This window comes from Panthera tigris, chromosome A3, assembly GCF_018350195.1.
Source record: "Panthera tigris isolate Pti1 chromosome A3, P.tigris_Pti1_mat1.1, whole genome shotgun sequence".
Classification (NCBI taxonomy): domain Eukaryota; kingdom Metazoa; phylum Chordata; class Mammalia; order Carnivora; family Felidae; genus Panthera; species Panthera tigris.
The window spans coordinates 24,988,088-25,110,000 of NC_056662.1; the positions used below are offsets into that span (position 1 = coordinate 24,988,088).

The 121,913-nt window shown below is 44.8% G+C and overlaps 1 protein-coding gene across 2 annotated transcripts; it reads right to left on the minus strand.

Moving 5' to 3' along the window:
• Positions 1–67,060: 67,060 nt before the first annotated feature.
• On the minus strand, positions 67,061–120,207 carry CHMP4B (charged multivesicular body protein 4B). 2 transcript variants are annotated; one of them, XM_007073679.2, is made up of 5 exons: positions 119,625–120,207; positions 71,903–72,080; positions 69,814–69,928; positions 68,602–68,728; positions 67,061–67,400 (listed from the first exon to the last, which is right to left on the minus strand). In XM_007073679.2, exons 1-5 carry the CDS (start codon positions 119,812–119,814, stop codon positions 67,336–67,338), a joined length of 675 nt encoding a protein of 224 aa, XP_007073741.2. In that variant the 5' UTR covers positions 119,815–120,207; the 3' UTR covers positions 67,061–67,335. The 2 variants fall into 2 exon arrangements, with proteins under 2 accessions (XP_007073741.2, XP_042836523.1); XM_042980589.1 differs by lacking the exon at positions 119,625–120,207 and adding an exon at positions 92,806–93,783.
• Between the last annotated feature and the right edge of the window lie 1,706 nt (positions 120,208–121,913).

Below are 121,913 nucleotides of genomic sequence, written 5' to 3' on the forward strand. Positions count from 1 at the left end.
CTATATTTTAAAACTGCCACAGTGAGAACTTCCCCTTGTATCCTAATACACAGGGAAAGCATGGCAAAAAAGTCTCATTTTATCTGCCTTTTCTAATTCATTATGGGAAATAGCTGGATTATTGCAGTGAGGATTCAGAACATCTCCAAAGGGGTGGGTCCAGATTCCATCTCTGGAAACCACCTTCCGTCTTATCTCTCCATTGCTTCAGAAACTTCATTTCATTTATTCATTCATGCATGTATGCATTTCTTCATTCTTACATTGATTTAGGCGATACTTGTTCAGCACCAATTCTGCTCAAATACAGTGGTGGTAAATAAAGCAGATATGGAAACTGCACCAGTGGAACCTACAGTGGCAGAGTCAGACAATAAGCAGGTAAGCAAACAAATATGTAATTTAAATTGTGATAAGTGCTTTGAAGGAGCCCAAAGGGGGCACTACTGAGGGCTATGCAGAAGCCTAGCCAGGATGACCATCAGTAATGGACAAGCATCCACGGGACTACAGAGACCAGTCTTTTTTTTTTTTCTTAATATTTATTTATTTTTGAGAGAAAGAGGGAGGGAGGGGCAGAGAGAGAGAGGGAGACAGAAGATCTGAAGCGGGTTCTGCACTGACAGCAGAGAGCCGGATGCAGGGCTGGAACTCATGAACCATGAGATCACGACCTGAGTCGAAGTCGGTTGCCACCCAGGAGCCCCCAGAGACCAGTCTTTAACAGAGACCAGTCTTTGACATGGTGATGCAGTGAGAAACAATGTAGTGAACGGATCAGAGTTTCTAGTTCTCTCTGTGGGTGGCATTGGAACTGGACCAATGCTCTAAACCCAAACTATTCCCTAGGCTTTGAAAATCCAGGGATCAGGGGAAGCCTAAAGAGGGAGATTTTGGCCCTTGTACAAATAAGGGCATGAAAGGATTTGAATGAGTGGAGAATTAAAAACAGTGGCCTTATTTGTGCCCTCAATCTGGCAACTAGGTCACTCTGGTCTTCCAGTTTATTTTTTACTTTTTTAAGAATAAGACATTTTTCTTTTACTTTCACTTTTTCCTTCCTAAAGCCTTTTCCTTTCTTTATGTAGATTCAAGTTTCTGACCTATACCATTGTCATTCTCTAAAGAACCTCTTTTTTTTTTTTTAAGGTTTATTTATTTTTGAGAGAGAGAGACAGAGTGCAAGCGGGAGAGGGGCAGAGAAAGAGAGGGAGACACAGAATCTGAAGCAGGCTGCAGGCTCTGAGCTGTCAGCACAGAGCCCGATATGGGGCTTGAACCCACAAAATGCGAGATCATGACCTGAGCTGAAGTCTGGTGCTTAACTGACTGAGCCACCCAGGCACCCCCAAGAACCTCTCTTAATACTTCCTGCAAGACGTATCGACCAGCAGCACATTTCTTCAATTTTGGCTTATTTCTCAGTTGTGAAGGATAATTTGACAGGTACAGATTTCAAGGTTGGTAGGGTTTTCTCTCAACACTTTGAAATTTTAATTCCATTACAGCTAACATATAGTGTTATATTAGTTTCAGGTATATAATATAGTGATTCAACCATTCTATACATTCCTCAGTGGTCATCACAGAAGGCGTACTCTTTAAATTTTTTTTAAGTTTATTTATCTATTTTGAGGTTGGGGAGGGGCAGAGAGAGAGGGGGAGAGAGAATCCCAAGTCAGCACGGGGCTCGACATGAGGCTTGAACTCAGGAACCGCCAGATCATGACCTGAGCTGAAATCGAGAGTTGGACGCTTAACTGAACCACCCAGGGGCCCCACAATAAGTGTACTCTTATTCCCCATCACCTATTTCACCCATACCTCCATCTCCATCCCCTCTGTTTGTTCTCTATAGTTAAGAGTCTACTTTTTGGTTTCTTTTTTTAAAATTTGTTTCTTAATTTCCATATATCAGTGAAATCACATGGTACTTGTCTTTCTCTGACCAACTTAATTCACTTAGCATTATACTCTCTAGATCCATCCATGTTGTTGCAAATGACAAGATTTCATTCTTTTTATAGGAATAATATTCCATTGTATATATATGCCACATCTTCTTTATCCATTCTCTTATCAATGGATGCTTAGGTTGCTTCTATAATTTGGGTATTGTAAATAATGCTGCAATAAACATAGGAGTGCATATCTTTTTGAATTGGTGTTTTCACATTCTCTGGGTAAATACCCAGTAGTGCAATTACTGGATCATATGGTAATTCTATTTTTAATTTTTTGAGGAACCTCCATAATGTTTTTTATAATGGCTATACCAGTTTGCATTCCCATCAGCAGTGCAAGAGGGTTCCTTTTTCTCCACATCCTTGCCAACACTTGCTTATTGTGTTTGTTTTGTTTCATTTTGTTTTTAGCCATTCTGACAGGTATGAGGTGACATCTCACGGTGGTTTTGATTTTCACTTCCTCAGGCATGAGTGATGTTGAACATCTTTTCATGTGTCTGTTGGCCATCTGTATGTCTTTGGAGAAATGTCTGTTCAAGTTTCCTGCCCATTTGTTAATTGGATTATTTGGGTTATTCCAGTTTAAAAATCTCAGGCACATGACGTACTGAGACCCTAGCGACTGGTGAGTGAGGAATCTAGTTATAAACTGGAAAGGCTGGACAGGCTATGGGATGGGAAAAAAATGATTCAGTTGAGTCTGTCCTGGGGCTGGAGTTATTGACTTCTCCAATTTAGGGCAGAATTTCCCTTTGGTAACTGGAAGAGGACTAAGCCTGCAGATGTCAAGAGGTCTCAGTTGTAGGGCAGGAAAGAAGCAGAAATAGAAAACAGGCAGAGGATAATGGATATTTCATGATACCATTTTGTTAGGAAGCCAAAAAAATTGGAATAGAAAAGGCATTGGGATGGGGTGCCTGCGTGGCTCTGTCAGTTAAGTGCCCAACTTCAGCTCAAGTCATGATCTCACTGTGCGTGGGTTCAAACCCTGTGTTGGGCTCTGTGCTGACAGGTCAGAGCTTGGAGCCTGCTTTGGATTCTGTGTCTCCCTCTCTCTCTCTGCCCTCCCCTGCTCAAGCTCTACCTCTGTCTCTATCTTTCTCTCAAAAAAAAAAAAAGTAAATAAAAACATTAAAAAAATAAAAATAAATAAAAAGTCATTGGCATACGGGCAATAAAGGCAACTACTCGCAGATGTGATAATCATTTGGGTTTAATCTGGCTGCAAGTAATAGGAAATCTAACTAAAATTGCTCATGTAAAAGGAGATGTTATTGGCTCCCGGTCCAAGTGTGTCTGGCTTCAGGTGTAGCTTGATCAGGAAATCAGATGAGCTCATCAGATCCCAGTTCCCTCTACCTCTTCTCTGTGACTCTTCAGTTGCTGGCTTCAGTTCCAGGCCTCATATGGTAGCAAGAAGGCAGTAGAGGACCCAGCTCTCTTATATACTTTTAGGTTGTACATACTGCAGGAAACAGAATCTCCTTTCCAGAATCCCAAGTCTCACTATATCTCATTTGCTTTGGCTGGGCCATGTGCCCATCCATGAACCAACTGTTGGGGCCAGAGGAGTGAGATGTGCTAAGTCAAGAGGTTTCATCCCCAGAGTGGAGGATAAATTCAGTTTCATAAGATTCCATGTGGAGTGATGATGATGTGAAGTGTTTTCTCAGAGGAAAATCGGGGTGTTAATACTAGAAGGAGGATGATGGGTATAGGGTACACATGTGAGCTCCAGAAAGACAGTGTGTCTGAAAGCGAGAACAGGACTGTCCCTAGGGCACATGGGGCCCTTGACAAATGCTTTGGGGAGCCTTGCCTATCTAAATAATTTGACTATAAATATAAAATTCCTGGGCCCACATGACATATAGTGAATTATTGAGAAGACTCTGAATAATGGGTATGGAAGTGGCACTTATATGTTTGTTGTTCAATCAGCACACGTGGAGATTCTTTGTGGTACCCATCTCTTCCTGTTCTTTACTGTCAAATGTGCTGCTCCAGGCTGTTATATCTCCCACTATGAGAAAACAGGCATCAACTGTTATGGCTTAAAATGCCATACTCTTCAGACCCTGTTTCTACTGAAACAATATAGATCTTGCTTCTGCATTTCCCTAATACCATTTATTTAATGCTTGTTATACCATTACTCGTGGGGCTGCGTCATCCACTGTGCAGCCAGTCAATATTGGCTTCCACGGACTCCCTGAAAGGTAGTGCCTCATGTCCGACTCTTGATTTTGGCTCAGGTCATGATTTCACAGTTCATGAGATTGAGCCCCACATCAGGCTCTGCGCTGGCTGCTCTGCACAGTTTGGGATTCTCTCTCTCTCCCTCTCTCTCTGCTCCTCTCCTGCTTGCCTCTTTCTCTCTCTCTCAAAATAAATAAACATTTAAAAAAATGATGAGTTGTCTTGTTACAAAAAAAAAAAAAAAAAAAAAGGTAGTGCTTCATTGATGATAGCTACTGATAGAAGTCTTACCCAGGGTAGGGGGAATCTGTGAATGATAATTCGTTTCTGGTCACACTGAATTTACCATTTGGAATTTTATAGTGTCCAGCCATGTCTTCTCTTGAACTCTTTGAGCTGGAATCACTGCATTCCCAAAATGCGATCTATGTCAATGTTGACCTCACCCCTGCCTGCTACACACCATTCCCGGCAGGGAGCATAGATGAGGGGACCCTGGGTGGAACAAGAACAGGACCATTTGTGTAAAGAACGTTTGTCCTCAGCTTAAGGCTAACCCAGAAGAGTAGGATTTGCCTTATCAATCAGAGGCAAGAAGGGACATTGATAGGAAGGGCCCATTGGCAGTGTAGAACAAGAAGCAGGCACACAACTACACTCAGAAGACTGACACATGACCCAAAGCTTGCAGAAGGGGCTGGGTCCAACAGAAGAAAGCACATAGGATAAGGACACCTGCTGCTACCCTACTACCCATGGGTGCTGCAGACCAGTGGTGACACTGTAGTTGGAACATAAATGGGCAAGAGCCGACGCACAGGCCCATAGCTGTGCGTCACACCCAAAGGTCAGTGGTAGACCATTAATAGACCAGAGCTCTGAACCCCTTCCTGTGTCTGATATGAGAGTCACCTAAAATCTGTGTCAGCGTCATTCAGCAGACGCAATCTTACACGATGCCACAAAAGAAATAACACACCAGCCACAAGGAGTGATCTGTTCCTACACCATCCTTCTGAAGCAGGTCCTAGCCACGAGACCCTCGGAACACCCCATAGTCATGATCCTGGATCTTCTCAGATCATCTGGTCAAATCCATAAGTGTGGTAGAGGGTTAGAGACCACTTCGAAAGAGGGGGAGAAAGAGGAACAAGAACCCACATGGACCCCCAGTTCAGGTGCAGGAAGCCCCACCTAGATGACACTGCCAGCCCTAGCCAGTCCTAGCCCCCAGAGTGGTTCTTAGAAAATTCTGAGGGAGGTGTTTCTGGAGACCAAGATTTAACACAGGATAAGGTCTGGGTCTAGGGTACCAGGCCTGAATACCACTGCCAGCCCCACCCAGTTTGACACCAGGAGAGGACATCCTTTGAGGAACGCCCTCCAAAGCACGAGGCCCCTAAGGCATAAGCCTGGAGCAGGGGATCCCCCTTGCCTGCGCCTCAGGGCAGTACTGAGTGGGAACCAATCACCTGTGGAAGCCAGATTCAGAGTTCAGCTTGAGACATGTACCGAGCACTTGCTAAGTGCCAGGCACCAGGTGGGGACAAACTGGAAATGTGTGAAGCCACAGCGCATTGCACATTGCAGTGTTGCCAGAGCAATCACCCACTGGTTGCATGGCACTGCTCCACTCCTGTCCAGTACATTCCAAATTGCCTGAAATGGGGAGCAGCCCCGTGCGTCCGGGGACCTGTTTACACCTCACTGCATCCACTATTTCATTCCATTCTGATAAATATGAAATAACAGGAAGTACTGAGGTTTATCTCATGTGTTCCAGTCGTTTGTTTATACCTCATTAGTTTTTATTTTTTTATTATTTTTTTAATGTTTATTTATTTGTGAGAGAAAGAGAGAGAGACAGCATGAGTGGGGGAGGGGCAGAGAGAGGGAGACAGAATCTGAAGCAGGATCCAGGCTCTGAGCTGTCAGCACAGAACCCAACACGGGGCTCGAACTCGTGAATCGGAAAATCATGATCTGAGCTGAAGTTAGACTCTTAACTGACTGAGCCACCCAGGCACCCCTACACCTCATTAGTTTTTAGAGAGAGCTATTGGGTGGAGGGTGGGGAGTGTGGAGACAGTCTCCACAGAGAAGCCTAGAGAGGTGTCTCCTGAGGAGCCCAGCCCAGGACTGGGGCTTGTCAGTGAAAAGAATCCTCTTTCCATCCACTCGGGTTCCTTTCAGACCTTATGCCTTAGTAAGGACCCTGATGGTTACAGGGAGAAAATTCAAAAAATGAGACTCTCAAGGGCTCAAGGGAGGAGGCAGAGAAAACCACTAGTCAGGTAACTATGGCACTCTTGTTCAGCTGAGAACAGGAAGCAAGCTGAGGACGGGGCTGAACAGCATGGAAAACAGAGGAGAGCTCCCGGGGCAGAAGAGGAGAGAGACGTGAGCAGTGAGGGAAGGCACAGATGGAGAAGCTCAATTAGTACCTGATGTGTGATGTGCGAGGCACAGCCTCTGCTCCTGTCTCCTGGTGGATCTTCAGTAAAAGATTTTTTTTTTTCCCATTAAAGTCCCGTGGCAGCCTTCACTGTGCCTGATCCTTCACTCTCAAAGCTCCACTGACACAAGGACTTGGGGGGTGTATTAGTTTCCTTGGGCTGCCATAGCCAATAACCACAAACTTGCTGCCTTAAAACAACAGAAACTTATCTTCTTACCTTTCTGGAGGCCGGAAGTCTGAGATCAAGGTGACATCAGGGCCTGGCTCCCTCGGAAAGCTCTAGGGGAAGATCCTTCCCTGCTTCTTTCAGATCCTGTGGCCCTGGGCATCCCTTGGCCTGTGGCCACATCATTCCATCCTCTGGCTCCACCTCTGTCTCTTTGCTTTCTTCTCTCTGTTTTCTCTTCTTTTGTTTCTTTTCTTTTCTTTTCAAGATTTTATTTTTAAGTAAACTCTACACCCAACATGGGCTCCAATTTACAAGTTCAAGAGTTGCATGCTCTACCAACTGAGCCAGCCAGATGCCCCTCATCTGTTTCTTATCAGGACACTTCTCATTCTTTGGATTTGGGGCTCACCCAGAAGATCCAGGATGATCTTATGATAGGGAAAGATAGGATTCAGTCAGCAGAAAGGTCCCTGGGTGGGGAAAAACACAGATTTTAAAACATTTCTTCTGGGAAAAGCTAACCTCGATCAAACTCCCTCAAGCATAAAGTTCCTCTTAAGAATGTGACAGACAACATCTACTTCACCTCAGGTTTCCCTCAGGAATTTGACAAAAGACCTAACTAAAAATAAGTAGTAGACCATAAAACATATGACCCACAAGGAACAGTATGGCCATACATCACCCCTCACACAATCAAAAAGGAGTGACTGGCATTTAGAGTTACCTACCCAATAAGGGTAGAACCTGAGAAGAAATGAGGCGGAACAAAAGGGGCCCACCCAAACCCTATAAAACAAAGTCCCATGCTTATTGTCATGGGCATTCACATTTGAAGCTCTGCAGAGAGCTTTCATGCTATTCTTACCCACTAATCTTATACTGTAATAAACTTTTGTTTGCTGCTCATTAAAAAAAATTTTTTTTTAATGTTTATTTATTTTTTGAAGGAGACAGAGATAGAGCATGAGCGGAGGAGGGGCGATGAGAGAGGGAGACAGAATCTGAAGCAGGCTCCAGGCTCTGAGCCCAGTGTGGGACTCGAACCCACAGACCATGAGATCATGACCTGAGCTGAAGTTGGATGCTCAACCGACTGAGCCACCCAGGTGCCCCTGTCTGCTGTTCATTTTATTCTGTGTCCGCCTCTTCATTCTTCCAAGAGGCGAGACAACGAATCCCAGCTGTTAAGGTAAAAAAAAAATCCTGTAACAATTTCATCTCAAAATCCTTAGTTACATCTGCAAAGCCCCTTTTTCCAAATTAGGTCATTCACAGGTTCTGTGGATTAGGATGTGAATATATCTTTTTAGGGGAGCCACAATTCAACCCACTCTTGGGGTACCAATGATCCTAAAGATTTGGGGGAAAAGGAAAGGCAGAGACATCACAGAATGAACAAGATCTTTAAACTGAGCATTCGACATCACTGTGGCCAGTGTTCCCCACCTGGGAATATCTTACTGGATACCTGGCTCTTTTTCACCCTGGCTGTTGCCAAGTTCTCTCTTCCAATCTCCCCTCTATATGCTGTGTACAAAAAGTCCATTGAAACAAAGTGCTAAATAGAAGTTGCAAGGCAAAGATCTATGAGGCAAATACAAAAGAGTACTTAGGTAAAACTGAAAATCCGTGTTGCTTAATCAGGAACAGCAGAACAGCAAGGTTGGCCCCTCAGCAGGTATCCCGTTGCAAAATCAATAGTTTTCTTGAAATATTTTCCCAAACAAAAGATCAATTCTTTCTCAAGGAAGAATTCTAACATCTGCCTATAGAGTGCAATAAGCACAAAGTGCTTCTAAAATAATGAGATTTCTCCCAGCACCTGTAATCCAGGAAACTGTCAATCTGATCTTGCAGAGAATTTCGACTTCCCCGGCTCCTTGTTCAGCAAGGGATTTTGCAGAGACCAGAATTCTCAGTACAGGGAACATTCCATTAGGCTGTGCTCATTTTTCTCTTTAGGCCTTCAAGCAATAGTCCCAAACAGAAAAGCTACTCTAGCTTGTTTATGTCTGTTATTTTTGAATGTAGAGTTATGTGGGGGAAAGGATATCCCCTCTCTGGGCTTTGTTTTTCTGTCATGAAAGTCTGGTATCGTGGTTTACATTAAGAAATAGATATTTGGGGGATGCCTGGGCGACTCAGTCAGTTAAGTGTCGGACCTCGGCTCAGGTCATGGTCTTGCGGTGAGTTTGAGCCCCGCATTGGGCTCTGTGCTGACAGCTCAGAGCCTGGAGCCTGCTTCGAATTCTGTGTCCCCCTCTCTCCTGCTCCTCACTCATTCACGCTCTGTCTCTCTCTCAAAAATAAATAAACATTTAAAAAAGGAAATTAAAAAAAAAAAAAAGAAATAGATATTTGGTCCTTCAGCACAGACCTTCTAAAACCCTTGGAATTTCCCAAATGGTAAGTGCCAGAAAGGTAAAAGCAGCATCTTTTGTTATTCATAACAAGCTCCTTTCAATCACACCTGAGTTTATGCTAATGATGACTTTTGAAAAGCCCCTCTGCGGATGGGGGCTGGTTTCCAGGGAACCAACAATTAGAAGATTGGAACTTTCAGCCCAAAGCTCCATGGAGAGGAGAGGGGCTGGACATCCAGTCCCATCACCAATGGCCAATCACCAATGGCCCAAATCACTTGGACACTTCAACCCTGTCCAAGTGATGAAGCCTCCATAAAAACCCAGGATGGGGTTTAATGAGATTCTGGGCTGGTGACCATGTGAAGGTATGGGGAGAGTGTGTTAGCTTCTCACCCTCTCCCCACCGACCTTTACCTATGAATCTTTCATCTGGCCTTTCATTTGTATCCTTTAATATCCTTTGTAATAAAGTGGTAATCTAGTAACTGAGCTGGTTTTCCAAGTTCCATGAGCTACTCTAGCAAATTAATTGAATCCAAGAAAGGGGTCATGAGAACCTCCTATTTATAACTGGTTGGCTAGTCAAAAACACAGGTGATAACCTGGACTTTAGATTGGCATCTGAATGGGGAGGGCAGGGACAGACTCTTGGAACTTGAGCACTTCACCTCTGGGATCTGACACTATCTCCAGATCCTGTCAGAATTGAGTTAAATCTGTAGGACACCAATCAGTGTCCACTGAGAATTGCTTAGTAGTGTTGAAAAAACACACAAGACTAACACAAGGAGAGGGGACCCCCCAGGACATCTGCAGACACAACTCAGATGTTGTTCCTTTTTATCTCTTCTAATATAGGTCTTCCATGTCAGATTTCACTTGAAATAAGTTTGAAGACTAGTGACTTTGATGACTTCTAAGGGCTACCTCCAGGTCTACCCTTTGCTCAAGTCACTTAATAAATATTTGCTGAGCACCGACTCTGTGTGAAGCACTGTTATAGGCACCGGGGCCACAGCAGTGAACAAACGGGCAAACGTCTTATTAAAGAAAAAGAGTCAACAGGCTCAAAATGGAGTCACTTGTGTTAAGCCCCACATCGGCAAACCAAGACTTAATACCTAACCTAACTGCAGTTTCAACCTCTCCCAGGAATATAATCTTAAACCAATAAATCTGGAATTTCCTGGTCAGCACTAGTGAGGTAATCCATCTGACAAGACCCCTTTCGACTCCCAATGAAAGATGCGGTAATCTGCTTTTTCTTTGTCCATGCCTCCTTCTGCCTTTCGAAGGGGTTCAGGACAGTCCTCCCTCTCCCCCTACCAAATATGCCACTTTAACATCTGTATTGTTTTGAGCTGAAGGCACTTGAGACCCTTTGGGCTCAAAAGCAACTTTTGTCCCTCCCTTAACTATACAGAAGAATCTAAACTGGGGGTCTTTCCCAGAATAAAAGTTATTAGCAGAGATAAATTTTATGAGTGACCCATCTGTATGGTAGGGCAAACATCTAATTACCAAACATCTGCTCTTATCGCCCCGTGAAGTGCATTCCTTCTGTCTGAAATCACAGACCCCACCTCTTTCTCCTTAGCTCAGAATAACATATATATCTCATTTTACCTGTCTTCAGAATTTCCATGTCTATATGGATTCCCCGTACATACACTTATTAAATTTGATTTTCTCTCCTGTTAATCTGTCAATTTGATTCTTAGTCCAATTTTAAGGACCTTTGAGAAGACAGAAATTCTTGCTCCCTGACACTATGAAAATCACTTTGTTCAGTTCTTTAGAACTCTTTTCTGTTTGCTAGATGGGATGCTGCCTGACCCATGAATTGTTGGATAAAGCCAATTTGGTATTTAACTTCACTCAGCCGAATTTTGTTTTTTTTTTAGCAATTTCTATCCTCAATAGAGTGTCCACTAGAGTAGGAGGACATGAGATAATTTTCTTTTTAAAGTAAATGGACAGTAGATGAGAAAGTGATGAGTGCTCTGGAGAAGAATCAAAGTGAGGGTGTGTGCAGTGTTTAAAAGGGGATCAGGGAGGAGCACCTGGGTGGCTCAGTTGGTTCAGTGATTTTGGCTCAGGTCATGATCTCATAGTTGGTCATGGGATTTAGCTCCTCATCGGGCTCTGCACTGAGTGTGAAGCCTGCTTAGGATTCTCTCTCTCTCTCTCTCTCTCTCTCTCTCTCTCTCTCTGCCTCTCTCTCCTGCTAGTGCACATGTGCTCTCTTTCTCTCTCTCTCAAAAAAAAAAAAAAAAAAAAAAAAAAAAAGATGTGAAAACAAACACAAAAGGGTGATAGGGAAGGGAAGACTATTGAAAGGTAGCACTGGAGCCAACTTGAGGGACGTGAGATATGAGACTTGAGGGGTCTCATAGTAGTAAATACTGCCTATTATTTTTAATAGTTATGTGTTTATTGCAAGTATTTTTGGTTTTCATTTTTGGTGATGATCTATAGTTATCTTTTAAAATAAAAGTTTTTAAGTGTACAAAGTGGGAATTGATTTAAGTACAGTACTAAGTAAATTAGCTGTAGCAATATGCACAGACAGTGTGAGGCATCCCAATTGGATGGGGGCCAACAGCGCAGTGCAGGGTTGGAAGGGGTGGCAGTGAAAGGATTCACCTGAGAAAGAACAGAGGCACAGAAGTTTACTGAATACACCACAGGGGAGCGGTGGGCTGGACGGCTAGGGTGGAGGGGCACAGTTGTAGGGCAGAGTGAGGGAGTGCGGGGACTATGGAATTTTTTGGTTATCTTAGGATGTTCGTTGTAACTGGCCAGTTAGGGCCTATGGTTATTTCGAGGTGGGTCTCTTAATGAGCCTGTTTGCATTCAGCTTGCTGTTCACTGTGGGCCTTTTTGCCTTGGTTAAGTTTCCATTGCTCAAGCTTGTTGCCTACAAGCAACCTCTACATATAGCAAATATGAAGGTGATTCCCAAATGCTTGAGGCTGGGAAACACTGACTTTAAAATTCATTAAATTATTGGGGCACCGGGGCAGCTGGGTGGCTTGGTTGGTTAAGCGTCCAACTTCAGCTCAGGTCATGATCTCACGGTCCGTGAGTTCGAGCCCCGCGTCGGGCTCTGTGCTGACAGCTCAGAGCCTGGAGCCTGTTTCAGATTCTGTGTCTCCCTCTCTCTCTGCCCCTCCCCTGTTCATGCTCTGTCTCTCTCTGTCTCAAAAATAAATAAACGTTAAAAAAAAATTTTTTTTTTAATTATTGGGGCACCTGTGGGGCACCTGGGTGGCTCAGTTGGTTAAATGTCTGACTTCTGCTCAGGTCATGATCTCGTGGTTCGTGGGTTTGAGCCCCACATCCAGCTCTGTGCTGATGGCTCAAAACCTGGAGCCTGCTTTGGATTCTGTGTCTCCCTGTCTCTCTGCACCTCCCCTGCTTGTGTTCTCTCTCCCCACCCCCCGCCCTCGCTCTCAAAAATAAAATAAACATTAAATTTTTTTCATTAAATTATTACTGGTGGTTATTTCCTAGGGTAATTTTTTTTTCTTGAAGAACAGTCTCACATCCCTAATAAAAGACACTAAGAAAATGGGAACCCAAGCTTGACACAGGCTTTGCAAGCCACCTCTCAAAAATGCATCCCAGAGTTTGATCAATATTTACTTCTCACAAAGTCATTGTCCACAAAGACAGAATGTCAGTAGCACAGGCACAGGTAAAGGGTCACCCTGTGATGGCCTATCCAGGCAGGAATGAACCCATCTCTGGTTAAGACAGTGTCTTCAAGTCTGGCAGAGCATAAAATCACCTCTTTAAAAAAAATTTTTTTTTAATTTAGAAAGCCCAGGCCCCACCTGAGACCAGTTGCATAAGAATCTCTAAGGGTGGGGTGTGGGCACCTGTGTGCTTTGAAAACTCTCAGGTGATTTCATGCCTGCCTATCCTCTTGCTCCTTGGTATAGAGGAGAAAGTACAGCCTTGAATAAGACAGACCTGGGTTCAAATCCTTCTGCTTGTATGCTGTGTGATCCTAAGCTACTGTTTGATCCTTCTGAGCCCATCTGTACATAGGAGCAATCGTACCCACCTCTAGGGTGGCTATGATGAAGCACTGACACAGGATTGGCCTTGTGTCCACACAGAGCATGCCAGACAAGGGAGGTTCAGGACCTCCTCGTCCCCTCCTTTCCTCAGTGACACTCCTACCACCCGGAGCTTCACACAGAATAAAGGGGCACTCAGGAGCAAGACCTCAGCTCCCACTCTCAGCTCTCAGACAGCAGTGGTTTGAGCTGATTATTTGGAGGGAGTAACAATGCCTATGAATCAAATCCTTAATTCATTCTTTTTTTTAAAGGTTTTATTTTCCACATGCACCCCAATGTTTGTAGCAGCACTATCAACAATAGCCAAAGTATGGAAAGAGCCCAAATGTCCATCGATGGATGAATGGATAAAGAAGATGTGGTGTGTGTGTGTGTGTGTGTGTGTGTGTGAATTTGGCCTGTATACACACACACACATACACACACACACACACACACACACACACACACACACACATATACATGCAATGGAATATTACTCGGTAAACAAAAAGAAGGAAATCTTGCCATTTGCAACAATGTGGATGGAACTAGAGGGTATTATGTTAAACGAAATTAGAGAAAGACAAATGTCACATGACTTCACTCATGTGGAATTTAAGATACAAAACAGATGAACATAAGGGAAGGGAAGCAAAAACAATATAAACACAGAGAAGGGCAGAAAACATAAGAGACTCTTAAATACAGAGAACAAACTGAGGGTTGCTGGAGGGGTTGTGGGGGGGGGGATGGGCTAAATGGGCAAGGGGCAATAAGGAAGACACTTGTTGGGATGAGCATTGGGTGTTATACGTAGGGGATGAACCACTAGATTCTACTCTTGAAATCGTTATTGCACTATATGCTAACTTGGATGTAAGTTAAAAAATAAAAATAAATAAATATTTTATTTTTAAACAATCTCTACACCCAAAATTGGCTCAAACTCACAACTCCAAGATCAAGAATCACATGCTCTACCAACTGAGCCAGCCAGGGATTCTTTAATTCATTATTTTCTATTTTTAAATTAATATTTAATTATATCATTTCTGGGGCTCAGTCAGTAGAGCATGCGTGCAACTCTTGACCTTGGGGATGTGAGTTTGAGCCCCACCTTGGGCATAGAGATTATTAAAAAAAAAAAGAAAACTTTAAAAAATATTTAATTATATCACCTCTAATTAAGTCACTGCCTTTAAAAAAATTCCACTAAAATTAACATACAGTATTATATTAGTTTAAGTTGTATAAGAGTATTTCAACTACTCTATACATTCTTCAGTGCTCATTGTAAATGTCCTCTTAATCCCCGTCACCCCTTTCACCCATCCCCCACCCACCTCTGCTCTGATAACATCAGTTTGTTCTCTATAGTTAAGAGTCTGTTTCTTGGTTTGTCTCTTTTTTCCTTCGTTCATTTCTTGATTTTCATATTTGAGTGAAATCATATGGTATTTGTCTTTCTCTTTTTTGATATTTATTTATTTATTTATTTATTTATTTATTTATTTATTTATTTATTTTGAGAGAGAGAGAGAAAGCAGGAGCAGGGGAGGGGCAGAGAGAGGGAGAGAGAATCCCAAGCAGGCTCCCGTGCTATCAGCGCAGAGCCCAACATGGGGCTCAATGAGATCATGACCTGAGCTGAAATCAAGAGTCAGATGCTTAACCAAATGAGCCACCTAGGCAGCCCCTCTCCTTTTTTTTTTCTTTCTTTTTTTTTTTTTAATTTTTTTTAACATTTATTTATTTTTGAGACAGAGAGAGACAGAGCATGAACAGGGGAGGGGCAGAGAGAGGGAGACACAGAATCTGAAACAGGATCCAGGCTCTGAGCTGTCAGCACAGAGCCCGACGCGGGCTAGAACCCACGGACCGTGAGATCATGACCTGAGCCGAAGTCGGACGCTTAACCAACCAAGCCACCCAGGCGCCCCAGCCCCTCTCCTTTTTTTATTAGAACATTATAAATAAAGCACAAATCTTCTTTGCCCAACTCACATAATCCTGGTCCCTGCCCCTTTCCCAATATTGAATTTGGCAAGTGCCTTCCAGAACTTTTAAGAGTACACTTACACTCAGGGGGTGCCTCGGATGCCTGTCTTAGTCAGTTAAGTGTCCAACTTCAGCTCAGGTCATGATCTTGCAGTTCATGGGTTTAAGCCCCACATCTGGCTCTATGCTGACAGCAGCCCGGAGCCTGCTTCAGATTCTATGTCTCCCTCTCTCTCTGCCCCTCCCCGCACTCATGCTCTATCTGTCTCTCTCTCTCTCTCTCTCTCTCAAAAGTAAATAAACATTGAAAAAATTTTTAAAAATTTTTAAAATTTTACACATTTTATAGAAACTCATTCGCTCAGTAGTGGAATGAGCACTGAATTGGGAGTCAGTGGGCTTATTGCCTGGAACCTCTGAATCTTAGGCTCTCCATCCTAGGCACAGTCTCTGTCCCTTGCCTGCTGTGACTCTCACCTTAACCACTTCACCTGCCTTGTCACCGAGCTCCTGTCTCCTGCTGGGTCTCTGGTTTCTCCCACTCTACCCTTAATACCAGCCACCAGGCCATTCTCCTGCTTAAAATTCTCCACCAGCTGTAGAGCCCAGCCCTGGTGAGGGCAAAGCCTACAGGGGTGAGATGCAGGAGGTCCAGGGGTGGTAGGACAGGCAGGAGCACTGAGAAGTGCCACAGGGGCAGCACAGAATCATGGCAACCTGGGAGTGACCTGCCTGGGAAACTCCCCCCTGACCACGCACAGACTCTCCATGAAGTCTACCTGAACGTGACTTCTCCCTCCCACCCCACGGTTCTATGTGCTGCTATTTCAGCGCTTTGCACACTGAATTTTAGCACATTATCTTCCTGCCTGTGTCCTCCTCGGCCTGTGAAACTTCTTGGAGGCTAGGAGTGTGTCTCTGAATACTCAGAGACCATGCCCATTTTGGTCGTTCAAGTAATAGATACGAATCAGTGTTTGTTGAAAAAACGATGCACTTGGGCTTGGAGTTTGATGGGCAGAACAGTCCTGGCAGGTAGTCCAGGAAGTCCAACATGTGTGTCAATCAGGAGTTCTGAAGTTGGCAAAGTATAATATAATGGCAGGGGGAAGTCAGACTCCAGTCCTAGAAGGTTTGGTATTTCAATTATCTATTGCTATTTCACAGGCCACGGAAAATCTTTTTTTTTTTTTTTCCTTCAACATAAGCTCTATGCCCAATGTAGGGCTTGAATTCATGACCCTGAGATCAAGAGTTGCATACTCAACCCATTAAGCCAGCCAGATGTCCTGCTACTGCAAATCTTAATGGCTTAAAACAACGATTTATTATCTCTTACCATTCCAAGGGATGGCCAGATGCAGCTAGGCAGTTCTTCCACAGGATGTTTGCTGGGTCACTGGTAAATTCAACTGGGAGCTCATCTGGGACTGGAACCTCTGGGGGCTGGCTGGGCCTTACTCTCCTGAGAGTAAGTTGGACTTCTTGCTCAATAACGACACCACCTCAGAAAGGAACAGCAGCATGGGCATCCAGAAATGGGAAGCATTGTTGGTGGTGTTAACCTTAAAAATAAAGCTGCCAATGGGGCGCGTGGGTGGCTCGGTAGGTTAAGGCATCCGACTTGGGCTTCAGGTCATGTTCTGGCTGTGAGCCCGGCATCTGGCTCTGTGCTGACCGCTCTGAGCCTGGAGCCTGCTCAAGATTCTGTGTCTCCCTCTCCCTCTGTCCCTCCCCTGCTCACACTCTGTCTCCCTGACCCTCTCCCTCTCCAAAATAAATAAACATTTTTTTTTGAAAAAAGATGTAGTATTTATCTATCTCTCAAAAATGAATAAATGTTAAAATTTTTTTTAAATAAAGCTTCCAATTATTTTACCAACAACAACAACAAATGCGGTTTGGTTGTTGTTTCTGGAATAGCAGAGAATTACAACCTGAGAAAAGCAAACTATGACGAAACCATGGGCAAATCCACAGACTAAAGAAGAAGAATGCTCTTTTATAGAGAAAAGGGGCTGTTATAAACAAAAAGTCCATTGGGGTAAACTGGAGTTCCAAGTATAGTGGCTTTTCATTGGCTGAACTGTGACTGTCTCTCATTGGCTGGGCTGTTGTGGAGGGAAGAGGAAAGCCAGAGAGTGGATAGGGAAGTAGTATCCAGGTGCAAAGCCTATCTCTTCCGGTTGAGTCTGCAATTGACCACAGGTGAGGGGGCACAAGAGCTCCCCGTCCAGGTCTCCTGATTTAATTTCATTTATTTATTTAGTTAGTTAGTTAGTTAGTTAGTTAGTTAGTTAGTTAGTTAGTTTTGCTTTGTTTTGGTTTTTTTTAATGTAGGCTCCAGGCCCAAGGTGGGGGCTTAAACTCACAACCCTAAGATCAGAGTCACATGTTCTACTGACTGAGCCGGCCAGGTGCCCCTCCTGATTCCATTTTAAACAAGATTTCCCTTTATTAATTTTCACAATGGCTGTCTTTGGAGGCAATTTCCCTTAGTTGGAAAGAAAACTAGTCTTTTCTTCCAGATGCCAGACTTTACAGTCATCTTTATGTAGGTCAATGATGGAAGAGGACAGGTGGTTGGTGATGCCTATGGGAGAGGCTGAGCATTTGTAGGGAAATCCAAAATAGTCACTAACTGCCAAGGCTGTCAGAAAGTGGGTGAATGAAAGGAACACAGAGGCAGGAGAATGGTAGGGAGGTCAAGGCTGAGGTTTAGGACTGAGCTCCTAGATGGGGGAGGAGCCAGAACTCCCCCTACATGTGTCACAGAGGTGAGCTGATGACAGTCACTTCAGGATGAACATCCATAATCTGATTTTATTGAGGGGGGAGAGGAGAAGAAGCATCTGGAGACATTGTCCCCTATTCTGACCTGCCTAGGAGACCACAGGTCTCACCCCTCCCCAACCCCTAGGGATGGATCTGGTCCTCTCAGACCCTGTAATTATTTCTGAGCTAACTCTCCCATTTAGGATAAGACAATTCCCTGAGTTTCAATTGCCTCCAGTTAAAGAATAAGGATATCTGTCCAGTTTCTCCTGCTAATAAATATTTGAACAGCAGTTTGTTAATTTTTCTTACTGCGACAGATCAATTGCTATTTTACATTACACTCAACTTCTATTAGTTTAGGATTTACTTCCTCAGTGATACCACCAGCATTGGGCTTGAATAATACATTTTACCCTAGACAAGCTCATTAAATTCTTGAAGGTGAGTAGACAAAAGGGAGGGAGAACCAGCCCTAATTTTACAGTTTTGAGGGTATCTATTTAAATTCACTAGGGGAGTGCCAAGCAGGGTAGGGGCCAGGAAGTGCTAGATAATGAAGAATAGAAACTACTGGAAGGACAATCCTGTTGGGCCTCAGGCCACCAAAACTAGCCCTTTCCCAGAGCCAACCCCACCCCCAGGTTGGCTTCTGATACCCCTAAAGTGTTCAAGGCTTGGCCATGACCCAAATAGGACTCCCATTTCCCAATCTGTTCCTCATCTTCCTACTTTCTGACAATTAAATCATATTTTTTAGGGTCTCATTTTGCTTCTTAGAACTGACATTCAGCCCTACTGAGGGTGGCAAGTTTTTCTCATCTGTAAACAGAGGATTTTACGATGGTTATCGTGTTCACACTGTTCATCATTATCATTGTAAATATCATGCTATCACTGACCCAAGGGCTACATTCCTCTTTTCAGACTCCTTTGTCTGAAAAGACAAAGGTGCACTTGGGGTGCACCTCATTGGTGACTGTGGCACCCTGTATTGAGAACACCTCTAGCCCAGAAGTCAACTGCCCCCCCACTCCTCTCTGACTCCAGACCCTGCCCCTGATGGCTTGATTCCCCCCTTTCATTCCTACAAGGAATATAGTACATACCCCACATACCCATTATAGGGCTGAAAAACCTAAAGAATTTGCATAGGAAGTAGGAAGAATTAAAGAGTCGAATGTTTGGGTTTTAGAAATGCAGTTTATGATCATATTCTTATTTTCCTGCAAGACTTCAGACTCTCAGATCTCACTTTCTAGGTAGGGTCTGATCTTAACCCTTCAGCTTGATACTCAGCTCTGCTGAAGAAGGCAAAATAACATGCCCAAGGTCACGGGTAAAAAAAGGAAGACAGTAGGGAAACTTCAAAGTAACAGGATTGGATTTCTTTACAAAAAGGACCCATGCTTCCTCAGTTAGCCATCCTTCCCCAGATCAGTTCCAAAAGCTACTGAAATTAAATCCCCACAACCTAAGAGCTGGTAGAACATGAGTCACCAGTACAGATTCCCTTTGCATTTATGGTCATTTTCCCTGTGTGTCTTTATGTTCTTTCTTTCAGGAGCCTCGATTGGGCCCATCCCAATCAACCAGAAAGGTTATGATCATGTTTTATCTCAAAAGAAAAGGGCATAGGGCCTCGGTTTCTGACCTCCCAGGTAACTCCTGGCCCATATGCAAATTTTCCCAACTCATCCCCAGCTTCAGCTTTGCAAACCAAGGGTTAACTTTGAGGGGCATATTTATGCATATGCATATTTATGCATATTTAAGGCATAATGTCCTTCGTAGCACAATTCCCCAGACTTAAGAGGTACCAACTTCATTATAACTGCACATTTCAGAGGGAAGCTTCTGGAAGAGTCCAAGAGACTCTGCTACATTTGGATAGGGAAGTGACTAAATTATTTTATGTCCCAGAACACCTAACATCCCACTTTATGACTACTTGGAAAGCCAAGAGGGATAAATGCAGGGCAGTGCTCATAGGGACCAGAACTTGAACCGTGGTAACACAGGTACATTTTCCCCCTCTTCGGGCCCAATCTTTCTCTTTCCTCTTTTCTTTGGTCAGCTTGCTCCTGCTCCTATTTTCATATAATGTCCACATGCCACCTAAGTTTGTTTGCATTCCCTCAGCAGCAGACCTTGAAACAAGGATCCAAGTGCAAGCAGTTTACTTGAGAGGCACACCAACAAATGCTGGTCAGGGAGTGGAAAGTGAGAGAAAGGAAGGGAAAGAAGCATGATCAGCCAGTTACTATTGTGCAACAGGATCTCAATCCTACCAGAAAACTCTGGATATGGTGTAGAACATGAGTCAGAGTTAACCCACCCAAGGAGTAAGAGCACTGCAGAATTCATCCCTCAATTGCAATCAGTCATTGGTAGAGGACTGCACCCTGGGCATTCACCCTCTGGTACTCTGGCTTTTCCTGTATGCCTGTGACCATGCCTTCAGCAGAAAGCAGCCAGATAAAAGGCAGGAGGTGGCAGGTCCCAGGAGTTTGTACTAAACAGTGTTCAGGGTGTCGAGCAGGGGATCTCACAGTTATGGACGGTGCACCAGTCATGGCTGCCCCCTTGCCCCAGCCAAATACTATGTAAATTTTCATCACTAGGGCTTGCCCTTTGTCATGGCTGAATTATGTCCTCCTAAACTTTGTATGTTGAAGCCCTAGACCCCAGTTCCTTAGAAAGTGATTGTATTTGGAGAAAGGGTCTTTGAAGAGGTGATTAAGTTAAAATGAGGCTGTTTGCATGAGCTCTAATCCAATCTGACTGGTGTCCTTGTAAGAGGAAATTTGGGCACACCCAGGGACGTACACACACAGAGAAAAGACCATGTGAGGACACAGAGAGAAGGTGGCCACCTACAAGCCAGAGAGAGAGGCCTCAGGAGAAACGAACCCTTCCAGTGCCTTGAACTCTAACTTCTAGCCTCCAGAACGTGAGAAATAAATTTCTGTTGTTTAAGCCACCCAGTCTGTGGAACTTTGCTATGGTAGCGCAAGCAAACTAATTCACCCTTTTCTGTTTCTGTTTCTCCACCTGCAGACTTGCCTCTGGTTGGCCCAGTTCATCTTTTCAAGCCAGGCCACAGGCCAGAAGTGACTGAGCCATCTTTGGGTGAGGTGTCCATCTCAGTCCAATCAGCTGTGGGGGGAAGCAGGGCCACATGGCCTGCACTGTGCGTGAGGACAGATCTCTGCAAAGGGGGCATCATTGGGGAAGGCACCCCAAAGTTATCTGTACCTTGGCCTTCTGAGATGGTTCCAAGCTGAGGTGACCAGTCATCCATGTGTTTGCTCTAATCTGGGGCATCTCCAGCCACTGGAGATCTATTCATCCTAGAAACAGATCATCCAAGGAAATAAGCCAAAACAAGGCTGACCATCTAAACACTGCTTCAGACAACCCACACCTCAGGCCACATGTTGGCTAGTTGCCTAGCTCAAGGACTGTGATCATGGGGCTGAAACAGAAGTTGAGAAGCACAGCTCGCCTTGTCTGGAAACCAGCAGGATGTGAAGCTGACAGTTAATTAGATTAATTAGGAAACCATGCCTTAAAATGTAACGTTGTTTTCATGAGCTTTTAAAGCCTATCAAAATGTTTGCTGAGCTTTATGGCTGGTAATTAACAACCTTGTAAAAATATACAAAGAAACAAGGAGATAGATGTCAGGGAGCTAATGAATGTGACAGCTGCCAGACACACAGACAGAGTCTTGTTCTGGTCTTCCTACAGCGGAGTCCGAATTCCAACTCTCCTTCAGCTTGCTATGGCCTCAAACAAGTTCCTGACCCTCTCTGGTGTCATATGCTTCTCCAGTGAGAAAGTGTGATGACTGCTAAGCCCCACACCCGCTACATTTCTTGGCCTTTCCCTTTCTTGTACCTCCCAGCACAGTCCTGCAGGCTCCACTGCTCTGAGGGCTATTCAATCATCAAAGCCTAAGTGTCCACACAATAGGTAGGATTCTAGTATCTCAGGGAGATCCTCAGCATCGCACTCCATAGAAGTGGACGTACAAACCTTTTGTGGCCAAAGGTCCACTCAACCTTCTTTGGCAACAAGTTTTTCCTTTGGTAGCTCTGTCCCTCCTGGATCTCAGTCCCCGTGCTTTAGACAAACTTGATTCCACCTTGGTGCTAGGGGTGGGCTTTTGCCTCAGCTATAGAAATCAGAGCATCTCAATCCCCTGACCACAGTGTTTTATTCAGGGAGAGCCAGCTGACCCAATCAGAGCCAACGAGGTACAACAGAGACGCTCTCTGTTCAATTCCCCTGGAATGATTTAGGCTTAGGATTGTTGACGGCTATCATGGCACGTGTGAACTGCCAATCCAGCATAGAGGAAGGCTGAGCCATATGATGGAAAGACACCAAATTATAGTATCACTGTTTGGACCCCCAAGTTTAGCCATGTCTTAAATTTACCATTGGACTTTTTGATTGCATGAACCAAAAAGTTCCTTTTATTTAAGCCATTTTAAGGTGAGTTTTCTATCAGTTGCCCAAGAGTTCTAACAGTTATATGGTGTGTTTGTGAAAATAGGGGTGTGTGGGTGTTTCTAAACGAAGTTAGAAAAATAGGGGGAAAAGGAAAAAATTTTAAAGTGAAACCACATGCTAGAATTTGCACATGTTGTTTCCTGTGTGTAAAATGTCATTTGTCCTCTTTTTCTCTTTGAGAATTCCTATTTATCTTCTCAAAGCCCATCTCGATGGCATTGCCTCTTTCTCAGCTTCCGAGGCAGGCAGTCACTCCTTCCTCTGTGCCCTTGTGTTGGGTTGCTGCGTGAAGTTTCTCCATATACCTTTAACTCGGGGACCCTCCATAACCGGACTGGAATGGATACATAAGACTGCTACTTGTACCTGACTCAAATTGTGAGAAGGAACAGAGGAAAAAAACCTTCAACTGTTGTTGACAAGATTCATTATAGTACCCAATTTGCATGATAAATTCCCAGAAAAAGTTGGCTTGAATAATTGGTAGGTTCATTTCTGGAAGATAATGACAGTCATGGAATCTATTGGGTTTCCTTTTTTGATTTTACCATCAGGGGACCCAAAACTAAATCCAATTCTCTTGTTGAAGTCACCAGTAACCTTCATGTTGCTAAATCCAATGGTCAATCCTCATTTTTCACCTTACTTATCCTATCAGTATCACTGGACATAGAGGACCATTCTCTCTTTATCTGGCTCCCGGGACCATTTAAGCTCATGGTTTCCCTCCCATATCACTGGCAACTTCTCAGTCTTTGTTGATTTTGCCTCATCTCCCCAGCCTCTAAACATGGGAAGGTCACAGGGTTTGGCCCTTTGTCATGTTCTCATCTCTGTGACATCACCTTCATTGGCAATCTAATCTCACTTTAAAGACCATCCCCTTGATGATCATGCCCAAATCTATATCTATAGCTGGGGTCTTTCTCCTAAATTTTGAACCTGTATGTTCAACTGCCAATTTTACATCTCATCTTAGACTCCTGTGTTAGTCAACTTGGGCTGCCATAACTAGATACCACAGACTGCCAGCTTAAACAACATATATTTATTTTCTTCCAGTTCTGGAGGCTGAAGTCCAAGATCAAGGTGCCAGCAGGGTTGGTTTCTGATGAGACCTCTCTTCCTGGCTTATACATAGTCACCTTCTTGCTACGTCCTCAAATGGTATTTCCTGTGTGTGTGTGAGGAGCGAGATCTCTGGGTGTCTCTTCCTCTTCTTATAAGGACACCAGTCTGCTGGATTAAGGCCCTATCCTTTTGACCTCATTTAACCTTAATTACTTCCTTAAAGTCCCTATCTCCAATACAGTCACAATGAGCGTGGATTTTAGGGGCACCTGGCTGGCTCAATTGTTACAGCATGTGACTCTTGATCTCAAAGTTGTGAGTTCAAGGCCCATGTTGGGTGTAGAGCTCACTTAAAAACAAAAACAAAACATGGATTTGGGGGCACCTGGATGGCTCAGCCAGTTAAGCATCAGACTCTTGGTTTCAGCTGAGGTCATGATCTCACAGTTTGTGGGATCAAGCCCCAGTGCAGAGCCTGCCTGGGATTCTCTCTCCCCCCCTACCACTTGCATGCTCTCTCTCTCTCTCTCTCTCTCTCTCTCTCTCTCTCAAAAGAAAGAAATAAACTTAAAAAAACATGGATTTTAAGGGGGCAAAATTCAGTCTATATAATTATATCCAATAGGCATCTCAAATGAAGCACATCCAAGACTAAGGTCTTTATCCTCAAACCTATTCCACCCACATCCTTCCCCATCTCAGAAAATGAAAACTTCCCCCTTTTGGTTACTCAGACCAAAACCCTCGGGGGGAATCCTTGACTCCTTTCTCTTTTTTTCATAACCCCTCCTCTAATCCATCAGCAAACCCTATGGCCACTACTTTAAAATATAAAATACATCCTGACACCTCCTCACTGCTCCCACTTTATTCCAAACTACCTTCATCTCTTTCCTGGATCATGACAATGTTCTCCTAAATGCTTTTCCTGCTCCTGCCCTTCTCACCCTCCAGTCTATTTTACTTGTAGTCTCCAAAGACATTTCTTATAAGCCATAAGTCATATTGTGCCTTCCTCTACTCCTGCAGTGGCACCATCATGCTTGGAGTAAAAGCCAAAGTACTATGTGGCCTACAAGGCCCCACATGGTCTGTCCTTTTGTTACCTCTTTGACTTTCTCTACTACTGAGTGACTTGCCTTCATGCAAAGATGATGACTAGTGATCAAAGATGATGACTAGTCACAGGAGTGGGTGAGGTCACTCAGGGCAAGGGAAGTTAAGTGAGGAGAAGAGAGGAGAGGAGAGGAGAGGAGAGGAGAGGAGAGGAGAGGGGAGGGGAGGGGAGGGGAGGGGAGGGGAGGGGAGGGGAGGGGAGGGGAGGGGAGGAGGGAGAGAGGAGTGATGAGGGGAGGGGAGAGGAGAGGGAACAGGGAAGAGGTTGGGGTAGCGAGATGGACAAGGGGTAGCGAGAGGACAAGGAGAGGAGCCAGCAGAGGCGGGTCCACCAAAGCCAAGGAGAGAGATGTCTCCAGAAGGAACAATCTCTTACTAAGGGACCCCAAGGCTGAACATCTCATCCTTAATTTCCCTTTCATGCTGTTAAAAATTTTAAACCTTTTTAAATGATGAGCAATTTGTCAGCAAAGCAGTTGGCACCCAAGTCCGCTAAGGAGAAAAAATATTAGCATCTTTCAACTGGTCATTTTTTTCCCCTTTTCAGCATAAGCAGGCCAGAACTAGTATCCATTATTAATAGATGCATGTTTTATTAAAGGTATAAAGACCAAAGATTTGTAACTTTAATAATCCAGATTCTTATTTTAAATTCTCCAACATTATTATTTATTGATCAGCTAAGAATGTTTCTTTTGCAATCGCCAATCTGCCAATTCCTGGAGGGAAACAGAAGCTGTGGAATTAGGGGAGCTATAGCACTGACACCTACTTACTCAAGGACGGGCAACAAAACTCCCACAAAATGAGCACCCCCTCTGTGCTGGGCCCTGGGCAAGACACGGTGCGTAGGAAGCAGGATGGCAAAGACACAACACTTCCCTAATTGGGGAGACAGAAAAATAATCAATATATGGACCCAATGCAGTAATTTAGGTGTGTATGGGAAATACAGTTGAGTGGTTAAAAGCTTTTCTCTGGCATTAGGAAGGTTTAAGTCTCAGGGCCACAATTTACGTTGTGTGATCTTGGTCATGATACCTTTCCTCTGTGAGCCTCAGTTTCCTCATCTGTAAATTGGGGATGATACAGGTTTATCGTGAAGATTAACTACAATAATGATGCAAATAGCTTGGTCGGCATGGTGTTCAGCACATAGCGAGCCCTTGTGAAATGGTAGCTAAGGCAGTGGTGGTAGTGATATTAAAAGTGTCAGGGGCCCACACCCTGGGCATTGATTTTTCCTGGAGCCCCACATTGGATGTAGAGATTAGTTAAAAATAAAATCTTTTTTAAAAAGTACCATCTTAACCATTTTTTTTAAGATTTTTTTTTAAAGCAATCTTTACACCCAACGTGGGGCTCGAATTCATGACCCAGAGATCACGAGTCACGTGCTCTACCAACTGAGTCAGCCAGCCATCCCTATCTTAACCATTTTTAAGTGTACAATTCAGTGGTATTAACTATATTCATATTGTTGTGCAAAAGATCTCTAAAACTTTTTCATTTTGCAAAATTGAAACTCTCTATCCATCAAACAACAACTCCCCATTTTGCCCTTCCTCAAGCCCTGAGGAACTACCATTCTACTCTGTTTCTAGGAGTCTGACTACTTTAGTTATTTATTTTTAAGTTTATTTTATTTATTTATTTTGAGACAGAGACAGACAGAGAGAGGAGAAAGAATCCTCTCCTCTCTCCATGCTGGCAGGCTCCACACTGGCAGCATGGAGCCCTTTGTGGGGCTCAAACCCACGAACCATGACATCATGACCTGAGCCAAAACCAAGAGTCAGACGCTTAACCAACTGAGCCACCCAGCTGCCCCTAGCTTGGAGAGTTTTAAGCAAGGATGTGACTCAATTCGGTCTGTGATTTAGAGCAATTGCTCTGGGGGACCAGTGTGTTTCTAGAATGAAGCGGAGGGCATAAAGTGGCAACAGGAAGACCAGAGAGGGACTAGTGCAGTTGTCCAGGCAAGATGATGGTGACCTGGCCTCAGGTGTGGCAGGGAGCTTGGATTCCAGAGACATTGTCAAGGTGGAATTGACGGGATTTGATACAGGTAAAAGATATTGGTCCTAACTTTGGAAATCCAGAGGTGCCCCAGGTCTTCCCAGCCCCACCCAGACCCAGAAAGAGGAGAAAAAGAGGGGACCCAGCTGGTCTCCTTCATCCTAGCTGGCTATGTGGGCAGCTGAGGGAACACAGCCCCAAGGGTAGAGCTGCCTGTGGTTCACCGTGTGATCCTGGAGAAGCCAGTGCCCTCTCTGGTCCTCAGTTTCCCCATGTGTAAAGGGAAAGAGTAAAGCAGTGGTACTACTGTAAATGATGATGATGATGATGATGATGATGATGATGATGGTGATGGTACAGGTGGTGGAGGTGGTGGCCAACTCTTCTTGAGGGTTTACTTTCTGCCAGGCACTTGCGTAAGTGCTGTACAAGCATTAGTGCATTAATGCAATTAATTCTATCAATACTACCATTATCCCCATTGCACAGATGAGGAAATTATGGCGCATCACTTGCCTGAGGTCACAGTGATAACAGGCAGAGCTGGAATCAAAATTCAAGCAGTTTGGCTCCAGACCATTCCAGGGAATCACTTGGAGAGCTTTACAATATCAGATTGGGGCACCTGGCTGGCTCAGTCGGTAGAGTATGGGACTCTTGATCTCAGGGTTGTAAGTTTGAGACCCACGTTGCGTGTAGAGATTGCTTAAAAATAAAATCTTTTTAAAAAATAAAATAAAGAATTAAATATCAGATTCCTGGATCCACCCTAGACCTGCTAGATTGGAGCCTCTGGTGTGACTCCAGACGTCAATTGCTAAGACACTCTCAGGGCTAAAGGTGAGGCTTGATACTGAGGGTTCTGTGGCAACAGGCAATGTCTGAGTCTGACCTGAGACAGAGTGGAGCTGGAAGGTTCTCAAGAGGGAACGAATGCAGTCAGATGCTTTCTTAATCAAACTCACCCCTGCTCCATTTGGAACTTGGATGCACTTGAGTACTCTCAAGATCTAAATTACTCCTTTTGGTGGGGGGGTACATACCATCAGGACAACATTAGGTCCGCAAATGTCTTGGCATTTGGTTATTTTTAAATTTTTTTTAACGTTTTTTATTTATTTTTGAGACAGAGAGAGACAGAGCATGAACGGGGGAGGGGCAGAGAGAGAAGGAGACACAGAATCGGAAGCAGGCTCCAGGCTCTGAGCCATCAGCCCAGAGCCCGGCGTCGGGCTCGAACTCACAGACCGCGAGATCGCGACCTGAGCTGAAGTCGGCCGCTTAACCGACTGAGCCACCCAGGCGCCCCGGCATTTGGTTATTTTTAAAAAGGCATTTGAGGGGCGCCTGGGTGGCTCAGTCAGTTAAGTGCCCGACTTCTGCTCAGGTCATGATCTCACGGTTCGTGGGTTCGAGCCTCATGTCAGGCTCTGCTGACAGCTCGGAGCCTGGAGCCTGCTTCAGATTCTGTGTCTCCCTCTCTCTCTGACCCTCCCCGTTCATGCTCTGTCTTTCTCTCTCTCTCTCTCTCTCTCTCTCTCTCTCTAAAATAAATAAACATTAAAAAATTTTTTTAAAAAAGGCATTTGACATACTGTCAAACTAGATACCAACAACCAGTAATCACTAATCACTTTTTGAATTTTTAATCTTAAAAAAGGGTTCAAAAATACCGCTCTCTGTGTTGAGGATAAATCTCACAGACACAGCAAATGAGCAAAAGAAGCCAGAAACACACACACAAAACTAGATACCAGGTGATTGCATTTATAAGAAATTCAAGAATAGACAAAACCGATCTTTGGTGACATAAGTCAGAATAATGGTTCACTTTGAGGTATTGACTGTGAAGGAAACTTCTGGGGGGGGGGCGGTGCTGGAAATATTCTGTGTCTTGACCTAGGTGGGGATTATGTGGGTCTACACAAAGTAAAAATTCATTGGGTCATACATTTATAATGTATGTACTTTACTGTGTACAACCATACCTTAATAAAAATGCTTTGAAGAGCTAGATGATTATATCTTTGTGGTATGCATGTCTTTCACTGAAATTCAGATGGTGACTCAACAGTGATTGAGTGCCTACAGTGTGCATGGACATCCAAAGCAAGTGGCAGGGATGCAAGGGTAGGTAAGGGTTTGGCTTTCTCCCCACAAGGAGCGGGCACGTGGCTCTGGACTTAGAAAAAGGAACACAGCTGGAGGGGGTTTCCCAGGGCCAGCCATGTTTGATGCCATTGCGACCCCTCTTCCCACACACACACACCCCAGAGGAGCCAAGACTAGGCCTGGGCAGCCTGCTTCATCAGGCAACTGGATCTGTCAGAAGAGAGCCAGATGCAAGAGGCCAGGATGGGCAGGGACTTTGGGATGGGAATAGATGAAGCATAGTTACAGATGCCCTGGCCACAGGAATCTGTCTGTATCAAAGACAATGGGTCTGGCCCATGGGGCAAGGGTGAGGACAGAGTCAGCAGAAAGGAGCATGAGAAAGGACATCAGGTCAGGCTGGACAATAGCTCACAGATAACAGGATTCTCACCTCTTAGTGGGACTACATGCCAGGAGGCATGGGCTCATAGTGGGGATAGGAGGCTGGATGAAAGATGTTCAGCCACCCAGACAGAAACCAGAGATATTCAGTTCCTGTTCAAGATTGCACAGCAAGTCATTAACTGATCCAGGTCAAAACTCCACATGTTCTATACCCCCACGGGCTTCTTCCCACCTCTCTAGCAATACCCCAAGATCATTTCTTTTTTCTTTTAATTTTTCTGTTTATTTATTTTGAGAGAGAGAGCAAAAGAGAACAAGTGGGGGAGGGGCAGAGAGAGAGGGAGAGAGACTCCTGATGTGGGGCTCGAACTCAAGAACTGGGAGATCATGACCTGAGCCTAAATCAAGTCAGAGCTCAACTGACTGAGGCATCCACATGCCCCTCCCAAGATTATTTCTATTTCCCCCTCTGGACGCTCCACATTCTATATACCCTGTGTTTTCAGCTTAAAAAACAAAACAAAACAAAAACTTACTTTCAATTCTATGACAACTTACATCATCCTGAAAGTGCAAAAAAAAAAAAAAAATCCCACACCACCCACATTTGATACAGATCTTTGCAGTATTGGGAAGTATAAACAAACCAAAAGAGTGATAATTAGTTCTACATTCAAGCAAGGTTTATGGAACGTGAACCGTTTGGGTAATCGGTTGGGGTGGTGCCATGAAGTGGTAATTAATTTGTTTTTTCCTTAAAATGTTTTACTTAATTAAGGGAGGTGCTGATTTATATACACCCATCCCCTGGGGATGGTTTGTAAGGCGAGAGAAAATTCCGACTGTCTCCTTGCCACGTTTCTCATCGAATTATTTCATTACATTCAGATACACTTTTGTAACACTGATTGTGACAGATCCTGGAGTTATGAGCTCATAAATCCTGGGGGAGAGCTGGAGATGTACACTTAATGGGAAATGTTCTCATAATCAAAAGAATATTTCAAGCTGTGACAATGCAGGCCAAGAGAGGGAGAGGGAGTGCTTTCTCTTCAAAGAATAACGGGATGCTGAAACCAACCTAGCACCTGCAGCTTTGTCTCCTTCTGAGTCAGCTGGGCTCCTAAATCCCAGCTTGCAGAGGGTGGAAGTCAGGAGGAGTTGGATCTAGTTCTGGCTCCACCATAACTTACTTTGAGCTGATGTTTCATTTATTCAACATATATTTAATGATCACCTACAATGTGGTAGACACTGCGTTACATGCTGAAAATACAGTGGTGAACAAGACAGGCTTATTTCCTACCTTCAACAGAACTCGGAGTCTAATGGGAAAAATAACACACATAAAAGAATAAATAGCTGATAAGCATAATCCTACCTTATGATCTAGCAATCCATTCTCAGTCATACCCCCAAGAGAAATGAGTGTGTATCTGTCAAAAGATATGCATAGGGGCGTCTGTGTGGCTCAGTCGGTTAAGCATCCGACTTCGGCTCAGGTCATGATCTCGCAGTCTGTGAGTTCGAGCCCCGCGTCAGGCTCTGTGCTGACAGCTCAGAGCCTGGAGCCTGTTTCGGATTCTGTGTCTCCCTCTCTCTCTGCCCCTGCCCCGTTCATGCTGTCTCTCCCTGTCTCAAAAGATAAATAAATAAATGTTAAAAAAAAAAAAGATATGCATAAAAATGTTCATAGCAGGGGTGGCTGGGTGGCTCAGTCGGTTGAGTGACCAACTTCAGCTCAGGTCACAGTCTCATGGTTTGTGGGTTCGAGCCCCGTGTTGGGCTCTGTGCTGACAGCTCAGAGCCCGGAATCTGTTTCGGATTCTGTGTCTCCCTCTCTTTGTGCCCCTCCCCTACTCACACTCTGTCTCTCAAAAAAAAAAAAGAAAGAAAGAAAAGAAAAGTGAATAAACATTAGAGAAAAAATGTTCATAGAAGCATTATGCAAAAGCTCCAAATCAGGAACAACCATCAGGTCCATCATCAGGAAAATGGATAAATAAATTGTGGTTTATTTATTTATTTATTCATTCATTTAAAAATTTTTAATGTTTATTCATTTTTTGAGAGAGAGAGACAGAGCAAGAGTTTGGACAAAAAGAGTGCAAACCTTATGATTCCATTTAAATGAAGTTCCAAAGCTGACAAAATGAATACAATAAATCAGATAGAAATCAGGACAGTGATTATCTTTGGAGGAAACGGCAGAGGGAGCTCTCTGGAGCATTGGAAACATTCTGTGTCCTGATACAGGAAGTAGCTATGCATGTACATATGTAAAAATTCATTGAGCTATACACATAAGATGTCTTATAATATATGTATATTGTACCTCGATGGAACTTTTAAAAGAGAGAAAAATTTTAAATAATAATTAGTTGAAATAATTTCACATCACGATGAGAGACATGAAGAAAATAAAACCAGGTAACATGGAGAGTTATGTGAAGGTAGGGGTGGAAGATGGGCAATATTAGATGGAAAGGCCAGAAAAGGCCCTTCTGTAGAGGTGGCTTACATCTGATACTGGAATGTCAGGAAGGAAGCTGCCCCTGTGAAAATCCAAGGAAAGAGCATTCCAGACCCGAGAACCAGCAAGGGCAAAGGCCGTGAGGTGGGGCATTTTGGCAGGTCTCAGGAAGAGCATGAAGACCAGGGCAGCTGGAGAGGGAGAACAGAGAAAGAAGGGGTCAGAGGGGCTGTGAGGAACTGGGCAAGAAGAGCCCTATAGGCCGTGTAATGGCTTGAATTTTATTCTCAGTGTGATATGAGCCACTAGAAGATTTAAGTAGAGGAATGACATGGCTCAGTTGACCTGATTTTTTAATTTAATTTATTTTTTTTTTTAATTTTTTTAAATGTTTATTTATTTTTAAGACAGAGAGAGATAGAGCATGAACGGGGGAGGGTCAGAGAGAGAGGGAGACACAGAATCTGAAACAGGCTCCAGGCTCTGAGCTGTCAGCACAGAGCCCAACGCGGGACTCGAACCCACGAACTGTGAGATTGTGACCTGAGCTGAAGTCGGACGCTTAGCTGACTGAGCCACCCAGGCGCCCCTAATTTTATTTTATTTTATTTTATTTTATTTTATTTTATTTTATTTTATTTTATTTTATTTTATTTTATAGAGATAGAGCATGAGCAGAGGAGAGAGGCAGAGGGAGGGAGAGAGAGAATCTTAAGCAGACTCCACACTCAGTTGGCGAGGAGCCTGACATGGGGTTCAATCCCATGACCCTGGGATCATGACCCGAGCGGAAATCAACCGACAGCCACCTAGGTGCTCCCATTGACTTGATTTTTAAAATTCAGGTCATACATCCATTCGAATGGGGAAAAGAAAACACCAAATCCTGATAATACTAAGTCGGTGAGGTGTTGAGGAATAGAAACTCTCACACATTGCTAGTGACAGTATAAAATAGTGGGGGTCCAGGATCTCCCAAGCACGATTTGGGGAAAATGTCACATAATCACACCCAGCTTTGCCTCTGGATGTTACATTTTGCTAAAGCCACTGATCCCCTTCATGGGGGGACTATCTTAGAAGCAGACCTAAAGACAAAGATTCTTGTGCAAATGGTTTGTTAAGGAAATGCTCTTGCAAGAAGCTGGATATGGGTGTGGAAGAAGACAGGAAGCAGAAAAGGGCAGACAAGAGCGCCATTTCAGGTAGAGTCTCAGCTTCACCCTGATTCCACTCAGAGCTGAAGAGTGTAAGTTACACCTCAGAGTGTACATGGAAGAAGAAGGCAAGCAGGCACCATAGGTGCTATGCCTACCATTGCGGGGTCAGAAGTTAGAAGGATAAAGAAGTCTACTCTTTAATTTTTTTTAATGTTTTATGTTTTTGAGAGAGAGAGAGAGAGAGAGAGAGAGAGAGAGAGAGAGAGCTCAAGCAGGGGGAGGGGCAGAGAGAGAGGGAGACACAGAATCTGAAGCAGGCTCCAGGCTCAGAGCTGTCAACACAGAGCCGGATGTGGGGCTCAAACCCACCAACCGTGAGATCATGACCTGAGCCAAAGTCGGACACTCAACCCACTGAGTGACCCAGGTGTCCCTGGAAGTCTACTGTTTAAAATCCTCACTTTTCAGACATATTTTCTTCATTCGTATTCCAGGATCATCCATTTTAAGGAACTGATCTTTGGGAAAACAACAACCATAAAAACCACAATGCAAAAAACAAAAGCTAAGTTATGAAAGAACTGTTTGGCTGCACTGTATGTTACTTTTGCTTATTGTCATGTGAATTTGGACATCAAGGTGACTCGTATGCACAAAAATGCATAAAAATTCCAAATGAAAAAAAAAAAAGGGACAAGGACTGCTCACCGAAGCTTCAGGTGACCCCCAGGATGGGCTGAGGGAATACGGGCTAGACACTGCGCTTCACAGGTGAAAGCTTATCCATCCTCCTGTGAGATAGATACTATTTCCATATTTCAGCAAGTCTACAAATGGTATCAATCAAAATATACATTTTTTTGTTACCACCAAGAAAGAAAGAAATGCTACTGCTTAAAAATATAGCATGCCATCAATTGTGAGATACAGCCCAATTTCAGAGATGCAAAATGTGAAAAACTGTGGATCTTAGAATCAATAAAATATGGCACTTCCCCATTTTGCAGATGAAAACACCAGGCACCACGAATTAATGTTTTCTCCAAAGTCACATAGCTAATAACTATGTAAGCAGAGCCAAGATTCAACCTGTGTTGAATCTAACCCCAAAACCTGGTTCTGAACCTTCTGCAGAATAATCTGCTGAGTGTTACTGGACAACTTGAACACAGACTATGAATGGTGCCACTGGGAGTGTGCAGTGCTTGTCTTGAACAGCTGTAATTGGTGGTCCTATACTTGTTCCACTGAGATCACCTGAGATGGTGGGTTGAGAATGGTGAAGAACATTCCAGAAGGGCTGGAGGTATACCACAAGCCAAAGTACTAGGGTGGGAGCAAGCAGGGAGCATGGGGCTAGGAATCAGCCTGACTGTGATAGAGAATGTACACTGGGAAACCCAGAGAGACGTGAGCCAACAGATGTGGTGGTCTTGAATAGGAGGCCACCTGGAGAATGTTCTCAACCTCTCCCAGTTCTTCCAGTGCTCGGTTTCTTGCTTTGCCAGTTACCTAGTGCCAGATGACAAAGCAAGTTCTTCAAGCCTCACGATGCTCTAAAATCAAGACCTTGCCCACCACTGCTCCTGTTTCTGGGGGAAACTTCCCAAAGTCTAGCAATGATCAGACATCCAACTAGCTCACTGATTACCAGGGTTTGTAGCTGGGCTGTTGATATTTCTGCCATGGTCCATCCTGGTGTGTATTTCTTCATTTTATTTTTCCCAATGCCATGGGGTGAGTTTTGTCAAATGTAAGAAATGGATTCTTGTCCAACTGCATGACCTTGGAACCCTTGGTCCCTGGAGAGGTTTCAGGATGGTCCCTGGAACTGATGCTCTGCTTTACACATTTAGCGTATCCTGGATATCCACAGGGTTTGAGAAAGAAGCTGACTGAATTTATTTTTGATCTCTTCTTTCACTCTATCATTGCAAAATCTCCACATTAGAGGCTGCCTGGGTGGGCAGGTGTAAGCACCAGGTATTTTGAGCATTACTCTCTCTGCCTCAACTTCCCACTATGCAGAGGGTCTGTTCATCTGAAGCCTGGGGCCTCAGACACAGGATGAGTATGGCTACATCTCTGGGCTCCACAAGAATGGAGAAGGTCCCAGTCAAGAGGCACAGCACACTACAGTGTAGCCAGCACTTTCCCATCACTCCCTTCCTGGGACCTCGCATCCTCCCCCAGAGATAGTTGGTGAGTGTATCATCCAGAACAAGCAACAGAAACCCAGTTCACACTGGTTACAATGGTTAATTTTTATGTGTCAACTGGACTAGACTCTAGGACGTCCAGATAGCTAGAAAAACACTATTTTCTGGGTGGGTCTGCAAGGGTGTTTCCAGAAAAAATCAGCATTTGGTGAACTGAGTAAAGCAGAGAGCCTTCCCCAGTGTGGTGGGCATCATCCAATCTGTTGAATGGGGAACAAAAAGAGGGAGGAAGGATGAAATCACTGTCTTCCTGCTTGAGCTGAAACATCCATCTTCTGCCCTCGGACATTGGCACTCCTGGTCCTCAGGCTTTCAGACTCACGTTGGGACTTACATCAGCTCCCCCTGCCCCCAAGTTCTCAGGCCTTCAGATTCAGACTGAATTATACCACCAGCTTTCCTAGTTCATGGGACTTTTTGGCTCCCATAACCACATGTACCAATTCCTATAATACATTTCTTCTTATATTTTTCTCTATATACCATTAGGATCTGTTTCTCTGGAGAATCCTGACTAACACAGCAGCTTAAGAGAAAAGGGGATTGATTGGCTCCTGCAATGCAAAGATGAAGTTAACAACCAAACCTCAGTCTGAGAAGGGATATACCTATTCCGCCCAATTCATGGTACCTGGGACTGGAGGCCACCAGGATTCCCTTAACCCCACTCTCTGTCTCTGCTTCTCAATGTATCAGATTCCTTCCCTCTAACTTCAGATACCACCATGGTCACCAATATTCCTTCTCTTCTCACACCAGAGAGAGGACCTGACTCACTCCACTATAGATTAAAGGACTCTGGCCCAATATGGATCAGATGCCACCAGGAATCGGGCCTCTCGGCTGTGCCAAGTGAAGAGACTATATAAAAACATGGGCTCCCGCTAGGTCCACAAGGTTAGACCAGAGAGGAAAGGGAATTCCTGGAAGAATAGGGGTGCAGATTCCAGAAAGAATTGGGAATACCGCCAAGCATGGAACCTCAGAATCCTTCTCAACACATAATTCTAGATTCTGGATCTAGATTACATTTATCTGGATTACATTTATCACATGAGATAAAACCATTAATCTAAACTTTAGACCCCAAATCAATAGAACATAGGAGAGGGATCTTCTAGGTCCACTCTATGGGGAATCCACTAAAATAACCAAAACTATACAAAAGGACCTTGTAGATCTATGACCAAATGATTTGTGACAAAGTTTCCAGGGTTTCACCAAGTCCTTGAAGTTTTCGTCCCAGCCCACAAAAATAGCTGGTACCAATCAGACGTCCTCTGTCAATAACTAGCTAATGATCACTTAACACATTAGGTGGCTGCAATCCCTAATGATGACAGTTGGGCCCCCACAGAGCAGTCTGAGTATTTTTATTTTCTTCTGTTTCTGAGACTGGCATTGGGGAATTTGGCTGGCTGTTCAGTGTGCCAAGAGAGTCAAGCAAACAAAGCCATCATGTCCATTTGCTCACACACCTATCCTTGGCTGGGCCCTGGCAGAGCTGGAAGACACTCTCTTCATTTTTCTGAAGAGTCAGTGCACTTCTCTGAAGGCCTTTGTTATTATTATTGATCTCCCTGGGTTTCCTTCTGGCCAGACATAAGGAATCCAATTTGATTAGGGGCTGATCTGGCCTCCAAGGTAAGATGTGTCCACAGCGGAGACTCTTGCAGGCACCAGTCTGGTTAGAGTTGATCCAGCACGTTAAGAGTAGTAGTGATGAGGGACCATAAGGCAAGCTGAGGGCTAAGCACAAGCTAGCACACACACACCCCCGAGGTGGGATATGTGTAATATTCCTCAGGAGCTCCTGGCTGCCCAAGAACAAAGGAAAGGACAGAAAACAAAGGGTTAAACTGATAAGAGTCTCCACCAGTTTACAAATATCTTAGTACAATTACAAAAGAAAGAAAGAAAGAAAGAAAGAAAGAAAGAAAGAAAGAAAGAAAGGGAAAGAAAAAGGGGGCAATCTTATCAATAGCCTACTCTCCAGGAACTCTCTACTATCTTAAGGCTCTTGCTCTGCTACAGGGAAAAACAACCTTAGCTTGACAATAGCTAGGCCTCCAGCAATCTAGAAGTCTTCTTTAGCAGATGAAAATCCCTTTAAGAAACGTCCTCTTGACTTTACCTCCCCCAACTCCACAGTATATAAGCAGTCACTCTTCACAACCCCAGTGCAGCTCTTTCTGCCCACGGGTCCTGTCCCCGTACTTGAAGAACATCACCTTTTTTGCACCAAAGACATCTTCAAAAATTCTTTTTTGGCCATTGGCTCCAAAGCCCCACCACCACTCCAAAACTCCATCATTGGAGTCCTAACCCCCAAGCACATCAAAATGTGACCTTATTTAGAAAGAGGGTCCTTGAAGATGTAATTGAGATGAGGTCACTGGAGGACGGTGGGCTCCTAATCCTATGTGAGTGTGCCCCTGGGAGCCCAAAGTGCTAGCTCTGCCTGAGTGGTCAGGTGTGTCTGGTGGGGCCACTGGATTTGTGACTTGAAGATGTGTCGCCCGGGGCGCCTGGGTGGCTCAGTCGGTTGAGCGTCCAACTTCCGGCTCAGGTCATGATCTCACAGTCCATGAGTTCAAGTCCTGCGTCGGGCTCTGTGCTGACAGCTCAGAGCCTGGGGCCTGCTTCAGATTCTGTGTCTCCCTCTCTCTCTGCTCATGCTCTGTTTCTCTCTGTCTCAAAAATAAATAAAAACATTAAAAAAAAAAAAAAAAAGATGTGTCGCCCAAACCTACCATTTTTACAAAAAGGGAGGACGTGGGGGACATAGAATACTTTGTATTGGCTTTGCTTACATTTACATAAAGAAATTCTGGGGCGCCTGGGTGGCTCAGTCGGTTAAGCATCTGACTTCGGCTCAGGTCATGATCTTGCGGTCCCTGAGTTCGAGCCCCACGTCGGGCTCTGTGCTGACAGCTCAGAGCCTGGAGCCTGTTTCAGATTCTGTGTCTCCCTCTCTCTCTGACCCTCCCCCGTTCATGCTCTGTCTCTCTCTGTCTCAAAAATAAATAAACGTTAAAAAAAAAAAAATTAAAAAAAAAAAGAAATTCTGTAAGGAGATACAAGGAACTAAGAAAATGTGGTGGGTGATGAAAAGTGGACAGTCAACAGAAATGTGGAAATGAAACTCTTTCACTGCCTAGTTTGATTTTTGAGACCTGTAATCATGTGACTCTGGAGTGTTTTTTCCCAGCACCACCTAGCAATTCTCCAATCTCAGTGGACACTGACTGGGTGTCCGACAATTTAGCTCAACTCTGACAGCAGCTACCTGGAGACAGCGGCAGGTCAGATCCCACAGGTCGAGGGCTTGGTCCCACAAGACTTCCCCCTCTTCAGCTGTACATAGGAGGTTCCCACAACTCCCTCCTTGCGTTCAATGAATTTGCTAGAGTGGCTCAGAGAAACATTTGCTCACATTTACCAGTTTACTATGAAGGATATTATAAAGGATAGAGATGAAGGGCCAGATGAAGGAATACAAAGAGCGAGGTCTGGAAGGGTCCTGAGCTCAAGAGCTTCTGTCTCCATGAAACTGGGATGTGTCCGCCTTCTGGTGGATATGTTCACCGGCTCGGAAGCTCATCAAATTGACATGTTCAACCACTCTGGAAAAAGTGAGACTCAAGACCCTGCGTTGACCTGGCAGCTGCACTGCGGGCTCTTGAGGGGAGGGGGCTCACCCTACAGCTCCCACTGGGCTCAAGTGGCCCCATACCTGGGGTAAAGTCATGTACCTAAGATGGACCTTCTAGAAATATATATATATATATATATATATATATGGATGGACACATATTTATTCGTAAGCTCTCTTAATGGTTGTTACTTCTGCAATCAGCCACGTCCCATGGGTTCTTGGGCCATGAGAGCCCTCTTCATGGAACTCTGCAGTTGTGCCCTTTACACTGTCACCGTACCTACACCTCCTGGGTGTGGCCACGAGGGGCTGAGGCAACCGTCCTGCAGAGGCATCCAAGGCTTTCTGGGCCACGAATTCGTGGCTGTTGGGGCTGGCGGCCAGCTCTTTAAAATTCTTGCACCGTGAGGAGCCCTGGCAGGGCTCCCGGCACCAGCAGAGTGGGATCAACCAATGGGGAACCATCTCCTTGCAGCCTCGTTTCTGCCCAGCGGCAGCCCTCACCCTCCCCAAACTGCGTTGTGCCAAATCCACCATTCTGGGAAGTGGAAATGTGTTTCTAGAAGTTACCTGTGGAACTCAAGGTTTGCAAAGCCTTTGACTCGGGGTCTGGGCGATTCCAAGGACAGTGTATCCTGCCCAGGGTCTCCTAAGCTGTGTTTGCTCAAGTGTGCCAGGCACTTTGTCCACATCCTTGTTTTGTAAGACGGGAACTTACCGGAATTCCTGAAGCAGACCCTCCAGGCAGCCATCCTCCTCGGGAACCCACGGCCCCTTCCATGCCTCCTCGTGGGCCTGGGGTGTGGGCCAGACCCCACCGAGCCCCACCCTGCATGCTTCTAGGGAGAGTCTCTTCTGTTTTTGAAGAATTTCTGCTCTGGGGCTTGTACTTCCTTAGCAGCTGTTTTGAATGTAGTTTTCCTTTTCTATTTACTTGCGTATTAAAGTTAAAAATTAAATATTGACCTGAAAAAAACTGACTTGTTCAAGAATTTTGATAGAGCTGAGCTTCTAGTCCTAACCCCTTCCCAGAGGCCGGTGGGCGGAGCTGAAATTTCAACCCTCTAATCACTTGGTCTTCCTGGTGACCAGCCCCATCCTGCAGAACATTCCAAAAAGTGGCTTCATTAACATAATAAACTCAGGTGTGGTTGAAAGGGGCTTGCTATGAATAATAGAAGACGACTTTACCTCTCTTATCATTACGCAAATTCCAAGAGTGTTAGCAGACAGCCTCTCCTTTGCTGTTCTGTCCACTGCTCCTTTGCAGTATATTCAATAAATTTCTATCTCCTTTAAGAAAGGAAAGAGAGAAAGAAAGAAAGAAAGAAAGAAAGAAAGAAAGAAAGAAAGAAAGAAAGAAAGAAAGAAACAATTCCAAGAGTTTTAGGAGCTCTGTGCCAGCAACTGAATGAGGACCAAATATATATTTCTTATTATAAATCATAATATCACAATAATCTATTCTAAAAACATTAAATAGCAAACATAGCAAGAGCACAGAGGATGAGGGACACCTGGGTGGCTGTCAGTTAAACGTCTGCCTCTTGATTTTGGCTCAGGTCATGATACCAGGGTGGTGAGATCAAGCCCTGCATTGGGCTCCATGCTAAGCATGGAGCCTGTTTAGGATTCTCTCTCCCTCTGTCCCTCTCTCCATGTTCTCTCTCTCTCTCTCTCTCTCTCTAAAAAAAAAAAAAGTACAAAGGATGAGGAATGGGAGCTGAGGTGGGCAAGGTTAAGTTGGCTGTTTATTTTGCGTGTAGTAGCGAGCCATAGAAGGATATAAAAGCAGGAAGCAGGAAGTAGAGACATGTGTGAAATGATCAGACTTGTAAACAGCCAGTGTGGAGGGTGGTTTACACGGGGCAAGGCCAGAGCTAGGAGACCAGCATCAATGAGGCAGGTGTGATCATTCAAACGAAATGCCACTGATCCAAGGCAGAGATCCAGGGCAGGTGGGGAGAGTTGGTGCGGTGGAGGGACAGTCAGGGAGGGATATATTGAGGAGGAACAGGTGGTAGGAAAACCAGAAGGCAGAGCTAAGGAGCCCCCCGCTGTGGGACAGGGAGGTGTCAGCCAGCTCCTTTCCCTTCAGAAGAGATGTCGATGTCAAACTCCGCCTAGCCATGCTGGCCCCTGATTAATCCCTACTCCCTCTCTGGGGACCAGTCATTATTCTTCCCGTGTGCACCCCCTAATTGCTGAGAGAGACTGCCCTCTTGCCATGCTGACAAATGCCTGTCTGAACAAGAGCTGGGGGAGGGAAGGAACAGGACAGATGGGGTTCTGTTCAGCTTCCCTGCACTCAGTTCCCCAGGCCCTGCTGCTCCTGTAAGCTCTGGGAACCAACAAAACTCAGTGCTTAATGAGGCCGCCCAGTCATCCATCATGCAAAGGCCAGTATACTGCAACATTGAGACGAGGGAAAGTCCAGCAGCGGAGATCCAGGCCAGGGTCTCTGAAAGCAGGGAGAGGGTAGTGGGGCTTCACAGAAGGAACATGGGCTCAGTGCAGTTGAATCTGTAAATCACCACACCTCTCTGAGCTACGATTTCTTCCCCTAAATGAGGATAACATTCTGTGGGGTGGACGTTACAAGTTACTAGCTCCATACCTACTTGCTCTATACCTTACTAAGAGCACCACGATTGTCTCATGGTGGGAAGGAAAGGTACCACCAAAAAAGCCTGCTCTTCCAGCTTCTCTTTGCTGCTTGCAGTCACCATGTGACCAGGTTCTGGACAGAAGACAGAAGCTATGGGGGTATTTCAAAAACAATTTTTTTTTAACATTGATTCCTTTTTTTAGAGACAGGGTATGAGCAGGGGAGGGGCAGAGAGAGGGGGAGACACAGAATCTGAAGCAGGATCTAGGCTCTGAGCTGTCAGCACAGAGCCAGATGCAGGGCTTAAACCCTACAAACCGTGAGATCACGACCTGCGCTGAAGTCAGACACTTAACCCACTGAGCCACCCAGGCGCCCCATATGGGGGTATTTCAAAGATGAGATGCTTGCAAGAAAATCAAAGGTGTCCAAGTCCCTGGCAGCTTCCTGGAACCACCAGAGCAGCTTGGGGCTGCCGAATCTGGACTTCTGGTTAGAAACTGGTGGGGGTTTGGGGCGCCTGGGTGGCTCAGTCGGTTGAGCGTCTGACTTTGGCTCAGGTCATGATCTCATGGTTTGTGAGTTCAAGCCCCGCGTTGGGCTCTGTGCTGACAGCTCAGAGCCTGGAGCTTGCTTCAGATTCTGTGTCTCCCTCTCTTCTGCCCCTTCCCAGCCCATTCTCTGTCTGTCTCTCTCTCTCAAAAATAAATATACATTGGGGCGCCTGGGTGGCTCGGTCGGTTAAGCGTCCGACTTCGGCTCAGGTCATGATCTCGCGGTCCGTGAGTTTGAGCCCCGCGTCGGGCTCTGTGCTGACAGCTCAGAGCCTGGAGCCTGTTTCAGATTCTGTGTCTCCCTCTCTCTATGACCCTCCCCCATTCATGCTCTGTCTCTCTCTGTCTCAAAAATAAATAAACGTTAAAAAAAAAATTTAAAAAAAAATATATATATAAAAAAATAAATATACATTAAAAGTTAAAAAAAAAAGAAGAAGAAAGAAACAGGTGGGGGTTTAATGTCTCTGTGAGCACAGAAGATGAGGTTCTAGACCCTGTAAGAGGCCGGGAGCTAGAGCTAGGCTGCCTACATAAAGGAGAAGTTAGAAATGAGCTATTTCTGGGGCTTCTGGGTGGCACAGTCAGTTAAGCATCTGACTCTTGATCTCAGCTCAGGTCATGATCTCACAGTTTGGGAGTTTGAGCCCTGTATCGGGCTCTGTGCTGATGGCACAGAACCTGCTTGGAATTCTGTCTCTCCTGTCTGTTCCCTCCCCAGCTTGTACTCTCTCTCTCAAAATAAATAAATGCACTTAATTTTTTTTTAAATTACGAATAAAAATTAAAAAAAAAAAAAAGAAATGAGGGGCACCTGGGTGGGTGGCTCAGTAGGTTAAGTGTCTGACTTTGGGGGCGCCTGGGGGGCTCAGTCGGTTAAGAGGCCGACTTCAGCTCAGGTCACGATCTCGCGGTCCATGAGTTCAAGCCCCGCATCGGGCTCTGGGCTGATGGCTCAGAGCCTGGAGCCTGCTTCCGATTCTGTGTCTCCCTCTCTCTCTGCCCCTCCCCCGTTCATGCTCTGTCTCTCTCTGTCTCAAAAATAAATAAAACGTTAAAAAAAAAAATTAAAAAAAAAAAAGTGTCCGACTTTGGCTCAGGTCATGACCTCACAGTTTGTGAGCTCAAACCCTGCTTCGGGCTCCATGCTGATGGCTCGGAGCCTGCAGCCTACTTCAGATTCTGTCTCCCTTTCTCTCTGCTCCTCCCCTGCTCACACTCTGTCTCTCTCTCTCTCAAACATAAGTAAACATTAAAAAAAAAATTTTTTTAAAGAAATGAGCTATTTCTTCTTTAAATGGAGACTGGATAAAAACTGGAAAACTGAAAACTGTCCAATAACCCTGGACGGCAGCCTAGAAGTGAGTTTCCTAGCCTGGGCCATGGAAGGAAAAAAAAGTCATCCAAAATAAACTGAAATTAAAATAAACTCAATAGATGGGTTTGAAAAGAGTCTAGACATAGCCGTTGCCTAGGAAGCTAGATATTCTGAGGCCATTGCCCAGAGTAAAACATGCAGAGAAACAAAAATGTAAAATATAAAGCAGAAGATAAAATGAAGGATGAAATGAGATGATCTATCACACATCTAATAGGAATTCCAATAAAAGACAATAAAGAAAACACAGGAAAGGCAATATATGGAAATCTAATATGTAAGAATTTTCCAGAATTAAAGAAAGATCTAAGTCCTCAAAGAGTTCAAAGTGGGATAAATAAAAACAAATCTACACTTTTGCAGTAAACAACAGTAAGAATAAAAACAAAACTGCCCGGGGGCAGGAGGAGTTCCCTTCAAAGAAACAATCAGACCATTAAACAAGTAGACTTCCAATCAGAAACAATAGGAGCCAGAAAAGAGTGGAATAATATCTCCAAACACAGTGAAAAAATACTTGTCAGCCTAGAATTCTTTACTTAACTAAACTGTCATTACAGAGTGAGGTCAAAGTAAAGATTCTTCCAGACATCAAGATTAATAGGGTTCAGGGGCACCTGGCTGGCTCAGTCAGCAGAGGGTGAGACTATTGATCTCAGGGTCAGGGATTTGAGTCCTATGTTGGGTGTAGAGACTACTAAAAAAAATAAATAAACTTTTAAAAAAAGATTAATAAAGTTTATTTACTACTCACAGGCTGCAACTGAAGGAAGTATTAAAGAATGTACTTCAACAAGAAGGAAATGAACTCATAAGGGAGAAATGGAATCCAAGGAATAATAGTCATCAAAGCTTTTGGCAAAACATGATGGAAAAATCTTTAAAAGTTTTGTGGTAGAAAATAATGCCGAAGGGACACCTGGCTGGCTCAGTCCAAAGAGGATCTGACTCTTAATCTTGGGATTGTGAGTTCAAGCCTCACACTGGATGTAGAGATTACTTCAAAACAAAACAAAACAAAGCAAAAAACTAAAACAATCAGGTTTTAAACATGAGATGGAACTAAAATCCTAAACAATAACAAAGGGGTCAGTAAAAGGACATTCAGAAGGAAAGCAATGCATTCTGAGATTTTTTCTTTTTCTTTCTTTCTTCTTTCTTTCTTTCTTTCTTTCTTTCTTTCTTTCTTTCTTTCTTTCATGTTTATTTATTTTTGAGAGACAGAGAGACAGAGAGACAGAGAGTGAACAGGGGAGGAGCAGAGAGATAGGGAGACACAGAATCCGAAGCAGGCTCCAGGCTCCAAGCTATCAGTACAGAGCCCGATGCAGGGCTCAAACCCACAAACCGCAAGATCATGACCAGAGCCGAAGTTGGACACTCAACCAACTGAGCCACCCAGGTGCCCCTCTTTTTTTTTTTAATGTTTACTTATTTTTGAGAGAGAGAGTGTGAACAGGGGAGGGGCAGAAAGAGCAGGAGACAGAATCCAAAGGAGGTTCCGCATTATCAGTGCAGAGCCCAGCATGGGGCTCAAACTCACGAACCATAAGATTGTGACCTGAGCCAAAGTTGAATGCTTCACCAACTGAGCCGTCCAGGTGCCCTGAGATTTTTTTCTTAACAACTTTAGATATTATTAGAAATCTATACAGTTAAATATAAGTATGAAATCCAAGTATAGCTTCTGTGATGTTTAAATTGATTGAAATTAAAGATGGCCACAAATCCTTTTGTCACTCATCCCAAAGTGGTGTCCCACACCACTTTGATCTGGGCTGGCCTCATGATCTGTTTTGTCCAAAAGAATAGAGTGATGCTGTGTATCTTCCAAGTCTGGCCTTAAGATACCTACAGCTTATGACTTCAGCTATTGGAACGTTCCTTCTTGAAATCCAGCCGCCACCTGTGAGGAAGTTCAAGCAGCCATGTGGAAAGGCTGAAGAGGAGAACCAAGGCACCCCACAAACAGCCCCAACTAAACTACCCCAGCTAGCAGCCAGCACAAATTGCCAGTGGTGTTAGGGAGCCTTTTTTTAGACCCTTTAGCTCTCTCAATGCCACAATCACATGAAGCAGAACAAATAATAAATAAAGTTTGTTTTAAGCCATTCAGGTGGGATAGTTTGTCATGTTGCAGAAGATACCTGAAACAGAATAAACATAATATTTGTAACTTCCAAACAAATAAATGAAATTAGTTAAAGAAAATGTGATCAATCCAATGGTGCCTGGCTGGTTCAGTCAGAAGAGCATGCAACTCTTGATCTTGGGGTTGTGAATTTGAACCCCACATTGGGTATAGAGATTATTGAAAAATAAATAAATAAACAAAAGCTAAGAAAGAAAGAAAGAAAGAAAGAAAGAAAGAAAGAAAGAAAGAAAGAAGAAAAAGGAAAAGGAAAAGGAAAAGGAAAAGGAAAAGGAAAAGGAAAAGGAAAACTTGATCAACCCAAAAGGAAGCTCCAAAGAAGAAAAAATTAAGAAGCAAAGAAGAAGGGTCACCTCCGTGGCTCAGTCAGTTAAGCATCTGACTCTTGATTTCAGTTCAGGTCATGATCTCATGATTTGTGAGTTCAAGCCCCACATCAGGCTCTGTGCTGACAGTGCAGAGCCTGCTTGGGATTCTCTGTCCCTCTCTCTGCCCCTCCCGTCTGTGCTCTCTTTCTCTCTCTCTCTCAAAATAAATAAAAACTTCAAAAAATAAAATAAAAGAAGCAAAGAGAAACTTCTCACAGTCCCATGTTACCTCTCACAAATGGTCTTTCTGGAAAAGCAATGAAGTTCTGGGTCTTTCTCTGATTTCAGCCGGACCTTGACACTCCTGGTTTTCAGAGAGGCAAGGCCTGGCTGTGGAGATGGCATGTGAGGAGTGAGCAAGTATGTGTCCTTTGTCTGTGCTTCCTGGGCTCCCAGCTGCTGGCCACAGCTCTGACTGAGCCACTGAAACCCTCTGGTCTAATTAAAAAATAAAACCAAAGAAAGAAAAGAAACTTTTTATTACACTTTTCTAATGGCGGAAAATAGTTTCAGGCATAAAAAAGCGTTCAGCTGGCTACTTCCCAGGCGTCAAAAATTAACAGCCACTACATTTTATTCTGAGGAATTAATGGAAAATTTTACATGGTGGTGTAAAATGTAGGGGACAAGATGAAGGACACAATTCTTCACTGAAGCGCTCGCTCACTCCCTCACTGCAGCAAAGACACTGGTTTGGCCACCTGCTCTGAGCGGGAGCTGTAGGCTCACAGGAGACCAAGTGGGTTATGTGGGGCCTGAAGGGGCAGATGGGGGGAGACGGGGATCAGGTACTTACTTATTAGCTTCTTGGCCTTAGCCAAATCACTTCTCACAGCCTCTGTCTCCACCTCTGCAAAATGGGGGGAAAAGCTCACCCCTCCCAGGGTGATTGTGTAATCTAGACATCAGTTTATCCCATCTTCTCTGGCTCTAGGGGCCCCCCAGGTGCACTCCCAGAGACACGGGCCCAAGCTCTTCTTGTTTCCACAAGAGTTCTTCCTAGATCACAGCAGTGAGCTAACCTTCTGTTGGCCGGGGGGGGGGGGGGGGGGGGGGGGGGTTGCCGGGGGGGGGGGCAGGCAGGGGAGCACAGGATCTGTATCACTCATTCTACAGCAAACAACTGAAAATTCCCTTTTCAGACTGGAGCAAGCACCAGTCACTGTTGGGAATTGGGATGGAGGTGGCAGGGGGGATACAGGGAGGCGAGTTTTTTAATTTGTAATTTAAACATATTTGGGAAAAGCAGCCCATAATTGACTGCTATATAGTGTCTGTCCTTGTTTCTTATTTGAAATTTTTCTGAATCCAAATGTGTTGCCTCCCGACTATTTCCCCCCAGTGTCCCACCTCCCACTCAGGGGGCCCGACGTTGGCCACAGCTGCTCCCCACCCCCTACCCCAAGTCCCAGCTGTGCCAGCCAGGGTCCTGGGCGTAAGTCTAGCCTCTCCTCCAACTCCAACGTCTGACACCACTGATCCTACCTCTGGAATCTCATTCAAGTCTGTCCCCTGTTCTCCATGTCTGCTGCCCCGACCCCAGTAGAGGGGCCTGTCATCACTCACCTCCCCTCTGGTCCTTGCTCTGTTGCCAGAGTGAGTTTTTTGTTGTTTTGTTTTGAGACAGTGAGTGGGGGAGGGGCAGGAGAGGGAGAAAGAGAACCTTTGTTTTTTTAAATTTTTTTTTAAGTTTGTTTATTTATTTATTTCGAGAGAGACAGAAACAGGGACAGTGTGAGTGGAGGAGGGGTAGAGAGAGAGGAAGACAGAGAATCCCAAGCAGGCTCTGCACGGGGCTCAAACCCACGAAACCGTGAGATCATGACCTGGGCTGAAACCAAGAGTCAGATGCTTAACCGACTGTGCCACCCAGGCACCCCAGCTGGGGTGAGCTTTCTAAACACAACATCCAAACCCATCCCTCCCGCTGCTCCAACCCTTCAGTAGCTCCAACGGCTTCAGGACAACATTCTCACTCCTCACCTGGCATTAACACCCCCCCAGGACCTGGACCAGCTGGGTCTTTCCAATCTCATCACCCATCACTCACCACTGGGAGCCAAGAGCTGCACAAGAGCCCTGTGTGTCCCAGCTAGTTCCTGCCACCGTGCCTTTGCCTAGGCTGTACCCTCTCCCTGGTATGCCCTTCCCTCTCTCCACTTCTCTACCTTGTGTCTTCATTCCAGCACCCACACCTACCACATCTCTAGATCCTTCACACATCAGCTCTGTCACAGCTTCCAGCCTGGCCTGACCAATCAGCAATTCTATTCAAAAACATGGAATGAGCACCTGGTGTATGCTGGTGACACGGCACTCACTGAGTCAGACTGTGAGAAAGCACAGCACTGGCAAAGGCGGGGCGGGGCGGGGGGTGGGGGGGGGCGCCCTTTCCAACTGGGGCCCAGCCCAGCCTCCTGAGGTCTCCTCCCAGTGGCTCCTAGGCTGGGAGCGTTTCCAGTTCTTCGGGGCACTTACCAGAGGAAAGCTCTCCACGAAGACGAAGATTTATTTATTTAGTTGTAAAGTGAAAGCCAGGCTGGGGTAGGGCATAAAGAGGACAGAAAAACTAATAAAGACGCAGGCAGAGAATGGGACCCTCTGGCCCCAGGGTCCCTGAGCCAGCAGTAACCCTCAACTCCAACAAAGGTGCTTCCCACAAACACACAGTGAGTGCCTGCTGTTTACTGGCATTGTGCCAGAGGCTGAGATACAGCCGCAAAGATGATAAAGGCTTTGCTGTCAGCCAGAGAAACACACGTCCTAGGCAGGGAGGCCAGAGGGGCTGGTGCCGAGGTAGTAGGAACCCTGGGGGCCAGGAGAACCCAGTGGAAGGCCGTGACCCAGCCTGCTTGGTGTGGGGCGTGGTGAAAGAGGGCAGGCAGAGATGGCTTCCGGGAAAAGAGGGCCCGGAAGAGGGAAGTGTGTGAAGATGCTCCCCAGCCATGCCTTGTGCCCCTGGGTGGGTACAGGTCTGCGGTCCTCAGGGGGCCCCAGCACGGGACAACCTCTGTGGCTCTGCCCCTTCCATCCCTTGGCTCCCACCCCTGGCAGCCTACCTCAGACCTCGTGCTGCCCCTTGAGTCCTTGTCCCAGCAAACAGCTCTGGCCAGCCTCCTCCTCTGGAATCCACCTGACCACAGCCTCCTCTGTCAGCCCCTCCCTGCCCACCCATATCTGGTCCAGGGCAGAGAGGCCAGGGTGACTGTGCAAGCAGAGCCCACAACGTGGCAGAGACTCCCATCTGCCCTTTCGGTGGGCCCCATCTCTGCAAATGCTCCCTTCGGAGGTCCCTCTCCTCCCTCACAAGGAGGAGACAATGACTCCCCTCCCCCATCCCCACCCCAGGGTGGACAACTTCCAGTCCAGCACTTCTCTCCTCTCTGTGTCTCATGGTTCTCTGCTTCTGGAGACAGGACAAGGGGATAGGGGCTGGGGGTTACAGTTGGGAATAACAGAAATTGCTGGACTATCTTTTATAAGCCCTAAAGGGTGCATCTGGCCCCAGTTTTAACAGAACTCTTTAGAATATGGGGTACTTGGGGCTCCTGGCTGGCTCAGTCAGTAGAGCATGTGACTCTTGATCTCGGGGTTGTGAGTTCAAGCCCACATCGTGCACAGAGCTTACTTAAAAAAAAAATGTGGGATACTTGATGTTTTTGCCGATAGTTTTGGCCTTGGTCATCATTACTGGGGCAACAAGAAACTGTTCCATTCCACCTTCTTGTATGTGTGTCAAATGTTCACGGCCCCCTTATCTGCAGTTGTGAAGAACTGGAAACAAGCTCAGCGCTCAACAGCAAGGCAGGATTACAAACCCCAAAAGAGCAGGGACATCTGCCTTATTCACTGTTATACCCCCAGTGCCTAATGGGGTGCCTGACATAGTAGGCGTTCAGGAAACAGTTGTGGGGAAAAAAGAAAGGGGCAAAGGGAGGAAAGAAAGGATGGAGAGAGAGAAAGAAAGAAGTAACTTTGAAAGAGTCTTCTAGAATTCCAGAAAGCAAACCCTCTCTCTTTCAGCCAGGTGGAGAAGATGCACTTTTGGGGGGCTGTTTCTGTTCATTTTTAAAACTTCCATCAAATGACTCCAAAATTCAATTCCCTCTTGAATGTTTTTCTTTTTTCATTTTCATCATCCCCCATCTTTTTCACACTCACTGTTGAGGTTCCCGTTTGGAACAGTTGATTGAATTGTGGCTCTGGGGACTCGCAACAGTCATTTTAGACACTTAGAGTTCCAATCACGCCGCCGCCACACCAGCTCCCCCTTTAGCGCCAGAGAAACCGTCTCTTATGAGAGCCGATTATATCTTTACAGCCCAGAACGCCACACTCTAAAACATGAGCTGTAAAAATTCTCTGTGACTAATGTATGTCCAAAGAAAATATAAAAATGCCTATTTAATGGGAGAAGGCTGATTGGAAAAATCCACGTGCTGGTGAAGTTCCGTGGCTGACATCATATAGGGCCTGAGCCTGGAAAAGGCGGGGCGCTCACCTGTGCAGGAGCCAAACTGTGCAATCCCTCAGGGTTCATGTAGGCTCCCCAGTTCTCCTGAGGCAGGGAGTGGCAGCCTGGGGAGACAGACAGAGGGATGCACATTAATTGGGCCTTTCCTGTGTGGCACCGTGCTAGGCCCAATCTCATGGAATCCTGAGAACAACTTCATGAAGTGAGATTTATTACCACCTTTTTGCAGAAGGGGCTCCTGTGGGATCTCAAAGAATGAAGAGGGGTTAGCTGGGGGAAGAAGGAAGCCCTGGAAAGGAATTCCATGAAGAGGGAACAGCATGTGCAAAGGCAGGAAGCAATAAACAGAATAAAAGCAGTTTGGTGTTGCTGAAGCATGAAGTGCCAGCAGGAAGAGAGAAAGGATAAGGCTGGAGGAGTGAGCAGGAGTCAAGTCATACAGTTTGGTAGACCTTGCTGAGTGGGGAAGGGACTGGGAGGCGCTAGCCGGAAGTCAGGAGATGAAGGATGGAGGGATGTGTCATGAAGACAAAGTCAGCAGGAAGGGGAGACTGATTGGATGCCCATGGAGGCTGAGGGGAGGAGAGGACCCAAAGATGAATGGTAGAGTCCAGTCTTCAGGGCTGATGGTGGGGCTGCCTCTGCCTCGGGTACCCATGGGAGACACAGGTCAGCGGAAAGATGCCACACTGCACCTTGGATGCCTGGTTTCATGGTGCTTACAGGGCGTGAGCCCAGGATGAGAGGGTCTGCCTCAGAAGTGGGTCTGGGCCCAACTCAGAGGCACAGCGGTCAGTTGTCAGTTTCGTGATGACCCCTAAAGCCACAGAGCACAGGGGCTCACCTAGGACAGTGAGGGCAGGAGGCAAATGAGCAGCCATGGACTTCATCTGTCCTAATGTCACACATAATGAAGCCCTGCCAGTTCCAAACGACACAAGTTCAGTTTGGCCTACACAGTGTTTTAAAAAGCTTTGAGCCAATGTTTAAAAATCATGCTCACTTGGGGTGCCTGGGTGGCTCAGTTGGTTAAGCGTCTTGCTCTTGGTTTTGGCTGGGGTCGTGATCTCATGGTGCATGGGTTCGAGCCCCACTTGAAACCTGCTTGGGATTCTCTCTCTCTCCATCTCTCTGTCCCTCCTTCACTCCCTCTCTCTTTCTCAAAACCAATAAGTAAAAACTTTAAAAAATGTTAAAAATTATGCTCACTTAAAAATACAAATCTCTGGCTTCTCTTGGAAGATCAGAAGATGTGACAACATGGATTAGAGAAGAACTATTGCTAAGAAGTAGCTAAGAAGTGGTTGCCTCTCCGACAGGCACATGCATCCATTTCCCACAGTCCCCACCGCTCCCAACTGTCTCACAAAACCAAGGCTACGTAGTTCTGTTGTCAATTATCATTGCACTTGCACTATGTCCCACGCCCCAGTCATATAAAGTGTAGTTGCCTAGAGTCAGAGTTGCTGTTTTTCAAGCAAAACAGGAAAGTGTATATCTTTGTGGATGCCAAGACAATTCCCTTGCCTTTAATATGCAAGACAAGTCTGCGTCAAATCTTACCCCAGGTCAGCCCTCTTCTCTCATTCATGAGATCCACTGGCAATCCCTGATCTAGAGGGACACATGAGACAGAGAGAGAGAGAGAGAGAGAGAGAGAGAGAGAGAGATCAGACATGGAAAGTGACATAGGATGTGCCAGAGGAGAGACTTTTAAGTACGGAGTGATCAGCAGCATTTAAGTTGGAGGTGAGTCAGATAAGGCACGAAGTGTTTGTGACATACGTACGGCCACACACGCAGCTGCAGACAAAGAATGCACACAGACGCATGCACATAGACACATGTGTGCGTACACACAGGCAGGCACATGGATACATGCTCTCAGGCACAAAGACATGTGTGTCTGCACGAACACAGGCAAACAGGCACATGTGTGTTCACAGAGCCGCCCGAATCCGTGCACCCTCCCAGGGATCCATGCTCACACCTAATGAAGCCCTGCCAGTTCCAAACCAGCAACTCGTAACTAAATAAATATGATAAACAGTCCCCCTCCAGATGGCTCTGCGCGCACACCCACTCCTCCCGCTCGGAGGGATGGCACATTCTATGCCGATAAATCCTCCTGTTTGAAAACATTTGCCTTCTTAATTGGCCCGTTTACGGGTAAAATATGTTTCTGGGTAGTGTTCTGCCAGAATGGGGACGTCAAGATGCCCACTCACCCAGGGCTCAGCCTGGAGACAGGACTCAGGGCTGCTGGCTCCAGAGAGGTCCCGCTTGACCCATCCACAGAGATGAGACCCACTGGGGAAGGATCTCAGTGCTGCCAGGGCAGGCTCCCCCGCTGGCTTTTTCCTCCCTGTGCCTCAATTTTTTTCTCCAGGTACACAGTGCACGCGTCACTGTCTAAGGTCCCTGGAAGAATCCTGTTCACACTCCCTTCTCTCTGACAGCATGCCTGTAAGGTGTGATAAACTAGGATAACCCCTCTAGTGACTTGAATGGTGGCCCCCTAGAAGATCTGTCCCATCCAAATTCCTGGAACTTTTGAAAGTGACCTTATTTAGAAAAAGGATCTTTGCAGATGTAATTAAACTAAAAATGTTTTTTGTAATTTTTTTAATGTTTATTTTTGAGAGAGAGAGAGAGAGTGCGCGAGCAAGCACGGGGGAGGGGCAGAGGGAGGAAAACACAGAATCCAAAGCAGCTCCAGGCTCTGTCTGAGTTGTCAGCACAGAGCCCGACATGGGGCTCAAACTCATGGACCACGAGATCATGACTGGAGCTGAAGTCAGATGTTTAACCAACTGAGCCAGCCAGGTGCCCCTAATTTTTTTTTAATGTTCATTTATTTTTGAGACAGAGAAAGAGACAGAGCACAAGTGGGAGAGGGGCAGAGAGAGGGAGATACAGAATCTGAAGCAGGCCCCAGACTCTAAGTTGTCAGCACAGAGCCTGATGCGGGGCTTGAACTCAGAAAGTGCAAGATCATGACCTGAGCCAAAATCGGAGGCTCAACCAAAGGAGCCACTCAGGTGCCCCGAAAACCTTAAGATGATATCATCCTGGATTACCCAAGTGGGCCCTAAACCCAATGGCAAGTGTCCTTATAAGAGACAGGAGAAGACACACACACCGAAGACAATATGAAGGCAGACCAGAGGCTGGATTCTACACACCAAGGAACGCCAGGCTTGCTGGCAAATTCCGCAAGGATGAGAAAATCATGAAAATCCCTCATAGCCACTTTCCACTGGGCACTCAGGATGTACCAGGTGTCATGGCAACCTGTCCTCCCACGTGCCCACCCCCACCCGGGGAGATGGGTGACAACATCTCTTCTCCCACTGCTCAGGTGGGAGAGTGAGGCCTGAGAGACAAAGCCACACACTGGGCCACACAGCTGGTCACCAGCAGAGCCGGGATTTGAATTCAGGTCTGTCTGCTTCAAATGCCACTTCAAATGCTACTTCACAGGTAAGAGCAGGGCACCGTCTAGGGGCAGGGGAGCAGCCAGGCCACCAGGAGCAGAGTGAGGCCCTGACTCCTCTTTCCTCTCTCACCCATAAAGAGCTGGTCTGTGACTCAGTGGCCCCAGCATGCCCAGGTCAGAGTGGGTAGACAGTGTGAATCACCCACTGTGTGACCTTGGCCACCTCACTCCCCACTCTGAGCCTCCCTTTTCTCATCTGTAAAATGACGGATATAATAACAGCCACTACTAAGGGTTATTGTGAGAACTGATGGAAGTAAAACCCAGAAAGTCGTTGGTAACTTGCTGAGCATCCAGTAAGTGCTTAATAAATGCTGGCTGGCATTAAAGCGAGCTTAGAGGCCAGTGAGAGACAGCATATAGCCTCTGGCCATGGAAGGTCACTTCATGACCAAAGTGAGGCCAGGGTGTCAGGCTGTGGCCCTGCCTGTGTGCTCACCACTAGCATTCCTCCCCAAAGGACACCCGTCCTCTGCTTGTGACTCAGCCCAACTGCTGTTCTGAGAGCTGAGAGGTGCCCGAGAGAGATGTGTGTGGCCAGGGATGGGGGGAAAGCAGAGAAGGGAATGCTAGTAGGGCAGGCTTCCCCTGGTGACACCCAGCCCACCTTTCCTGGAAGTATTCAGTAGGTGCTCAGTAGGCAGCCTCAGTGACATCCTCTGCCCTCTTTACAGGAACATCATCTGGATTTATAACCAGTGTGACTACTAAGGGTTCAGCCCGGCTGATGCAAACAGAAACCAGATCATTAACATTAGCCAAGAGGGGATGGCTAAGGCTCAAAGAAAGAAGAAAAGGAAAAGTGGCAAGATTGTTACCAAACTAGGTCCACTGAAGTGGACCCTATTCTGCAGAGACAATGATCTCGTGGGGTCTGGGATCAGGGCTCTGGGCCCCTATGCAGGCTAAACAACTACTCTTTTTTTTTTTTTTTTAAGATTTTATTTTTTAAGTAATCTTTATACCCAGTGTGGGGCTCGAACTCACAACCCCAAGATCAAGAGTCACATGCTCCACTGACTGAGCCAGCCGGGCGCCCCCAAACAACTACTCTTTTATTATGTAATGAGCTTGCCTATAAGATCTCATTGGACTAAATGATTCTGTTACGAAAAAAAATTTGAAAAGCCCTGTCCTGATCCAACTATCCTTTTCATCAATTAATTCATTTATTCAACTAGCGAGTATTGAGTCCACTACATGCGGTCACAGGGTGGTGCTGAGCACAGCACTACAACAGCTGCTGCTTTCCTGGAACTTAGGGTTTGGAGGGAGAAATAGACGTTGTACAAGTAATTGTAAAGTCTCTCCAGTGACAGGAGAGCTGGCTAGGCAGGACAGATATGAGAATATATAACTGAGGAGCCTAGGGTGGGGGAAGCAAGCCAGACAGAAGGGCCTTGTGCTTGCTCTTAAAGACAACAGGCATGCATGAAGTGACAATGTTGAGCCTGGACATTAAAAGGTCTCCCTGTCTGCTGAGTGGAAAATGGTTTGTAGGGAGTCAGGGAGACAACAGGAAAACCAATGAAGAGGTTGTGACAAGCAAGTGTAGCTGGTGGCCTGGACCAGAGACAGGGCAAGCTTCATGGGTGTGTGACCTTCATAAGGCCCTCATTCAGAAGGGTCATTGGTTTATTTGGTTTATTTTTTATTTAAGTGTATTTATTTATTATTTTGAGAAAGATAGGGAGTGAGTGGAGGAGGGGCAGAGAGAGAGGGGGAGCCAGAGAATCCCAAGCAGGTTCCACACTGTTAGCCCAGAGCCTGATGGGGGCTCGAACTCACGAACCACAAGATCATGACCTGAGCTGAAACCAAGAGTCGCTTAACTGACTGAGCCACTCAAGCACCCTGGGCCACTTGGTTTAATACCCTGTTGTCACTGTCTTGAAATTCTTAATAATTTTTGAACAAGGGGCCCCGTGTTTTCATTTAGCCCTGGCGCCCACAAACTATGTAGCAGGTCCCGACCAAAGCAGGGACAGGATCTTCCTTAAACACTCAAAGTCATAAACAGATCTTTTTCTACTGGTGTGCTGGAGCTGGCACGTACCAGCTCTGAGAGCCAATTGTTCAATTTTGAGGAATCAGGTTGTCCTGTTGGTATCTTGAAATCGGCCATGGTGTGAATTGGCACCATGGAAATCAGGAAACAGTACAAGTCTGGGTCTTTTTTTTCTTGAAGACATTTCCTCATCAGTGTTTCCGAGGGCCAGTCCGAGGCTCACCTTGACAGTGTGTTAAAAATATAGTTTCTGGGTCCCCCTCCCCAGGCCTACTGGGTCCACCGGCTGGGTGATTCTGGGGGCTGCCTGAGGCTGGAGAGTCAGGGCGGGAAGGCCCTACACAATGGGGGGATTGGAAGAAGAAATTGGCAGAGGTGTGGGGGTGGCAGCTCACCAAGGGAGCAGGACAGCATACCAGGGCCTGTGCCCTTGGGGACCCAGCTCCAGGCCAACCACTAAAGTCCCCAGACTGGGACCCACCCTCACCCTTCCCTGTGGGGCTCTAACCCAAGTGGACAGTGTTGCCCTCCCTTGTGGAGGTCTGGGGGGTGGGGGGGAGGGAAGGGCAGAGACCCCCGACCGAGAGACTTCCCAGAGGGAGGGAAAAGCCCACACCATCAGCACCTCCCCCTCCAACAGACCTGAGCAGCGTGGGCGTGGGCGCTCAGGAAATAAGGACATTGTTACCATTATTGTTGTCCTAATGGCCCCACCTCAAGGCTGACCTGTCCCCCTTCTCCTACACCTCTCCTCTCGCCCCCCCAGGCTCTGGAAGGAGCTGGAACACACCACACATCCCTCTCCCAGCAGCCTCTCGGCGGGAGGATCCCCGCTGGGCAGGTGGGGGGAAATGGTAGGGTGGGGAGGGATTCTAAGCACACATACCCTTGTCCCCGCCCAGGCTCCCGCCGGCGCTCGCCTCTCGCTCGCTGCAGGGGAGCAGACCACCCGGGAAGAGCCCGTCCTCCTCGTCGCTTCCAGAGGAGCCTAGGGTCTCACTCCCTGGGAGACGGCGCCACCTACAGGCCCCCGAGAGCATTGCTGCGTCGGCCCCTCAAACGGGCGAGGATCTCACACCCCTTAGGCTGGGAGGCTGGGGCGTGCTCACTGGAGCACAGCATCACACGGCTACCCATTGTCCCTGCACCTGGAAGGAGCTGTGGCAGCGTTTCCCAAGTTTGGAAAATGTCACTTGGAGATTCTGCTTGCACATTTGCCCCCTCAGTCTGACTTAACTCTTCAGTTCCTTCAATGAACATTTATGGGAAACTTATCCTTTCTAGGCTTCAGTTTCCTCATCTGCAGAATGGGTTTGAAGGTGTTGCACTAGAAGAGATTATCTCAAAGGCTAGGTGGGATTCGCAGACTTTAATGAGAAAGAGAATCATGTGGAAGCATGTTTAAAATGCAAGTTCCGGGGCCCCACCCTGCAAGCAATTCTGATCCAGGCAGGAATCTGCATGTTGAAATAATCCTTGGGAAATTCTGATGCAGACGTTCTGTCAACCTCAGGACAAGAACAGGTCTTCAAGGAGGCTGGAAAATCAGGCAGGGACCTGCCAGATCAGGGCTTGAGAGTGGAAGCTGTGATTCTGTCCAGAGGGCAGTAGAAGTCACGGAGCTTTTATAACAGGAGTGACAGCTCTTTAGAAAGATTACTCTGGCTCCAGATACCAGGAAGGATCGGGACCTGGGGAGGCAAGGTGAGTGGCAGAGAGATCACGGAGTTCACTGCAAAAGTTGCTCAGTTGAGATTTAGGTGTCCTGGACCAGGTGGTGGTAATGGACAGGAAGGAGAAGGGACAGATTTCAAAGGTAAATCCTTTAACTTCCTTGAAATACAGGAAGAAAACACTGACATTTCTGATTATCTGATTTATCCCAGGCTTTTATTTTTTAATTATTATTTAAAAAATGTTTTTAACATTTATTCATTTTTCAGAGACAGAGCATGAGCGAGGGAAGAGCATGAGCGAGGGAAGAGCAGAGAGAGGGAGACGCAGAATCTGAAGCAGGCTTTAAGCTCTGAGCTGTCAGCACAGAGCCAGATGCAGGGCCCAAACTCACGAACCAGGAGATCATGACCTGAGCTGAAGTCGGACATTTAACCAACTGAGCCACCCAGGTGCCCCTAATTATTATTTTTTTAATGTTTATTTTTGAGAGAGAAAGCGTGCACACAAGCAGGGGAGAGGCAGAGAGAGAGGGGGACAGAGGATCTGAGATGGGCTCTGCACTAACAGCAGTGAACTGTTGCATGTGGGACTCGAACTTACAAACTGTGACCTGAGCCAAAGTCAGACGCTCAACCAATTGAGCCACCCAGGCACCCCTTATCTTAGCCTTTTAAAACCTTAAGGTGTTGGGGCACCTGGGTAGCTCAAATGGTTGAGCCTCCAACTCTTGCTCTCCTCTGCTCAGGTCATGATCTCACAGTTAGTGGGATGGAGCCCTGCATGGGACTGTGCGCTGACAGCACAGAACCCCTGCTTGGGATTTTCTCTCTGCCCCTCCCTCGCTCCCTTTCTCTCTATCTCTCTCAAAATAAATAAACTTATAAAATCAAACCTCAAGGGGTTCTGTATGTATTATGTATACAATATATTAGTATAGAGGTACACATATATACTATATAAATATACATATTTATATTACATATAACATATCGAGAGAAGGAAAATATATGTACATATATGTATATCTATAGAGAAAGATTGATAGAGAGATAGATAGATGATAGATGTAACATGTACTCAAAAGAATTCTCTGGATGGAGTTTGGAGACCAGATGAGTTAATTCAATTTCTGGCACATGGCCCATGTAAACACTCTCTGTTGGCTATCATGACAGATTATGTCTTCCAAAAATAGGCCCAATGATACCTCCTGTCCTCCAGGGTCTTTTAGAACTAGCCATGCTCTCATCAAGAGGTCGAGTCTATTCCCCTCCCCTTGAACCTGGGTGGGTCTGCAACTTATAACCGGTAAAATGCAGCGAAGTGCCTCTGCATGCCCTCTAAGGCAAGACCCTAAAAGTAATGCATCTTCCCAGAAGCTGGTTGGGGCAATCCCTTTTAGAGCCCTGAGCTTGGACTACATTGAGGCTCCCATACTGTGAGGAAGCCCAAGCCACATGGAGAGGGCCTGTGCTCCTGCTGACGGTCCCAGAGGAGGTCCCGGCCAATAACCAGCATCAGCCACCACATATACCAAAGAACTGAAGAGGTCTCCAGATGATTCCAGCCGTTGAAGTAATCGCCAGCCTTCAGGTCTTTGCAGCTGAGGCCCCAGTTATTGAGGAACAGAGACAAGTGGTTTCCACTGGGCCCTTTCCAAATTTCTGACCACAGAATCTGTGAACATAATGAAATAGTTGCTTTTCACAACTAAGTTTCAGAGTGGTTTGTCATGTAACAATAGACAGGTAGAACTGCCATCATTACGTACCATGGTATCTTTGTCCACACCTTCTGTGAGGGAACCAAGTGTCCCCCGCATAGCCGACCAAGCTGAGGATGGAGAGAAGGAAAGAGGTAGTAATTACCGGTGAGATGCTCTGGAGGAAAATGGGTAGGGTCTCAGGGTGGGAGGGCAAGCCAGCCCCTGAGGGGTCCCACCTTCGAAAGGCTCTAGGAAGGAGCTAGGAGCCTGACTCCACTGCGTGGTTCTGACACCACCACTCCATTCCTGGTCACACTGGATGATTCTAGATCCTGTTGCCTGTGGCCCTTTTGCTCTCAGAGGAAGATTCCTGAGAGAGTTGGCCTCCTCTTTGGACCCGACCATTTGGTCACATTCAGAGTTGGCACCTTCTGAGGGAGACAGGGAGGAGATTCTGTGAACTCCCCGCTCCCACACCACTGTGGCAGGGAAGGAAGGGCTGCAGGGCCTGGGAATAGGGGGGTTTGGATTCTTGTGGCTCTACTGCTCCCCAGTTCTGTGGCCTTGGGCAAGTCACTTCATCCCAATGAGCTTAGGTTTTATTAGCTGTAAAATAGGGCAATATTTGGCCCTGTCCTGAAATTGTTCTTGGGTGGATAAAATAAGATGAAACACATTAAACCCTTGTTCTTCGTAAATACCTCCTTAATATTTGCCATTCTTTTAAGGCTGTTGTTCTTACTGAAAACGAACAAGTCCAGGCAAGTAACATCACTGAGCAAGAGAACACGTTTCTGCTCTGAAAGGGGAGACCTTTCCCCTCTTCTCCAGCCCAGAGTTGCCCTGTGCAAATTTAGCCAGAGGCTCATGGAAGCCTAGCCTGGGATTGGTGCAGAACCTTGGCTGTGAAACCCAAAGCTCTGGGCTTCTATCCCAGCTCTACCTGACTCCTCTGTTGTCTGAGCAAGGCCAGGACACAGCCTAGCAGGAAGGAAGGAAGCTGCTTCTCCAGGACAGGGTACCCAGGGCAGACAGGAAGAGACCTGGGTAGGGAGACAAGGGAGTTGAGTTCATGTCTTAGTTCTGCAGTATTTGCTATGGGATTTGAAGTACCTAGTGCCTTTGTTTCCCCACCTATAATTCATTTCATAAATACTTAACTGAAGGTCTACTGATTTTGTTCTTGACCAGCTCAGACCCACATGGAAGACCAGGGTGGCCTCCAGGACTTTGAACATGCCTTTGAAAACTATCCTAACTCCCTGTCTTTCACACCATTTCCCTTGCTGAGTCCTCAACGCCCCTCAATCTTGGCTAAGGCAGTGCTTCCTCTCACAAGCCCTTCTGGGGCAGGTACCCTCTTCTCAATGGGTTTCACTACATTGATTACCCAGCCTGTGGTGGCAATGATGTTGAAGAGGATGATGGCCTAATTTTCCCACCAAACCATGAACTGGCACAAAGATGCCCAAATACAGTTGTGGAATGGCCTTCACAGAACAGAAAATTAATCTGCTTCTTTCCGTCATTGATTAGCAGTGGGACCCAAAGTTTCCCTACAGCCTCAGTTTTCACATCTAGTAAGTGGGACTGGCTCCTAATACCTGTGCTTCCCACCTCTATCTCACAGAGCTCTCTAAACCTTGCTGTGTGCTTTACAGGTCATGACCTCACAGCAGTTATGAGGCAACCTAGTGGGTTGAAGTGTCCCCTAAAATTGATGTCCACCTGGAACCTCACAATGGGACCTTATTCATTTTGTTTTGTTTACTCTTTATTTTTTGTATTGAATTACTGCTGCTTTCAGGCCATTTGATACATTTCTCATTTCTTTTTTAAAATATCATTTACTGTCAAATTGGCTTCCATACAACACCCAGTGCTCATCCCAACAACTGCCCTCCTCAATGCCCATCACCCACTTTCTCCTCTCCCCCTTCCCCCATCAACCCTCAGTTTGTTCTCTGTATTTAAGAGTCTCTCATGGTTTGCCTCCCTCCCTCTCTGTTTGTAACTATTTTTCCCCCTTCCTTTCCCCCATGGTCTTCTGACGTTGCTGCAAATGGAAGGATTTCATTCTTTTTCATTGCCAAGTTATATTCCATTGTGTATATAAACCACATCTTCTTTATCCATTCATCAGTTGGTGGACATAATTTGGCTACTGTTGAAAGCCTTGCTATAAACATTGGGGTACATGTTTGGGGTGCCTGGGTGGCTCAGTCGGTTGAGGGTCTGACTTTGGCTCAGGTCATGATCTCGCGGCTGGTGAGTTCGAGCCCCGCATCGGGCTCTGTGCTGACAGCTCAGAACCTGGAGCCTGCTTCAGATTCTGTGTCTCCCCCTCTCTCCGCTCCAACCCATTCTCATTCTGTCTCTCTCTCAAAAATAAATAAACATTTAAAACAATGTTTTTTAAACATTGGGGTACATGTGCCCCTACGCATCAGCAGTCCTGTATCCCTTGTGTAAATTCCTAGTAGTGCCATTGCTGGGTCGTAGGGTAGTTCTATTTTTAATTTTTTGAGGAACCTTCACACTGTTTTCCAGAGCAGCTGCACCAGTTTGCAATACCACCAACAGTGCAAGAGGGTTCCCGTTTCTCCACATCCTGCCAGCATCTATCGTTTCCTGATTTGTTCATTTTAGCCACTCTGACTGGCATGAGGTGGTATCTGAGTGTAGTTTTGATTTGTATTTCCCTGAGGATGAGCATCGTTTCATGTGTCTGTTGGTCATCTGGATGTCTTCTTTGGAAAAGTGTCCATTCATGTCTTCTGCCCATTTCTTCACTGGATTATTTGTTTTTTTTGGGTGTGGAGTTTGGTGAGTTCTTTATAGATTTTGGGTACTAGCCCTTTATCCGATATGTCATTTGCAAATATCTTTTCTGTCAGCTGCCTTTTAGTTTTGTTGATTGTTTCTTCTGCAGTGCAGGGAACTTATTTGTAAAAGACAAAAGATTTATACGATCTGAAGAGAAACCAGAGTATTACAATGGGAACTTATTTGGAAATAGGGTCTGTGCAGATGTAATTCAAGTAAGGATCAAGATGAGATCATATTGAATTAGGGGGGGACCTAACAATGATGAGTGTCCTATAAGAGATAGAAAAGGATACACAGAAACATACAGAAGAAAGCCATGGGCTTCAGACCTCTTAAACTGTGAGAGAATAGATTTCTATTGTTTTAAGGCAGCTGGTTTGTGGTCATTTGTTATGGCAGCACTGAAAGACCAAAACAGACAGGTGTGTTATTACCTGCACATTACAGATGAGGAAACAGGCTAAGGCAATGAAGTCACCTCCCTAGGCCCACAGAATCCTTGTGCTACAGAGGCAGGATCTGAACCTTATATGCCAGACCCCAGAGCCCTGTGCCCTTGGCATCTACGTCTTGGCCTGCTGCTGCCCACACACCAGCCCACTGGCTAGTCTGCGCTTGGAAGACACAGGACTGTACCCGTGGTAACTGCTGTTTCTGAAATTGCCACACTCGGGGAGCCTGGATGACTCAGTTGGTTAAGCACCTGACTCTTGATTTTGACTCATTCATCATAAGTGAGTTAGAGCCCCAAGTCAGGATTCTCTCTGTCCCTCCTCCACTCGTGCACACTTTCCCTCTCTCTCTCTCTCAAAAGTAAACAAATAAACTTTAAAATTGCCACCCTCACTTCAATGAGGGAAATGGAAGGCAGCCTAAAAAGCTTCTTCTCTACTGCTCCTCTTGTCCCGAAACTATTGCCTGAGCAACTCATTTTTTTTTTCTTTCTTCTCCCCTCCTTCCTATCTGCCCTACTTCCTCCCTCCTTCCCCTGCCTCATTTCTAAGTTTATTTATTGAGAGAGAGAGAGAGAGTGTGTGTGTGTCTGCATGAGCATGCACACAAGCAGGGCAGGGACAGAGAGAGAGGGAGAAAATGAGAATCCCAAGCAGTCTCCGCGCTGTCAGCACAGAGCTTGAGGCCTGAGCTAAGAGTCAGGACACTTAACCAACTGAGCCGCCACCCAGGCGTCCCCCTGCCTGATTTTTGAGGACTGTGTAGATCCCTCAATCTCATGCTCAATATCTCAGTCTAGCCCCAACCTATCCCTCCAGTTCTACCTCTTCTCAAGCAAGCCCTTCCTCCAGTCAAATCCTCCTGAGCCAGCCCTCACTTCACTGCCTTCTTGTTTCCCCCCATAAGGTTCCCTTGGTCTAGAATGCCCCATCCATCACAGGCACACATAAAAAATCCACTCCTGGGACACCTGGGTGGCTCAGTCAGTTAAGCGTCCTGATTCAGCTCAGGTCACTGAATCCCACGGTTTGCGGGATTGTGGGATCAAGCCCTGTGTTGGGTTCTGTGCTGACAGCTGACAGCACAGAGCCCACTTGGGAGTCTCTCTCCCCCTCTCTGCTCCTCACCCATGTGTGCAGGCACTCTCTCTCTCTCTTAAAGTAAATTTAAAAAATTTACTCCTTCTTCAAGCCCAAGCCCAATTTCCACCTCCTCCTGGCACACCCAGTCAATAGCACATTCCCCTCTGACCATACATGCTTTCACGCAAACATCCTTGAGGCCCGATCTGTGCCAAGCAGATCTAGGGGCCAGGAAGTGTGATAACCTCACTGTCTGGTAAGAGAGTGGGGAATCCTAACAAGAGGAGGAAGTGGGAAGCAGAGGATGAAGCAGCAAATGCCTGCGGGAACGAGGAAAGCTGTGCCCAGGAAAGGAAGGCCAAGGGACCAGAGCCCATGTAAAGGCTGGGAAGCAGAGAGCACATATTCTAGGAGACAAAATCCTGCATAACAATATGGGGAAGTCATGGGGAGAGGTGAAAATGGGGGCCAGGTCATAGAAAGTTCATGTGAACCGTTCTGATGTCTTGATCCCGTCCACCCTACATCAGAATCACCCAAGGAGTTTGTTAAAATGTAAATTCTTGGATCCCTACCCAGATCAGGGATGGGGCCCAATACACTTGAATTTTTCGCAAGCTCTCTGGGTAATTCCAATACACAGAAGAGGAGAGAGTAGAGGTAGACTGAAGGGTTTGAAAGGAATACGTCATGATCTGACTTGCTTTTTAGAAGAAATTGATGGTGCTAATCTCACATCTGCCTTTTGGTGTCTGCCTGTGTGGTAGATACTTGGTGCCACCTAATTCAGCAACCATCCCTCCTTTCTTCTTAACAGAGAATAATGGGCTCACAGAAGGAGGCTCCACCCCCAGCCCAATGGGAGGATCCGGATTGGACCCTTTTGTCCAGTCCCAGATTCCTTTTATACACTTTCCCAGACTCCTTTACGACAAGAAATGACCATGCAACAGTTGTGGCTCAGGAGATAGAAGGACAGTTTGTGTGGAGTCATCTGGGAAAGGTTTGCCTCCTGTTAACATGGGCAGACGCAAAAGAAAATCTGGCTAGTGCTGATCCTCCTTCTAGATCCTGAGTGTGTGATGAAAGGCCATCTAAGGATCAAGAGGTAGCAAGCCCAATAAGGAAAAGCTAATGTATGGAGGGTGGGAGAGCAGAAGGATACAACGATCCTGGTTCTTGAGGACGTGGTTGAGGCACTGCCTCCAACCCAGACTCCCCCAGTGCCCTTCCATCCAACCCTCCACCAACCCAAGACTTCTTGTCCTGAGACTACTAGAATCTAGCTCTCTTGAGGGCAGCGACTTTGTCTGTTGCATGCACTCTCCCTGCCTTGAACAGTGCCTGGCACACAGTAGGTGCTCAGTAAGTATTTGTTGAGTAAGTTTTGAATGTAAGTAGATGACTTTAAGGTTTACACCAGTCATCTGAGTCATCTGTTAGCTTGTAGCCAATGAATCCTGACACAGTAGGACTGAGACCCTCCTGAGAGCAGGAGAGACTAAGCATGACTGAACACTACCCCACAGGCCTGCCACAGCCCACATCTAACAGGAATAAGCAGCTCTTTCTCAGAGGAGCTCCAAACACTGTCCTGGACCTGGGTTCAGGCCTGCCAGAGCTGGACAGTTGTTGGGTCTGTGAGTTCCCCTCATCCAGACCTGGGGTCAGAAGCCCCTGAGGCAACTAATGAGAAGCTTAAGAATATCCACTCTGGATTTCCCACACCAAAGGACATCCAGGAGCTACACCAACTGCAGGGTGAGAAGGTGGAAGCTGGCAGCAAGTGTTGCCACTAGATTCTTCTTGAAGTGGAAAGAAAGAACTTCTGAGAATAGCCAGACCCACCCTCCATACAAGTCATGAATTTTCAAGCCACTGTGGTCAAGTCTCAATCCTAAGTGTGGCAGCCAGGGAAGATGAGAAATGAGGAGGCAGGCACAGGGCATCAGCAACTTCACAAATAGGACCTCTGATGATCTAGTCCCGGCCCCTTGTTTCACAGATGGGAAAATGAGATCCAGGGTAAGTGGGCAACTTGCCCCACCGTACCCAGTGAGCAATGGCAGTGTTTGTGAACTCAGGTTGATTTTAATCTTAAGAGGTTTAGGGATGGGCATTAGAGAAGGGATCCTCTCAAATTCTGCCAATTGGCATTGAGAATTAAGAACAAATATGCATAGGTCCAATTTTTTTTAAGTTTATTTATTTTTGAGAAAGAGACAGAGAGAGTGAGGGGGAGGGGCAGAGGAAGAGGGAGAAAGAGAATCCCAAGCAGGCTCTGCACTGTCAGCATGAAGCCCGATGTGGGGTTCAAACTCATGAGCTGTGAGATCACGACCTGAGCCAAGATCAAGAGTCAGATGCTTTACCGACTGAGGCACCCAGACGCCCCAGGTCCACTTTTCTGAAGGAGAAGGTCCACAGTGTTTGTCAGATTCTCTAGGGGGTATAAGACTAAAGAAAGGTAGAGAGAATGGAAGAGGCCAGGCCAGGGTCACATGGTGAGTCACTGCAAACCTGAGACTACCACTTGTGTCCTAGATTCTCAGTCACTGCCCTACACTTTCTCTCCATGGGAAAGGCCATTTTCTTCAGTGCACCAATGTATCAGATTGGTTCAATAAACCAATGCACCAGGTAGGACTAGTCAGTGGGAAGACCATGGTTTCCAAAAGGTGGAGGCTCTGCTGTCCTGCTGGCATTGCTCATGGACACTAACAGAGAAGAACTAGGAAAGACCATGGAACTACACGAGAACCATTCACTCCTGAGCTGTGCCCAGACGATCCCTGAGCAAGATGAAGGCCACGGATCCATGGCATCCAGAACGTAAATGCATTTCCAGTAAGACGTACTCTGTTCTTTGGTTCCGATTGTTGATGCACGTCATGCTCAAGTCTTGTATATGCTTCCACAGGCTCCACTGGATACCGTGCCAGCCTTGAAAGAGTCAACTCCCAAAGCAAATGACAGATTGATTGAACACAACAGCAAAGTATGAAAATTAATTGAGATATTTAATAGACAGTGCAAACCATAATTTCATCTGAATATAAATGTATGCACATGTTTCCAATGAGTTATCTATCAGTTATCACAAACAGCAACAAGGACCTTAGAGCTATGTTAGAAAAATGTATATAGCTGGAATTTAACTCTACAATCTCACTTGCTCTCAAGAACACCATTCATTTCAAATCAGTGTCACAAACTCCAAAAAACCAGGGGAATACGAGTGAGGGGTGGGCAGAGTGGTACACACAGGGGCCAGTATACAGGTGATGGACAGAAATACAGCTCTCAAGGAACCCAAATCAGATGCATTATTACAGCTAAGGACAAGGAAAAGCCTATGGCTTTAAAAAACGACTCTTCTGCCAGTACCATACAAGTCTCACAGAGATGTGCGACGAGTCAACTGACTTAAAAGGACAGAGGCTACATTTTCAGATCATTTCAACTGCACACGGTCGACCCTTTCCATTGAGGTTCAGCAGTGGAGTTAGCGTAGTCCAGAAGCTCAATGTTGGATTTGCAAATACAGTTTATTTTACAGAAATTCAACATTATAAACAGCAGGCACCTCCCACCCACCCCCTGCCCCCCACCCCCCTCCCCATCCCGCTGGGTGCAGACCATGCTATGCAGAGAGTGAGCAGTGATGTGGCCCTACTGCTTTGGAGGGAGATTCAGGAGCGATGGAACCTGCCTGCACCATGTCCTGCCTGCCCCACACACGCACATGCCTGCCCGCTGCACAGGCCACCAGAGTCTGTCTGGGCCCAGCCCGCATTGGACCAGTTAAATGGATCCAGCCCAGTTCTCCAATTCCTTCATGTCGTCCTCTTCTTCTTCCTTCTTCTTGGCTGTGTAAAGAAAGAAAGGGCTATTTAGAAGCTGGTTACAGTGCTCTCAACACATTCTGGCTGGGTGCCAGGGCCGTGCCACATCATGTCTACAAAACAGCCCTTCCCTCACACCCAGCCTCGTGGCCAAGCTATCAGAAGACTGTTTCTCTGTGCCTGAAAGCTGCAGCATAAAACTCCTGATAACAGGCATACCAGTTCCCAGCACCTCCCCTCCACCAGCACTGAGGCCAGGCAAAACAAGGATTCTACACTGAGAGTCTGTCAGACTTCAGGTGAGGCTTCCATCCAGAGCATTCAAGGAAGAACCCCAGAGGAGATCTAATCCTTGCCAGCACTCCCCCTCCACATCAAGTGGCTTGAACCACCTCTCCACACCCACTAGTGCCCCTTAAACAGTGTGTGGATGTGGACCCCTTTGCCTGAACCCACCACAGGCTGCTGACTCAACTTGAGGGACCATTTCTTCTCTGTATGTGGGAGGGTAAGAGGACAACAGCCTGGTTACACTGCTCCCTGGGTTCTCCCTCCATGACAAATCAAACTGCTATATCTTTTCTAGAAGTCTGGTGTGGAATATTTCTACCAAGGGTGAAAAATGGAGGAGGGAGGGGGAAGAAGGAGCAGGCAGAAGGAAACGAAGGTTTTATAGAACCAGGTCTCTAAAAAAAGCCAAAGAAGTTTCCTTCCCACAGTGGCTGCCTCGGAGGCCCTAAGTTTTTATAGGTGTGCACAGAACAGGCTATTAGACAGAGTAAGAGCTATCCTGGAATTAAACTCTCACATCTTCTCCCAGTGCCTAGAGCTTTGTCTTGTTTGGTGACATAGGAAAAATCATTCTGGAATAATAATTCTCAACTGGGGGTGACCCCCCACATACTCTGCAGGGGACATATGGCAGTATGGAGACATTTCTGGTTGTCACACCTTGGAGAGGACAGAGCCCAGGGGTGCTGCATAAACATCCATAGTGCATAAAACAACCCCCTTCCCCCAACCCAAAGAATTACCTGACTGTGTTAATAATGCCGAGGTTAAAAAACACTGTTCTAGAGAAAAACTAGGAAAACACAGGTGACGTTGTCTCTATGGCCGTCAGAACAGATTTTATGTGGTTCTCAATCCTGGGCAAACTCAGGACCCAAACTGACACCACCACATGGCATCAGGGATATGTCATGACTGGGTAAGAAATACTCACTGGGTTTTGATGGTAAGGTTATAGAGGGAACATTTGGTAGAGGGACTGTTTCGGGTCCACTGATTTCCAGCAAATTCTTGTCTAGCTCCTCCTGTTCTAGTTCTTCTAATTCTGCCATGAGCTCATCCTGGTAAAAGGAAACACAAGAGTGAGAGAGATGTCCCTGGGAATCCTAGCCCCTGCAGCAGTACCTCTTTCCTGATGGCTCAGGGGACACATACCCCTTCGAAGATGGTCAGAAGAGAGATGAACTCCAGGTCCACACTCTGTGATTCAAACCCTAAACATGGTTCTACTGGTGAAGCTAACACACCAGCAAGCAGTTATGGAGTCTATATCCAGGGTCCTGCACTAGCTGTCAGCATTTTGAGAGAAGGGATTATACACTTGATCTTAGCCAAAAGGCCGAGAAGCGATTCAGAGAAGGGATCATGTATTTTCATTCCTATTTCTTTATCTCAGAACTGGGCACACTCCATGAAATGTTCAGGAATACTTGCTGAATTGAAATTGACTTGACTAGTCCATCAAATTTTAGTCTGACAACATGAAAACCCTGGTGCTGGGAGCCACAGGTGAAAGCCACAGGCTGTACTGTCAGCTACACCGCGGGAATCAGCATGAAGAGGTCCAGTGGAGAGGACCTCACCTTCAGTGGCCTCAAATCTAACAACAGAACGAAATACCTTCAACAGGGCCTGTTATTGGATTTTAGAAAGCTAAGAGACCCAAGATCCCAATTGCTACAGCAGAAACCAGCAGGTGGCCGAGTTCCAGATGGATCCCTCAGGGGTCAAATATAAATGCTCCTTCCTTGGCTTCATCTTTACCTCAAATCAGAGTTGCCTGAGGGCAAATCCTGTACCAGGGAATGGTCACCTCAGTTGCCACAGCTCTGAGCCTAGGGTCCACCATGAAAGGTGTAAGATAATTATTTACTGAAACCAATTACTGACCTGAAGCCTGCTGAGGAGTCCCTATGAAAGTTCCTCTACTCAACCTAAACTTCTACACCAAAGAGTGAAAGCATCTCTAAAAATCCAGAATTAGGGAGAGTTAATACCATGCCCTGTTTATGTCCAAGTCTCTGGAGGGATGAGAACTGGTGATTTCCAAACCACATACACCCTACTGGAGAGCCTTCAACAGCACATCAAAAGGTGGCTTGGGTGTCATTTGTGGAACTTGTGAGAACTGCATGAAACCACTCACCTCATCAAACTCTTCTCCAAATCCTACAGGTTTTGAAATAGCTGTTGAAATCTCCTCTGCAAGTTCTTGCTGGTCAGCAATGTCCTGCATTAACTCATCAACTTTATCGATGTCCCTTCAAACGAGATGGACAGATGTAATATTAGACATTCAGTCTGTGTGAAGAGGGCCTACGAGGCAGGAAGAGAAACCCCACTCCACACAATCTGCTTCCTAGTGCTACTCTCTATACCCACTATAATTACTCCCTGTGAAGAATTACTTTTTTGTCTTTATTGTCTTCCTCCCCCTTTTAAAACAGAGAAGCACAGAATCAAGAGGATGGAAGTATTCTTAGACATCATCTACTCCCAACACCCTAAGGAAATAAGGCTTAGCAAAGTTAGATGCCACATTCATGATCTCTCATGTAAGCTAGTAATAAACATGTCAAATGAGACTACAGGACTTTAACTCCTGGGCCAGTAAGCTCTTCTTCAAGCTCAAGGGCAACTCTAACACCGCACAGGGGGAGATAAAATCACAAATCATAAAATATAGCTGTGCCACTTGACAGTTCTCAAATCCACTTATGAGCCTCCACCAGGCTCCAAAAGAAAGGCAAACATATAGAATTATTTTCTATATACTATCAATCTTATAAATAATCAATATAATAAACACACACATATTTCAAAGTATACATAGTGGTTCACTGAGACGTGCTCTCTGCTGGGCATCTTGGAGAACATAGAAATTTTTTTTAATATTTTATTTATTTTTGAGAGAGAGACAGAGCATGAGTTGGGGAGGGGCAGAGAGAGAGGAAGACACAGAATCCAAAGTAGGCTCCAGGCTCTGAGCTGTCAGCACAGAGCCTGATGTGGGGCTTGAACTCACAAACCATGAGATCATGACCTGAGCCAAAGTCAAACGCTTAATTGACTGAGCCACCCAGGTGCCCCAATACTTCACTTATTTAAAGGCTACTTTTCCTGCAACCCCACATTTCTAGAGCAGAGATCAGCAGACTTTTTCCATAAAGGACCAAAGAGCAAGTATCTCAGAATTTGTGGGCCATACAAACTCTGTCACAAACCTGCTGTATACCACAAAAGCAGCCAAATAGACAGTATGTAACTTAATGGGCACAACTGTGTTCCAATAAAACTTTATTTACTAAAATAGGTGGCAGGCCCATAGGAGGCATCTTGCCAAACCCTGTTCTAGAACATGGCTAAGTACCCCAAGGAAGTAAAAAAGGGCTTCAAGTACCCAAATATATGATCCAAGTCCAAGCACTGCAACAAATGCAGAATTTTGTTCATGGGAGAGGCTCTCATTTGGAGTCTAGTGTTACTCTGGCCTTTAATTACAACTATAACAAGGGTGGCTATCTAGTTTCTTAGGCCACTGTATGTGAGAAGTAGCCACATAAGGGAAGGATTGCTGAGGTCAAGAACATCGTTTTTACAGATATATGTTTTAAAGTAATCTCTAGACCTAACATGGGGCTCAAGCTCACAACCCAGAGATCAAGAGTTGCATGCTCTACTGAGCCAGTCAGGCGCCCCAAGAACATTGTTAATATGACAGCCAAAGACAGAGCAAGGGGGGGAGCCAGAAAATTCCATCAAAAGCAGATGTAAAAACAGAGAGATCCAAAGTCCTCAGAAGCACCAATCTTTTCAGGATCCCTACAGCATCAGGAAAAAGCCCTGGACAGTGATTCTAATCCCAGTTCTATCCAAGCTCACATATAACCCGGGGCAAGTCACTTCCCCTCTCTGGGACACAGCGTCCCCCTTGATAATCAGAGGCCTGGGCAAGAGGACTTTCTAAGGACCTTTCCAGCAAGAAACTCTGCTCATCACAGTTAACTCTGAATTACTCAGAAATACAGTTTCATTCCATGTGATCTGCTTCTATAGGCAACAGGATACAGGATCCATTTTAGGAGTTCCAAAAAAGAATGCAAATTAATACAAATTCAGATGTTTGAATAGGTAAGTCAAGGGGTTGCCTAAGGCCTTGTCCTGGGATTGAGGCATTCCAGGGCCAGCACTGCCCTGCCACACGGTGCCCACCCCACCAGTGGGTGACCACGTACATGTTGTCATGCGCAGCCTTCATGGCCTTGGCAGCATAGCCCATGTTCTTGAGCACCTCCGTGTTGGTATTGGCGTTCTCCAGGGCCTCTCGCTGAAACTCAATGGTTGATAGTGTGCCGTCGATCTGCGCCAGCTGCTTTTCGTACCTCTTCTTGCGCTTCAGTGCCTGGAGGGCAGCTGCGTGGGGGTAGAAAATAGGGTTTCAGAGAGCCCAGATCAGAATATCTTCGAGTTCACTTGAGTCTTCTCCCTAATTATAGTAGACGCACCTCAGTTGCTGCTTTCACTATAACACAGGGTTAATAATCTCTTCTATGCAAAGAGCACATTCAATTTTCTAAAAAAACTATACAAAATTCATATACTTCAAAATGCAGCAAAGCACACAAGCAAAAGTTCACACTGTGTAACCACACCCCACAAATCAAAGAATGGAGAGGCACCCAGATGGAGGCTGCGTTTTGAGGCCATACTGCCTTAGGTTCAAACCCCAGCTCACAGACTTAGGTGAGCTACTGTGCCTCCCTGATAGGTTCACTGTGAGGAGTAAATGAGATAATATATGTAAACACTAGCACAACATTAAACAGAGCGGACACCCAGAAAACAGCACCTCTAATTATTATAAAGCAGCTTTTAAAGTATCATTTTATGCTAACTAAATTATAAAAACAATAAATAATTACTATACTAAATACTGGACCAGTTGGGGTTAAAATGCTCTCTCACCCATAGCTGACAACTGTAAATTGATACACTGCTTCTGAAAAGCAACATGGCAACATATAGCAATAGCCATAATGATGTTCCTGCCTTATGACCCAGTAATTTCCTTCTGGAAATGTATTCAACAAAAGCAAAAATCCTCATGCCTAAAGATGGTTACTATAGCATTTTCTATCACAGAAAACAAAACACAACTAAAATAAAGACAGAACTCCCTATCAGGGACAAATCTAGAGTCTGACCATTTGGTCAAGTCCATGTCATCATCTGTCTATGCCTCCTGGCATGTCTATGCTTCTGTCTACGCATCTGTCTATGCTTCCTGGATCATTGGTTCCTGGATCCAGTCAGGGTAAGCAATTTGACCAGGTGCATTTGCGGCAGAGCAAGAGCCAAAAGCACATCTCCCTACTCTCAACCCGGGCTTTGTTCCCCTTACTGTCTCCCCGCTTTCCACCAGAAAGTATCTTTAGTATACATCTTAGATGGTTATCAAAGCCAGAAAGAAGGCTCAACCACAGACTTAAACATAAGAAATGGGCTGGGTCCGGGAAGCTGCCCAGCCCTACCTTGGCCTGGACAGCGCTAGCCTTAGACACATATGGACACACATATTATGCACCCACACACACACTCCGCATGTCCCTGAGTTCCAGACCACAGCCATCTCTGGTGGGCTCTCAGAGACATGCAACTGCCCTCCCTACAGGGCTGTGGTTTCTATACATGTCACATGAATAGGTTCCATGCTCCTTTCACTCATGCTCCCTGTTAGCCTAGGATTACATCCTTAAAACCATTTGCCAAGGGAAAATGGCCTTGGCCTGCACATAAGCAGTCCACATTTCCTCTAAAAGCAGCAAACAAAACCACCAGGAAAATTCCTCCAGCCAAAGCATAAAGCAGGCTAATGAAAAACGGCAAAAAATCTAAAGAACAATGAAATGTGCCTACTTAAAAGCTGACAAATGGGGCGCCTGGGTGGCTCAGTCGTTTAAACGTCTGACTTCAGCTCAGGTCATGATCTCACGGTTCATGAGTTTGAGCCCTGTGTCGGGGTCTGTGCTGACAGCTCAGAGCCTGGAGCCTGCTTTGGATTCTGTGTCTCCCTCTCTCTCTGCCCCTCCCCCATGTGCGCGCCCTCCCTCTCAAAAATAAACATTAAAAAAAAAAAATGCTGACAAGCCATTCAACCTATTTCCCTTGATTCCTGTGTGAATGGCCTATGACATCAAGTCATACCCAGGTGTCCCCAAGACTCCTCTGAATGAACCCCTTCAGCTGCTAATACTAAGTCATACATGCTATAAAAGTACCTCACAAAACGGCAACTCTTTAAGGTAGAAATGTCCACCCTCTGGGGCACCTGGGTGGCTCAGTGGATTGAGCGTCCAACTTTGGCTCAGGGCTCAGGTCATGATCTTGCAGTTTGTGAGTTCAAGCTCCACGTCAGGCTCTGCGCTGAGCCGTCAGCACAGAGCCTGGAGCCTGCTTCAGTTTCTGTCTCCCCTTCTCTCTATCCCTCCCATGCTCATGCTCTGTCTCTCTCTGTTTCTCAATAATAAATAAACGTTAAAAAAAAAAATTTAAAAAAAAAAAAAAAAGACCACCCTTTTTAGCTGACGAGGAAACTAAGGTTCAAACTCAGGTTACCTGGTAGTAAGTGACATAAGAGATTAAGTCAAGTGCGGAACTCCAAAGTCCATGCTTTGCCATTCTGTTGCACCTCGCATTTAATGAAAAAGGTAGGATCCTGCCCTGGAGGAGTCATCTAGTCCGGCAAAGAATGTCAAGGAGACCGTGGAAACACAGAAGAGGGAGTGCAAATCCAACCACATCATTCCTTTGCTTAAAAACCCTCATCTAGGGGCGCCTGGGTGGCGCAGTCGGTTAAGCATCCGACTTCAGCCAGGTCACGATCTCGTGGTCCGTGAGTTTGAGCCCTGCGTCAGGCTCTGGGCTGATGGCTCGGAGCCTGGAGCCTGTTTCCGATTCTGTGTCTCCCTCTCTCTCTGCCCCTCCCCCGTTCATGCTCTGTCTCTCTCTGTCCCAAAAATAAATAAAAAACGTTGAAAAAAAAATTAAAAAAAACAAAACAAAACAAAAAAACCCTCATCTACCTGTACCCAGAAGACAAAGCCTCCATGTGATTTAATTTAGCCGGTAAGATCCTGCAAGGGACTGGGGCTCTCACCACAGGTCAGGTTCTGGGAGCCCTTTGCCAATGAACATCACGACAGAGGGAAGATCTCCTGGTATGTAAGTGCTCAGGGCCCGGAGCTGTTTCCTTGTGTTTTCTTTAGTGCCATGCTGCCTTTCCACAGAAACTCAGACACATTCTAATCAACAAATGATTCTCAAACCTTCTGAGACCACAGATGCCTCTTTCCCAGGTCCACCTCAGCCATCCCCATCACCCACGGAATACCCCAGCCTATAAAAACTTGTCTGCCATGTTCATGAGTAAAGTGAACAAGGTTGTCTGACTGGCTGCTGTGTGGTAAGTAAACAAGATGGTTGTGGCAGTCCTGGCCACCTTCTTACTTAACAAAGAGATTGGAGCTGAGAAAGGTGAAGCGACTCATCCAAGTCACACTGCTATTTTGTGTGGAGGGGAGGGTTCAACCACTGGTCTGCATAAACCCCAAGGCCTCTGCTCTTCCCACACAGGCTCAGAATGATGGCAAGTGACACTGGGACAGTTCTTAAGCATGAACAATGAGATGACACATCTGCCTTGCTTTTCGGTGCCCTGAGTATAGCAGAGGCCTTGATTTTATACAGTCAGCTACATTCTGATTTTTTTGTTTTGTTTTCAGTTTAAAAACAAATTTCTTCTTCTTTTTCTTCTTCTTTTTTTTTTTTTTTTAATGAACTCTTGTATTGAGGGCTGACTTTCAACAGATGGCAGTGAGGGAGCTGTTCTGCTACATACAAAACCCCAACCCAGAAAGAAGCAGGTCGTCCATGAATGGTTTAGCACCAACTTCCCCATACATTCTGATTTTTTTTTAAATTTTTTACGTTTATTTATTTTTGAGAGACAGAGCATGAGCAGTGGAGGAGCAGAGAGAGGGAGACACAGAATCCGAAGCAGGCTCCAGGCTCTGAGCTGTCAGCACAGAGCCTGATGCTGGGCTCAAATCCACAAACTGTGAGATTGTGACTGAGCCGAAGTTGGACACTTAATTAACCAACTGAGCCACCCAGGCGCCCCACATTCTGATTTTTAAAATCAAAGTTATTCTTTCCCTATTAACATCACAGATTTAGAACTGCTTTAACTTTTTTTCTACTAGATTTTCAATTGGCAGTGACTCCTTACATGCTAATCTTACATTTCTCTGATCTCCACCCTACTTCTAAACTTCTCTAAGCGATAAATGATATGGAAGCAAATACCCAAACATACCAGGGAGGTAAGCAAGGGTCCCCCATGAATGAAATGTTTATATTTTTCATGTTTACAGACCAGCACAGTGGCTAGTACATAGTAAGTGCTTCATACGTATTAAATCGAATCTCTAATTTCATCTGTATTTAAATTTTTCATATATTTTATGCAAGGTTCTTCATGTGTGATGCACCCACATTTTATCACTTGTGTACTTCTGACTCAAAGGAGAAATGATAACATCTCATCGAAACACTGGCTAAAATGACCATTTGGCAGGATTCTTTCCCTGCATTCCTCCTGCAGGAACTTCTATAATCACATGCCCTACCCTCTCTTCTCACTGAAAAGTGTGTCCTGAGACTGGAAAAAAGGCCTGAGCAGAGCCTTGTTCTCCAGGGTTCCCATTCTGCCTGCAGGGTTCACACAGTCTCTTCCTCTCCATGTAGCAAACTCTCCAGGATGGTGTCTGGCAGGACATTTGATTTATCTATCCCAATCTAATCCTGTGTGTACCTCTCAACCAGTTAAAAATTTCAAAGAGAAGGGGTACTTAATTCATTTTCTCCCTTCATACATGGTTCATGAGTAAAGTAATCTTGAAATTAGACATGGGGTCACCATTTGGGCTACAAGATATATAAACATAAATATTCACAGCACTTAAACTACTCTGTTATCTTAGAAACAGTGTGGCACAGTGGTGAAGTATAACTTAGGCCAAATTAAAGGAGCAAAGTGCCACTTTTCCTGCATAGTTACACTTAAAAGTAAAATATCATCCATCCCAACCTTATTTCTGACCACAGAAACTTAGTTCTTTTTTCTCCTTTTTTCCCAAATGTTTATTTACTTGGAGAGAGAGAGAGAAAGAGTGTGTGCCTGCATGAGCAGGTGAGGGGCAGAGAGAGAGAATCCCAAACGTGCTCCACAATGTCAGCACAGAGCCCAATGTGGGGCTCGATCTCACGAACAGTGAGATCATGACCTGAGCCAAAACCAGGAATTGGAGGCTTAACCAACTGAGCCACCCAGGTGCCCCCAGAAATTTACTTCCATAAGTAGCCAAAGTTTAAAGGGCCAAACACAATGTTTTACATAAATATATGCTGACTCTTAATGTCTTACTTTATATGTCTCTAAATTCCTAACGGTTGGGTTAAAAAACAAAAACAAAAACAGTACTGGGTTCTCATTACAAGAAAAAACAAACAACTGTGTGAGGTGATGGATATTAAACTTACCGTGGTAACCATTTCACAATACACACATACATCAAATCATTATGTTGTATACCTAAAACTGATACAATGTTAAGTCAATTATATCTCAATAAAATGGGGGGTAAAGGGAAAAAAAAGTACTGGGTTAACAAGGAGTTTATCTAAACCAAATAAAGAGGTGTCCAAAGAAATCCCTTTTCTGCCAAAGAACCCTAGCGTCATTCATAAGCACAGCAGCTTTAACGACTAAAGTCTAGGGGCACCTGACTGGCTCAGTTGGTGGAGAATGTGACTCTTGATCTCAAGATCGTGAGTTCAAGCCCCACAATGGATGTGGAGCCTACTTAAAATAAAACAAAATTTTAAGAACAACACAACAAACAACTAAAATCTAACTCAGGCCAATAGAAGTTAAAGAGGTTGCTTTTAGATGGAAAAAAATAGTCCTTGGAATCTCCATATTTAATTATGCCTTTGCCGGTTCCAAGAGAGTAATTACAGCAGCAATTACAGAATCTAATAACCAGCTTTATTGGCTCTGAAAGCTGAAGCAAAAACAACCCCAACCATGTTGAAATAAACATTGGTCTCCAGACAGTTGCTTCATTAGACACTCTAAACAGCTATTTGGAGGAAAAATACAGAAGAGATACCCTATGAAAGAGAGCAGTTGAAAATGCATTCACCCAGGACTGGAAACTCCTTCTGTAAGGCACCTGCTAGTGACAGTACAGAAACCATTTTCGGAGAACACATCAATTCAATACAACTAGATAGGATGCTCCTTTCTCTTAGGCAAAGGCAGATCTGACTTCTCTTTGAAGAGTTGCTAAGGAGGGCAAGTTTGCCTGTTCTGATCTGGGGGCATTCAATATAGGGGCCATGAGCCCAGAGCATCTCTACAGATGCTAAAAAGTCGTAACTGTATGCTTAGTGACTAATACAGAGAGATTTAGGCAATGGCTGGAAGGAGGGCCTACTAATAACCTCTCACTGAATGAATGAATGATGGTGTCTACAGTCCTTTCAAAGACCCAAGATTCCACATCTGAATTCATCAAGCAAAAGATACACGGACTAGGAGGGAAGGAGGAGAGTGCAGTTCCTTTCCCACTCTCAGCATGAACTACACAGCAAACACAAACATACTCCAGAGGACGCCTACACACAGATGCAACACTAAGTGGGAATTCTGAAGAACACTCAGCAGTCTGATCATGGCAGGGCTACTGGCAGGCAGGCAGCTAAGTGAAGCTGAGGGAGCCCTGCTTTGCCTGCCTCCAGCCATCATTCAGATGCTCCCTGCTCATCATGCCCATGAGTAAAGCCTCAGTTGTTCAGGATACCCTCAGCCAAGAAAACCACATCTGGCCTTTAAGCCACTAGTCACGGCTGGGGTTACCTGTCATCTACCCTGTGTATGTGGGCAAGAAAAGACCCAAAGTCAAAACAACCCAGTTGATCACCAATGTCAAAGAAAGCCATCCTCCTGCAGGGATGGTTATTAGTAAGCATCCCGCACCCCATGGCATCAGATGTCCCACCAGACCCGACCAAATGAGTTCCAACTTTGGCATCAAAAGGAGGAAGGCTGCATGCTTGAAGAACTCACAGAAATACTTATGTCCAACCTGTCTCATTAGAGAACTGAGAAAAAATGATGCCCAGAAAAGGTGACACAGCTTGTCAGGATCATATAGGGAATTAAAGAAAGAACCAGAACCCAGGTCTGCAGCCAGGGCTCTTTCTACCACCTTGACTCTCTTATCTCCAAATCAAGTTGCTACAAGTAAACCAGCAGTTTCCCCACCATAAGGAAAACAATCTCCTAATGGTCTTCCATCCAATTTCCAAATTCTGCCCTTTGCAAACCTCATTTAAAAGCTCATGCTGGGGGCACCTGCCTGGCTCAGTCGGTAGAGCACACAACTCGATCTTGGGGTTGTGAGTGTGAACACATCTCGGGTGTAGAGATTAAAAATAAAATCTTGAAAAATAAATAAAGCTACCAATATTCTCTCCTAAGTCCTCAGTTAGAAGAAAAAGAAAAATTAATGGAAAAAAGGTGTAACATCTTCCTGGTTCCATAATATTTTCCCTACATGGATGCTGTGGATCCTGTCCACAGCTGCAGAAAAAGGGGCCTGGATGGGCTCTCATTTCTCTACCCTGTATAGAAGTGGCAGGAATAGCAATAGCCTGGGTCTACAGGGGCTACAGAAAGGTCTCAGAAACCCAAATGTGCCTTTAAGCCCAAACAGAGGCTGTTTTGTGTTCGTCATCATCACTCAATATCTCAGGCTCACCTGTGAAAAAGAGGGTCTCATCCTGCAAAAACCTTGGAATGTTGTATTTATTAAGCCCACACAGCTAGAGTACAGGCGAGAGGTACAGGCAGCATTTTTCAGAGCAGCCTCCTTCTCTGTGATGTATCTCTCCGTTCCCCTAATTTGCTCTCCGTGGCTTGGAGCTAATGCACTCCATTTAGAGATGGTAAAATAAGTACTTGTGTATGACCAGGAAAGTGGAGTCTGAAACCCTGCTGACTTCATCAGCAAACACACAGGGAGTACAGTACTCACTGCAAGGAAAAATCCTAGAGAGACAGAGAGAAGCCCCTTATCTGCTTAACGGGACAAAGATGAAAGAAATAAGTCCCCCAATCAACAATCTAACAGAGTATCAAATTGTTCCAAATCATTTAAACAGCACATAGAAAATATGTTCTGCAAAAGTCAGATAAAGGCAGGATAAGACACCTTCAAACAAGCTCAGGAAATGCTGGGTCATGTCAAGTTAACATGGTCATTTAGAGCGTCTAGCAGTTCAGCTGTGAGTTTCAGTTCCATTATCAAGTAAACTCTGAGCAAATTACTGAATTTCACTAATCCTCAGATAATAATATTCATCTCATAGAATCACTGTGAGGATTAAAATGAGATATGTTTGTGAAGCACCTGGCACAGGGCCAGACATGCCAAGTGCTTAATAAGTGGTCATTGGTATTATTCTTAACTGCAGGAATTCTCAGAGCCTGTTTTAACAGAAAGAGAACCACCACGATCACCACCTACTCCCCCCCTCCAAAAAAAAGGATAGCTTGGGGGAAAAAAAATTTAAAACCACCTTGATTACTTAGCCAACATAAGCTTCATCATCCTTGGTCCTGGTTGATGTGTAGTGGCAAGGGGCACAAAGAAAAGACTGTGAGGCTTGGTGGCAGAATCCTGGCTCTGACGCTGGACTGCGGTAAGTAATTTCACCTCTTCATCAAATGGAAAATGGATAACACTACCCCAAAGATGAATGAGAAAGATAATCTCTCTGAAAATACTCAATAAATGCGAGCATTCTCCATCTTGCTCATTTCTTTAAATTTCTGCCTCTCTCTCCTTGCCTATGCCTGACATTCTCTCGGGGGAATCTCTGTGTCTTCTTTTCTCTATCCTGTTCCTCCCCTTAGCCCAGTGCGTCTCTCCAAGAAAGGGTTGCAGCTGTGGATCAGTGAGCAAAATATAATAGAGAACAGCAGCTAACATTTATAAGTGGCTTCCTGGGTGCCAGGCACCATGACTGTGTGCTTTACATGTTCACTGGATCCTCCCAAGAACCCTATAAAGTAGGTACTGTTATTGCCCCATTGACCGATATGAAAATTGATGCTCAAAGAGTTTAACACCTGCCCAAGTCATATGGTTACACAGTGAGAGGCCTGAGATCAATGCCAGGCTGCCTATCTGCAAAGAGTGTGTTCTTACTCCATGGAGAACATCTATCTACCCTGCACTGAGAAGGCAGGTGGCCTGCTTTTGCCTGAGCCTGGGGATCTGAGAGCCTCCTGTGCCTTTCCCACACAACAGATTCCACAAGCTAGTAGCCTGGCACCAAAGGCATCCAGAGGCAGCTCAGTCTGCCCAGAAACACTTGACTAATTGGTAATCCACGAGGGTAGGCAGTAAAAGCCTTTGGCTGAAAAGACAATTTTTTTTTTCCTACTGGATTTTAAATTGGTTAAAGGCACATGTGCTAAAGTCCAACCATTTTATTAGCTCCTCTGCATTTAGGTTGGCAATTCTACATAAATGGGGAGATTGTAATGAGTGGTTTTCTGTTTTAAAGAATATCTGCTTCGGGGTGCCTGGGTGGCTCAGTTGATTGAGCGTCTGACTTCGGCTTAGGTCATGATCTCACATTTTATGAGTTTGAGCCCCACATCAGGCTCTCTTGCAACATGGAGCCTGCTTTGGATCCTCTGTCTCCCTCTATCTCTGCCCCTCCCTTACTCACATGTGCTCTCTCTCTCTCTCTCTCTCTCAAAAATAAACATTAAAAAAAAAAAAAAAAGAATATCTTTTCCCTCATGCCTGCCCTGTGTCTTCCCTAGACCACATGCTCCTAAAGAGTGGAACCTACACTTCTGTGCCCCTAATAGCACTGACACAAGGAAAAGAGATGGGGGTACTTCATAATGCCCAACTTTGCCCTGTCATTTCTTCTGAGGCCAGTGGGCTCTGCCCTCTGTCCTCTCACCCCATAATATCCTCTAGATCTTTTCCCCAGAACCTAAAATGACCTTCCCTCTATATTCTAGAAGACCCAGGGACCATAGCTATAAGAACTTGGTAAAGTTTCTCAAACTTCTGTCACTTGCTTATGTTTTTTTTCCTGTATTAACTCCCAGTGGAGTGCCTAGAACTTTATTTGTATTTATTTTATTTTTTAAACTAATTTCTTTTTTTAATTTTTTAAAACGTGTATTTATATTTGAGAGACAGAGAGAAACAGAGCATGAGCAGGGGAGGGGCAGTAATTTCTATACCCAACATGGGGCTCAAACTCACAACCCCAAGGCACCCCATGATGCTTAGAACTTTAAATTTTTCTCTTTTTTTTATGTTTATTTATTTTTGAGAGGCAGAGTGTGAGCGGGGGAGGGGCAGAGAGAGAGGGAGACACAGAATCCAAAGCAGGCTCCAGGCTCTGAGCTGTCAGCACAGAGCCCGACACAGGGCTCAAACCCATGAACCGTGAGATCATGACCTGAGCTGAAGTCGGCCGCTTAACCAACTGAGCCACCTAGGCGCCCCAATGCCTAGAAATTTAAAACCAGAGTCCAGGGGCCTGTTTAAGTGACAGTGAGCCTAGGACCTCCCCTTGTGACTACATCTGAGGGGAAGTAGCAAAGACTGAGAGTAAGCAATAGACTGTTCCAGACTAGGTCAGTGGGAGTGGCCTAGGCCATAAGCAAGAAGAAAAGATGGCCAAGGGAAGTCCACCCAGGGTAGCAGTGCAAAGGCCTGTGAGGCTGCTCCCTTTCGTTCCAAAAAGGGCAGCTGATGGCTTTTCAGGGTTCTGCTGCAGCTGGGTTCAATTCAGGCAGGAAGAAGCCCCATTTCAGTTCCCAGACACAGCAAACATCCAGAGAGTAACTCTTGTGACAAGGGTAACTCAGGGCCAGATGGGGGTACTAGGATCCCAGGAAGGAAAGTGATCTGCCTTTAGTTATTGAGGGCCACAGTCAGACAGCCTGTGCTTTGGGATCCTAGGTCAAGGTTCTTTTCTGTATGCTGGTCAGGGCACAGAATTTTATTTAAGCAGCTGTCAGAAATGGAAACTGAGTACCCATGCAGCCCACAGATATGTCTTAGTTGTCCCATGTCTTAATACATAAATTTGAATGTTACATATTTCACACAAATATCCAGATTTTTGGCTTCCTTTCGATACTGCAATTTTTCTGGCAACAATCCAACATAACTAAGTAGCAGCTATCCTTTTAGAAAGGGCACACACTCTCTAGTTCACCTCAGTGCCCACCACTTTCCACTAACATATACGTGGCCATGTTATTCATACACATGTCCTGACTACCCCACAACACTAGACATTCATCTTAGGTCTGGAGTAAACGGTTACGAGTTATCTGGAACAATCCCTTACCTTCAGGCAGTTAAGGTTATTCCTAATCTAAAGACAGGCAACCAAAGGTTCAACAACTTGTCCAAAGTCACAAAGTTAGAGGTAATGGCTAAGAAGAATCCAAGCCAGGTACCCTGTCCCCTGGGACAGTGCTCCTTCCACTACTCTTGAGAAGACTTATGTCTAGACAGAACCTGGAACATGGGTCCTGTGATCATGGATCTAGCTTCTAGATCTAAATCTGCCATGATCAAATTACGTCCCTGAGCAATGCCCCTTTTAGGGCTCAGACTCTTCATCAAGGACATAAGAAGGATGGATTAAATGCTTCTTCTAAGGTGTTCCTCCAGCTCTAACAATATATGAACCTATATAGTTCTGAAATTTCTAGTAATTGATTAAAACAAATACAAAGGTTTCTTCTGATTGACCCTGTGTGATCTTGAAACTGTAATTAACATCAATATTCTCCATTTCCTGAGTATTTTGCATAATGAAGTTTTCTCTGTCCAATAAAATTAGCAGTATTTCTTTCAACTGGTTTCACAAACTGTGCTAGAAAAATCAGAGACTCCTTCTGGCATCTGAACTCAGCTGCTCCAGCTGGGGAGAGGAAGTCAGCATTCGTATTCAACAACTAGCCACAAATGTCATTCATACACATCATCCAGGAAGAAGAGGTAATTACAGTTAGAATGTAAAGCCAGAAGCCCTCACTCTCCATTTCTTTGTAAGTTCTGGCACTACTGACTTCCTCTCTCTGAAATGGCTCTCTCCTGTCAGTCTTAGAAGATACCCTAGAGGGGCACCTGAGTGACTCAGTCAGTTAAGCGTCTGACTCTTGATTTTGGCTCAGGTCATGATCCCATGGGTCATGAGTTCAAGCCCCATGTTGGGCTCTGTGATGACAGTGTGAAGCCTGCTTGAGATTCTCTCTCTCTTCCTTTTCTCTCTGCCCCTTAATCCTCTCTCTCTCAAAATAAATATAAATAAACTTAAAAAAAAAAAAAGATACCCTAGAGGGTCTCTGGTTCCCATAATCATTTATTCTTGGGTTTTTCTGGATCCTTTCTCTCCTCTTCTCAATTCCAAATGGGTGGATGGACCTCGAACCTTGATCCTGAGTTCTTTATACACATACCTGAGCTAACACCTGTTCGCAGCCTTGTATTTTATTCCTTCATTTAATCCTCACAATAAGGAATTAGTCTTAGTCCATTTATAGATAAGGAGATTTAAGCTGGAGAGATTAAGTAACTTGTTAACCTCTCAATGCTTGTGAATAACTGGCAGAGTCAGGATCCAAATCCATATTCCTTCTGCTTCCAGCCAAGATAAAATGGTAGGGACTACCTAAAACTTAACCTCCTACTTAAGAAAAATGAAATGATTTTCAAGACACAGGGTATCAGGTAAAAAAAGGTCAGTGATCCCTGAGATGGGAAATAAACTAGGTGACAACTCCCCTAGTTTATTGCTTTGAGAGTTTCCTAGGCCTCTGTGCAGGGAGAGAAACCAGGCAGAGTCTGGCAGGCTTCCAGACTTGACAAGATAGAGCTAAGAGTCTAGAAAGACCAAAGTGGCTAGAGTTCACAGGAGACACAGTACCAGAGAAGACAAAGCTGGAAGGGGGAGAGAGGGGAGAAGGGAGAGAGAAAGAGAACACAAAAAAAACCACAAACTCTTGGAGATCTGTAGAGAGCCCTCTCAAGTATTCAGCAAAATACTGATCAGTGATCAGGGAAAGAACCACTCAAAAGGATTAGAGAGAACAGTATCAGGTGCTCACATGGGGCTGGTTACAGTACCTGCTCCTCAGCCGTACTGGAAAACCTCACAATTCATGGGGCTTTGGGTAGAGTATTCAGGAAGGTCTTGTCTTGGGGCTCCTGGGTGGCTCAGCTGGTTAAGCTTCTGACTCTTGACTTCGGCTCAGGTAATGATCTCAAGGCTCATGAGTTTGAGTCTCACGTTGGGCTCCACACTGACAGTGCATAACCTGTCTAGGATTCTCTCTCTCCCCCTCTGTCTGCCCCTCCCCCGCTCCCTCTTTCTCGCTCTCTCTCTCAAAATAAATAAACTTTAAAAAAAGAAAAAATATGGGGCGCATGGGTGGCTCAGTTGGTTAAGCATCCAACTTCAGCTCAGGTCATGATCTCGTGGTTTGTGGGTTCGAGTCCCACATAGGGCTCTGTGCTGACAGCTCAGAGCCTAGAACCTGCTTCAGATTCTGTGTCTTCCTCAATCTCTCTCTGCCCCTCCCCTGCTTGTGCTCTCTCTTTCAAAAATAAATAAATAAACATTTAAGAAAGAAAAAAAGAAGAAGAAGGGTCTGTCTTGTCTGAGTGGTGGGAAATAAATAGCCCTGCTTTGGTCCCACCAAATAAATTTTAAAAGCAAGACCCAAAAACACAAATTGTTACCAACAAAATGAACTATGCCCAAACAAAGCTTAAGAATATTTACAGTGTGGTGCCTGGGTGGCTCAGTCAGTTGAGCATCCTACTTCGGCTCAGGTCATGATCTCATGGTTCCTGGGTTCGAGCCCCATGTCAGGCTCTGCACTGACAGTGCAGACGGAGCCTGCTTGGGATTCTCTCTCCCTCTCTTTCTCTTTGCCCCTCCTCCACGCTCTCTCAAAAATAAACAAACATTAAAAGAAAAGAATCTCTTAAAAGGAAAGATATTTTTTTAAAAAAAGAATATTTATAGGAATACAGAAATATCCAATACCCAGTAAGGTAAAATTTCCATTTGACATCCGATAAAATTAGCCAGAAGGAAAATGATACCAGACGAAAATACAGCCCTATACAGAGGTATGAGGAGCACCAGAAAGAATAAATACATAAACATATACAGCTTTCTAATTAATTAATTTAAAAAGATTATATTAAGTAATCTCTACACCCAATGTGGGGCTCAAACCCACAACCCTGAGATCAGGAGTTGCACATTTCACTGACTGAGCCAGCCAGGAACCCCACTTTTTAATTATTTAAATCTCTTTAAACAGAAAAACCAATAATGTAGTGAGGGGTTTATAACATATGTAAAACATATGACAGCAGTAGCACATAAGCCTGGGGGAAGTGAGACTGTACCACTGTATGGTTCAGGTACTGTATGTAAGGCGATAGTATCACTTGAAAACAGAATATATAAGTCAAAGATGTATATTACAAACTCTAAAGTAAATATTAAAAATAACAAAGAATTACAGCTAATAAGCCAACAAAGGAGATAAATGGAATCAAGAGAAAAAAATGGTAGCAAAGAACAGATGAGACCAATTTTTAAAAAGAGCAAGATGACGGATTTATATTTAGCCATATCAATAATCACATAAAATGTAACCATCTAAATACCTCAATTAACAGGCAGAAGTTGGGGCACCTGGGTAGCTCAGTCAGCTGAGCATCAGACTCTTGATTTCAGCTCAGGTCATGATCCCAGGGTTTTGGGATTGAGCCCCATGTTGGGCTCCATGCTCAGTGTGAATTAGATTCTCTCTCTCCCTCTGCCCTTTCCCTCATTCTCTCTCTCTCTCTCTAAAATAAACAATGGGCGGTGGGGCAGTGGGCACCTGAGTGGCTCAGTCGACTGAGCATCTGACTTCAGCTCAAGTCATGATCTCATAGTTTATGAGTTGGAGCCCCACATCAGGTTCCCTGCTGTCAGCACAGAGCCCACTTCTAATCTTCTTGCCCTCCCCCACTCACACTCAAAAATAAACATTAAAAATAAATAAGTAAATTAAAAAAATTAAACAATAGGGTGCCTGGGTGGCTCAGTCAGTTAAGCACTGACTTCGGCTCAGGTCATGGTCTCACAGTTCATGGGTTTGAGACCTACGTTGGGCTGTTTGCTGTCAGCATAGAGCCTGCTTCAGATCCTATGTCTCACTGTCTCTCTGCCCCTCCCCTGCTTGTGCACGCACACATGCACACTCTCTCTCTCAAAAATAAGCATTTAAAAAATAAACAATAAAAAGAAGTTTAATGTAAAAAAAAAAAAGGCAGAAGTTATTGATTAGATTAAAATCCAACTACATGCTGCCAACAAAAAACACACTTCCAAACATCAAGACAAATAAGTTAAAAGTAAAAGGATGGATCCCCAAAAAACTAAAAATAGAACTACTCTACAATCCAGCAACTGCACTACTAAGTATTTATCCAAGGGATACAGGTATGCTGTTTCAAGGGGCACATGTACCCCAATGTTTATAGCAGCACTATCGACAATAGCCAAAGTATGAAAAGAACCCAAATGTCCATCGATGGGTGAATGGATAAAGATGTGGTATATATATACAATGGAGTGTTACTTGGCAACCAAAAGGAATGAAATCTTGTCATTTGCAACAACATGGATGGAACTAGAGGGCATTACGCTAAGTGAAATTAGTCAGAAAAGGACAAATTTCATATGACCTCACTCATATGTGGAATTTAAGATACAAAACAGATGAACATAAGGGAAGGGAAGCAAAAATAATATAAAAACACGGAGGAGAACAAAACATAATAGACTCTTAAATATAGAGAACAGAGGGTTGCTGGAGGGGTTGTGGGTGGGGGATGGGCTAAATGGGCAAGGGGCATTAAGACACTTGTTGGGATGAGCTCTGGGTGTTATACGCAGGGAATGAATCACTGGATTCTGCTCCTGAAATCATTATTGCACTACATGTTACAATGTAACCAAGGTTACACTACACAAAAGAAGGCTGGAATGGATATATTAATTAATATACCAAAGTAGATTTCAGAGCAAAGAATATTACCAGGAACAAAGAAGGTCATCTCATAATCATAAAGAGTTCAATTACCAGAAGGATATAACAATTAGAAACATTTATAGACCTAATTATAGAATTTTAAAATACATGAAGCAAAAATGGATAGAATTACAAGGAGAAACAAATCCACAATTACAGTCAGATTTCAATACCCTTCTTTGACAACTGATAGAGTAGACAGGAAATCAGTGAGGATACAGAAGTCTCGAACAGCTCAAAATCAATAAACTTGACCTAACTGACATCTATAGAAAATTTCACCACCAACAGCAGAATACTCATTCTCTTCATGTGAACATGGAACATTTACCAACATGGACCTCATTCTGGGCCACAATACAAAGCTCAATAGATTTAAAAGGATTCAAGTCATAAAAAGTATGTTCTCTAACCATAATAAAATTAAATTAGAAGTCACAAACAGAAGATCTCAGGAAAATTCCCAAAATACTTGAAAACTAACATATTGCTAAATAACCCATAGGTCAAAAAAGAAATAGAAGGAGAAATTAGAAAGTATTTTGAGGGGTGCCTGGGTGGCTCAGTCAGTTAAGCTTCCATCTCTTGATTTTGGCTCAGGTCATGATCTCATGGTTCTTGGGCTTGAGCCTTGTGTTGGACTCTGTACTTACAGCACAGAACCTACTAGGGATTCTCTTTCTCTGCCTCTCCTTGGCTTGCATGTGCACGCTCTCTCTCAAAATAAATAAATAAAAATTTTTTAAAAAGTATTTTGAATGGAATGAAAATGAAAATATAACACATCAAGATTTGTGGGATGTCACTTAAAGCAATCCTTAGGGGAAATTTTATAACACTAAATGCTTATATTAGAAAAGAAGAAAGACCTCAAATCAGTGACCTCAGCTTCCACCTTAGAGAAACCAGAAAAAGAATAAAGCCTAAATTATGCAGAAGAAAGGAAATGAGGATCAAAATGAAAATCAATAAACTAGAAAACAGATGTATGTTAACTAGACTTATGGTGATCATTTTGCAATATATACATATCAAATCAAATATGTTGTATACTTGAAACTAATATTATGTCAATTATACCAATAAAGCATAACAAAATAAAAAATAAATAAAATAGAAAACAGAAACAATGAAATAAAAATAGAAATCAATGAAATAAAAATCTTGTTCTTGGGGCACCTGGGTGGCTCAGTCTGTTAAGTGCCCAACTTCAGCTCAGGTCATCAATTTGCAGCTTGTGAGTTCCAGCCCCTCACTGGGCTCTGTGCTGACAGCTCAGAGCCTGGGGCCTGCTTCGGATTATGTGTCTTCCTCCTCTCTACCCCTTCCCCACTCGTGCTCTGTCTCTCTCTCTCTCAAAAATAAATAAACCCTAAAAAACAAAACAACAACAACAAAAAAACCTGTCTCTTTGATCAATAAAATTGAACTTCTAGCCAGAATGATCAGGAAAAAAAAAGTTGCCAATGTCAGGAATGATGTGACATCACTACTGATTGCACAGATGCTAAAAGGGAAAGGGAATATTATGCACAACTTCATGCTTATAAATTTGAAAACTCAGATTGAAAAATTCCTTGAACAACCTAAATCCATGCTCCTTCTACTATCAGGAATTATACTTTGCTTGTAATACTTTGTTACCAGAAACAAAAAAAGATACAGCCCCAAAGCTGAAGGAGTTCACAAACCAGCAAAGAGATGGACAATGTGATATAATGACAGAGGTAAGCACAGGGCACTATGGTAGCCCAGGGGAGGGGAACCTAACCTTTGTAGTTACCACACACTTTAAAGGATGATAAGAAAGGGGCACCTGGCTGGCTCAGTCAGCAGAGCATCCGACTCTTGATCCCAGGGTCATGAGTTCAAGCTCCATGTTGGGTGTGAAGCCTACTTAAAAAAATAGATAAATAAAATAAAAAAAATAAAGGATGATAAAAGATAGGCAAGAGAAACATATCCCAGGCAGGAGGAACAGAAAGGCATTGGGGGGGAGGGGGAGGAGTAAGGAAAGATAAAAGCTCAAGAGAGAAACTCAAGAACAAACTTGTATGTCTTATTAAGGAGCTGCTAGACTTTATCCCAGGATTAGAGGGAAGCCATTGAAAGATTCTAAGCAGGGCAAGCATGTGATAAGATTTGCATTTCAGAAAGATCTCTCTGGCTGCTGTGAAGAGAAAGGACTGGTGACAACTGCAATAATCCAGAGAGTTTGGATTTCAAGGGCCTGAACTAAGGCCACAGTGGAGGGACTGACCAGGAGAAGATGAGAGGTATCAAGAGGGAAGACCTTGGCCTGTATCATCTGTTTGAATGTGTAGGGGAAGGAAGTGAGAAAATGCACAGTCAGGAAGAACCCCCAAGTTCTGGTTGGAGCAACAAGGTGGTGGAGATGCCATTTCTCAGAGAGACTAGTAACCGACTCAGGGGAGAAAAGACGAGGTGCCCCGAGAAGGCACTTTTAAAATTACATACCAGGGCGCCTGGGTGGCTCAGTCGGTTAAGTGTCAAACTCTTGATTTCAGCTCAGGTTCGTGGGTTTGAGCCCTGTGTCAGGCTCCATGTTGGCAGTGTGGGGCCTGCTTGGGATTCTTTCTCTTCTTCTCTCTGCCCCTCCCCTGCTCACTCTCTCTCACTCTCAAAAATAAATAAACTTAAAAGAATGTCAAAAGCTTTAAAAAATAAATAAAATAATGTATCACTTACATGACTATGTAATCAAAACAAACAAAAAAGTAACCTAAATAAAACAGCCAATTTCTGCCCCATCCCCAGACATGAAAAGACAGTTGTATCTTTTTTTTTTTTAATTTTTTTTTTTTTTTAAACGTTTATTTGTCTTTGAGACAGAGAGAAACAGAGCATGAACCGGGGAGGGGCAGAGAGAGAGGGAGACACAGAATTGGAAGCAGGCTCCAGGCTCTGAGCCATCAGCCCAGAGCCCGACGCGGGGCTCGAACTCACATACTGTGAGATCGTGACCTGAGCTGAAGTCGGAAGGCTTAACCGACTGAGCCACCCAGGCGCCCCTCTATTTTTTTATTAATTTTTTTTTTAATTTATGTTTATTCTTGAGAGAGAGAGACAGAACACAAGCAGGGGAGGGTCAGAGAGAGAGGGAGGGAGACACAGAATCTGAAGCAGGCTCCAGGCTCTGAGCTATCAAGCACAGAGCCCGACGTGGGCCTCGAACCCACAAACCATGAGATCATGACTTGAGCCAAAGTCAGATGCTTAACCAACTGAGCCACTTAGGTACCCTAAGACAGTTGTATTTAAAAGCATACATGTATTAAGAACAACTTAACTATGCCTGGCACTTGATCTGTGGCCTGGTCCCACGAGTGGAGTAAGGACACTGATCACACTCCTCCCACCCACCAGGTCTCAGGCTGTGTGCTCTTAGTCTGCCTTACTGGAGGTGATCAGGTTCTTGGCTGGGACATAGGAAAAGCAGAGCCTGCCCTTGGTTTCCGTTCCCAGGCTAGGATGAAATGTTTCTTTTCCAACTGGCTTTTCTTCCCCTGCTTCCAGCTGAATTCAAGCCAACAAAAGCCCCCTCTGCCTGAACAAGCAAGAAAGCACCCTGGCAACTGAGATGACAAGAGAGGTCTGGGGGTTGAAGTCGATTGTGGGGAAGTGGGGAGGGGGAAATGCCAGCAGAAAAGCACTACGAAGTATTTGTCCAAAGCAAAAAAAAAAAAGAGGGAAAACCAAACTAGTGTTTTCTCTCAGAATCGGAGAGGCATGATGAAGTGGGTAGAGACATATTACCCTCCTTGCCCAAATGGCAGCTTCCAAAGAATGGAGGGCAAGAGGAGCCACAGTAAGCTGGCGTCTTTCTGGGAAAGAAGGTTTTGCCTGGGTCCACAATAAATAGGGGCACGGAATCTCAGTGTCCTGGAACCCTAATGCATATCTCTATTTTCACACTTTAAGAATGGGAACTCTGGGAGGAAGGGACTTGTCTCTCTATCTCAGTATTCTCAGTACATAGTAGGTGTTCCGTGAGGGATGGTTGGCTGGACAAACACACTTCTGGAGAATAAGTCCAACCTTGTTTGCACAGAGGAGGAAACTAAGACCCAGGGAGGTATAAGCAGAGTGTGTATTCAGTGAACCCTGGTGGAAGGTGGTCCTAGGACCAGAACACAGGTCTCCAGTTCTTTCCCACATGCCCCCACAAGCCCTGTTGGGGCTGAGAAAGAATGAATGAGCAGGAGCAATGAGCTCTACCAGGCAGGAGGAGAAAAGTGCAGGGGCAATTGTTTCCAGAGGACCACCCTCCTCAAACACCAAGCCTCTACAAACAAACCTGCCTCCCTGGCCATGGAGCGGAACAGGCTTATGATCCAAGCTGGGTCACAGAACGGCTCCTCCCCTCCACTGCTGTGATTAGCCTAGTCACGAGTACCTAACCCAAGCAGCCAATCAGATTCCTCTTCTGGAATTTGCTAGGAGATTCCAGAGGAGAGAAATGAGAGTGAAGGGAGTTAGTGGCACATTCCCTGCCAAGATCCAAAGCTCTAAGCCAGAGCAGTTGGCAGCCCTGGCCCAGGCTCATGAGGAAGTCAGTAAGAATGAGTCAACATGCTGAAAGAGAGACCAGCTCCACCCTGCCCTTTCCCACAGTCATATGTGTCAATAAGTCCTCCTTCCGCAGAGTAAGCCGGTATGAGTTGGCATTTTACCACCTCCAACTAAAACCAAACTGGCAATACCAGAAATGAGATAGTACAGAAAAACAGCAGAGAAGCTGGAGCAGGATTCTCAACCGGGGTCCGGGATCCCTACCACAACCTGCAAAATTTCACATGCACTGTATGTGTAGTTCTGGGAGGACACGGCACTTACTGGATTTTGAAAAGGGTCCATGATGTCCCAAAGAATTAAAAATGAAGGAGCTTGAGAAAAGGGAGACAGACACTCCCAAAGCCAGGGTCTCCAGTTGAGGATCCATCAGGAGTTCTTGAATGGTCTACCAAATTTGGAGGTCTATACTTCCTTACTGTTTCCATCCCCTAGCTCTGCTGCCCCCAACTTCCTTCATGCCTGCTTTTACCCCTGCAGTAGTCTCTGCACAAATATTCCTGCCTCCAAGAAAGCAACTGAACTGATATTTTCTTCTTGCTACTCTCTACTTTCTGCAACTTTTGTGCTGGGTTGTTTACCCCAGTAATTAGATAAGAACCTCCCTCTTCCTTTTTCTTCCCAGTCATAGATCCTGTCACATGGTGGAGAGACATACAGCAGAGGTTCTGAGGATCTCAGGGCAAAAGAAGAGAGGAACAAAAGGGCATCTCTAGAGGACAGGGTCATTTCTTCTTCTACATGCACCTTGCCAGTCGACCTGGGCCAGGGCGATTAGATGGGAGTTTGGCTAAAGTCCTGTTTACACACACATATGCACTTCCACACCTCTGGGGGAACTTACCTCTTATTTCTATATTCACCCTCCCTGAGGAGCTAGGTGATTAACAATTCTACCTCCTCTCCCATAGCCATTTACCACCCCTCCCAATTCTGGCAGACCTGGATCAAGGCTGAAACATGGAAAACAGCTTCAGCCCCTCCCTCCATAAAGGCATGAAAAGCCTCTATGCCCACAAATCTTCAGCCTAAGCCCTAAACCTTCAGCACACCAAGGGAAGGCCCCTTCCTACAACTGAAGCAATCAAGACCCAAGAGCAAGAGGACTGTGTCCAGGGCAGAACCCTGTGTTGAGTGTGTGTTTTGGGGGGCAGAGGGATTATGTTGTGTAGTTGCTCACAAGGTTGTGACTTGGGCTCTATGAGCTGGGGGAAGGCAGGGGGAAGAGAGAGTGTATGTGGATGGGGGTAGGAGGTGCCCCCTCCCCACCTGTCACCAATGGTCTTTCTTTCTTTCTTCTTCTTTTTTTTTTTTTTTTTTTTTTTTAACCAGTGGTCCTTCCAAACACAAACTTTAACACTCCACTCCCCTGCCTAGAAAACCCTGTACTGGCTTTCATTCTCTGTAGCCTCCTCAGGCTTCCAGTTCTCCTCAAATGCCCATCTCACTCTTCATCTGGTTTGCTCCCACCGGTCTTGCAGGGCTGTCCAGGCAGCAGCTTCTCAATCCTCCCACTCTCCCCAGGCCAAGTGAGGACACTTCTCCTGGATCCTGAATCACTCCTTGCTGAAAGCTGCCTCAAAACACCAAACTGTACTACTGTAACTGACATCCCGTTGGTGCAATGAAGCTTCTGGGGACAGTCCCTGGCTTAGATAAGCTGTTCGAGCCCACATGTCACTTGAATGAATGAGGAATAAGCAATGCCTATGGTCTGGTCAGTCACTTAAAAACTGCCCAAGAACCTGCCATTGTTGCTTCTACGCCTAAGAGTTGATTTGAACCAAGTCTGGCTACTAAAAAAGTTTTTAAACTATCTCAATGGACTAGTAACCCCAACAGCCTGAGATCCTCATAACACTGGGAGATAGCTCTCATGAGACTTTTATCTTTGCCAGTCCTCACTATTTATGAAATCACAAGACACCCACAGGTCTACCTCCCAGGGTCAAGGAGAAAACAAATAATGAATCTGTTCTGGCTCCAACCTCCAGGGAATTTAATAGTAATGGCAGTTCTCTGTTTCTGTTCTTTGCAAAGCTTCTGAGCAGACATGCTAATAATGGCTGGGAAGACCCTCTTCCTAATCTACTCCATTTTTTTTTTTTTTAATTTTCAAATGTTTTCATTTATTTTTGAGAGAGAGAGCATGAGCAAGGGAGGAGCAGAGAGAGAGGGAGACACAGAATCCAAAGTAGGCTCCAGGCTTTGGGCTGTCAGCACAGAGCCGACACGGGGTTCAAACTCATGAACTGCAAGATCATGACCTGAGCTGAAGTCGGATGCTCAACTGACCAAGCCACCCAGGCACCCCTACTCCTCCTTTAATACCTTTTATTATTTTCTGATTCAGGTCAAATCTCATTGTAATTAATTTCCTGTGGATAGTCAAATTCTTATGCTGAAATGAAATCCATTTTTGTCAACAAATGCTATAAACAACTGGGCCACAGTCAGGTAATCCTGAGGTACCATGAGGTGGGAATCAGGCAGATTTGGTCCATATCCTGGCTCTGTCGTCTATAATTTGGATAATCTTGGATGAGCCTTGAGCTTTAACTTACTCATTTATAAAATGGTGATAAGACAATAAAATAATTCTGGTATTAACTATAATGCCTATCACCTAAAAAAGGTTCAGCAAACATTAACTGAATCAGAATCCATATGAAAAAAAAAATCCCATTTCGCAAAGTACAATAATAGTCATTCCCAAAAGGTTTTCCCAAGACTTTTAATTGGGAAGACATAGGCAAATCACTTAACCTTTCTAAGACTCAGTTTCCGTATATATAAAATAAGGATAATAACATCTGTATCTCACTGAACCACTACAAGGAAAACAAGGCAGCACATGCAAAGTAGTTGTATAGTACGATACCTAATAGTAGATGCTCAATAAATCTTCATCCCCTTCTCCTTCAATAGCAAAAGAATGGAAATAGAGGCTTAGAAAGCTAAGTAACTTCCCCTAAATTGCAGTCAGTTAAGTGATAGAGCCTAATCCGGTTTGCAAATCCAGTTTGTCTGACTTCAGAGCCCTTATTATGATTATTACTCCTATTTTACAGATGAGGCCAAATAGTTAATCTTGATGACAGACATCAAGTAACATATATATTACACATATATATGTAAAAAACAGATTTTACTACACACACACACACACACGCACACACACACGCACACACACCCAATCATGAATTTGCTATCTGGTCTTTCCACTAAACACTGTAGCTTATAACCATCTATGTGAAAATAATAAAACTGGAGAACTAACTCCAAACTGCACAGAATTATCAGAAGCCAAAATAATGAAGGGATAATAATTTCTATTCCCTTGAACAATACACAACAGTGATAGATTATAATTGGATTATTTAGAAAAGAATGTAAAGAAAGGAATGTTAGAAAGCAGGCTTCCTACCGAGGAAAGCAATACCATAGGGGTCCCCAAGTAGTCAAATAGAAAACAAAAAGAGAAGGAGGATACGTGCCGAAGATTCTCTGGCCAATTAAAGCACTTAATCCTGGCCACAGCAGCCTCCACATCCCCTTGCTATGGGGATCCCAGGGCACCCCCTCAGACTACTGACAGCCTCAGTCTTCCCTAGAAGAGACACTCTCACCTCTCCCTCCTCCAGCATTTTGCTTCTCCTGGTCCACTGTTGGGGGAAACCATCCAGTGCTCCTGTCACTCTATTCACCCTCCACCTCACCACTACCCCCTCCTAGCAATGCTTCCTTCGAAATCCTGCTGAGCACTCTTCCAGAACATCTTTGTACTCACTAGACATGAGACCTGGTTCTGGTTCCAGCCCTGACCAAATCAAAGTCTTAGTTTCCTCATCCATAAAATGGAGATGGGGAATGGACCCAAACGATCTAAGACTTATGATTCTAAGACACAGTAATTCATCAAACCTGAACACGGTTCAGCCGAGCTAAGTCATGTGCCCTTCTTTCTTTCCTATCTACACATACACTAAGGTAAAGCTCTGCAATGTTCAGATGTCCTAGGCTATTATCTTATTAACCCTATCTTAGGCACTGGTCTTCACTACCTTGAAAGAATCTTTCTTTAAAGAAAGGGACCACCTTGCATCTACTTAGACATGGCCTTCTTCCCTCCTACCAACCACAGAGCCATATGCCTTTATTAGCATTTAAAACAAAACAAAAACTTGTTTCTCACACATGAAAACAGATCAGAAAAGTCACTCTTGAGTCTGCTTTCACTTAAGACACAGAAAATTCGATGTTTTAAACGATTTGACCAAAAGGGTTAGAGAAATTCAGGCTAAAATTAACTCACAAAAGATTTGTCGTCTGGGGCACCTGGGTGACCCAGACAGTTAAGCGCCTGACTCTTTTTTTTTTTAATTTTTTTAACGTTTATTTATTTTTGACACAGAGAGAGACAAAGCATGAGTGGGGGAGGGGCAGAGAGAGAGGGAGACACAGAATCCGAAGCAGCTCTCAGAGCTCCAGGCTCTGAGCTGTCAGTGCAGAGCCCGATGCAGGGCTCAAACTCGTCAACTGCAAGATCATGACCTGAGCTGAAGTTGGACGCTCAACCGACTGAGCCACCCAGGCGCCCCAAGCGTCTGACTCTTAATTTAGGCTCAGGTCATAATCTCATGGTTGTGGGATTGAGCCCTGCATTGGGGCAGACAAAGAAGGGGAGAAGTGCCTTGTTTTTGCTCTCTTCCATATTGTCCATGTTGTCTCCAGCAGAGGCGGAAAGGCTGAGCAAACACCATAGATGCAGATTTTCAGCTAGGCTTATACCTCTCCAAAGTACCCAATATGGTCTGAAAATGCAAAGAACTGGCTGAGAAGGGACTAAAAGTCCAAAATCTGGCTCCTTTCCCATATTTATGAATAGTGAGAAGGCTGGGGAAAATTCTCTGGCTATGTAAATATATATACTCTCCTCTCCCAGCCAGAAGCAGCCTCTTTCCTTCAAGCCGCTTCTCACAGCCCTTCTCAGTCTCCATGGGATCCTAGTCGTAATCCCTGATGGGCTGTGAACCTAAGACAGAGGCCAACAATTACTCATTTCTGAACCCCCAGCAACACCTAGCACAGCACTCTCCACTACTAGGTGTTTGGGAAACATGCTGAATGAGTAACAGAAGGATAATATAATGCCTCTGAGATACTTAAGGGGACTGGAGTAAACAAATAAAGTCCTTAGCTGCTATAAAAATCACCAAGACTACTGAAGTGCTAGAAATGTTCTATGTCTTGATCTGGGTGGTGATTACATGGGTATATACATCTGTTAAAAAAAAAAAAAAAACCATTGAGCTATACACTTAAGACTTGTCTGCTTTACTATAAACAAATTACACATTAATAAAAAAAAAAAAAGAAAAAATCAAGAAGTACCAAAAATTGTCATTTGTATACCTTTTTCCTAGGTCTTTTTATAGACTTCCTAATCTTCCCCCAGAGTCCTGTAAAAGGGGTTAAAAGTAGGAATATTCTAATCCCTTGGATAGGTTCTTAGAAGGCAGGGAAAGACAGCCTGGTTACACAAAGAGTCAGGAAGGTAGCTACAAGACCCTGACGTTTATGAGCCTCCACCCAGGCTGTGCTATCCTGCCAAACCACCAACAGCCAGTTATAACTCAAAAAAAAAACCACCCCCTAAAATAGCAACTGTTTGCTCCTTCTCTCCCGTCAGCTGGCCTTCTGCATGGCAACTTTAATTTTATTTTCAAAGCCATTCTGGCAACGGGCCACCCCAGAGTCTGTTGAGAAGCAGTGAGGCAACAGAACTAATCAGAAAGAGATAAGAGCCACGGGTTCTAGTCCCAGGTTTGTCTTCATGAGCTGTGTCACTTTAAAAAAATTTTTTTTTAAATGTTTATTTAATTTTGAGACAGAGACAGAGACAGAGCAGGAGTGGGGGAGGGGCAGAGAGAGAAAGAGACAGACTCCGAAGCCAGGCTCCAGGCTCTGCGGTGTCAGCACAGAGCCTGATGCAGGGTTCAAACCCATGAACTGTGAGATCATGACCTGAGCCGAGGTCGGCCACTTAACCAACTGAGCTACCCAGGCACTCCTGAGCTGTGTCACTTTTTATTTATTTGTAATGTTTATTTATTTATTTTGAGGGGGGGACAGAGAGAGAGAATCTCAAGCAGGCTCTGCGCTAACAGTGCAGAGCCCAATATGGGGCTCAAACTCACGAACAGTGAGATCATGACCTGGGCCAATAGCAAGAGTCGGTCGCTTAACCAACTGAGCCACCCAGGCACCCTGAGCTACCTAACCTCTCTGGGCCTGGAATCTCCCTCTATACGGGCAAGATGAGCTCTAAACTTGTGTGATTTTTCCAGAGCTGCTTAGGACACATGAAAGTACTATGAAAGTTAATAAAAGGGAGAGAATGGTCTTTAATGGGCACTAGTAGGGCCTTGAGGTTTTAAAGGCTTTCATTTAGAACCAGGTGAGTAAATGTCTTCCATATTTTTAAAAGGCTTAGCTGTTCAGGGCAGTGCTAGAACCTCAGGTCTTTGCAGAGAAGCCCACTGCTCTCCCCAAGATATACAGCATCATCTTTAGTCACCATCCTAAAAAGCAGATTTTTAAAAAAATGTTTTTATTTATTTTTGAGACAGAGAGAGACAGAGCATGAACGGGGAGGGTCAGAGAGAGAGGGAGGCACAGAATCCGAAGCAGGCTCCAGGATCTGAGCTGTCAGCACAGAGCCCGACGCAGGACTTGAACTCATGAATCGTGAGATCATGACCTGGGCTGAAGTTGGACGCTCAACCGACTGAGCCACCCCGGCACCCCTAAAAAGCAGATTTAAATAAAATGACTCAAGTCAGGCCAGCCTTGACCAGCTGGTTCTTTTCTCCACTCCCTTCACAAAGGAGACAACTCCTTTGTATCCTGTGGCCCCAATCCTGTGGGTTGGTGAGGAGGTCAAGTCCTATTACAAGGAAGCATCCTCAGTATGTTTAACTGGTCACTGCTGGGTTTTTGTCCAGCAGGGCTTAAGCCTGCTCAGCCCCAGAAAAAATGTGTGCTTCTGATTTGCCAAAAGACTGGCAGTCAAGTCAGAGGCAGACTACTGATCCAAAGGAGGCTCAGACACCAGAAGAGATGCCTTCTGGCAACTGCGCTGCTCACCTGGACAGAGGCTCACGGGAGCAGCTAAAAACGATTATTCAGCTCTGGCGTCTGAACCAGGGAATCATAATTAAAAACAAAACAAAACAAAACAAAACGAAACAAAACAAAACAAAAAAACGTCCATCACATTCTACAAAACAGTCTGTGGCTGCCCTCAACATCTACACTGAGCAGGGCTGTACCCAAGCTGCTAACAGACAAAACAAACACTAAGCTGCTCCATCTTTTTATGCAGCAAAATTGCTTAGAGCAACACCTGGTTCTCTGGAGAGTTACTGTAATACAGCACTTGTTGACTCAGACAATGTTAGAGCAGGAAGAATCTCAGCATTCATTTAATCCATCCTTTTCATTTTATTGTTCTCAACAATAGCTGATTCTCAACAAATTGTTGCTTCTCAACAAAGGCCCAGAGTAGAGAAGGCACTTGCCCAAAGATACTAGTTGACAGAAGCAGAACTAGAACTGGGGTGGTCTCTAAGTCCTAGGGCTCTGCTTGACCATCCTGGGTAATGGAGGGAGCACCTAGAAAAGAGGGAAAAAAAACAGGAGGCTGGGAGCTCAGGAAAGAGTGAATAAAAGAGTGAGTTCTCAGATTTTTGTGACTAGGATAGCAGAGACCAGGCTGAACTTGAAATGTATGGACCTCAGAAGTCCTTCTCATCAGCCAAGGGAGGTAAACTCTCCCCATCTCCCTCTCTCATGGATCAAAGATAAACATGAAGGGAAAGTTAAATAATCTCAAAGATCACAATTAATTGAGTAAACCGGCCAGGGAGTCGGGAGCAAAATGCACAACATGAGGTAGTCAAGGACGTGATTAATAAATGAGGCTTGGTCAAACTAGTTTAAGTAGGGAAGATCTGCCTATCTTCAGCATATAACCTGAGATACTCTCAAGTGGAGAAAAGTTACTGTTCTGTCTCTACCCAGCTGCCCAGGATGTTCCAGGCTTCAGATAAAGCAGAAGGGGAACCAGGAAAAAGTAACCAAAGAAAGAGCAATGACCCCCCTTATAAGGGAACAACTCTCTACCCACCTCAATCCCTCTGGTAATAATGGGTAGAAAGCCTACCAATGGGTAACTTCAGCAGGGTGCTGCAGCAAGATGGCGGCTGGTCCCCACAAACTGTTCAACAGACAGAGTGTCTATTCAGTATGTGCCTCACTAAATTCAACCTAACAGATTCCTCAGCTTAGTATCCAGGGCCTCCTCAGGGAGGCTGCAGCCTATCTTTCCAACTGTCACTCTGTCTGAGCCACCACTACCCCCCACCCTTCCCCTATCATCTCCCCTTCCCTCCCACATACACACAGAGTACCTTGGTTCCACAATTCCTCCAGCACAGAATGGCCTTACCCCCTTCCTCTGTCCCAAATCTTCATCTGTGTCCTACTATCCCTTCACATGGAGTCTTTCACAGTGGGCACTTAAAATGTTGGCCAAATTGGGTAGAAGCTAATCTAACAACTTTTTTCCTTATCCCACCATCATCTGATGTAAACAAACAACCCCATCTTGGGATGCCAACCAGAGTCCCAGTTCCTAATCCTGAGAGTAGCCGGCTCTCTTTCAGGGACCATTTGTGTGGCCTCACCTCTCTGCCTCTTACCTCTGAAATAAGAGTAATATTTCTTGTCAGAGAAGCTGAGTGCTTCGAGATGAGAGGCTTTGGAAACACATATTCTCAAGTTCAAGGCCATTATTTTAAATTCCCCTCAGACCAATGCACCATTTACCAACTAACGCTAAGAACTTAAAGCTTGTTTCCAGCCAAATGCCTCTTCTTTTATCACAAATGCCCTAGTGTATAGCTGTTGAGAGAGCTGCACTGAGGACTCTGGGTAGCCTAGTGGCTTTGTATTTCCACAGACTATGGAGATTTTTCTCTTGAGTGTAAAAATAGTTCATGGTTTCAAGAAAAGCCCCGAGTTTCAGGTCTGCTGTTCTCTCAAATCTCATGGTATAATACATTAACTGGTTCCCAACCTATGGGTTGTGAGCCTATAGGGTTCATAGTCGCCACTACACTACACTGCTCTGTGAAATGCGCCTGCCCAGCACTGTCTGTGCCCTAAATGGTGAATATATCACACAATAATAAAAGCAACTGTCACTTGACCACCTACTGCCATTCATGTGCCAATCCTAGGATGGAAACACAGACAGTGGGTATTCAATAAATATTGGTTGAAGGTAATTATTTATCTTCTCAATTAATGGGTACTAAAGTACAACTACACATTATCACATGACCATCCCTGATTTTTTGTGGAATTGGAAAAGCGTCCTCCAACCTGAAGACTGAAAACCTCTGGGTTGGTTAAAGAGTCCTGAGTAGGGAGACATTCTGATCTAGGTCCCAATCCAAGCCAGACTCCCAGAAAGCAGAGCCAGGAGGCTGTGTCCTATCTCTAGACCTTGGTGTCCTCAGCAGAACAACAAAAGGGTGGGATTAAAAGTACCCTTAATGGATCCTCTCAGCTCTGCTCTTTAAAACCTCTCACCCTTAGGCCACTCTCTGGAGCAGTGGTTCTCAAACCTAGGAGCTTCTGTCCCCGAGGGGACATTTAGCAGTGTTTAGAGACGTTTTTTTGTTGTCACAACTGGAGGAGGAATGCTATGGATATCTAACAAGTAGAAGTCAAGGATGCTGCTGCTAAACATCCTGCAATGAACAGGACAGCCCCCTCCGCACCAAATTCTCTGGTCCAAAATGTCAATAGTCCCAAGGTTGAGAAACACTGCTCTAGAGACCACTGAGAAACTGAGCTTGTTGTAGTAAAAGAATGGAAACCAGGCTGGGAAATGCACAATGCTAATGTTGTAACACTGTGAATGAATGCAGTGAGCAAAGGCTCTCAAACCATTCTAGACACATATGAACAGTCTCTTGGTTTTCTCTCTGGCACTAGTCCCACTTTGGATAAACATAATCCAGTCATTCTGAGGACCCCCAACCTTGCCCTCCCCCTCCTCCTCAACCTGACCCACACCCATTATTGACACATTGCCTTGCTAAAGCTGGCAAGAGAATCTGAAATTAAGCATTAACAGCAGGGAGCCAGGGGGCACCTGGGTGGCTCCATTGATTAAGAATCGGCTTTCCTCAGGTCATGATCTCACGGTCCCTGAGTTACAGCCCTGCGTTGGGCTCTTATGTTCACAGCTCAGAGCCTGAAGCCTGCTTTGGATTCTGTGTCTCCCCCTACCCCCGTCCCTCCCCCACTCATGCTCTTGTCTCTTTCTCTCTCAAAAATAAACAAACATTAAAAAAAAAAAAATAGCAGGGAGCCAGAACAGTGCATGGTATAGTAGGAAAGCACCAGACTGGAGCTCTAGCCTTGACTCAGTCCCTACGGAAACCACTTAATTGCTTTGAGCCCTGGTTTCCTCCTCTGCAAAATGGGATTAAAATCACAACCTGTCCTATTTTATAAAGCTTCTCTTTCAAAACCAGATCATGTATGTGAAAGTACTTTGGAAGCCACAAAACCCTATACATATGTGAAGTATTTCCCTGCAGAATAACCTACAATGTACTTACACGATGTAAAGAATAGTATAAAAATGTATTTCCAGGGGCACCTGGGTGGCTCAGTCAGTTAAGTGTCCAACTTCACCCCAGGTCATGATCTCACAGTTCGCGAGTTCGAGCCCCGCATCGGGCTCTGTGCTGACAGCTAGAGCCCGGGGCCTGCTTCAGATTCTGTGTCTCCCTTTCTCTCTGCCCCTTCCCCGCTTGTGCTATGTCTGTCTATCTGTCTGTCTGTCTCTCTCTCAAAAACAAATAAACATTTAAAAAAATGTATTCTCAAAGACAGGATTTTGTCCATTGGTAAAATTATGAGCACTGAAGGCTATGGAGTCCTGGCCCTATCGGACACCAAAAATACCAAAACCCACGGTGATGCAGCCCACATTAGGATCCCCCAAGACTTCTGGATTGGACCAGTGACTCTGTACTCTGAATGTCAACTTTCTCATCTCTAATGGGGGTGTGGGGTGTAATATCACTTACATGGGTGGTTGGAAAAAAATCAAACACGATCAAGTCCGTAAAGTGTATGGCATTTCCCAAAGACAAGGGAATGTTTTCATTTTCTGAAGATATTTCTAGTTCTGAAAATAATCTTTTTACTTTGAAAAAGTTTTTTAGAATGATGAAAATAACTTAAGAAAAGGTGTTTCCATACTGCTCTGTCCTTTACACCTCCAAAATTACCTCTAAAATCTAAACATGAGGGGGCACCTGCGTGGCTCAGGCTTAGTCCGTTAAGTGGCAGACTCTTGATTTTGGCTCAGGTCATAATCTCGAAGTTCATGGGTTCGAGCCCTGCATCGGGCTCTATGCTTACACTGTGGAGCCTGCTCTGGATCCTCTGTCTCCCTCTCTCTGCAACCCCCCTCAAAAATAGTAAGTAAATGTTAAAAAAAAAATTTTTTTAAACAATAAATAAATAAAATCTAAACATGAGAAAGACTGTGCCGCCACCAGCTCTGCAGCCCTGTCTGCTAAACGCAACAAGCTGGATGCCAGGCTGATACTAGCTCCCTCCTTGGACATGCCATAGAAGGCTACCAGAGCCCATTACAACTCAAAACCCAAATTTTCTAACTCCAAACTTGCCAAGAAATCTGCAACCATTCACTGACCTTGTACAAGATTCTAAAAGGAGAAAATGCTCTGGAGAGGTGGAAGCAACTGGTATACTTGAAGGAGAATTAAGAAACTAGCAATTATTTGAGCTCTAAAATTTTTTTTTAATTAAAAATTTTTGTTTGTTTGTTTTAGAGAGAGAGCACGCGTGAGGGAGAGGGGTAAAGGGAAAGAGAGAATCTTAAGCAGGCTCCACACTCAGCGGGGAGCCAGACAAGGGTCTCCTTCCCATAACCTTGGGATCATGACCTGAGCCAAAATCAAGACTCAGATGCTCAACAACTGAGCCACCCAGGAGCCCGCAATTATTTAAGTTTTAAATATCATCCTTGTTAGTTAACGTTTCAAAGTCTAATCAACTCTGGGGACACAGGCTGATCAAAGCCTTCACCCTAATGGGGAGTCTTTCTGATGGCCTTGGTGAATACCAACTCCTCCTCAAAACTCTGCAGAGAATAGCAGCCAGGCTACACGTGTACAAGTCTAATTTTTGCTCTTACAACTATCAGGTCTTTTAAAGCTTATAAACAAGAGACTTACAGTTCCTGTTTATGCATACAGTAAATCATTCCTCAAGTTTATTCCTACTTTCTTTTGTAGGAAATAAGACAACTGTAAAGTGAATTTGCAATAATTATTAGAATAAGCTGTAATTTAAATTTAGTATTCTAAAAGCAATTCTTTTATGACTAAGCTAAGTTAAACATATACCCACTCTTATGTCCCCCTAAAGGGGATTCTGATTCAAATAAAGTGCTTTTAAAAGCACCACATATATTTCCATGTTCCTGGGTTTTCTTTCTCAGAAACTTTTTATATTAATTCAAAGTTTCAAGCACTTACACATTTTGAGTTCTTCCCTACTGTAATATTCTATTATTCTCCAAAAACTATTTGATAAAAATATAGATTCAATCAACACACACATACACACATACAGACTGTTTCAGTTACCTCCACTGCATATCTTGTACTCTGAATTCTGAATATGCTTCTAGAACAGATCACACTGTACCCTGATTATATCTGATTATTTGTCACTCTAGCTAGATTGTAAAGCATCACAGAGGCAATGACGTGCCTTCACTTGCATTTACCCAATAAACTAGGACAGTATCTGGCACACAGCTCAAGTTAATATATACTTAGCAAATGGGTTTGTGAATGAAGAAAAAGTTTCTAGCTACTCTTATTTTTTAAACTGAAGTATAACCATACAATATTAGTTTCACGTGTACAACATAGCGATTTAACATTTGTATCATTATGACTTTTACATGTATGGCAAACTGATCACCGTAATAAGCCTAGTTTCCATGTGTTGTAAGTTAAAACGGTATTACTGACTGTATTTCCTATGCTGTACATTATACCTCATGACTTATTTCATAACTAGAAATTTGTACCTCCTGATCCCCTAACCCATTTTACTGCCTGCCCAAACCCCATCCACTCCGGCAACCACCATTCTGTTCTCTGTATCTAGGAGTCTGGGTTTTTTGTAATCCACTTTTAAGTGAAATCATGTAGTATTTGTCTTTCTCAGACTTATTTCACTTAGCATTATACCCTCAAGGTCCATCCATATTGTTATAAAGATTTCATTCTTGGGGCACCTGGGTGGCTCAGTTGGTTGAGCGGCCAACTTCGGCTCGGGTCATGATCTCGCGGTCTGTGGGTTCGAGCCCCGCGTCGGGCTCTGTGCTGACAGCTCAGAGCCTGGAGCCTGTTTCAGATTCTGTGTCTCCCTCTCTCTGACCCTCCCCCGTTCATGCTCTGTCTCTCTCTGTCTCAAAAATAAATAAACGTTAAATAAAATAAAATAAAATAAAATAAAATAAAATAAAATAAAATAAATAAAGATTTCATTCTTTTGTATGGCTGGGCAGTACTCACAACTTCTTTAATCTATTCATCAATTGACAGATACCTGGGTTGTTTCCACATTTTGGCTATTGTAAATAATGCTGCAATAAACATTGGAAATGCATATATCTTTTCAAATTAGTGTTTTTGTTTTCAACAGATAGGTACCCAGAAGTGGAATTGCTAGATGTGGTAGTTCTATATTTAATTTTCTGACGAATTTCCATACTGTTTTCCATAGTGTTTGTACCAATTTACATTCCCACCAATAGTGTACAACAAGGTTCCCTTTTCTTCACATCCTTACCAACAAATGTTATATCTTGTCTTTTTTATAACAGGCATTATGACAGGTATGAGGTGATATATCATTATGGTTTTGATTTGCATTGCCCTGATGATGAGTGATGTTGAGCATCCTTTTAAGTGCCTATTGCTACCTATATATCTTCTTTGGAAAACATGTATATTCAGATACTCTGTCCCATTTTTTTAATCAGATTTTTTAAATTGTTATTGTGGTATGAGTTCTTTATATATTTTGAATATTAACCCCTTATCAGATACATGATTTGCAAATATCGTCTCCGATTCAGTAGGTTGCCTTTTCATTTTGTTAATGGCTTCCTTCACTGTACAGATGCGTTTTAGTTTGATGTAGTCTCATTTGTTTATTTTTGCTTTTGTTGTCCTTGCCTTTGGAGTCAGATCCAAAAAAAACATTGCTAAGACCAATGTCAAGGAGCTTACCACCTACATTTCCTTCTAGAAGTTTTACGGTTTATTTTTAAAATTTCTTCTTTACATTTATTTGTTTTTGAGAGACAGAGACACAGCACAAGTGGGGGAGGGGCAGAGAGAGAATGACTCACAGAAACTGAAGCAGGCTCCAGGCTCTGAGCTGTCAGCACAGAGCCTGACACAGGGCTCAAATTCACAAACCTTGAGATCATGACCTGAGCCGAAGTTGGATGCTTTACTGACTGGGCCATCCAGGCTCCCCTAGGAGTTTTATGGTTTCAAGTCTTACGTTCAAGTCTTTACCCCATTGAGTTAATTTTTGTATATGGCATAAACAGTGGTACAATTTCATTCTTTTGTTATGTAGCAGTCCAGTTTTCCCAAACCCATTTACTGAAGACACCATTCCTTCTTCCATTGTATACTCTTGCCTCCTTTGTCATAAATTAATTGACCATATATGTGTGGGTTTATTTCAGGACTCTTTATTTCCATTGACTTGTGTGTCTTTTAGGCCATACTACACTGTTTTCATCACTACAGCTTTGTAGTATAGTTTGAAATCAGGAAGTGTGATGCCTCTGGCTTTGTTCTTTCTCAAGACTGCTCTGGCTATTCAGGTCTTTTGTGGGTCCACATAAATTCTAGAATTATTTGTTCTAGTTCTGTGAAAAATGCCATTGCATTAAATATGTAGATTGCTTTGGGTAGTACAGACATTTACACAATATTAATTCTTCCAATCCACGAGCAGGAATATCTTCCTATTTATTTGTATCTTAATTTCTTTCATTAATTTCTTATAGTTTTCAGGTCTTTCACCTTCTTAGTTAAATTTATTCCTAAGTATTTTATTCTGGGTTTTTGGTTTGTTTGTTTTTTTTTGGCTCTTTTCAGTTTATTACACAAAGGACTTAAACTAGTCCAAGTTAAAAGCAGACCCCAAATCATCATCTTTACAAGAAGCTATAAGATTTTTAAACAATGTAACAAAGGACAGAAAGGAAATTCTACCCATTGCGAGGAAATCCCCACTTTAGCTTCAGTGAGCCAAAGGCACTTAAAACCCATGAACCTTCAGCTGGTTGTCCTTAGCCCGTCCAATCTCTAAGAGGGAGGAACTGGCATATATTCTTTTTTTAAATTTTTTTTTTAACGTTTATTTATTTGTGAGACAGAGAGAGACACAGCATGAACGGGGGAGGGGCAGAGAGAGAGGGAGACACAGAATCACAAGCAGGCTCCAGGCTCTGAGCCATCAGCCCAGAGCCCAACGCAGGGCTCGAACTCACGGACCGTGAGATCGTGACCTGAGCTGAAGTCGGACGCCTAACTGACTGAGCCACCCAGGCGCCCCTGGCATATATTCTTACACTGGTCACCCTGTAGCTAAATTACTTCTCCATATTCTGGATGCTCAATTAAAGTACTATGACAGGCAAATTTCTTCTTAAACACCTTCACTAGTTTTTGTTGTAATCATCAACAATGCTTTAGACAGTAGTAAAGGTCTTCCTGCCATTTCTTTGTTGAATTCTTATATATATAATCCTCAGTGCCAGCAGGAGGCAGATCATCACCCTTACTTGCATCAGCAAAGGGGTCAAAAGAGTGGAGGTTCTGGACAGTGGAAATAAATATGATTTCTTTTCTTTGGTGGAAAAGGCCTATAGGAGAAGGGGTGGGGAAAAGGTGGGGGGAGGTGATAGAGCATCGGGGAAGCAAGCGGGTTCAAGGGGGAGGCAGCTGAGTCCCTCCTGGCGGCTCAGTCACCAGGGCTATTTTATTCTTCTTGATGCAATTGTTAAGTGGGGCTGTTTTCTTGTTTTCTCTTTCTGATAGTTCCTTATTAGAGTATAGAAATACAACAGATTTTTGTATATTAATTTTGTACCCCACAACTGTATTTATTAGCTCTAAGAGTTTTTTGGTGGAATCTTTAAGGTTTTCTATATATAGTATCATGCCATCTGCAAATAGTGATAGTTTTCTTCTTCCTTTCCAATCTGGATGACTTCTAGCTACCTTCTTTTAAAAGGGACCATCTGAAATGAAATGCAAATGTTTACCTATAAAGCACTAAGACCAAAAAGATTTGGGATCTCAGCATCAAGGTCCCTAAACAGTACACAATATCCAAATCCACTTCAAAAGCCTTAGTTTCCTTTTCTCAAATATACTACTCTATACTCAACACAGCTAGATAAAAGGAGAGGTTCTTCTGCAACTTCCAGTCACAACTCTAGACCTGAGGTGGTGTCAAATACCAAACATGAGTGTCTACACCCAATCCCCACCCCAGTCGACCCCACCCCACTCCAACCTATAACTGCCTACTTGTTTAAGGACCAACACAAAAGATCACATTGTCATCTCAACCCTAAACTGGAGAACTGCTCCTTTCTTCAAATCTCTACCACATATGCCATTTAGGGTGCTCCTGTGGCTGGCCCTTACAGACACTACCGCACTTTAATTATTCCTGTCTACCAAGAGTATGGGCTTTCTGAGAGCAGGATCATTCGACAGGCCTCACACTTGATGAATTGGGTGAATGTCTGAACTTCTGCTTTGGGACTTGTAGAGCCTTCAGCTCTAAGCAAACTCAACTGCCCTGATTGTTCAATGAGAGAAAACTTTCCTCAGCAGATTGTGCCAAGTCCCAGGCCTAGCACCCCAAGCAACCTGGTGCTTGATTCACTATCACCCCAAATCCAGAAAAATATCATTTTATGGAATCAAACAGGGCAGGTTCATGATGGAATTCCCTGCACTGATCCTCTCCCACCATTTATATACTTCATTATCCCATATAACTCCTTTCCCCCTGGCTGAGAAGTTCTCTGAATCTTTTTTTACTTTATCCATAAGTTCCTGAAAGGTACGCTTAGGATGGCTGTAAGACTCCAGTGAAAAAACATATGGGTTATTTAGTTGTGGTAACTTTTTTTTCTCTGAAAGAGCCACAGATCTGTTTAACAGATCTGTAGGATCCATTGGGCCAAGCTGTGTCTTTTTCACTACCTGGAAATCCACACAGCATCTCAGAATGGCTCCTAACATAGAACTGACTCTCAGAGAACATCTGTCCCTCCTGATGCAGAAAACTGGTGGATCAGAACACTACCAATGCCATAGAAACAGAACAGGAAACAGCCACAAAGCCACTGAACCAAGAAATCACAACTCTCTGAAAAATCATTTCTGGTAGAAAAAAAAACTTAAAAAAAAATTCATTTCCTAGCCACCCCCCAACCCCCAAGTGGAATTAATTCCTCTTCACTTGGGGTTTTTATAGCACTCTATACAAGCCTCACTGGGTAAAAATTCTTTACCAACTGGTCCCCCCACTAGGCAGTAGTGCTTCCTAAGGATGGGAACTGCACCCAATTTGTCACCAGGGTTGCCAGTGCCTAACAATCAGTGGGTCCTCATGACTGACAGCTTGACTAAATACTTCTCAATTACCCAGATGACTGACTTCTTTCATGAAGAAGGCCATTACCCCATTAGCAGGATATGTGCTTCAAGTTTTTCAAAGGTAGGGGAGCCAGATTCTACTGAACCAGTCACATTCTGTGGCCTCACTGGGTTTGGAGGTAGCTGAAGGCATCTGGAAACTGATTGAGTTGGGTAAGAGTTCAATCTCTGAGCAGCAACAGAAGTGAGCAAACTGACCCAGAAGACAGCATCCCTGAGTATCCAGGAATGAATAGTGACATGGGCATATAAAAAATGCCCACTATTGTCATTTAATCCCCACAACAGAGAGGTGTCTCTCAAACTTTAATGTGCATACAAACCACCTGAGGATCTCATAAATACGCAGGTTCTGCTTCTGTAGGGCTGGCAGGGACTGAGAATCTGTATTTCTAACACATTCCCAAATACTCCCATGGACTACACTTTGAGTAGCAAAGTTGTAAAGGAGTTATTAAATACTGTTTTTGCAGCTGAAAAAGCTGATGCTCAGAGATACAAGGAAACTTGCTGCATATCACAAAACCAGCAAGTGGCAGAGGTGGAATATAAGTCAGGTCTTCTGATCCTAAGCCCATCACCTTTTCCACCGTACCATGCCATTAACCTTTTGACCTAAACAGCCACAACCACGGAGATGTATAGTTTTCCTGCATCCCTCAAATAAGCCCTCCAGCCAGTTTTGCCTTATATGGAAGAGGGAAGAGGTAGAACTACAAATATCAGCTATGGGAGAATCAAGACGGCTAGATGCTTTTGTCAAGAATTTCAATCATCCAGGGGCACTTGGGTGGCTCAGTCGGTTAAGTATCCTAAACATCTGACTTTGGCTCAGGTCATGATCTCATGGTTCGCGAGTTTGAGCCCCGTGTCAGGCTCTGTGCTGACAGCTCGGAGTTTGGAGCCTGCTTTGGACTTTGACTTTCTCTTTCTCTCAAATATAAAACATTAAAAAAAAAAAAAATTTAAATCATTCAACCCTTCAGTTAAGACTCCTTAAAGGCCAAACTTTAGTAGTTCCTAGATGTTCATTCTTTTTTTTTTTTAATTTTTTTTTTTTTAACGTTTATTTATTTTTGAGACAGAGAGAGACAGAGCATGAACGGGGCAGGGGCAGAGAGAGGGAGACACAGAATCTGAAATAGGCTCCAGGCTCTGAGCTGTCAGCACAGAGCCCGACGCAGGGCTCGAACTCACGGACCGCAAGATCATGACCTGAGCTGAAGTCGGCCGCTTAACCGACTGAGCCACCCAGGCGCCCCAAGATGTTCATTCTTTTATTAATGAAAGGTCACCAGAAACATAATTTGCTTAAAAACAAAAAACCAAAAACCTGTCTCAGTGATATGGAAATTATCAGGGCCATTTAGTACACAGAATCAAATTAATTCCTAGACAAATGGCTAGCCCTGCATGTTCTGGCCTACGCTGCTCAGACCTTGGCTGGAATATTCAGAAATCCAGCTCTGCTCACTCCACAATTTAAAGGAAACACCGATAAAGAGGAGCACATCCAGAGGAGGGTAACAGGGAAAGAACAGAAATACCTGGCAACAGCCAACGGAACAGAGATCTGTCCTAGAGAAGTGCAGGCTTGAAACATTAAGCACTATCTTCCCTGATTTATCTTACTGAAGGAGGATTAGACCTGTTCTCTTTGGCCCCAAGAGGCAGAATTAGCAATTAGCTTTCCCAAGGGAAGAAACGCTGTTCACAATCCTCTACTGTCAGAGCCAGGATTTGCCCCCAGGCCTTGTACCACATTCTTTTTACGAGCCCAAACTGCTTCCCTACAGAGCTACCTCCTCAACCTGTACTGCAAGTAGGCACTACAGGAAGAAAGATCTCAGTTCCAAAGAAAGGTGATTTTATAGTCAGAGCTATCCAAAGACAGACGATGCTGCAGTATGGGAGGATAGAGCACCTAATACAAATCCTGTCAGAATAGAGGTTCAATCGGAGGTTAATCGCTTGGCAGGAATACTGCAAAGGGAATTTGGGCACCGGATGGGTGGCTGGGTGAAATGAACCTGCCAACCCTCAGAGATGAATTAATCTATTCCTGCTGTATTGTCCTCTAATACTTCATTTGTACACTTACCATGCTTTGCCTTTTATCAGTTACTTGTACATGTATGTGTCTTCCTTACTGAAGTGTGAGCCCTTGTAGGGAGAAAGTAGTGTCTTATCCATCTTTATATCCTTTATTTTGCCCAAGACTATACATGGGAAACCAAGGACACATTGACATCTCTCCTATGTTCCAGGCACTCTGCTAGGCACTTTACATGTATCAACTTATTCCATATCCTCACAAGAATCCTAAGAAGTAAGTATTATTTTTCCCCTTTTTATAGATGGGGATATTGAAAACTCAGAGAGGATAAGTAACTGCCAAGGTACTGCTGGTGAGTGGTGAGACCAGCATTCAAACAGAGAAATCTTTTGCCTAAACCATCATGCTGCCTTCCTCCCGGAAGGAACTCTATAAGCATCTGCTGGTTTGAGTCAAACACCTTAAAAACAGGCTATATTATATCCAGATAGGTCTGTTCTTGTTTCCTGTTGCTAAGTTCAACTTTTCCTTCTAAATATAACCATCTATCCTCAAAATGACCATTCTAAAGTTGTATTGTTTGAAGATCCTCTCACTCTTTTAAAGACAATGGCACAGCATAAAAAATTCTGAGCAAGAGGCCCAAATTTTCATAAACTTTTCCCACCCAAAGGAATTCCTCAAGACTCCAAGAGCTTCCCTTCTCCCATTCAGCCCTGGCTCCACCTCAGGGCTCTGGACCACTGGAAACAAATCAAGTCCTGGCTTTCTGCCTCAGGGATATAGGGCTCCCATACATCTTCACAAGCTATTTTCCAAGATCTCACTCTCTGCACACAAACCCAACCATGGACAACACTAAATTTCCCTGAGCAAAATAGTCAAGCTCAAAGGTCCTCACATGTAGCTAAACTTCCAAACAAAATCTATCTTGAATTTCAAAGCACATTATAAACCTCCTGGCAGGCACTTAAAAATATTTAATCTCCCTGCCAAATGGGGCAAAAAAAGATTTTTGTCATTTGAATCAAAGGCACCAGCATGTTTGGACAGCCAACACATAAGGCCTCTCTGACACTCCATCTGTCTTAAGAAGTAAACCAAACCCAATCTGGCCAGCCATTTCTTCAAACAAGAAACTTAAGCGTCACCAAGGGAAATTCCCACTGCTCAGTTCCCTGGGTGAGTTTTGGATTTTCCATCCCAGGGCCTCCGGAAAAGGAGATCCTGCTGACACATGCACCAATAAGATGCTGTACTTTTCTACCTGATACCCTGAGTCTAGAGAACCAAAAGCCCACATTCACTATAAATGTAACTTATTAAGATGTCTTCCCACATGCTAACATTTTAAAGCAATTCTATTAAACATGAGAGAGTCACCCTGGCTCCAGCAATGAACAGGACTTAATGATGATGTATTTCCTGTGAGCACACAGCCTCTCTACATCCATCAGACATTTTCGACTAAACCTAAATTAACCTGTAAATGAATTGATTTGCATCCATAAATCCAATAGACATGTATTGGTGTAGGGTGTTTAAGGTACCCAGTCTCATACCCATTTCCTAATCTTATACAGCTCTTGTTAAACTAAAATATGATCCTTTCTACAAGTTGTTTTCATCTTTATTAAAACAGGACAAAAGGCAAATCTGAACCACCTAGGGTAGATACTTTATAACTCATTACAATGCCTTAAGAAGAAAAAAAAATCTTTGATATTTGATCATCTGTCTTAGTACCACTAAGTGGTACTGTCTTAGTACCACTAAGTGGTTCCTTTCCACAGTACCACTAACAGGGTACTGTGGAAAGGAACCAAAAAAAAAACACCTAAGTTTGAGTGATTTTTGTCAGTTCACCTAGACTGATTTCCATCCACTTCTCAGTTAAAGGACTTTTCCATTTTGACAATCAAACCAAAGAAATCTGAGCAGCAAGGGGCACCTGGGTGGCCCAGTCAGTTAAGCGGCCAGCTCTTGGTTTCAGCTCGGGGTCATGATCTCGCAGTTTGTGAGTTTGAGCCCTGTGTCGGGCTCCACACTGACAGTGTAGAGCCTACCTGGGATTCTCTCCCTCTCTCTGCTCCTCCCCTGCTCCCATACTATCTCTCTCTCTCAAAATAAATAAGTAAACTTGAAAGAAAGAAAGAAAGAAAGAAAGAAAGAAAGAAAGAAAGAAAGAAACCTGAGCAGCAAAACCTTTACCAGAAAAGTGTACTTTCATACCCACAACGTGTCACACTTTTTTATATACCATCTTAGCTCATCTTCACCAAAGGTTATGTGAGATGAATATTATTTCTACTTTATACAAAAGGAAAGGTGATGATACTTAAGTCCCTTGAATGGCAGGGACCATGTCTGGTTTCTCTATATTTCCAGCACTGAGCATGGGGCCTAGGACACAGTTTAAGAGCCTACCACATGCTTAAGAATGAATATGTGGGGTGCCTGGGTAGCTCAGTTGGTTGAGTGTCCAACTCTTGATTTCAGCTCAAGTCATGATCCCAGGGTCATGAGATTGAGTCCTGCATTGGGCTCTGAATCAAGTGTGGAACTGCTTAAGATTCTCTCTTTCCCTCTGTCTCCACCCCCCCATAAATTAAATAAAATAATTTAATATAAAAAGAATGAATACATGACTAAAGGAAAGGAAAAGAAATTTGGCAAAAATATGCAATCCAAATTTTGCTCCAGGCCCCTAACTAAAACTACTTCCTAGAACACATCTGTGCACTGCAAATAATCTACTTGAGCTTCAGAGATTTGTTTTATTTATTTTTAATTTTTAATTTTAATTTAATTTTATTTGAGAGAGGGGGTGGGGAGAGGGAAAGAGAGAAACCCAAGCACGTTCCACACCCAGCATGGAGTCCAATGCTGGGCTCGATCTCACAACCCTGAGATCACAACCTGAGCTGAAATCAAGAGTCAGACGTTTAACTGACTGAGCCACCCAGGCACCCCTTCAGAGATTTGTTTTAAAGGACAATTTATCATCTTTCCAATGTGTATGCCACAAGGACCTGGCCGGGCTGGGCAACAGGGCCGGGCGTGGTCCTATCTCACTTCTTTTCCCCCCACTCAGCACCACACCTTGCCCAGGTGGGTGTTTAATGAGCCGAGTGATGACAAAGGTAATGATGATGCCTTCAGCCATCATGGGAGTAAACAGAACACAAGATGCCCACAGCCACCAGAAGAACTGGTCTCTGAATCAAGTTACATCCTCTCTTGAGCCTCATTTTCTTCTCTGTACAATGGGAATAACAGAACATAGTCAACAGATGGTTTCCATTAATTTAATAGATACTTACTGAACATTAACCATATGTCAGACCCTATGCTAGGGGACACAGTGATGAACATAAGCATCCAACCTACCTCAAGGAGTTCATAATCTCACAATGGATGCTGTGAGACTCAGGAAAAAAGAAGTTTTACAAACTTCAAAGGACTACACAATTATGAAGTACTGCTCCTCCTCTGTGTTTCTCACCTTGATTAATGGCATCACCATCCACCCAGTTGTCCAAGCTGTAAACCTGGGAATCGTCCTCAACTCCTCCCTGCTTCATCCTGCCCCCAAGTCCCATAAGTCACCAAGCCTCTTTTGATTCTCCTTCAGAAAAGTCTGACATGCATTACTTCTCATCTAGTTTTCCACGCTTCTACTCTAGGCCCTTTGTTCCCACCTGAATAATTACAAGTCTCCTTATAATAATGATAATGGCAAGCATTTATTGATCACTTACCATATGGCAGGCATATGCTAAGAGCCTTGCACACATAACACAATTTAACCCAATAAGGTAGATATTAGTACTCCTATTCACAGAGGAGAAATCTAAGGTTCAGAGTAACCAGCCCAAGGCACCAGCTAGTAAATGATAAATCTACGGCTCAAATCATGTCTATGAGATTTTCTATCCTTATGTCTTAATGGATTCCTGCCTCCAGCCCCTTCCTGGTTGGTCTACACTCCTTACTTACTTATACGCTGCTGCTGGTATACTCTTTGGAAACCTAAGCTGATCTGTCTCTTCTGCATTAAGACAGCCAGTGGCTCCTCAGCATTTCCAGGTTGAGGTCTGAGGCTACAGACCAGTCTGCAGTTACTTATCTGCTGTCTCACCCCATATCACTCTCACTGCTCCCAAACTCCCTGCTGACCCATCTCACACTTCCCTCATCTCTGAAGCCCCCCTTGCCCTTTCCCTTCCAGACAGGAACCTCCTCCTATGCAGCCTCAGACCCATGTTCACACGTTTCAGCACCGACTGGTATGTTTCTCTCCCTTCTCTACCCCTTCCTCTCTTCCTCCTCCTACTCCTTTTCCTCCTCCACTGTCTCACTCTCTCTTTTACACACACACACACACACACACACACACACACACACACACAAACTACAACAAAAACACACCCACTACCAATCCTGAATTCCTGGAAGGCACGCACAGTGTATTTCCATCTGATTGTGCAGATCCCACCAGAGTAGCAAGCCAATTAAGTGACTAACTGGACGGTATGTGGTGGTGTTAATACCTCACAGCACTATCCCAATAGGCAGATAAGACCTTGATGCTAAAAGACCTCTGGTCTAAAAGACCAGAAGATGCTAAAAAAGAAGGGCAGCTTATAGTAGCTCCTGTCCTCTCAGCCAAACTCAAAGAGACAGACTGGGGGCACCTAGGTGGCTCAGTCAGTTAAGTGTCTGACTCTTGATTTTGGCTCAGGTCATGATCTCGAGGTTTGTGGGTTCAAGCCCCGCATCAGGCTCTGCACTGATCATAAGAAGCTTGCTTGGGATTCTCTCTCTCTCTCTCTCTCTCTCTGTCCCTCCCTTCCTCAAAATAAATAAACTTAAAAAAAAAAGAAAAGGAAGAAGACAGACTGTTTTCAGCAAAATTATTACAACGAACTGAGACTGGTCCTCCACAGTCTGCTGGTACCCTCTCTAACCCTCTTGAAAGAAAATTCAATCACCTCTAAAACTGCAAAAACTAAACTAGCTCCAGACCAAAAGACCTCAGAAGAATCTCCCTCTCAGATGGGAGATGAGGTAAAGTGATACCCTCTCCTCCACCACCCTGCAACAGGCAAAGCTTTCCAAAATGCAGACTGCTAAAAACACAGACTCTAATAAACAATAGAGGATCCTGACTGAGGGAGAGTCATCAGAGAAAAAAAGCTAGAGGCAGCAAAATCTAACCCCGTTCTCTATCTCCAGGGCTACCTACAGCTGGCATCCAGGCCACAAATGGACGACAGCAACTATCTCAGGCCTCCTTGCTCCCACTCTCACCCCTGACCTGTCTACTTTCCAAAGAGCAGCTAGATGGTGTTTTTAAAACTCTATCAATGCTAAGGACACACTCCTGGACAATACCCTGCAACATCTTGCCATCCACTTGAAATAAAATCCAAACTCTACCAGGAAGTCCAAGGTCCACTCAATCCCCATCTTCCTAGTTCATACCACTCTCCCCTTCAATTGCTACATTCCAGACCCAGAGGTCTTCTGTTTCTTAAAACAGGCCAACCTCCAGGCCTTTTCTTTTGCTGTTTTCCCTGAGTGGAAAGCTCCTCCTCTAGCTTTTTACAGAGCTGGTTTCTTAAGGCTCAGTTCAAACTTGACTTTTTAAAAGAGGTCTTCCCCTGGCATCTCTTTTCCCATTCCATTGCACCCTATCAGATCATCTTTTTTTTAAGCACCCACCACCACTAGACAATATTTTTTTCACTTATTTTCCTATTTCTGTCTTCTCATTAGGGTGGAAGCTGTGCTTTGTTCATCCTGTGAATATGCAGCAAAGAAAGCACTCAAAAAAATTTTTCCAGAGTATTTGTTGACTATCAGCAGAGAAGCACCCTCAGGATAAGCTATTCTGTTCTTCTGTTAGAACGAAGAAAACTACTATTTAGCCCCTACTATGTGCTGTAAAGTCACTGTAAAGAAATGATCTTCTTTCAGAGAGGTAAAGTAACTAGCTCAAGGTCACGCAGCTGGTAACTAGCAGACTTCTAAATTAAATACTTGTTTGTGCAGTTCCTCAATCCCTCTCACCTTTGCTTCCCTCTGGGGGCGGGAGGAGGCGTTGTCACCCTATAGTTCAATCTCATATTGCCATAACAACAAAATGATCAAATATCCCTAAACTGCTTTACAGTTACTAAAGCATTGTCACGTTCACCTTAAGAAGAATACAAAGCACTTGCCCAGAAAGCCATACAACAACAGAAGTATATTAAAAGCATGCCTCGAGTTCACTATCCCCACCCTGACCCCCAGTAGAGGGGACTGGGAAGGAGTCACCGCCAATGGAGGAATGGAGTCCCTATTTCTGGTTCAGAGGGATGGGGAAGGGATGGGGAAAGGATGGGGGAAGCCATGGGGAAGCCGTGAGTCACCCGTGAAGGCTTCTGCTGCTACCAGAAACTCTGATAAGCCCTGGCTATGAGACAGCAAGCAGTGAATCAGATCTGGAAGGCACTTGCTGATGGACGGGGAAAATGAGGCCTCAAGAAGGAAAGCAACTTACTCAAGTTCACTCAGCAAGTGAACAGAGACGGTACCAGGGGTCTCCGCTCTCCCACTCCCCTTTTCTTTCCATCAAGGAGGTCTCTCAAGGCGAATTGTGAGTGGGAAATGGGGGAAGGGCTGGGGCAGCTCCTAGACCCCCCACAGAGGGTCAGGAGAAGGCAGGGCGAGGACAAGGAAGGGCACATGAGTTAGGATGGGGGGCAGAAATGAGCCAATAAGGAAGAGACAGCAGTGTCTCGAAGGTGGGTGAGGGCAGGCCTGAGAGAGGAGGAAAAGGCGGAAGAGAACAGAATATAGGGCGGGCGGAGGGAAGTGCTGAGAAACCAGGATCCGAAGGGGCCTGGCGGGGTAGGGAGAGCCTGAGGGGAAAGGCAGGAATGAGAGTCTGATGGTGGAGGCGTCCAAGGCCCCAAGGGACACTCAAGGGAGCCAGAGGGGAGGGGTCCGGAAAGGCCCAGAAGGGAGTCTGACCGGGGAGAGTTCCAGGGTCCGGGCAGACCCCGGGGTGTGTCTGACGACGGTGGAGTCCGGGCCCGGAGAGCCTGAGAGAGTCCGAAGGGACTGGGCCGACTCACCGCGCTTGTTTTTGGTGCCGTGCTTCTTGGCGGCGGTCAGCTCCTGCTCGATCTTCGTCTCCAGGAATTCCTGCTTCTTACTTAGCATCTCCTCCGTGTCCCGTAGCCGCTGGATGGCATCCTGAGGGGTCGGGCCGCCCTTGCCGGCCTTACCCCCTCCGGCCCCGAACAGCTTGCCGAACACCGACATGGTTGCTGCTCGCCGCGCCGGCCTGCGCCGCCCGCTCCGGCTCGGCTCGGCTCGGCTCCAGCGCCCGCTCCTGGCCCCGCCGCTCCCTGCCGCCACAGGCCTCTCCGCCGCCTCCGCCCCGCAGTTGGGCTCGGCCGCGCCACCTCCCACAGGCCCCCACGCCCGGGGCCGGACAGCGTCAGAGCAATACGTCGCTGACTACAACTCCCGGAGGGCAACGCGCCGGCCGTGCCTCAAACCTAATGGAAGGAGGCGCACTGCATGCCGGGAGACTATAGTCTTCCGGCTTGAGGCGCTCCGCGGCGCGTCTTTTTGGTCCAGCTAGAGTCAAAGGGCGAGGTGGCATGCTGGGAAATGTAGTCTCCTTGGAGCCCGTTCTGTAGAGGTAGAAGGACTAGAAGAGAAATAATATTTTTCAAAACGTTAATTAGCATTATGTACATTCTGTGATCCAGGAATTGTGCAAAGTGCTTTACACACATTATCACATTTAATTCTCACAAGCTTAATGATAGATAATACTGTTCCTATTTTGTAGGTGAGTAACCAAGACTCAGAGAAACTGAGTGGCTGACTAGCTTAATTGACTAGTCCTGTCTTTGTATACTTTGTTCCCTCTACCTAGAATGCCTTTCTACTCTTTATTCGCCTAGCAGGTTCTTGGAAACCTAGTAGAAACTAACAGCCTTGGCACTGGAGTTAGACTGCAAAGGTTCAAAACGCACCTTGCAACTTAGGCAAGTTACTTCCCCTACTCTGTGTGCCATCCTGTCTGAAACTGTAAACTAGAAATGATAATAACAAGACCACCTCCAAGTTTATATGAGATAGGTAATGTAAAGTGTTTATTTAGCATGGCCTAGCTAGGTGCTCAAAAATTTATTCCTTATTCTTGGTCATCATTATACACACTAATAATTAAACCAGGAAGAGACCCAGAACTTTCAAAAGTAGTAGAAGTATTGAAGAGTTTTTTGTCCGTGCATTATACAGATCACTGTGGTTATGGGGCCACATTTCATTGTTTTCCCTTGTCCTTTGCTGTCAAGAATCACTTCTCCCTTGGGGCACCTGGGTGGCTCAGTCAGTTAAGTGTCCAACTCCGTTTTGGCTCAGGTCATGGTCTCCCAGTTTGTGAGCCCCATGTCGGGTTCTGTGCTGGCAACTAGGAGCCTGCTTGAGATTCTCTCTCTCCCTCTCTCTGACCCTCCCCTGCTCATGGTCTCTCTCTCTCTCTCTCTCTCTCTCTCTCTCTCTCCCTCAAAAAAAAAAAAAATCACTCTCCATCCATTAGCAGTGAGGCAGCATCTAGTAGCCAATACCTACCCTAAGCCAGCATTCTAATTTGCTTCTTCCAATCTTTTATTTGGAAGTCTTGTCACTTGTCACTTAGCCTTGTATGAAATCAAAGGGTAAACCAGTTCTGAGTGAGGGTCTGAAGTGCTCTCCAATAAAGAAAAACATAGCTTCTCAAAGTGCTTGTTTATCCCTTTCTGGATCTTCCAAATATGTGAAGTTGTTTTGAAGAGAGTTTCAAATAAATGAAAGTTTAAGTAAAATTGTCTCTATTATTTCACATACAAGTCTTGTCTCCTTCCCAGACTATGATCTACATGTAGATAAAAACCTACCTCACATTAAAAAGAAATTTTTTTTTAATACCTCAGATGTTGTTGTTCTTATTGTAATCAGCCACAGTCCCAGCCTACATACACAGGGAACCATTTCCAGAGGATGGGAAAGTTTATTTCACCCAACTTTCCAGGTTGGAAGGAATTTTTCAAATGTGAGAGACATGCCAGAACTGTCAAGAATCACAGCTGCATAAATTATGAAACATAAGTCACACTTGTGCTTGTTTTGTAATTGAGATATTGCAAGGTTTTATCAAAATACAAAAATATCAATAAGGAGGCTTCATTAGCGCCTCCTCGTGGCTACAGCAACCCCTCCATACTTAAGCAATTTATTTCCTCCCCTCTTATCTAAGTCATGCTGCAATCAGGCATACAGGTAGCAAAAGACTTGCTGGCTTTGAGCCATGACAATGAATATATGAGCAGGAGACACTATAGGCCTTACCACCATCAATGTCTTAT

What these genes read in the sequence shown, in the direction of transcription:
- CHMP4B (XM_007073679.2), bottom strand. Translation starts at nt 119,814, where the DNA reads ATGTCGGTGTTCGGCAAGCTGTTCGGGGCCGGAGGGGGTAAGGCCGGC. An exon ending in CGGCACCAAAAACAAGCGCG is followed by an intron (nt 72,081 to 119,624) that starts GTGAGTCGGCCC and finishes ACCCCCACGCAG; the next exon opens with CTGCCCTCCAGGCACTGAAG. An exon ending in AACCTTACCATCAAAACCCA is followed by an intron (nt 67,401 to 68,601) that starts GTGAGTATTTCT and finishes TTCTTTACACAG; the next exon opens with CCAAGAAGAAGGAAGAAGAA.